Source organism: Amphibalanus amphitrite, unplaced genomic scaffold (assembly GCF_019059575.1).
Source record: "Amphibalanus amphitrite isolate SeventyFive unplaced genomic scaffold, NRLGWU_Aamphi_draft 000544F_arrow, whole genome shotgun sequence".
Lineage (NCBI taxonomy): Eukaryota > Metazoa > Arthropoda > Thecostraca > Balanomorpha > Balanidae > Amphibalanus > Amphibalanus amphitrite.
In genome coordinates, this window is record NW_024882038.1 from 228420 (window position 1) to 372598 (window position 144179).

Genomic DNA, 144179 nt, shown 5'->3' on the forward strand with positions numbered 1-144179 from the left:
CGCCTGTCCCACGACAATCAACCCATTGAGCGTGAGAGACCTGTCACCAGCGCTTCCTCACCGGCCCGGAGTCCTCAATTGAGGACACCCCCGAGGGCAGAACTGAGTCGGAGGAGTGTTGAGAATTCGCGAGGACGATCGATAGTTTCGGAGAGTTTTGGTATTGGCGAGCTCAATGAAGGATTTCTTAGGCATTATAAGGGTCAGGCGCGGCTTATACCGGTATACGAGAAGTGTGAAATTTGTGGTGTGACTACAAAGTACAAGCAGTTTCAGATGACTACTAAGGGTTTTGAGATGACCACAGAAGGCTACAAATAGCGTTAGTCATGAGTTTAAATCACCGTTATGAGTTCAATGAACAATCCCCTCTCAAGGTATTTGAATAACGGCAACTCTAGATAATATCAGGGTGTTAACAGATCAACCAAACCGATGACTACAGATGACTTCGGACAGCCCCCCAGGACCTCGCCTTTTTCTCACTTCGGGCCAACCCCAACCAGCCTAACGCCTTCTCCAGTCTCCACCCAGCCCGCTTCCTGTTCCTCGGGCCACCACGAGTTCACATTCCGCTGGAGTGAAAACAAGCCCGTTTCGACATCTGGTGGACAACAGCTGCCTCCTCCGCGGCGGCCGTTAACAATCAGTGCACGAGTTACATCTGTTCAAGGTCAGGGTCAGTTCGCGCGCGCTCCGGCGCCGTTTGCGCGCGCCCCGACGCGAGCGGCGTGGTTGCCGGTCGCCGCCTTGTCCACGTCAGGGACACGCGGTGGGGTGAGGGGGGGGGGTCTAATTGGCCCCGATTGGAGAGACAGTTCTTACACCGCAGCCAGGTCCAGGTGTAGGATGAAGGTCGCTGGCCCCGTCCCGAGATGGCGATACGATCTGAAAATAGAGGGTTTCTCCGGTCGAGGGCCTGATTTGGTCAGGAAGGTACGGTGGTTGTGCGACTTTTTACGTGTTTGGTGGGGAGCTAAGCCTGCTTTAGCAACACGAAAGAAGAGAGCGGGATAAACCTATTTGCGGTGAGGAGATTCGTGCGGAGAAATTAACGAAATGATTACGTCACGTGGCAGAGTTCGTGGCCTGATCACGAATCACGAAACAATTCGTTTTCTCACTGTTGAATTTTGAGTTGGGTGTAGAACAGGTGAAGCAGCCTCGAAGTCATGTCGAAAGGTCATAAATCTGGTTCACCCCTACAGCGGGCTACACCCCTGCCCCTCCCTTCTTCCAGCCCTGCATCCGCCTCTGTCATTCCAGCGACGCATCGCCCGGAGCGGCGCCGGTGCTGCCGCCTGGTGTCAGCTCCGGGAAGCTCGGCTGGCAGCCGCGGCGCGGAGCCAGTGGTGCTAGCGCCCGGCCGCCGGCAGTGCGTTGGAGTCTCCGAGTGTTTTGTGCGCGGGTGAGCGCGCTCCCCAGCGTTAGGGGATATGTGAGCGTTTTGCGCGAGCGCCAACAGCGCCGCGCCAGTGTTTGGAAGTGTAGGAAGATATGGCCACACTGGGCCTGTCCAAGGTGTTCATTCTGGATAAATATTTCACCGAACTGCAGAAGTTTTGGGACACGGAGCGCAAATTGCAAGGTGAGTCAGTGGAATTTTATGGTGATGCTAAGCGCTGACGCTTACGAAAATATAAGAGTAACATTCATAAGGATAGCATGATCATAAATCATGAGTCTGAGTGCTCCCCAGAATTATTTCGTCCATAACACCGCTCAACTTTTGTCACCACTTATTTTGCATCCTTCGCCTATTAGCTTATATGAATCTTATGCCTTCCTCTATTCCTGGCCCATTTACTGTCTTTCCCACTGCACTAGCGGCACCGTTTTCCAGTCAGTTTCACTCGTATATTCGTCCCTCCTGCCCCCAATGTCACCTTGTCACTCCTCGCACCACGTGTTGACAGCCAGCCCCCTCCCTCCCCCCTACCGCACGAATCATCATCCACCTTCGTGGATCGGGAAGCCGTAGGTTCACTTCATCAGATCTCCTGTCGGATCAGTACGTGGGAGGTGTTGATTGGAATTCACTTCCCTGTCAGTCGGCCGATCGAGAGAAGTCCGAGATTGAAGAAGAGAGATCACCGCCCAGTGCCTATCAATGAAGAGATGATTTTGATGAAAGGCCCCAATCAGAAGTTAATTAGGGAGTAGGTAATGCGTTCTCGGAGGTGCCTGTACATAAGTTTGCTTCCCGTCCAAGTGTGTAATTTGACTGATCTTGGTGCTGGATATTGCGTTGTCTACAAGCGCTCTCGTTCCGATTTTGCATGCAGCATCATTGCTCGTATGTTTAAACGCCACTTCATGGTAAGACATCGTACGTCCTTACCTGATGTTTCGTTCTACGTAAGTCTGCGTCAGCGTATTTAGTCATCATGCGTGATATTTGCTTCTTCCAGCTAAATGCGTCATTGCTAAACTGAACCTTACTCAATAGCTGTCAATGTCTACGCATAAAAGCAGCTCTGCTTTATTATTCCCTGGCGATTTTGGTTACTGATCACTGATCAGTCATTATAACGACATCTTTTCCAGCACAGTCTTTTAAGTTGCGCAATAGCAAAATGCGTCATTCTACGACACAGAGAATCACACCAGCACTGTCTCAATCAAGGAGCTGGAATGTTTTCTCAAATGCCTGCATAATGTAAACTTAAGATCAGTAACGCTTCTGTCACAACCTCTGAGAGACCTGACATGAAGTTTCAATTCAGTCGACCCTTTGCACCCTCATTATCAGTGTTTCGCTGTTGGAGGAGACCGTTGACCTCACCAAAACGACGCAGCTAGCTCGTGGAATGTCACTCGGGTTACAACCCGCGATAAATACTCAGCGAATTGCCACATCACTACATGGGTGTTTGAGCCCAATGAACACGACATTACATAGTGCAGCTGTTCATGAGGAATGAACGATACACGTCTGAGAACATCTCAGCAGCTTTTCATGAGGAATGGCCGCATGCATCAAAACAGCTGTTTATGTGGATGAACGGGGTAGTACTGAAGATGTTCACTAGAAAGTAAGAAAACAATAAACCACCGCATCTTTCCGCTTGAAATCCATACTATACCACTACGACTACTCGCTGAGAGGAAACACCTTAGTTGCCCCAGTTGTTTGCTACAATAAGTAGTATAGTTGCTCACGTTTCTGGACAAGGAATCACCGCAGCTGTCCACGAGACTCGCTCTGTCCAAAAATAACATGTCACTGTCCTGTGACCTCACCTGACCTCACGTGACCTCACGTGACCCGTGGGTAACCTGACCGCTACTCACGGCGTGAAATGACCCCGGCCGCTATAGAGGTCACGTGGTTGACCTTTGATGAGCGCGCCGCCGGGCTGAACGATCATCTGTCGCATGGTGTGACCGATGGGTGGTGTTGTAGGTCAGCTTACTTCAGGTTTCCGATACAACTTAGTAGCTGACTTTGCTGGTGAATGTTCTTTTGGTTGGTATTTCTTATCTGATGAGATGTGTTATGACGCAACAATACTCACCAATATTTTACCTTGCTTTGATATTTATTTAGAAGTCATATGCCAACAGGAGATGTCGACATAAAGCAGTTTTGGATGTTGATTACGGGTTTGTTCCAGTCGCACTTCCTAACACCTCTTAACTCCTCCAAGACTGCTTCCCTGTTCCAGTGGCAGCTCTAGCCCCTACAAAGCCAAGGAGGGCCCTGCTCCAACCTCCTCTATCTTGCTCTTGGAGGAGTTTAGAGGCGTTAGGAAGTGCGACTGGAACAGACCCTACGTCTTCTTTTTCACTCGACAATGCAAAGTGTGGAGCGTATCGGGCTTTACCTGTACCTTTCTATTATGAAAACTTGATCTGGATTTCAATCTACCCACTTTTTAGCTCAACGTTCATGAGTTGTGGGCTGCCAGTCGCCTTGACCCTCCTATACCGCGTGGCCGGGGCATTTCCGAAGGCAGCTCAATCCCGGCTTACCGCTACAAAGCCCCGTCGCAAGATGGCTTTCAAAGCCACCTGTGCAGCCAGCGATGCGCGCCTGTCTGCACATTGTACAAGATCATAATTCACGATCATTTTTGTTATTTATTTCGTTTTATTTCGTCGAAAAAAACTTTGAAAAAATGTTCGTCAAGTTATGTCTGTCCGCTTCCTTGTCGGGAGATTTGAACTGCGATTGGTGGCTGGATTGTTATCTGCCCTCTGATTGGGCAGCGTCTCGTTGATCCTGCTCGTGTGACAGCAGTTGACGGCTGCGGTTTGAACTCGAGTCCGGTGGTCGGTGCACAAAGGCTGCGACAATAGATGACGACGGTCATCTTTGGGTTCATAGTTACTAGGAATTCGTCAGAGTGCGGCTGTGGTGACGTGGTTTCATAGCCAGACGTCAGGAAGTCGGATGATCCTCCTTATCTAATCGGTCAATTTGGTCAGTATTTTCAGCATTCTCTTAAAAAAGCAAAGTGCAGGTTTAGCATTCTCTTAAAAAAAGATGCCAAGTGCAGGTGCAATTGGAATATTGACTTCCCCTGAAAGTTATGTTTTCAAAGAACACGAAATCACTAACTGATAATTTCGTCGTTTTAGACTTCAAAGACTTCAGGACCTTTGGCCTGTGGCCAAAGGTCCTGAAAAAATAGGCCCCCAGAAAACGTTTCATGCTCCCCTTACATAATCTCTCAGCTACCAAAGCGTCTCTCATGGTCATCCTGAAGTCTTCCACAGTCTTTCACAATCACCTACAGCTCCAGCGATGTCCTGCAGTCTCCCACAGCCCTCCACAGTCCTCACAGTCTCTCATATACCACCCACAGCCCCACTCAGCACGCATTGTCCGCCGGCCGAACCCACACACGGAGTCTGTCTGTCGTCAGCAGACACCAGACAGCCCAGACAGCCCAGACGGTGGTGTACCCGTCTGACTGCAGAGGATTAGGGTCACCGCCAGACGCGCGCCATGGGTGTAGACTGTAGAGCCTTGGTGGGGCTGCAGCGAAAGATTCACGACATGGTCATGGGCTATATGAGGCTCTTTTCCCACGTTACCTGTTTGAGAAATAGGGAAGACGAAAGTGAGATTTTAACTGTTTACAAACTCATTATGAACTTGTGATGAGCAGCACTTGTGATTATTTTGTTACATAACTGTTTTTTTATCTATGAAGTCGATAAAAATGTTCAATATGTCATGAGAAATAATGCACAAAGCAGCTTTCACATTTTAACAATATAATGTTGACATAAAATACAAGCAATAAGTATTCTCGTGTCAAAGCTAATGCTTTGACACGAACAAAGGTCCGTTAATGCTCGAAGTTCATGGTCGTCACTAATCGCGCCGAAGGTTAGACGTCAGTGACTGCACGTAGTGTGGCGTGACTATGACCACGTCATTCCGCGTCAGTAAACGTCACGTGACATGTCACATTGCGTCACACAGTGCGTCACGGACGCGCCTGAGGTCCTACATCATGAGCTTTGCATCATGCAACTTGCACACTGTTCGCTGAAGCTCCATCATCCATGATCACCCAGCTTTATACATATTTCACTTTTATCAGTCAATCTGTTTGTGCATGTACATTCGTGATGCTTTACGCGCTATAATGTACTGTAGGTTACACGCTTTTTCACATCAGCTAGCTGTTTTGTCTTGCCTTTGTCATGTAGTGGGAAATGTTCTCTTAATTGTTTTTACGAGTTAAATGCATCGTAAAACAGCCGAAACTTCCCTTTAACGTTCCCACATTCCGGCATGCGACGAGCAGCGTTGTGCCGTTTGTTTTGTTTACTTCCTTTCAACCCAACCTCCTCAGATTTGACGAAGGGAGAGCCTGATCGAGCATAGCATGCTGCGGAGGTCCTGATCGTAGCATTCCGATCGAAAAATAAGTTCCACAAATCCGTAAATTCCTAAAATCCGTAAAATATGTTTTAGGGCCTTGGTAAATTCCTCTCAGTCTTCTGAAGAATGCAGAATCTTCTCGTGGTGTTTTTTTTTCAAAGACGACAGCGCAGCCGAGCTCGGCATTTTTCATTGATACTCTGTCACCGCTGCCGTCTTTTGTGAACGGCCACAGACAACCGGCTTTGTTCTTTCGGAGCAAAGCCCTCGTCCAGTGATAGATATCCTGCAAGCTCAACATCATTCGTTATGGCGGATTAAGGGGATTCCTTTGGGCTTGACGGTTCACTTAAAAAAAAAATAACGTAACAGCAGTGCGGTGACTTTATCATGACCCGCTTATTGAGAGACGGTGCATGCTTTAGAGATCAATCGGATGCAGAGCAAGGCAAGAGTTGTGTAAGAGAATCCATTTGCATTTTCGCAGTTGCATGTGATTGCATTTTGCGTGTCGGAAGTCCTAAATAGATGTACCCTTGTCGTACAGAGAAACCGGGTTCTAAGAGACCGATGACTACCTAAGTATGTTTCGAGGTACCCTTTTCTAGCTCATGCCATTCAATGCTGTCTTCCCTGTCCTATTGTGTGTAGTATTGCGCTAGCGTTGACAGGCCCACCCAGGACAGAAGCGGGCTTCTTTGATGACCCATGGTTTTGGCAGCTGATGCTGTGTGACCTTCTTGGCTTTACACCGCCGTTATGCATGTGACCTCGTGACCTCAGGTAGCGGAACCTAGCTGGTGAACACCCTCACACCACTGGCATTGCTCGACCTCGATCAAAATATGCAATTTGCGCTTGTTTACACATACAACATATGCATTTTAGGTGCCGGGATATGTCTTTGTCTGGACCATTGATTGTAATGTAGTTGATTTGCTGGTGTAGTCCTAGGAAAGAAAACAAGACTTGGGTGTAAACCTGTTGTTGTTCACCGTTATGCCAAACACCTGGTTATGCTCTATTCGCTGTCTTGTCATGACGCCTTGCGCTGTATATCACAGTGCTACTTAGGAAGTCACGAAGGAAAAAGGCACAAACGTGTGTCGGACACAGAATGAGCAGTAAATCAGTCCCAAAGCCGAACAGGTGGTGTTGGTTTCTTTGTGTAGCTTCTGCGGACTTCTACATTTAAGGTCCCGAGCTAAAAAGTTGCACAAATTGTGTGGCGTTTTAATAGCAGATGATAAGTCAAATAGCACTGGAGATATGGCTCAAACAGTCTACACCTGCAGCGTACGATGTGTTCTGGCCGAGCACCAAAGTTTTTTTTTAATACTCTTGCCTCAAAATTGTGTGTATTTTTGTGTTTCGGAATATTATCCATCGTTCACCTCAAACATTCTCCTCAATCTGCACCTTGAACAGCAATCTGTAGTTTCATCGCATCTATAACTGGGTAATATCGGGGCACTCAAGCCTCCTTCTTCTGACTACCATTTTGCAAAGCTTCCTTTTCCAACCCCCACCGCCCTAGCACTATCCTGACCTCCGGCGAGTTGCCAGCTCCGTTCCACCGATCACCAGGTCAAAGGTCAGCCACGAACAGCCATCGGATCGCTTCGTAACTTCAGTCTCGTGATCGGCGACGGCGCGCGAAAGTTGCAATCAATGAAAGCGAGTGTGCTCGCTGGCCCCTGGGCTGATCGACGATCCTTTGTGAGTTGCCGTCGTGACAGACGACGCCGAGAGAAAGTCACACGACGTGCCGAATCGGGTGTGATCGAAACAGGCGTCTTGCCTTGGTCTGGTCTCTTGGCTGAACTTGAAGAATGGATAAGGCCACAAAAAAAAAAATGAGATCAGGTCACGTCTAGTCGACACGTGCATTAGGATATCACAAAAATAGCATTTTATTCATATTTGGTTATGAATGAACGTAAAGTAGCGAGTTGAAGCAAGTCTTTCCGAAGAGAGGAGACACGGCGAAATGGATGCTCCTTCTGAAATGATAATTATAACTTAACTTCCTGCCTGATGAGACCCCGGCCTCAGCACATCTGTAGATGCCATTGCTTGCGTCGGGCATTGCTCGCTCTACTGCTACGGGTGACGCCCGAGTTATGTGCCGTGTAATAAGACGAACGGAGATAATTAAGATGAGGCCGATTGCGGTCATCTGATGCTGGCAGGCGCTGTCAGAATCTGTGGCAAGAGGACCGCTTCCTAGCACTGTCAGAAGCTGTGACAGGTCTTCTGACTCTCACTGGATCTTTGGATGGAGGCTTTTGCAGCTCTTCTGATAGATTCTGATAGGAGCTATCAGAAGCTATGACAGGTCAATGTGGCAATGTGAAGATCCCTGACATGTCCTCCCTATGCGCCATCAGGAACTTCAGTAGCAATGGATTTGGAAAACGCGTCTAGGGGTGCTGATTGGCAAAAGTTAGCACCCAGTAGAACCCTACGGTGCTTATAATGCTTTACGGTGTGTGTCAGAAAACCTCTATCCCGACACTGTCAGCCCGGCTGGTGTGGGTCCGCCCAGGTCCGCCCTCCCGAATGCCACAGCTTTGGCTCCCATGGTGATAAGTGGAAGTGATCGAGGCTCTTCTTTGTTGGCCATCTCAACTATTTGGGTCATCTCATCTCCGAAGATTTCTCATTAGATGGTGTTCATTTAGGTGCCGTTAGGTTTACTGATCTTGATAATAAAGATATGTTTTCACCAAAACAATTCAGTTATTCAATAATTAACCCGCGCCCTGGTGGGGTCTGTTTATAACGCGACCTGGGCCTCGTTTCATAAAGCTCTGCCGTAACTTACACCTTTCCGTAATTCACACCCTTTCAAACTACGGAGCGCAAATGAAGCCGTTTCACAAAGCCACAACTGGAATTGTTTACACCTCCGTAACTAAGCACATTTGCGTAGTTGCTGTAATTTATCAAGCGTCCTACAAATTACAATTTCATGTCAACACTTATTTTTTACGAGAAATTATAAAACAATTAATGTTAAATTTTAATCTTAAAAATTATTTATGAAAAAAACAAAATTGATATTGATGACCATCCTTTATTAAATCAATATATTGAAAACAGCAGAAAGCCAGCGAAGCAGAAGTGCCTAACTACGAAAGTGGCGCGGCGCGGCGAATAAACAAAATTCCGATAGTGGCCACAAAAAGCGACTGGTACAGAAGATTTGCAGTTTCTTTTTCACATTTGGGCTGTTCTTTCTTCCTCACCAGGCTCAACGTTATAAAATATATCAAAAATTGGCTTCGAATCTTCACATTAATTCAAATTCACGCAACATTTTTGTGCGTAGTTTACACCACTCATATCAAGAACTTGATAAAATATTTGGCGTTAATTACGCCGTTTTATGAAACCCAAATGGCATCAATTGGTCCGGAATCGAGAATTTGCCGTAAATGAAGCTCCGTAATTTCGATAGCGTGAATTACTCCGGTCTCCGGCTTTATGAAACCGAATTGGCATCAAATACGCCAAATCTGGCATAATTGACGGAACGCCGTAAGTAATTCCTTTTATGAAACGAGGCTCTGGTGGGGGGGGGGGGGCTATTTTTTGCCCCCCCCTCGTATCTCCGAAACTACTGGACGGATCCTCAAAATTCAAACGGCGTTCGAAAGGCCTGTCAAATTTGTCGAAGGAAACCAAATTTCATTGACCTCGGGGTCACCGATGACGTCACAAGTCAGGTCAAAGATGAAATGTTTCACCGTTCACGGGTCTACTAGGGAATGCGCTATAACACCGAGGAAAACGCATTTTGTCGAGAATCAGCGATAGGGCGTCAGTTGCCTAGTAGATATGTTGCTATTGGAGGTCACTGACAATACCAGGTCAGGTCACAGGTCAGGTCACCAAGGGTCACAGGTCAGGTCACATGAGCCCAACTTTACTAAGGTTGTGTGATGCATGTTTTATAGCCAATTTTTCATTTCCAACTCAATGGTGTTGGTTATAAGACTATCAGGTACGGCTTAGGTTACTTTCTGGTGAAGGTCAGGTCAACGTCAGGTCAAGGTCAGGCCAAAAAAGGTCAAACTTTAAAGTTAATAGTTTTGCATAAAATGGGTATTGATTCGATGCAGCTCGTCACGGGGAGTCTAATGAAGGTCTTTGTTTTGCGCTACGGCGTCTAGAATTGCTAAAAGTTGAGTTTGAAAATTTGACGTCATCAATTTTGAACAGTTTTTTCGCTATAACTTCGCCAAAAAAGAGGTATCAATCTAAAATTTGGTATGTGGATGGAAGGCGGTAAGGACTATCACATATATTCCGGTTTTTGCGAAATTCAAAAAAAAATTGGATTTTTCTACTATTATATCCAAAAAATCTATTTCTTGATTTTTAGGGGTCAAAATAAAAAAAAAATCAAAAATCCGAGATAGCAGTTTTGTAGCCCTGTCAATTCTACAGCTTTTATGTCTTAATCATTTTTCTGTATTTGCAAAGCTATAGGCCTGACAGCTCTTCCCGCGAAACCCTTTTTTGGGTCGAAAACGGCAGAACATGACGTCACTCTGACGTCATTTTCGGCCAACCTATCATAGCTTTTGGAAAAGTTTTCGGTCACAATGTGTAAAATTGATGTCCGGGAGGGTACTGAAAGTTTGGTGACGATCGGCGCAGTGGTTCTGGAGATATATTGAAAAGTCTGGAGGGGGGGGGGGGGCAAAAAATAGCCCCCCCCCCACCAGGTCGCGGGTTAAGTTAATCGAGACACTTTTCTTTCTTCAGTGAAAAACCGTTTTTCTTGAAGCTGATTATTTTCTTTAAAATAAAAATTACTTAAAGTATTTTTGTCAATTTGAGCACATGCTTCACGCAGATTCTGCAGTCGCTGTAGTAAAGTGGTTAAGGACAAATATCCACAGATATAAACACAGTCTGCATTTTTCACCCTTCCCTCTCCCTACCCCACCTCTCTCACCACCCCGTTACCCCTCCCCTCTCCCTGTTTGCCCCATTTCCCACCTGTTTACACCCCTCTCTCTCTTCTCTCTGTCCGGCCCGGACTATGTGCTGACTAACTGTACGCCCTGGGGCGGGTCGGACCGCCCATTAGCGCATACCAGAGCGGACTGGCCTGATGGCCGCGCGGACCGCCCGACGCAGGAGACGTGCGCGAGGGGAGGGGGTAGGGCGGGATGGGGAGGGGGAGAGTGGGACGGAGTTTGGGCGAGAGGAGTTAAATGAGAGCTTGGATAAGTTTGATGCAGTTAAGGCCTAGAAGAGTTGAGTGAGCATTGGAGATAGGAAAAGCTGAGATGATAAGGTATTGTGATGGCGTAAAAACCTCTAGAATGTTTGTATTTGCGAGGACTGATTTTTATAACGCGACTCAACACTTGTATCTCGAGAGATACATCTCAAAGAATGGCTGGGATGAGTAACTTATTGCAAAGCTCATCATATGAAGCATGCGAACAGAAAAAAGCTTATCTCGCACAGGTCAGAACGGTCACGGAGGTGCAGCTGTTGAACTGCGCAGAATGGCGCACTCGGTGTGGTCACCGTCTTCCGGCGGTCTCGTATGCAGCTAATACCGTATGTGGAGGGCTGGCGACGGGGTCAGAATACCAAATCAGACCTCAGGACTATAGCCGAGGACAGAGTTGCTGCGGAAATTCCGGAGACAATGCATACAATAGATGGTAGCGAGTAGGTTGACACGCAAATGCCGGAAGACACGGAAAAATGGACGCGGGCATAAAATGTCTGTTTTCTTTCTGCAGGGAACATTGACATACTCGTAATTCACACAGAAGCTGCATTTTTTTTTTTGTGTCAGGTGACATTGAAGCAGGCAGCAGCATACCTATGAAGGAGACCAGTATCTAATCAAGTTCAATGAAAGTGTGGATTCTTTACGCAACAGAAATTAACTGACCCTTCTAAATACGTAAGTGGTACTCTAATACATTCATGCGACAGAAACGACCAATCGCCGTCAACGATAAAATAAAACATCTTCTTAAATTTAACCTCAACGCTAGTAACATACAACAATCAGTAAAGCAGTAAATAAAATAATTTAGGTAGTTTCGACTCGAATACCGCAATCTCCATCTGGCATTGCATAATAAGATCACTCCTCCCTGAACCAGACAGTTACATGTACCAGATTTCTAACCCCATCCATACCACCTCTCAAACACTGCCTGAAGACTGCACAGCTCTTGGAAGCTCTCTGCAGCTCCCGTTCAGTGCGGCCACCAGCGCCGCTCGGGGGCAGCCGCTCGAACGGCGGCTCGGGTCAGTCGCCGCCCGACAGCTCCGCTAGTTCATTGTAACCATTAATTACAGCCGACGTCCGCTGAGGCGCAGAATTGCAAACAGAAGCTACAGGGATGAGCTGTGGTATGGTGGTGGCGGCTGATGCTGGTTTTATCCGGTTTTGGCTCGTTGAGGTTGGCAAAAATTGAAGCCGGCACGTCCAAGGAAGATGTGATTTAAGGCTTATGAATCGGGAATATGTTTGGAAATTTATCTTTAATTTACCGCGTTCAATATAGATTGAAATAAGCCGCACTGAAAGTTTAAAGTGGATCCGCCCAAATTTACCGAAATGGATGAATCTTGAATCTCCAAAGAGGATATAACGAAAACCTAGTTTGAGTGTCCTTTGGCTTTCGTATACCACGTTTCACGTATGTTTAAACGTACAGCATGTTTTGATACGAATATTGAGGTTGTTTTTAAGTTCCATCGCCATTCAATATAAGTTTATCCATAAATTCCGTGTCGGCAGCCCGCGTGGAACTCATTCATAGAAAGCACCGCCACGCCGATCCCACATTAGGAGTACCAATCACGTGGCACGTGCACCATCCCTCCCGTGCACCACCCGTGCACAGCCGCCGCCTCCGCCTGCCTCTTGCAGCGCTGAGAGAACATGGCCCTGGCGGTGGGCATCTCTGCCGGCATCCACCACTGCACTTCATAACAGTAGCACCTGGTCCCGCTTCCAGCCCTGTACTATTGGACCAACATTGGTCCGCCATTTGACGACTATTGGTCCACCATTGGACTACTGTTGATCTACCATTGGACCTCCATTGGGCCGTTATTGGGCCAACATTGGACCGACATTAGTCCACCACTGACCCGCCATTGAATCAATATTGGTCCTCTATCGCACCTCCATTGAACCACCATTGGACTTCCAATGGCCCACCGTTGGACCACCATTGTACCACTATTGGACCACCATTGGTCCGGGGTCAGACCGGCGCTACCGGCTCTCCGGCGCTGGCTCGCCGCAGAGCCCGGGGCTACCGCGCGCGGTCTTTGGACGGGACGTGAGAGGCCTACCTGATGACTGGGCCCGCCGCCGGGGCCTCCGAAGCACAGAGCGGTGGCTTGATTACTGGCTGGTAGCAGATGTCGGCGATTAAATGGGCTCTGCGTCAAAGAGTGTCAAACCATGGAGTTATTTGTTACGTTGATGCTATGCGGAAATGACAGGGCATGGCAGTTAGGTCATGTGATGCGCTGATTAGAGGAGAAAAATAATGTACAAAGACATTCTAGAGCACCGCAGCAGCTGTCCTGTGCAATTAAACAACCATTTTCAACAGGTTTGACTGCATGCTTCGTTGCGTGCATTAATAATAGCCATTATCAACTACCGCCTTGCGAAACTTGCTCCAACATAAAATTGCGTAAGGCTTCGTAGTAAAAAACAGTGTGCCGTTTTTGCTAGTCACCCACGATGTTTTGTGAAGGATCACGATACGATATTGAGGCAGTAGAAAATACTTGAAAAGGTGACGGCGTCGGACGTATAGTCTTGGCTCCACGAATCGTTTTGGCTCTGAATCATTTACGGATGTTGGCGTGCTCTGATTCAGATACTTTGTCTGATTCATCTTCACCGTATTGTATAAGGGCAAGGGAAATGAGTGACGAACAAAGGCTCGTGTTTCTATTTAGCATGACTGAAACGTTATAAACCATGTCCAAGGATATTTAGGTGAAAATCCACACCAAATCTCCTCCTCATGCCTTATCCGTCTGTTTATTTCGCTCGAAAAGCCGTACCAGTCGGAGACGCGACTGTTTTTCGCCTCAGCACCTCTCGAGCTGGCTTCCATACAGTCGATGATCACAAGCAGCTAGTAAGCCAGGTTGGGAGTGACTTCTGAGACCCCGACGTCCCTGCTTATAAGACACCTGCACCTTGTGCCTCTCATTGGTGATAAACCATGAACAAAGGTAGAAAGACATGCAGCCTCCATCCTCATCCTTTCCCCAGTTACGCATCTCTATAACCAAAAAGGGGGGGCCAATGCAAAGACTATTCCCCCGAAGACTCATCTGCATCTTCATCTCCACGCACACCCCTACCCTACACCACCCGCACCCCTATTTCCGCTACACCCGCACCTCACCCGCACCCTCCCCCGGCGCCACCCGCACCCCATCTCGTGCGCTCCAAGAAGCACTTCCACCCCGGGGCACCATCCCAGTGCTCTCGGCGTGGGCCAGACGGCCCCAGTGATTTACGGGCCATGTAAAGCTACACACCGGCCGGCGCAGTCGCGGGGCTGCTGGGCAGCTGAAGCGAGTTTTAGCCGAGCGGCGTCGGACGCGCCGCCCGGGCGACCCCAGAGGGAGGAATTTCAGCAGGGCTGTAATCTGTCCCGAGCCCGGCAGCGGGCCAGGCGTGGAGATGGCTGGTTCCGTTTGCAATAGTTGGCGTTCCAGCCGACAGGATAACCACTCCTAATGCTCCATGGAAATATATGGCCGACTGTTGTGTTTGTTTCACTTATAAATAATCGTCGTCTAAATGGTTAAGCATGAGTTATGGTAGGTGATTTTGAGAGTACCTGTATAATCGGACAAGGATGCATCAGAATGAAGTACAAGACCTTTGCTGCTTCATTCATTCGCCCTGGACGCGGTTCTGAGAATGGTGATCTCACTCTGTGGCTGTGTTGTTCTCTGAATGGGTGACCAGCTGTTGAGCGGCATAGTACTCGTGTTAGCGGTGCTATCTCAGTAACATAGAACACGTGATGTCATGAGCTTAAGACGCTCATATAATATCTCACAGCGCTGTTGCGTTTATCACCGAATGTTGATTGTGCTCTTTGCTTTCGATCGAATAATTGACCGGAATATTGGCATTCACAATTCAATTGAGTTATGTGTACCGATGACTTAATGGTTTCCAACGTCAAAAAAGCATCGGTTTGGGCTGCATTTGGGAATAATTGATGACGTATGAAAATTCGTTCCCACTTTTACAGTCGCAATTTACATCAGACATTTCCGTTTTTCCTTCTGCCACTGTCCCCCTCTTTCAGCCATAGCTTTGGTTGATATGACCACATTTTTTCTGTTCCCTTTTTGGTCGATACTTTATTTCCCCCTCATATTTCGCCGCCCCCTCGTCTATCTTCCCTTGTCTTCTGCGGTTTAACCACGTCATCTCCCCGTCTCTCCCTCTCCCCACCTCCCATCCCTCTCCCTCACATTTGACCCTGTCGATCGTTCGGTACTTTTTGCGGTATCTGCTGAGACAAAGAGAAGTGGTGCGATGACGGAGCCCCGTGTCACGCCGTATTTCGTGGTTTGGGAGAATCCACTGCCGTTTACGATTAAGACCCAAAGTTTCCAAAACAAATCTTCCGTCTATGCTCTCAAGTTCGACAACCTTAGCGTTACCGCAATTGGAGTGACAAGGTGAACTCTGGACAGCGAACGTGAACTCGACAAAGCCGTCGCCACTTCGCCAGGAGTCACAGGCGGTCACCTTTACTCGTTCTCGCGTCGTGAGCGAGTGTGTGACCTCGCCGGGAATAGTCTGGTCACGTGGGCGGCCACCGGACTGCCGTGGCGCCGGTGAGGCCGGTCACGTGACTGACAACGGTCACCCGGCGGCAGAGGTCAGCAGGTTCAAAGGTCGCCGCCCGCTCAACTCCAACCGCAAACGTGGCAAAAATGACAGACCATTGAACAACAATTAAGAGGCCATTCGAGTGTAGGAGTGGGGCAATGCTAAGAACTTGACCGGCTGATTAAGGTGGGAATGTGGGAAGTAATTATTCACCGAAAAACTAGTTGAACTACAAATGAGCTCATGAACTGTTAATGACTTATTGACTATGTTTGATTCGTTGGTTAATGAACCACTTAGGTGCAATTGCCTTATGCCTTTGATGCATCAGCAACTTAGAATTTAGATTACGCTCATGTTTTAGCTTCCAAGAGGCTCCCGCTACAAATAAGGACTCCAAGCAGCACCCCGCCAGTCCCGTCATCCCGAAGTCCCTCCGTGACGAGTTACCCGGCAGAACACAAGTCACGAGTTCGCCTCCAACTTCCTGCTGCCTCTAACGGAGCCATTGTGCCAGCTGATTGCCGCAGCTGCAGAATGCCCACCCATGCGGAGCGCTGACCACCATAGCGACCTGCCCCAGTGACGTCACAACACACCAATGACGTCACAACTGGCGTGAGTACCGCCAGCGCCGGCGCGCAGCGGGCGGTAAAATTAGTAATTGCCGACCGAAACTGCGCGATGTAACGATAAGCGGCCGTTGCAGCGCGCATTTGGCAATCTCGGCGCTCGCTCCGGAGGCGATTGGCCGGTGGAATGGTGCGTTTGGTATGTAGAGAACAGCCATCGGTGCTATATCACTGCGCTCGGTAGTCGAACACTCGTTATTGACAGGCTGCCAGATTCGTGTTGGGAATAATGAGAGGGCCACGCCTTGTGGCTGTGGGCTACACGAGTGTAGGGTAAATGTACAGACTGAACTATGGCGTTGAACCGTGTCGTGGTATCTTTTTTGGTTGAGGATGACTTTTAGTGAAGTTTTTATCATTTGATCATGTTTGCGGTGGTAGATGCTTCTTCGAAGACGTTAGGCTGACACGAATCTTGTTTTTGCTTCCCGCACTCCACTCATCTTACGCTGCAGACGGCTGGATTTGAAAGGCTTTATCTGGCGTTTTCATCCTCTCGAGCAGGACTTGGGTAGAATCGAGAAGTATAAAGCCGTGCAAACAACAAGCAGTTGTTTGAACAACACCATCCAGCGAAACCAGACAGCTAGGCTTACTTCCTTGAGAGCTGCCAGAATGCCATGTTTTGTGGAAAGGACGACAACTTTGACATTTCCCGACAACCTGTATGACCTTGTGGTCAAATCTGCAGATCGTGTCTTCCTTCTGACAAAGTCGTGCCTCAAATACTGGTGAACTTTACCCTACTTCAATGACTTGATTAGAAACTGTGAAAGTTTTTTTTTGTAAATGTCTGTCTGTTTGTCGCGCGCGCTCTTTTCTTTCCTCTATTTCTCTTTCTCACTCTGATTTGCTCACTCAGTAACTCACTCACTCCTTTTATCACCTACTCATATACTCGCTTCTCTCTCTCTCTCTCTCTCTCTCTCTCTCTCTCTTTCTCTCAAACTCTAACCTCCACCCCTTCTGCTCCCTCAGACACGGCCTCGTCCAACGAGGCGGCCACGCTGCACCAGCGTCTGCGCTCTCTGAGCTCTGAGCTGGTAACACTGCGCAGTCGTCTCCACGTCACGCCGCCGCCGCAGCCGCCCGCCGCGCCGCCCCCGCCCCCGCCCGCCGGCCAGCCGCCCCCGCCCCAGCCGGCGGCGCCGCCGCCACAGCCGCCGCCGCCGCCCCCGCCGCACAAACCTGTGCTCACTACTGGTGAGTGGGGCTGAGGGTTTAGGGAAAAGTGAATGCTGATGGATGAAGTGATGCTGTGACTAATCTGTGTGACATGAAAGACCTCTGGTGGTGTGATGTGTGCGGTGGGTTTGACCAGGATGTGATGGAAAGCTCTTACCAGCTAAAGGATTTACATCCTCGCTTACTATAGTTAAATCATGACAGCGCACAGCCTAGAAGCATATTTTTACTTTCTTCCCTTCTTGACATTGGTTACCAAGCACAGCAGCACACCCAAGAAGACTAACAGCTATCGGACACTCAAAATTACACGCTGTGTCGTGTAACTCCCGTCAGACACCGCCATTCACCCCGCTCGCTTCACCCCTCTCTAAGACCACCTTTGACCGCGCTCTCCGCCCTAATGGGCCCGATTGTCGCTAACCGAGCCGCATTTTGTCCCCGTGAAACCCCATTGATTTTCTACCCGTGCTGTGACGGTAGCCGGTAATTTGCGACAAGTTCAATCCATTGTCCTCTTGACTGTGATTATCTTTTGAATGTTTGGTGGTTGGGCTTCCACCTCGGGTCTACCGCACGTGAATAGGCTAGAATGGCGCGCCCGGCGCTGGACAAAACCGTTGACTTTGACGATGTGGTAAGAATAACACCTGCTGAAGTGAAATAACACTTGTCGTTTACAAGGCGATTATAAATCCTCGCCACATGCAAGGTCATTTCACTAGTCCGAAGGTTACCAACACGTGGTCTTTCGGATCTTACGCCATCTCGATCCATTCTCTATATTCTTCTTTCGCTTGTTTTTTCCTGTCCTCGCTGGTCGTTTCTAGCCTCACTGCCTGTCCATTCACTTTCCACTGATCTTCCACTGGTAATTTCCACTATTATCCACAATCTCTCCACCTCCTGAAGCCACGAGGTCTACCGTCTATCTTTCACGCCGTCCACCCAATGTCCTTTCAATATCCCGAACGAATGTCCATCCAATACACTTGTCTGTCAAGAATCCGCAATTCCCTCCACGCGTTCTTCAAACACCACTCAACAGTCATTCATCAGTCATCTCGCTCGCCTTCCTCCACTGTTTGTCCACCCACCGTCCACATTTCCACCTCTGTCCACCTTTGTCCACCGGTCTTCCACCGGCCGTCTCTCCCGCCTCCTTTAGCTCTCCGTTGTCCCTCCCTCCCCCTCCCCCTGCGCGCAGAACCAATCCTCTGGAATGCTGCCCGCGTCTGTACCCTCCAATTTACTCCCAACTCGCCGCCTTCTCCCGCGGCTCTGGCTTTGAGACACAGCTCGTAGTGTTCAAAGTCGAACCGGACGCAGGTTGCGGCGGATCTACAGAGCTGTTTTCGTGGATGGCGAGAGGCACGTCGCCGCGGGGTTGCCTGTTTATTTGACCAGAGAACGAACCGGCGCACCTGCTGAGTTACCTGTGCGGGACCGCAGTATGGCTTCAGAGACATGGGAACAGACCGAGTGCCCGGCGAGGGGCGTCGTAAAATGGTGGAGCTCAAACTTCAAAGGTCCGGGGCGATTTGGGGAGGGACTTGGCTTGGGACGTGGTACTATTTCTTGAGATAATCAATTGAGAAACATTGTTATATTGTTTGTCCAGTTTGATGAGTGTTCTTATAACCTTTCTGTAAAATTGCATTTTATACTGGCACACGTTATCCTGAATCCCTGCAATTGCCAACCTGACCAGGGCCAGTTACCACTGAAAAAGGAAAAGTGTAATCCGTCAGAAATTATTGTGCTGCGTAGGTGATCACCGACAACCACTCACCCAAAATGTCCCCAAGGGTAGCATTTCATTTCACACTAGCGCACGAGGAAGTGGTCCTTCGACCAGCCTTTAGCGGCTATTGAAGGCTCCACAGGCTACCATCAGGGACCGATGCAATCAACACGGTCTGAGTACGGTAAATAGTGCAATATCCGGTCCAGGGGCGCTCACACAGGCGTGAGAGGGTGCACTTTTCAACCGTGAGAGGGTCGTCACAGCGGAGAAATGGGCGCGTGGGAACTGCGACCGTCGTCATGGGTTAGGCGCTTAGTCGCCAGCGTGGCTGTCTTAGTGGTGTGGTCTCTCTCTCTCTCTCTCTCTCTCTCTCTCTCTCTCTCTCTCTCTCTCTCTCTCTCTCTCTCTCTCTCTCTTCCTGCTTGCCCGGTCGATTCTTCTTGCATGCCTGGTGGTGGTTAGGGACATGTCGGTACAAGCAGCACAACGGTTTTCCCATTTTTGCCTTTGTGTCAAAACACAACAAAAGCTCAAGCGCTAACTGAAAGGAATAGGACATTGGGCGGCAGTATATAATCATACTGTGAAACAACCACTTCAAATTACATGCTGCGAGTCACAAAATAGAAACACTTGTCATATTGTAAGCCTCACACACCATCTCTTTTCCCAATTCTCCCATCATTCGTTTCGGATATACCCCCTGTTCTCCTCACCTATCACCTGCCTCTTTTCGCCCACTCGACGGGTAAACCTCAGTCACCCCTCGATGGGTGCCAATTTGGGGTGTATCGCGGCGCCCTTTCAAACCGCGCCGCCTCCCCAACCCTCTATTATTCTCCAGAAGGGGCTCGCTGGGGAGAAAACTCGGGAGGAACTCCTGACGGGACGATGTCGGCTTAATTCTGCTCCGATCGATTCGGTGTGGGACCTCTGAATGGGATCGTTGAGGCGTACGTTACCGACAGAGGAGGACTGGGAAGGGGGAGGGGGGGGGGTTAGAGTGAAACGGACCATCGAGAGAGGCAGGGACGGGGCTGGCCATGAAATGTTACAAATGAGACAACAAGGAAGGTAGCGATGGAAGCATTGGGGCTGACATTCTATTAGAAATGACGTATACTTGAAGTAAAAAGGCTTGAAGGAAGTGCAATGATGTAGGTAAATGGCACACCTGAACAGCAAACATGTCAGCAAGCTTAGGTATTTTTATATTGCATATAAAGTGGATCACAATCTGTCGAACTCAACGATTTGCTAAAGCCTACGGCTGTCCGTGCCAAAAACTAAGCAAACAGTCGCCTTCCAAGTTCCAAATTCCAGGAATGTCTACTAACTAACCTCCCCTCCCCTTGCCCCCTTTCCCCTCGGCCACCCAAGACCAAGTGTCAGGCCACAAAAACCACCCCGAGAGCCCCCCCCCCCCCGGTCTAGTTGGAACGAGGTCACGGCGCGCCGAATCCCCGCCGAAATAATGGCGGGCCTCGGTCGGCGAGGGGCGGACGTGCCGAGCGCAGGACATGATAAGTGGGAGGGGACTGGTGACTGAGGCCGGCCGCAGGATCGGGGGAATGGACCGGGGCGGGGTCTGGTCAGAGGGAGGGGGAGGGGGTCAGGGAGAGAATGCTGGTTTGGTCTTTGTGTGGTGTTGTGTCGGGTGTGATATGGGGCTGATCTCATTTGAATGTTTTCATTTTATGATTTTAGCTGACTTATATTGTGGTATCCGAATACACACTGGCACACATCATGGTGTGATAAGGCCTAGATTCGTTTATGGCTGGACTTTCCCAGTTTGCTTTACTCGTATTCCTGCCAACCTTGGCAAAGGACGGTGTGCACTTAAAAACTAGCTCGGATTCTGAATGTTATCGCATATGATTTTAAGTGTGTCGTTAGTCGTTACGTCATGTTTATGATTAACTGCTTATCGTGGGAACATGCCCGTTCTTGTATATGGTTCATGGAGTTCGTGAGCGGTGCATTTTCCGCCGCCTCAAGAATGAGGTGGAAACTGCGGAAGCTTTGCGCTGCCGGCATTTAAAATATGTGATTCGGGGAATATTTACTGCACAGTGCACCTGACATCAGAATGAGCTGCGCTTGTTGTGCATCGTGACACTGACAACATTAATCATGCTTTGTTTGATCTCACTCCCTCTTTTCTGACGTGATCGTTGCGTTTACATCCATTTCAAAAGTTTTAATGCAGTCAGACAATATTGATATGTGGGTGTACTGCACTCTGTTGTGTTACTGCTGTGTGTATTGTTGCAGTCTTCATATTTTGGTGCTACTGTCTTGTGTATTAGTGCAGTTTCTATATCGTGGTGATACTGTCCTGTGTATTAATGCAGTCCCCACTCCGTGGTACTACTGTCTTGTGTATTACTGCAGTCGCTATGTGATGGTACTCTTATGTGGGCTATTGAAGTTTCCATACTGGGCTGCTACCGTCTTTTGTATCATTGCAGTTTCCATATCTGGTGATACTGTCCTGTGTATTATTGCAGTTACCATATCGTGGTGCTACTGTTGTGTGTACTGTTGCAGTCTCCATGCCGTGGTGCTACTATTGTGTGTACTGTTGCAGTCTTCATACCGTGGTGTTACTGTTGTGTTCACCATCGCATTCTCCATGTGGTGGCATTGTTGTCTTAAGTGTTGTTGAAGTCGCCAGGTCGTAGTGCTACTGTCTTATGTAACATTGCAGTCTCCATGCTGTTGTGTTACTGTCTTATGTACTGTTGCAGTCTTCATATCATGGCGCTTCTGTTTTGTGTACCTACTGTCGCAGTCTATATGCCGTGGAGCTACTGTTGTATGTATTATTGCAGTCTCCCTATCGTAATGCTATTCTCTTGTGTACTCATTGCAGTCTCCTAACCTCGGTGTTACCCCAACCTCGAACTGCTCCGGTTGTTTCCAATTGAAAACACAATTCTAACGATTAGTGTTTGTCTTTCGCTTTCGCTTTATATCTTCTGGCCTGCCGCCGTTTGGCGATTTCGGTGTGTTTGTCTATTTCTAACAACCTGCGGTTACTTTTGTGTGCACTGTTGCAGTCTCCATACCGTGGTGCTACTGTTGTGTGCACTGTTGCAGTCTCCATACAGTGGTGTTACTGTTGTGTGTACTGTTGCAGTCTTCATGCCGTGGTGTTACTGTTGTGTGTATTACTGCAGTCTCCATACCGTAATGTTATTCTCTTGCGTATCGTTACAGTCTCCATGTCTCGGTGTTTCTTTTGTGTACTCGTGCAATCTACCTTCTCCCGGCCGCTCTTATCCAATAAAGCATGTCGTGATACATCAGATGGGTCTTAACTCCTCAGTTTTTCCATCCTAACTCTTTGGAATGTTACCTACCGAGCTTGTTCGACGACCTAGCCTGACCTTGCCTGGCTTGAGTGTCTGAGCTGTCTTCTAACCCGACCCGGCCAACACCGGTCTCTTAGTTCTATTGTATCGTATTGATGACAGTATGGCGTAATGATTTACAATGTTAGGTTCCTTACAAAGACAATGCAATCATCGAGTATCATTAATCTGATATATCGCGATGCCATTGTCATTGTAGCGCGGGAGGGCTGATAGAAAAGTGGGAAAAGTGGAAAAGTGAAGTTGAAGTATGAAATTATAGTTAGAAATGAAGAAAACCGCCACCTTTCGTCAGTACTCCCTCGATAGACGGTCAAAGAGGGAAATGAGAAGATATAATAGAGGAAGAACAAAGATCGAGAAAAGATAGAAAGTGATGAAAGTCCTCCCTTGCAGACAATATTGCATCGGGTGAAAGTCGATGCTTTATGTTATTTGAGGCTGGTCATTCTGGTACATTGAATCGGCTTTGCGAGGTTGAATGTCCTGTTTATGCTTAATTTCCTTATGCCCTCGAGTGTCATTTCATACGATCAATCCGGCTGAGTTTAGCACACCTCTTACTGGTCCTTAACCTAAGATTCATTCGTCCCCATTCATTATGCCCTTTCACGTCTCCCATTCTAGTTTTCGTTTGTGCTACCCCCGAAAGTCTCCCTCCAGTAGTGCCGGTGACCAAATGAAAGATTGACTCCCAAGCTGGATAAATGTCCATTAAACTGCATACATTCTCGCTAACAGGGTCTTAAGTGTCGTCTTCTGTCTGCTATCCGCCATCTAACAAAGAAGCTAAATAAAAACTCACCGGAGGCTACCCTGCTGTCCCATCCCGGGCCTTCCTCAATTTAGGGCCCGTCGGCCTGCCGAGTCACCACTAACACAACAACATACCCTGTACCACGTCACTCGACGTCACCACATCTCGGCCTAACTTTTACGGGGGAGCCCGTCGACTCCGAGGACTTAATGCTGCGTACCCCGCTGGCTACGACTTACCGGCCTCACTAACTTTTACAGGGGCTCAACTACCTTGACTACCAAAATTATCGGAACTACTTACATACCTCTCAATACTTCGTTTGCTTACCCTGCAACTCCATCTCAATCCACCTTTCCACCTACTGACAAACCTACCGACGTCACTACCTCACGACACTACGCTACGGCCCCTACTCTCGGTCGAAATAAGACGTGCAGACATTGTTGACACCGCCCTGACAATACAGACCTCTCGCTGTACGCACTCAACTGTACAAAAGCCATGTTGGTAGAAATATCGACATAGAAGCCGGGCACACAAGCCGTCTAACCTCAAAAAAAAAACAATTGCCCGTACGATAACAAAAAAAAAGAAACTTCCCGCCTCAACCTACTCTCGACTCCCTTACATTTCCCGAGGAATTCCTACCCATCGCATCAACAACACATCGCCTCGGACTACCTGCCCTATTCCTACTTCGCACTCGTATCCCTTTCCTCACGTCCACTGTATGATCGTAATAGCATAAAACAACGGTTTAACTGAGTAATCATTTCCCGACAAGGCTAACATCCTACTGTAACCCTGCTCAAAGCAACACCTGGCGCTCTTTAACCGTTCACGGAAATTACTTCGTAAAATTATATCCTCAATTATCTCATTCTAAACAACTAACGTTCTTAGCTCACAAAATACGGCTCGGTCAAGGCGAGCACTCACAAGTTCAGCTGCGCGTTATCATTCCTATCTTGATCTTACTGAACCCATACTTTCCTTATTCAACGGAAATCAACGACTATTAATGGGAAGACTGATGGATAATATATTTAGTACCGGGGGTCTAGATTGGGGCTCACCTTCGGACAGGGTACGGCGAGAACTGATCACCAGTAACTCGTCGGGGCTTAGGATGAGCGTTTGGACGGAGTACGACAAGAACTGATCACCAGTAACTCGTCGGGGCTTAGGATGAGCGTTTGGACGGGGTACGACAAGAACTGATCACCAGTAACTCGTCGGGGCTTAGGATGAGCGAATGGACGGGGTACGACAAGAACTGATCACCAGTAACTCGTCGGGGCTTAGGATGAGCGTTTGGACGGGGTACGACAAGAACTGATCACCAGTAACTCGTCGGGGCTTAGGATGAGCGTTTGGACGGGGTACGACAAGAACTGATCACCAGTAACTCGTCGGGGCTTAGGATGAGCGTTTGGACGGGTACGACAAGAACTGATCACCAGTAACTCGTCGGGGCTTAGGATGAGCGAATGGACGGGGTACGACAAGAACTGATCACCAGTAACTCGTCGGGGCTTAGGATGAGCGTTTGGACGGGTACGACAAGAACTGATCACCAGTAACTCGTCGGGGCTTAGGATGAGCGAATGGACGGGGTACGACAAGAACTGATCACCAGTAACTCGTCGGGGCTTAGGATGAGCGAATGGACGGGTACGACAAGAACTGATCACCAGTAACTCGTCGGGGCTTAGGATGAGCGAATGGAAGGAATGCAGGGCATATTTTAGTCGTTGATCCCATAAACAAACGAACGGATGTACGTCCTACTATCTTTAATCCTACTTCCCGAATCCTATCCTGATATCTATGTACTTGGACAGCCTTCGGAGAATTTACAGAAAACCCTCTACTGATTTCGGAACACCGTAACATTACAATGAAAGAAAATCACTCACCTTTCTGGAACCTCTCCGTGCCAGCTCCTCAGCCTCCGACCAGTGCGCGGATGAGTCAGTGTTCGCAGCTACCGTCTTTCTCTGCTGTCGCCCATAATTCTCCCCTGTCCCGATCGTCCCGATTTACCCTCGTGTTCACCCTCTCTTTCCGTCCCTTCATTTCGTACTGATAACTTCCTACCCTTTCCCGAAATTTCCCTCAAGACTCTTTGTGAAAATAACAGATTGATATATTTGTGAAGCAAAGCAAAGCGAGCAAACGTTAACAATATAACAGTAAAGAAATGGTACGTTTCTCCGCCAACGACGATAAGTCAATAGTGAGCATTTTCCTTTACAACTGATATCCTACTCTGGTTTGCTAATTGTTACCTAACATTTAATCATTCGAAGATTTCCTAACCAACAAAGCTAAACAGATCTTATCATATTACGCGTTCCGGAAACTAAGCCAGTTTCCATCATTGGAAACAGAATATTATCTACGCTGTATGTGCCAGTTTTCTCGCCAACCCACTGAGGTTCTGATTCCTAACGAAAAGTTCTGCCTTTTCCGTAGTAGCTTCTTCCATAGATTAAATCATTTCCCAAGTTACGACGCATTTGCCGAATAATAACCAATCAGGCAAAATCCACACACAATATTCCTAAAAAAGCTTTGGTAACCTGCGTCCAGCCTGTACGGTATTGATATTTAGCTGTATTCGTTACGTGGTTAATTCATAATATAAATTTCTTAAACCCCGTTTAATTTACCCCACCCAGCCGCCAGGATAATCTCAGGGAACTTACATGGTGGGATCGGGCGTGTGTCACTCGGCCGGAGTCCCCCAGGGATCTGTCTGTCCGCCTCCGGCGGCGAGCGCTCCTCCGCCGCTCTGATGCGTCATTACCAACTCTTCTCTGATTGGTCCGCTCCCAGGGTACCGTCTGGGATGCAATTTATGTCTTGAAATTTTACTGGTTTCTTGAAGTTCTCTTGTATATTAGCTACGATTTGACGTCCAGTGTTGGTTGTAACCTTTTACTTGCATGTTTTCAACGTCCCCTTCCATTGCTGATGGATTTTGCGACCTCGATCCTGTGCTGTCCCCTGGTGACCATTTGGGGCTCTTCGGGGAGGGGTTGATGACGTACCCTCGCGGCTCCGCCCCTGGGTCGTTGGAGACAGTCACTCGGCTCGGATAAAGCTGCTGAATCTGTGGCGACGGCGGCCGGCCGTTGCTGACTCAGCTGTGGTTGAGTCGCAGTGAGGGCAGGCATGTGGCGATGACAGCGGACTGTGGTCATTACGCCACAGCAGCTCATTCGGGGCTGTGAGGTGCCTCTGTCGCTCATCGTGCGGGGTCGTTGTAGACATTCACCTGTTTGAGACGTGAATGCTGACGCTGCGGCGGCGGCGGCCGACCGGCTCTCTGTCCCGCCGGCGCTGACACTGGTGGGGATGAGGTGTTGGGATGGAAGGCTTGTGACCAGTGCGCCACGGTATGATGACTGCTGCTACTGAGTATGGGGAGGGGAGTATGGCGGGCGGCTGGGTCCCGATCTGGAAAATGTTACGACGTCCCAAGATGTAGCCTTGCTACATCTTCAAACTCTTCCTGACTAAGCTGCGTCCTCGCAGCTTGCAATCAAAGAAACCTTCCCCTGAATCAACCCCTTTTAAAGCAACTTCCAAAACCCGTCCAGGCTGTCAACAGTTCTATCACAGTTACAACATTACGACAGTTCAACAGTGTTTAAAGCAAGTTGAAAATTTCCCTTACTTTAGCATCGCAAACATACACTCGCCTGCGTCTTCCAGACAACTGCGCTCATCGGTGTCAGGCTCAGCGGAGTTGGCCGACAGTGCAGCTGGGGTAGACGCTCCGTTCCAGCTCGTAACCCCATCATGGGATGACGCTGATGAAGGTATTGATGAGAGCGAAGAAGGCAGCTGCCAGCAACCAGCGATGACTCTGACGAAGGCGTATCATATAAAGCCTATGCATGACAAGGAGGGCGTTCCCCAGCTCGGCCGACGCCAGGTAGATTCGAAGCAGCGAAGCAGGGAAGCAGGGTCGTCCACCAGTTCGGGACGACGTCTTGTAGTTGCCGAAGTAGCGAAGCGGTGTCGTCCACCAGCGCAACCCACTGGGTATTGCGGAAGAAGCAGCAGCGAAGCGGGGTTGTCCACCCGTGCGACCGACCGGATAAAGCAAAAGAAGCAGGGTCGTCCACCAGCTCGAACAGCAGAAGCAGCAACAGCGAAGCAGTGAAGCAAGGCGTTCACCAGCTCGAACGGTCGTGCCGTAGCTAACGGTCACCTCGTGTGACTGCGCTGCAGAGGGCGACGGGCCAGCAGCGGGCTCGGCAGAGGTCAGCTCCGACGATGTAGGCGAGGCAGCCAGCCTCCAGCAGGAACCGACGGCCACTGGGTCGGGCCATGCAGCAGAAGTCGTTCAGCGCAGCGGCTGGCTCGTGCAGATACGTGGGATGAGTGGTGGGTGTGGGTTAGCATTGCGGCCTTGGGGTTGGGTCGGGGACAGCCGCTTCAATTACTTTACATAAGGTAGGACTAGGATAAATAACACGACCTTCGCCGGGGGACTGGGAAGGAACGAATAGCTTTAAGGACATGTAGGAGTTTCCAAGTGAAGGATCCGTAATGCTATCTCATTCTGCTCCTCTACCTAACTTGGGACGGATTATAGCCAGGTGGGATATATGCTTTCAAGGAATACGATCATAGGCACAGAAAGGATTTTGTCCGGGTTCGGAGGGAGAGGATACTTGCAGTAGTTGTAGTTAACACGAGGGAAATATTGATTGAGTAAAAGGGAATGTGGCAATTGACAGTTCCGGACCAGAGTACGGAACCGGACCATTTGGGGTAAGGCCCGCAACCCCCGTCAGACAATTCCTTGCTCAACAAGGTTCTTGAACAGACGATTTACTTGGTTTCCCGTGACTGCCCATAACATCTAAATTCCTTTTTCTTCTTTCATCTACTTCACATCTCCTTCCCTTTACATAGTGACCACCAATTCTTCAACTTGTCTTTTGATCTCTTCAACATCCCGGCGCACCGCTTCCTCCATTGTTCGCAGCTCCTGCAGCCTGTCATGATCACTCTTCTTCGCTTCATTCATCTGTTCAAATTTCTCCGTTAACCGTTCGATCCTGCTATCCACATCGTTCTTCCCGTTCCCACGTGTGATGACGCTGGTACGGTTTGCTCCATTTGTCCACGCTCCCCGCCTTCCAAAGATGATTTAACCTATCTCCTATAGGAATTCCTGCAGTATCTACTGTCTCGCCATTTACTTCCGTCCTACAAAACTTCCCCAATAGATGAATATAGAGAAAATGGCATTTCCCTTACTTTACATCCCAAATCCTTGCATTTATCAAAGGGGTTTAACTGGTCGGGTTAGAGAGGACGACGTCAGGTCCTCGATGCACATCAAGCCAACCATTCCTAGAGATAGCACCTTGTTCCTTTTCCGATCCTGCCTGTTAAAAAAAAAAAAAATCCAACTGTTTAAACTAATACTGAAGCTGATAGTTCTGCATGTCTGATGATCGATATCCGGGTTTTCATGGTCGTTGAAGTCCTCCATTGTCTTCCTCAAATTCCTGCTCATCTAAAAGCTTGACTTTGCCCATCTGAATTTCTCAATTCTTTTGCCATTGTCACATACTCTCTTCTCAACCTTCATGCTCGTTTCAACCAACTCTTCTCACAACTCCAGAAGCCTCCCGTTCCCTTTGAATGGTTTAAGCGTTTCCTCCATAGCGGTTCATTGGTCTCCCTAAAGCAGCTCGACACTTCCTCTCCCTTTTAACCAACTCCTCTCCATCTTTCGAATCGCTCCAGAAGTGTCCTCGGCAATGAATTAACGAACGCATCTCAATGAACGCATCCCTTACAATAAGAAAAAAAAATTATGGATACCGCGTGCCCAACATTAATCCCAAAAGCCCGTACTGTCTAAATCGATTCGCACTAGCAGATGATCCTTCAGAAATCCGACTTTCCGCTCCACTTGACATTGCGCTATTACATCTTGCCCGTCTAACTCCACTGCTTAAAACGAGAAATTTCTAACCCGACCAGCCGAACGTATATAAAATACGTCATGATGCTCTTGCTACAACCGTCTTCCCTTTCTAAACATATTAACTTCCAAAGTTCTGTTCGTACAGGTTAATCCTTTCAACAAGTCATATGCCGTGCCTTCTTGGGCAGCCCCGTCTCATCAATCAGTTCTCAAACTATCTTCAAATTCAATTAATAGTTCAACCAATTTTCTTCTGGAGAACCCGGGAACCCCGGCCAACGACAACTAACGGAAACGGACGGGGAGGAATTGATGGCGGCTGGGTGCCCCAACCCAAAATACTCCCTTCCAATGCTCAGTTGCTCAGTGCCAACCAAATCCCCCTTTATTCCCAGCATAAAAAGTCCTACTTCAAATCCTTCTACAGCAACATAGTACGATGTGTTTTGCTTGCAAAGCGAATCCTACTTATGCCCTCGACACACGTGAGAGGGAAACGTCCTAATTCACCTCACCATCCTCCCCACCTACGTATATTAAACTTCCTATTTTGTACGGGTCCGTGCGACTTGCGCCAATCTACCAACTAAGACAATGACCAGAAAGCCCAAAGCCCCACGTTGGGCGCCAAATATTGTAGCGCGGGTGGGCTGATAGGAAAGTGGGAAAAGTGGAAAAGTGAAGTTGAAGTGTGAAATTGTAGTTAGAAATGAAGAGAACCGCCACCTTTCGTCAGTACTCCCTCGATAGACGGTCAAAGAGGAAAATGAGAAGATATAATAGAGGAAGAACAAAGATCGAGAAAAGATAGAAAGTGATGAAAGTCCTCCCTTGCAGACAATATTGCATCGGGTGAAAGTCGATGCTTTATGTTATTTGAGGCTGGTCATTCTGGTACATTGAATCGGCTTTGCGAGGTTGAATGTCCTGTTTATGCTTAATTTCCTTATGCCCTCGAGTGTCATTTCATACGATCAATCCGGCTGAGTTTAGCACACCTCTTACTGGTCCTTAACCTAAGATTCATTCGTCCCCATTCATTATGCCCTTTCACGTCTCCCATTCTAGTTTTCGTTTGTGCTACCCCCGAAAGTCTCCCTCCAGTAGTGCCGGTGACCAAATGAAAGATTGACTCCCAAGCTGGATAAATGTCCATTAAACTGCATACATTCTCGCTAACAGGGTCTTAAGTGTCGTCTTCTGTCTGCTATCCGCCATCTAACAAAGAAGCTAAATAAAAACTCACCGGAGGCTACCCTGCTGTCCCATCCCGGGCCTTCCTCAATTTAGGGCCCGTCGGCCTGCCGAGTCACCACTAACACAACAACATACCCTGTACCACGTCACTCGACGTCACCACATCTCGGCCTAACTTTTACGGGGGAGCCCGTCGACTTCGAGGACTTAATGCTGCGTACCCCGCTGGCTACGACTTACCGGCCTCACTAACTTTTACAGGGGCTCAACTACCTTGACTACCAAAATTATCGGAACTACTTACATACCTCTCAATACTTCGTTTGCTTACCCTGCAACTCCATCTCAATCCACCTTTCCACCTACTGACAAACCTACCGACGTCACTACCTCACGACACTACGCTACGGCCCCTACTCTCGGTCGAAATAAGACGTGCAGACATTGTTGACACCGCCCTGACAATACAGACCTCTCGCTGTACGCACTCAACTGTACAAAAGCCATGTTGGTAGAAATATCGACATAGAAGCCGGGCACACAAGCCGTCTAACCTCAAAAAAAAAAACAATTGCCCGTACGATAACAAAAAAAAAGAAACTTCCCGCCTCAACCTACTCTCGACTCCCTTACATTTCCCGAGGAATTCCTACCCATCGCATCAACAACACATCGCCTCGGACTACCTGCCCTATTCCTACTTCGCACTCGTATCCCTTTCCTCACGTCCACTGTATGATCGTAATAGCATAAAACAACGGTTTAACTGAGTAATCATTTCCCGACAAGGCTAACATCCTACTGTAACCCTGCTCAAAGCAACACCTGGCGCTCTTTAACCGTTCACGGAAATTACTTCGTAAAATTATATCCTCAATTATCTCATTCTAAACAACTAACGTTCTTAGCTCACAAAATACGGCTCGGTCAAGGCGAGCACTCACAAGTTCAGCTGCGCGTTATCATTCCTATCTTGATCTTACTGAACCCATACTTTCCTTATTCAACGGAAATCAACGACTATTAATGGGAAGACTGATGGATAATATATTTAGTACCGGGGGTCTAGATTGGGGCTCACCTTCGGACAGGGTACGGCGAGAACTGATCACCAGTAACTCGTCGGGGCTTAGGATGAGCGTTTGGACGGAGTACGACAAGAACTGATCACCAGTAACTCGTCGGGGCTTAGGATGAGCGTTTGGACGGGGTACGACAAGAACTGATCACCAGTAACTCGTCGGGGCTTAGGATGAGCGAATGGACGGGGTACGACAAGAACTGATCACCAGTAACTCGTCGGGGCTTAGGATGAGCGTTTGGACGGGGTACGACAAGAACTGATCACCAGTAACTCGTCGGGGCTTAGGATGAGCGTTTGGACGGGGTACGACAAGAACTGATCACCAGTAACTCGTCGGGGCTTAGGATGAGCGTTTGGACGGGTACGACAAGAACTGATCACCAGTAACTCGTCGGGGCTTAGGATGAGCGAATGGACGGGGTACGACAAGAACTGATCACCAGTAACTCGTCGGGGCTTAGGATGAGCGTTTGGACGGGTACGACAAGAACTGATCACCAGTAACTCGTCGGGGCTTAGGATGAGCGAATGGACGGGTACGACAAGAACTGATCACCAGTAACTCGTCGGGGCTTAGGATGAGCGAATGGAAGGAATGCAGGGCATATTTTAGTCGTTGATCCCATAAACAAACGAACGGATGTACGTCCTACTATCTTTAATCCTACTTCCCGAATCCTATCCTGATATCTATGTACTTGGACAGCCTTCGGAGAATTTACAGAAAACCCTCTACTGATTTCGGAACACCGTAACATTACAATGAAAGAAAATCACTCACCTTTCTGGAACCTCTCCGTGCCAGCTCCTCAGCCTCCGACCAGTGCGCGGATGAGTCAGTGTTCGCAGCTACCGTCTTTCTCTGCTGTCGCCCATAATTCTCCCCTGTCCCGATCGTCCCGATTTACCCTCGTGTTCACCCTCTCTTTCCGTCCCTTCATTTCGTACTGATAACTTCCTACCCTTTCCCGAAATTTCCCTCAAGACTCTTTGTGAAAATAACAGATTGATATATTTGTGAAGCAAAGCAAAGCGAGCAAACGTTAACAATATAACAGTAAAGAAATGGTACGTTTCTCCGCCAACGACGATAAGTCAATAGTGAGCATTTTCCTTTACAACTGATATCCTACTCTGGTTTGCTAATTGTTACCTAACATTTAATCATTCGAAGATTTCCTAACCAACAAAGCTAAACAGATCTTATCATATTACGCGTTCCGGAAACTAAGCCAGTTTCCATCATTGGAAACAGAATATTATCTACGCTGTATGTGCCAGTTTTCTCGCCAACCCACTGAGGTTCTGATTCCTAACGAAAAGTTCTGCCTTTTCCGTAGTAGCTTCTTCCATAGATTAAATCATTTCCCAAGTTACGACGCATTTGCCGAATAATAACCAATCAGGCAAAATCCACACACAATATTCCTAAAAAAGCTTTGGTAACCTGCGTCCAGCCTGTACGGTATTGATATTTAGCTGTATTCGTTACGTGGTTAATTCATAATATAAATTTCTTAAACCCCGTTTAATTTACCCCACCCAGCCGCCAGGATAATCTCAGGGAACTTACATGGTGGGATCGGGCGTGTGTCACTCGGCCGGAGTCCCCCAGGGATCTGTCTGTCCGCCTCCGGCGGCGAGCGCTCCTCCGCCGCTCTGATGCGTCATTACCAACTCTTCTCTGATTGGTCCGCTCCCAGGGTACCGTCTGGGATGCAATTTATGTCTTGAAATTTTACTGGTTTCTTGAAGTTCTCTTGTATATTAGCTACGATTTGACGTCCAGTGTTGGTTGTAACCTTTTACTTGCATGTTTTCAACGTCCCCTTCCATTGCTGATGGATTTTGCGACCTCGATCCTGTGCTGTCCCCTGGTGACCATTTGGGGCTCTTCGGGGAGGGGTTGATGACGTACCCTCGCGGCTCCGCCCCTGGGTCGTTGGAGACAGTCACTCGGCTCGGATAAAGCTGCTGAATCTGTGGCGACGGCGGCCGGCCGTTGCTGACTCAGCTGTGGTTGAGTCGCAGTGAGGGCAGGCATGTGGCGATGACAGCGGACTGTGGTCATTACGCCACAGCAGCTCATTCGGGGCTGTGAGGTGCCTCTGTCGCTCATCGTGCGGGGTCGTTGTAGACATTCACCTGTTTGAGACGTGAATGCTGACGCTGCGGCGGCGGCGGCCGACCGGCTCTCTGTCCCGCCGGCGCTGACACTGGTGGGGATGAGGTGTTGGGATGGAAGGCTTGTGACCAGTGCGCCACGGTATGATGACTGCTGCTACTGAGTATGGGGAGGGGAGTATGGCGGGCGGCTGGGTCCCGATCTGGAAAATGTTACGACGTCCCAAGATGTAGCCTTGCTACATCATCAAAACTTTTCACAGCTCGTGTGACGCTCGACACACGTTCACAGGAAGTGTTAACACTGGATGATCTTATATACAGCACCGGAGAGTCACGATCTCAATAGCATTACCATATGCAGTTACATTGAAATTACATTGATGACTATTGCTAAAAATCAATGCATGTTATGCCCCTCACAACTCACACACAAATTAGTTTGTCTCTATCACCCTCACGCTGTCCCCCTCTACCGACAGATGCGGGAAGCGGCAAGTTGTCGCGGCTCTCAACAGGTGGCAGCAGCAGCGGCGGCGGTGCCGGCGGCGGCGGAGGCAGCAGCAGCGCGGCGGCCACCGCTCCTTCCCTCAGAGAGTTGGAGGACCTGACACACCTCGAGGGACCTCTCACCGAACATGCCGTCCTGCGATGCCTTCACGCCCGCTTCCAGGACTGTCAGTTCTTTGTGAGTGGTTGGAAGTGCTGAGACGGAGTGGAACATCTTTGTACCGTGTAGCTCTGATCTTCGTTAATGTAGCAGGCTAAAGAATAATATTGATGCTATCTTCCAACTTTCAGTCTACGTCTCTGATGAGGATTCGCGTGGACAGAAATATTTGATTTTATTCTGAAAAACAAAACAAATATTAAACGGGTGCACTGTTCGTGTAGAACTGTAAATATAGCTCACTTAGTACCTCCAGGAGATATTTAGTTAAGGTCCAGGCCTTCAACTTTCGTAGAACGTTACCGCCCTGCTCTGCCACTCCCCCCAAAAACATTCTCATTTGACGTCACTCCTTGTTTCACAGACGAACGTCGGGTCAATCCTCATCTCCCTCAACTCTTATAACGACCTCGGGAACCCGCTGACCCTGACGTCAACACGGGCGGTGGCCCAGGCCCCTCAGCTGCGGCGGGTGGTCAACGAGGCGGTCCGACAACAGAGCGAAACTGGATACCCGCAGGCCATCATACTCTCTGGTGAGTGGAGATTGGAGTTGGGAGGCTTGACTGAGGAAAAGGAGAGGAATAGATGGAGTGTTCTTCATATCGGAACGATTTCTATATCTTTTGATAGATTGCGGTCATCATGAAAGTCTATATATTATTTTTATTAATTTATGTTTATATAATTACATGAATTGCATATATTTTTATCCATCGTTACAACTAATCTATTGGCAGAATGCCGTCCCCATTATTCGCTAAATGTTATTTATTTATCTTTCCGCGCTTTTACGCTCAGTTGAAACTACAAGCTTTCAATAAACCCACCGATTATATATGACGTCATTCTGACGCCACCTCTGTCCCCGCCCGCAGGCTCCAGCGGCAGCGGCAAGACGTACGCCTCCATGCTGCTGCTGCGTCAGCTGTTTGATGTGGCCGGAGGAGGACCGGAGACGGACGCGTTCAAACATTTAGCGGCCGCGTTCACCGTGCTCCGCTCGCTAGGCAGCGCCCGCACCACCTCCAACTCCGAGTCTAGTCGCATTGTGAGTAGTATTGATCGAGTTCCAGTGTTTTGGGTACTTCAGCTTTGAGTCTATTCCAAAACCTACCGTCTTTAATGTGTTTTGTGGCGCATGACGTCAGGTCTAGCTGCATTGTGTTATTTGAATGCGTATTATCACGGTAATTCTTTTTATAAAGCTTGTTTTTTACGATCACCGTCATTATTTCATAATGACAATTAAAATTCCCGCAATTCAAGCACTGCTGATATTTGATCAACCATTCATTCGCCCACCTTTCCCAGACCTAACTATCGCTCTGTTTCTCCAGGGTCACTTTATCGAGGTTCAAGTCACCGATGGCGCCCTCTATCGTACAAAAATACACTGCTACTTCCTGGACCAGACGCGCGTGGTGCGTCCGCTGCCGCGGGAGAAAAACTACCACATCTTCTACCAGATGCTGGCCGGACTCAGCCCCGACGAGCGAGGTATGAACTGGCTATTTCTTCATTGTACTTTTTCATTATAGGTATGTAGTTTTGTGTGGCCTTCTCAAGATTAGCATTAGGTTTCCCTACCGTTATCCGGTGAAAACAATTGCTTCCAAAACGGTTTGGTCTTGTCAAGTTGTTTGTTTTAACGTTAATGTTTAAGCGTTGCTAATTAATTTAAAGAAAAGAAAAGAACCTATGCAAGCTTAACATGTATCATGTCACGGCAAAGTTGTCTATCGGGTCGGGTCACTGGTTTGGTATTGACTTCGATTCATGATTTTTCCCAAACAACACTGCCATCGCCTATCTCATACACTAACTCGCTGGCTCCTGTCGCTGCTCGCCCTAACTTTCTGTTCTATTCTGTCCACAGTGCGCCTGCACCTGGACGGCTACTCTGTGTCCTCTCTGCGCTACCTGCACCAGGGCGAGGTGCGCCAGGACGTTCAGGAGGACGCGCGCCGCTTCCAGGCCTGGAAGGCGTGTCTGGGCGTGCTCGGTATTCCGTTCCTGGACGTGGTCAGGGTGCTGGCCTCGGTGCTTCTCCTGGGAAATGTGACCTTTGTCGACCGACCCGGCACAGAGGTGAGGAACTGAGAGAGTTTAGGGGTAGGCAGAGTGATTCAGATGGGAATGGTATTTTATTTTTAACAGTGACGGTTAAAGAATGCTTTACAGCTCAATAATCGTAAATATCAGTACCATGAACACATGAACAGTGTTTGAAGACGCAAAGTACTCGCATATTGTGCCGCTTCATAGCGTCCATGGTGCTGGATCTTCATATCTGGCACATGCCTGCTGGGAAATCTCACCCGAAAATTGTATTCCTGTTACCGATGCGGCTGAATATTCTCTCACTTTCCCTTGCGAACTTCTTTTTTAATCTTTTATCTTGATAAATTTAATCTTAATCTTTTCACCTTGTGTAGAAATGCGAATTCCCGCTGGCATCCCGCGCTAAGTCATCCCGTGTCCCCTTATCTGACCTCAATCTCCCCTCCTAAGTACAGATGCAGCTTCTCTCAGTCATTCCCACATCTCCTGACTGGACCACCCTCCCCTCTTCGTCAGGTGGAGATGCAGAGTCCCCAGGAGCTGCAGTCGGTGGCCGCCCTGCTCGGGTTCAGCCCGGCCGCCCTACAGAGGGGTCTGACATCACGGACTCACAATGTCAGAGGACAGCTGGTGCGATCCCTGAGTGATGGCAACATGGCCAGGTGCGTACCTACTCGAGTCAGAGCTTGCTGGCGAATGGTAGTTCATTGTTGGATGGGAAGTCGGTTTGTAGGCTTAATGTGTGGCCTCTTCAGAGGACAACAATGCTTGAAAACATATATGCTTTGTTCAACTGCATTTGTTGCTATGTGTTCATATGTCGGTGTTGATTGGCACACCTGGGTATAGGTATATGAGAGAGCTATTGAGCAAGTACGCATCAAAATCTCGCTTTCAATTAGTCGCTACAATGATTAACACGCACTTGCGAAAATGAGTAAATGTCCGTCAATGGTCCGTTGCCATTCATTAAAATTGATTCGTGATCGTTCCCTCCGATAGCCGATTATGACTATATCGTCTTTCCTCAGCATGACTCGCGACTCGCTGGCCAAGGCTCTCTACTGCCGCACCGTTGCCACGATCGTCCGGCGCGCCAACTCTCTGAAGCGGATCGGCTCGGCGTCCGGCACCCTGAGCTCCTCCGACGACTCGCACGTACACTTTGACGCTCAGTCGGCGCACGCTTCCACCGTCGGCACTGCCGGCAGCCGCGCCAGCAAGAGCATGAGCGTACTGAACTCGGCGGTCAGACATGCTACAGATGGATTCATCGGGATTCTGGACATGTTTGGATTTGAGGATCCCAAGGTGAGTGGGTTTGTTGTTTTGGATCGTATGGTTTGCTGGTCAGTCGGTTAGGATCCCTCTGTGATTGTAATGCTGGTCAGGAATTCATTGTTAGTTTGTAATCCGATTTAGGTGTCTGTAGCTTAATCAAATGGTTAATGTCATATTGTTCTTGGGACACACGTGTTTGTTTCATCGCATCGAATAATTATTGTCGAATTTTGTCGAAATATTGTCGAATTATTGTCGAATAATTATGTGCATCGAATAATTATTAGCTGAAAACCCACATCCGATGGTAGCTAACCTTTTCATTTCAACTTTTACTCAGATCCAATTGTTTACGCTCTCCCCCATTCCACAGCCCTCGCATCTGGAGCACCTGTGTATCAACCTGTGCTCGGAGACTATGCAGCATTTCTACAACACACACATCTTCAAATCGAGCCTGGAGTCGTGTCGGGAGGAGGGTATTGTCTGCGAGGTCGGGGTCGAGTACGTCGACAACGTGCCCTGTATCGACCTCATCAGCTCGCTGGTAAGGCAGGAGGAGGGGGAAGGTCGAACTGCTGATGTGTCTTTTTTCTTCGTCCGTTGGCGTTTTGAATCGCTTATAGTACGATTACGATTGTATGTTTGATAAAAGCTTAAAGGTGAACTCATGAGTTAATTGTCCATTCCCAGAACCCTGTCAGTATGCTGGGAAATTACACTACATAGAAATTAGCAGTCCTATGAATACAATAATTATGACTCCACGCGTGCACAACTAGCATAGTGCTAGTTGAGACCAAATACTGACTGAATATTCTTTTGATCTAATCTATTCCACTTTCCATATCATGACTACAAGCTGACTTGCCCTATTCTCTCAGCGCACGGGTCTCCTCTCCATGCTGGACATCGAGTGCTCGGTTCGCGGCTCGCCCGAGTCGTACGTGCAGAAGGTGCGTGTTGCGCACAAGAACAACCCGCGTCTTCTGGACCCCAGCCCGGGCCAGACAGGCGGGTTCAGCGTACAGCACTACGCCGGCCGCGTGGCCTACACGGCGGCAGACTTCCTCGGTAGGTGGAATTATAGATGGGTGGGAGCGGTAGTTTGAGGGACTTTGGCTTGTAACGTTTGGAGTAACTGTATTAAAAGGGAGAAATTGTGGCACATATTTTGTTCGATGTAGGTTACTGCTGTCGTACTTATGACAGTCGTGATAGACACACAAGGAATGAAAGAGATTTGAGATGAATAAAAGGAATGACTAAATGATTGAACGAAGAAACGAGCGTACGGAGAAACGAACGAACAAACGGATGAACGGACGAATGAATGAATGAACAAATATATGAAAAACGAATTAATTAGTAAATCGATAAGTAGATAGATCGATGTATAAAAGAATTTACCGATTTTCAGTCACAGTTCGTATATTAGTTATCTCCTCTCATTTCCCTTGCACGACCCTAATCTCCTCCTCCCCCCGCCTCCCCCTCCCACAGATACCAACCGCGACTGCGTGCCGGACGATCTGGTCTCCGTCTTCCACAAGCAGAACTGCAGCTTCGGCTTCGCCAGCCACCTGTTCGGCTCGGAGCTGAAGGCTCTCTACAGTCAGGATACAGTGCCGCGGGGAGTCAGCTTCCGGATCAGCCCTACGAGTCACACTGATCTGTGAGTACGCAATGTTGTGTATGTTTTGTGTTGGCCTGTGAGTGCCACATGTGAGCTGTGAGTGCCACATGTGAGATGTGAGTGGCTCAGTGAGCTGTGGCTTCATGGTTAAATGTAAGGTTTAGATTTGTCTGTGAACTGAGGCTAGCGATTTTCCTGTCTATTTCTTTAATTAGGGAAATGTTATTTACAAATTTTATGCGCGCTCTTCGCGATGGTCTTTACAACACAACAACGTAACATAACGCCCCCCCCCCCCTCGGCCGGCGAGGGCTAAGGGTCTAACATACGGAAGGCTAAAAAGCCGTATCCATCACCTTACCTTACCTTACCTTAGTTGGTCATCGGGTTAAAAGGCCACTTGGCCTATTGGTCCCGCTCGTATCGAGTAAAAGGCATTATCGGAAAGGTTGTGGACCTTAGTAAAGTATCACCATCATACCATGCAGCTCAATTAAAACAATTTCCCAAATCTACCCAACTAATTACTACATATAAAAATACACGGCCGGTGGCTCGACCCACGTCTATAATAGTCACCTACGTTTATAGTCACCTAGTCTCGCGAGAGGAGCCTGCGCTCGGCACATGCTCGGCTCCTGTCCAGTCACACCGGCCGGCGCACAGTCTGCCTCAACAATGAAGGGGTTTGGGCGCGATTACGCATCCATGCTGCTGCTATCGGGTTTCAATTATCGCCTCGTGAATTTTTGTTTGTGTGTTTCGTGTTTTTGCTTACAGTAAATGTCATAAAAAATACAAGTTTATATACACCAAATGAAATGCATCCGTGAATTGAATTTGTTAAAAACAGACAGATGTCGCGAAAACCTGTTCTCATTAACCGATAAATCATGGATGTGCTCCTGAAGGAGACAGAGAGAGAGAGAGAGAAAAAAAAAACGTTCCCAAATTTACCCGACCTTGGCAGCTTGTGGACGGATTTTCATTTCCGTATTTTTAAGGGAGTAGCGGTAACCTCTCCACGCTTCCCATACTACTCCTCTCCAATTGCTATCATTATTCTCTCCTGACAGATGGACGCCATTCAAGTTTACATAATGGCAGGAGCCAAACCACCAGCCACTCTCACGGAGTTGCGCGCAGTTTTTACCAGAATACTTGTCCTGATCCTTGTCCCTGGTGGAGAACTTCTGTCCGAAGTGATATTTCATGCTGTCTCCAGAGTTTCCTGTGTATTTCCCACCAGTTATACGATATCCGTCAAACTCTGACGAAATTCTAAAGTTCTCATACCTGGCGTATCTCTTCTCTCCGTCAAAATCCCCCAGATCGACGCGCAGCTCGTATCTCCTGCCCGGCGTCCCAGTGAGCAGCCACAGCTTCTCTAGCCCCCACCAGAACTCTCCTGTGAGGTCTCCGAATCCGTCCTTATACTCGGTCCAGTTGCGATAGAAGTCTTCCCTGGGCAGAATGTCTTCGCGTCGCTGAAACACGGTCCAACCGCCGCCGTCCGTCTCCATATCGCAGAATGCCTCCACCGGGTTCGTGCGGCCATGCCCGAGACGCAGAGTGTAAACCCCGCTGGGGGAGCCGCTAGGCAGTTCGCTGCAGTCGCGTGGCCCGGTGGTCGCGTTCTGCTTGGCCACCGCCAGTTCTTCCAGTCGTGTGCCGAACGAGTCCAGCCGGGTGGTAACCGAGTCCAGCCCGGTGGTAACCGAGTCCAGCGCAGTGTGGAGCTCAGACTGCAGATGTCTGAGACTGCTGTTGGATGCAGTAAACTGAGAGCCGAGCTCCGCCTGCATGGAGTTGAGTTGAGACGTGACTGGCTGAAGCTGAGATTCCAATGTCTTCTGAGTAGAATCAAGCCGGGCATTGACAGACAGAAATTGAGACTCCAGAGCATCTTGCATGGAATCAAGCCGGGCATTGACGGGCTGAGATTCCAGAGCGTCTTGGATGGAATCAAGCCAGGCAGTGACGGGCTGAGGTTGAGACTCCAAGGCCTCTTGGATGGAATCAAGCCGAGCATTAGTTGATTTAAATTGCGAGTCGAATGCTGCTTGCATAGTATCAAGCTGATCACTGACCGATTCTGCCTGAGCGACAATGGCAGTCCGTAAAGAGTCCAGCTGAGAGAAAGACTGCGAGTTGCCGGTGTCCAGCCTTACGTTGAGCTGGTCCAGGCGCAAGCTCAGCTGGTCAGTGCGGGCGTCCTGGCTGCTCAGCCTGCCCAAGATGTCGCTCAGCAGCTCGCGTTGGCTGCGGAGCTCGGCGGAGATGGGGTCCACAGCCTCTCTCACCGCACGGTTGACGAGCGCCAGCAGATCATCCAGCGCGTCGTTGGTGCCAGTACCGGCGTCGTTGGCTAGCGCGCACGGGAAGACGGCGCAGAGCAGCGCCAGCAGGCAGACGGAGCTGCCGAGGGGTCGGGCGGCCATGCTGCACTGGATAGCCCGGCAGTAGGCGGGCCGGGGTGCACCGTCCGCCTCCGAGCCGGGGAGCTAACTGCTGACCGGCGGCTGGACCCGGTCGGAGAACACCTCTCCCTGGCCTCCCGGTATGTGTTGTTTAATGTTCGGCCCTGGCATGCAGAGGGGTGGCTCCGTGGGCGGCCTGCTCTCGATTTGTTTACATTCCAAACGGCTGCAGCACGGCAAAAATACCAGATGTTGCGGTAAACAACTGGCCAGGCCAGCTTGTTGAGCGTCATAAAAACTGTTTTATTCATATCACACATGTTTTTTATTGATGGAAAACAGCCCGCAGCCGGCAAACTCGATAAGGCTAAAATCTTCAAATACCTACACTCCCGGTAGATGTGCTTTGTACCTTGCCTATCCGTGCTTCAATATCTTACAGAAATGCCCTCGGACGTATAAAAAGTTATAGAAAGCTATGTATAGGTACAGACACATGCGTCAATAGCTGTTGCGCTTTAATCCTGTTCTTTTTAGTTTTACCGATTTTAGCGGTTAGGACACTCTTTTTGTTTTGTTTTGTTGGGTTAGGCCCTTTCGGTCCAATGGGACCATTTCAGAGCCGGAAGGATGATAGGAATTAGGGGGTGACATTGGTCTGGGCAGGCACCCTAGAGAGTCGCCGGGGCTGAGCCCGTCCGAAAGGACAGGCCGACCAGCCCCCCAAGCACTCTCTGCACCCGGCTACGGGGTGCGCTCCCTCGGGAGCAGCGGTGCCGCTCCAAGGGAGCAGCTCGCATGAGATAAAGGTGCCTGTCCAGCCCGGAGTGGGGGTTGCGGCGTGGAGGAGGATTTCTGTATCCTGAGGATGGAAGCGATGGAACGGAGTAGGACACTCTTATTTTCGTCAGCTTCTTGCTGTTGTCGATGCTATATCTCACTTTGTGCTCTCACTTGCTAGTTTATCGTTTAAATGTTACTTTTTCGTCTTGATAGTTCACTTCGACACACATACAAAAAGCCCCTATGTTTTACAGAGTTTATAATTCAGTCTCGACACGTACTTTGCTGTGGTTTTGTGTTAGCGAATCCCACCCAGCCGTCTTTATTTCTCCAAAAGTAAACCTCTCTTACATCTTCCATTCACAGCCAAAACGGAGACGAGCCAGTATCGACCCTCACCCAGGACTTCCACACGCGTCTGGATAACCTCCTGCGGACTCTGGTGCACGCCAAGCCTCACTTCGTCCGCTGCGTGAAAGCAAACGACTCGGAGCAGCCACTGATGTTTGAGCGGATCACCGTGATGAGACAGATCAGGTCGCTGCAGCTGCTGGAGACGGTCAACCTGATGGCTGCTGGTGAGGAAGGGGGAGGTGGCGGCGTGAGGAAGGGATACTTGACTACTGGGATGTCAGATAGCGACAATTAAAAAAAAGGAATGTAGTCGAATGCAGAGGCTACACGCTTCCAATGAGAGTAAGTTTTCTAAAATCATCCTATCGTATTGCAGTCGTAGTGTATCACATGCTTTTAACGTTATCCTAATAATAAATTAACTGCAACCCCCATCTGTTGTGGCCTCGATTGCCAGGGAAAACACCTCAAAGTCCTTCAACTCTTTAGCTGTCATCTAAACACGAACGTCGCTCTCCCGCAGGCTACCCGCACCGGATGAGGTTCAAGGCGTTCAACAGCCGCTACCGCCTGCTGGCGCCGTCCAAACTCCTTCGGCGAACTGAAGACAAGGCAGTGGACGACTGTCGCACCATCCTGGACAGCTTCAGCGCGACGCTGCTGCCATCTGTTGAGCGACAGGAGAACGTCAGCACCGGCTGGGCGCTCGGGAAACGGCACATCTTCCTGACGTGAGTAGATATGGGGCGAAGCTGATGCTTTTTTCTGCACCGTTCCGTGCATCTATCCTCAGGAAACTGAAATCCTCCTCCTCCACGCCGCAACCCCCCCTCCGGGCTGGACAGGCAACTTTAGCTCATGCGGGCTGCTCCCTTGGAGCGGCACCGCTGCTCCCCAGGGAGCGCACCCCGTAGCCGGGTGCAGTGAGTACCTTGGGGCTGGTCGGCCTGTCCTTCGGGATGGGCTCAGCCCCGGTGACTCACTAGGGTACCTGCCCAGACCAATGTCTCCCCCCTAATTCCTATCATCCTTCAGGCTCTGAAATGGTCTAATTGGACCGAAAGGGCCTAACCCAACAAAACAAAACAAAATGCTATTTTCTGTCTTGCCGATATAATACGGTAAATTTTTATTTTTGATGTTGTTTCAGGTAACTATAGTATACTAATGCCCTTGAAACATTATCGCAAAAGTCTATGCTTAAAATGAACGACCCTCTTTTCGTTTCGTGATTTCATGATGTGAACGTGGGCATCACGCCGCCTTTCTTCTCGCAGGGAGGGTGCGAGGCAGCAGCTGGAGCGGCGCCGTGAACAGAAACGGAACGCGGCCGCCGTGCTGGTGCAGAGCACGTGGCGGGGGTGGCACGTGCGCCGCCGGTGGCCGCAGATGCGCCGAAACATGGAGCACCGCCAGAGGAACAAGTCGGGACCGCCGCGGCCCCGGCCGCAGCCCATCGCTGGTGAGTGAGGAAACGATGGAGCCTTGAATGGGTGAGGAGTGGGCTGGGGCGGGCATAGAAGGGCAGAGAAGATGAGTCAAGCCTTCTTGTGCTGTACTTGAAAATGTTATTGTTTAGCTGGGACATGGTTGAATGCTGAGAGATAACCGTAAACGAAGAGCTGGAAGTACGGGTATCTCTATCAGCACTTGTTGTGCTTTGTTATCAGTGCCTCATCGGAGGCTAATGATGGCGTATCGAGAAGTGAGTACGACAACACGGTATGACAATGCAGGCATCACGCGTTTACCGTATCAAACCTGTTTATAGCTCGGCGATTGAATGATCGAGCTTCGACAAAATGATATCGAAATGCAAAAATGCCTTGTATTTCAGCAACAAATAAATTGTTATCATCTTCACCTCATCCACATTTCGTTTGCACGGACGCATACGAATAAGATGTGTCTTTTTATCTTGTGGCGTTCTGTCACTAGTTATATACACTACGGAACGTTTGATTTATTAACCCTCCCTCTCTCCCCACAGGCACGCCACCTCCCGAAGCCCTGGAGCGCTGCGACCAGCGCACCATTCAGCAGACGTGCTCCCTGTTCGGGCTGGATTTGGAGAGGCCGCCGCCGCTGCCCCGGGCGCGCTCCTACACCGTGGCCGGCAACAAGAAGATGGGCTACCCGCAGGGACGCATCATGAAGATGACCTATCCTGGTGAGTCCTAAAGGGGCAGTGGGGTATGGGGAGACGACAAGGGGAGGGTCGATTTGGGGATCGAACAGTGATTGTTGATGTTTGTTTTGGCATAAAATATTTCATACTGTTCGTAGGTATGCTTTTTTGGCTATGAATGTTTGATGCCGATTACAAAAAAAAAAAAAAATGAAGTAAGGTTTGGTTTCTAGCAAAGGTAAGAAACATCCTGGTTAAACTGTGGGGCGAATGTAGACTAGCAAAGTAACAAACAAGTTAAACCGTGTAGTTTCTGAATGCCAGCTAACAAACTAGTTAAACCGTGTACTGTGTAGTTAGTCTAAACCAGCCACTAGGCAGTAACATTAGCCCACTGTTTACCACCTTCTAACCAGTTTTGCCACCTTTCCCTCAGAGGGCGGAGGCGAGGTGACGCTTCTGAAGGGTGAGAAGGTACTGGTGGTGGGAGCGGCCACCCGGCGCGGTCACCTGCTGGTACAACATCCGTCCGGTACCATCGCCGTACCGTACCAGTACATGGAGCTGAAACCGCTCCCGGCGCCCACCTGAGTACACCGTGCGGAAGGCGACCCCACGCGTCGGGTCTCTGGTGTATCCCCCGGTTTTCGGTCCGCGTGTGCGTTCGTGGCTCGTTCCCGATTTGTGCTTTTGTTGTGTGTTGTTTTGATGTGCTCCAAGGCATGGCTAAGTACGCAGGAACGTGGTGAAGCTAGGCCAACGGGTGGTTTGAGCCTGACTTCGCCTCGTAGAACGCAAGGCTTTGATGGACGCCAGTAGAATCACAACACGACGTGAATTAGGGGTGTTTGGTCATGGCGAGTCAATAATACTCAGAGTGGAGCAGAGATGATGCCACGACAAATATCACGAATCCGTTCCAACTGTGCCAAATCGATTGTTGATCCGCAGTCGCCATGATATCTAGAAGCGATCCGTTATATCGATTAGCACACCAACCGACTCGCAGTTCTCTCAAGGTGCCAAGGTAGCTCACACGAAGCTCTGGCACGACGTTAGTCACCAATGGCCGCCCGTAGCCGGCTGGTGCTCGCGTCACCAATCGGACCTCACTATTCTCCGGTATTTGTGCTCCCGTTTGTGTGTGTGGCTGCTGTGTGTACTGTTTGAGTGTTCCATGTATTTCACTGGGAATGCATTTAGCCTGAGGTTTTGCTCAAGAGTGAATGTAAATATTGTTCTGTCGTAATGTATTCGGTGAGCATTATTTGTGTGTTAAATATTTTCTAGCGTCACCGGCTTGGTGTTACGTATCTATGGTGTAGTATTGCCGGTCTTTGTCCGTCTTTAAGCTGGACAGGAAAACGCTCCTGCCTGTCATCCGTCCCAAGCATACAACGTACATTGTTCCTCAATGCAAGTGTCGATTGCAATGAAATATTGCTCCAGTCGTTAATAAAAATTGACAAATCAATTGAGTGTTTTTCTTTCATATCGTTCGCAATTTTATATCACCGTTCGTTCGAAACTACTCAACTCATGCCATAAATTATCAGAACTTAAAAAGACACTACTTCGATTAACTATCAATGTCTAGGACAGCAGCAAACTTTTACAAATTCACAGCACCTTTCGGATTGATCAAAGCAATTAACTTCATGTAATCTACTTTTGGACGGGAAACAAGCAGCATTTGACGCATGCACCGTTTTGAAATGACCAGCGGTACAGAATAATCACTCTGTAATCGCTCACTGGTTCTACCACAGCTAAATGTGCATGCTTATTCAGTAAGCTAACCCAAACACTAATTAAACCAACATCGTATAAACCATTCGCAAGTTGGTAGCAATGCGAGCACATTTGGCATACCTTCAGTGATGTCCCCTTTGCTGTCAGAAATCGAGCCAAGCTGTTACACTTCCATAGTTGAACATGCCTGGCCTTTGGAATCTATCCAAACGTCTTTGCGGCTTGAAAACGCCTTGGAAATACCAGGCATTCAAGCCAAAACAATTGAGCCAGATGTAACATGCCACAACTTTTTCACTCCGCCTTCGTCCTTTCTTCAACCAGCAGCTTTTTCAACAGTTTGGCTCCTGTCCCGATCTGGTAGAGCGAGTCGTTGACTCGAGTCAGCATCTCGGGCCGACTTATAGCCGGCGACGCGGGACAGGAGCGCTCTTCTTTTACATCTTGCGCGCGATTAAACGCCTTATTGATCCGTTTCAAGCTATTGTTCACACTCACACTAATGTCCTGAAGCTCTTGCATTGTTTTTCCGATGCCGTCGTCCTCGATGCTATCCTCTGGAGTCGCATCTTCGCTGCCTGGAAGTCTCCTCGACGAGCAGTATCTTTCTCGTCGTTCAGCTAAAGGGTCATCCCTGCGTCTTCCACGGTCGCAAGGCTCGTAGTTTTCTCGCGATCCCGTGCGTGCTGCGTCTCTCGACTTGTGACCTTGCCAGTTGGTCATGAGATCTCGATATCGCTCTTCGGGGCTCCTTTTCATCGATCTTTGGCAGTCTCGATCGTCACCACCACGTCTCCTTGAGGCATTATTTTCTGAAGCAGACCTTTTCGGCATTCGAGCAAGAGCTGGTGCTATCAAGCTCTCAAACTCTTTGCATTTCTTATATGGCCTAAGTAGTTGGGGCTTCATCCCTTCTTCGAAGTCCATAACCTGTGCTAGGACGTTTGCCAGTTCTTCGTTCATAGTTCGTTCCACCTGATGAAGCCCTTTTTCTAAACTTCGGAAAGTCATGTCCATGCGACCTTTGACAGTTTTCAAAATCTGATGAAAATCTGGGGATCCTTGGCGCTTAGATGGCTGGTCTCGTCGACTCGTTCCATTGCGCTGTATTTGGCTGTTTCTTCCAGCACAAGGTCTGTCACCTTTACCGTTATCTCTTCTACTTTTGTCAGGCTTCACATTTTTATTACCGTTTCTGTAATCCATGCCTGGTTGTTGACGCGTTGTTCGTTCGTCTTGCATCGAATTGCTCTGTATTGATCCAGAGACGCGATTTTGATCCCGATCCCCACCCCGTCGTTTCGGAAAATCGTCAACTATCATTCAATTTTCGGGCATACTCGAAATTTATGTACCTTGACATAAGTAGGTTAAATATAATAAATGCATTTTTATTCACCTATGAAACTTCTGACGCTTCCGACGCTGTTGCGCCATTCATATTTTTTTTTTTCTGAACGTAAAATGACTCAACTAATTTCGTGACTGAGTGAGACCGAAACTTCCGTTTTGTTGAGGTCAAAATTTTTGTTGCAATATATGCATCTGCTGAATGGAGCAACATAACTCCATACAGCGCGAGATCAGCTCAAGACTTATTGTTGACATTTCAAAGTGTACATCAGCAGCAACTTTTGGGAGCTGTTGAAAAATATTTTTGATAAAAGCACGATAGGTGTTATATTTATTTCTAAATTTCAGCAGTTATAAATTTTCCGTACGTCTCCTATTCTCCTACATGAGTTGGTAAATAATGGGATCAAGAGGCCGACGTGGCGATCCATCTGACCGCTGGAGCAACGAATATATTGACCCGGAAACAGGTGAGGGTCGCATCGGAACGGTTTCGGTGCAATATGATATAGTGTCATAGTTAGTCGGTATTTATCAATATTTTGGTACTATTTTAAACGTAACGTAATGTAAGAACCATTTAAGCGAATAGGCGTTGCGCTTCAATTAAGGCAACCATTCAAGTTTAACTAATTTATTGCTCACTTGAAGGTAGCAAAACATGCATAAAATGTAAAACGTCTAGAAATGTAGAGAGCGCCTATAAATACTGAGACGATTGTATTATACTGCATCATTTTTATCGAGCTAATGTAACGTTTAAAAATTAAACTACAGTTAAAATGCATCACACAGTAACGCGGAGTCTTTTAAACTTCAACGCTCGCAAACAATACCAACAAAGCTGACAATACAGCCTGCAGATCATACGTACCTCTCTGTGCCTTCCAGGTGAGCTCGTCAGGGAGGAGTACGACCGTCGTGTGGAGGACGTTTGCGGTGAGAAGTACGAGTACGAGCGCGCCATCGTAACCCGGGAGCAGGCCGACGACATGTCCTCGCGGCGGCGCGGCGGGGGCGGAGGGAGTATGCGCGGCTGCGGTCGCTCGCGGGACCCGTGCTCTCGCGGTGGTGGAGGTCGAACCAGAAGCCGCGTTTCTGACGACATGGACTGCGGCGGCGGCGGCGGCGGCGGCCGCGGGGGGTACCGCAGCATGGTGCAGCCGCGGCCGCCCTTCCGCGACCCCTGCCGAAAGGAGGGTGACCCACCGAACCCAAACACTGACGAAGCGCTGGCCAAGGTGGAGGAAAAGTTCAACAACCTCGAGAAACAGCTGAAGGAGTCGTGTGATAACCTCAACAGCGGACTCTGCAAGGTGCAAGCGTGCATGACTGACGGCTTTTCACAGGTGAATAGCAAAATGAAGGAGATTGAAAAGAACACCGATAAGACATTACAAAACATCGACGATCAGATACGTTCTGCTGAAGAAGAGCTCAACAAGAGCCTGAGACTGCTGAGCAATGACATCGCTGAAACGCAAGAAACTTTTTGCAGAAATCTCGACAAGGCAAAGAGAGACGTAGATAAAATGGAAAAGTTTTTCAAGAGAGAAATATGTGAAACCATTAGGGATCTCAAGACGAATAACTGTTGATGACTTTTGTTTTCGTTTTGCGTCCAGACGACTCCCATCTTGTTTCACGTTTTTATTTGAAATTGCTCATCTGCGAAATGACTAGACTTTTTTGTTGACAATAGTATAGTATGGTTTGTAATAAATGCATGTAAAACAACAGTCTGACTCCGTTCTTAAACGGCGTTTTATGTAAAAAGAGAAGGCATGGGAATGCAATATAATTATGATAAAGATACTGCCCTCTCCTGCTCTGAAGCATCAATCTCCTACGTTTCTTTTTTATCGTATTAATAAATTCAGCATCTATATATCGCTAAACGAACGGATAGCTAAGCTAGGATCCGAAGGTGATCCGAAGGTGATGGTGGGTATTTTATTGCGTTTTTATCCCTTTTTAAAATGAATTCAAAAGTTTAGGCCATAAATGCACTATTAGGTATAGTATGTCACTAAGATCCGAACTCGCGCTACAAGAGAAATTAATGCAAAATCACTATCCTTACCACTCGATCATGAAGTTCCAAAAGACGGCATAATCTATACGCGATCTGACATATCTGCTTATTCATTTACTGAAACCAGCACATTCTGTGTCTTATTACGTTATGTTCTTTTCGCTCGTGCCGAGACGTGCCGCCATTCTTAGATTGCCTGGGCGCGCCCATGCGCCGACCCAGCTAACTTGACCGGAAGCGGGGTCGGCTACGCAGCCCTTTTCAGTGACCCACGGTAGGTCAGTGACCTGAGTTTGTTGTGCGCGTGCGGTGTGGGGGCAGAGTGCAGTGTTGGTGCGTGCATATATAAATAAGTACGTGTAAATTGAACTTAGAATACTGACAGCTTAGTAGAATTAGTGGACAGACATACATACAGTAGACATACAGTGTGACCTGTCAGAGCGACCCAGCTGTCAAACTGAAATTCTGACCGAGTGCGTCCGCCTTTCGAGTGAGGGCTCAGTGGAGTGAGGGCTAGCGTTCAGTGATCAGTGTTCAGTGGTCAGTGTTCAGTAGTGAATGGTGAGTGGTCATTGTCATTGGTCAGTGCTGCAAGGTGGCCGACGTAGTGAAGAAATCGCCGACGCTACGGGATCTACCGAGTGACCGTGACTTTCTACGATCATCTGCTGCACCTGACATCCGCTTAGACCCACGAAGGTAAGTCCTCGCAGCTGATTGCATTTGTAAAATTGGTGCCCTCTTTTTATATTTCAATTATCTTTTCTCGGAAACCTATAGATTTGGTCAAAATGATACATGGATATGCATTGCTATAAAAGACAAAGGATTTCGATTCGAGAAAAGATCATTAAAATTATAAAAAATGTGATTATAAATTATATATTGCAGAAAACTGTTTTCTAAAAAATCTGTTATTTTTGCAGGTTTTGCCCCCTGCAAGCAAAATCGTAGGCGTTCAAGGTCAAATATGAGAGAAATACCCAGAAAGAGCGTTAAAAGGGCTATCAAATGCGCTTTTCCGTGGCGCTGTACCTAGCTCTATTGGTTCCGGAGTTGTGCGTTGGAATCTTGTAAATTGTCGACATTCGACCTGGAAATCGGCGAAATTTTTCCTTCCGTGGCCTATGGTTACCTGACCTTTAACCTGACCAAAAAAGTGAACGAGCTGATTTCCATTATTATTTTGGACGTTCTTTCGAACGCCGCCTTTCGCGTATCGTTGCGTGGCCCGGGAGCCGTGTTAGAATTTGGGGGGGATGTTCAACCCCCCCCCCCCCAGCAGGGTGTGGATTGGAAGTCCAGGACCCCCAGCGGGGCACGTGTTAACTTGACCTTAGGTCACCGACATGCAAGCTTGGAGCTTACATTCATTTCATACATTTCATATATTTAAACATTTCATAATTCTCGTTACGCTGTCTTTTTCTGGAAGGTGCAACCTCTGATACCTACATCCGGTTGTTGTTTTTTGGCGACCATTTACTTTTTAAGGAGAGATCACTTGACATGACCTGATAAACTGACCTTGGCCTTACCTGTGTCTAATTGTTCATTAACATATCCGTAGATGAAATAAAATGTGTACCAATTATGTCGACTTTATCGAAGCCGTTTAGGTATTTACAAGAAGCCAGGACGGACGTCACTACCGCTACGGTGCGGACTACGCCAAAATGAAATAAAAATTGTCCCTTAACCCTCGCCCGCACATGCCATTTTCCCATCCTAGAACGCACATGGGGGGGGGGGTTGCCACCCCCCCCCCGCGCCATTTCGTTCCTGTTGGAGATAGAGCTTAGCAGTAAAGACCAAAAAGATTCTTTGGGAAGAGACGAATCCAATGATACCCAGTTTTACCTTCTCAGGTCCGTCATTGACCTTCCAGGTCAGGTCAAACTAAAAAATGTTGCTGTTTTGGGTCACCGTTGGATATCAAGTGCGCTGCTTATCATATACCGATGACTATGCCGTTTTTTGGTGCCAAACGAGCTAGAACCTCTTTGTCACACTACCCGACCAGGTTTTTGCTGCTGAGGTCACACTACCCGACCAGGTTTTTGCTGCTGAGGTCATTTCAGGTCAAGCTAGGTCTAGGTCAATTATATGTGTTTGTATGTCTGTGTGTGTCTGTGTGTATACTGATGTGTGCACCGATTGTTTATGTGTCCATATTACATGAAATCATGATCTGAGAAGCTTTTACCAGAAATGCAGTCAAAAAACTTCGCAAAAAGTAAATTCCGCTTGCCTAAAGCGCAATTATCTTAGATGACCTAGGTTGACCTTGACCCTAACCTTGACATCTGTACATCATCGAACAACATGTTCCATGATAGGTGGGAGGTAAGACTGGCAAAAAAAGGCCGAAATCAAGGTGTCAAAAGCTCACAAGGCCCATAGCCAACGCAAGATGTTGAGAATTGGCCATTTGGGTCATGACATGACCTGAAAAACAAGGTCATATCTGCGAAACCAAAAACCACAGGAACTTGAAGCTTTCAGTGGACATCAAGAAAGGATAGAGGAGCAGCTATACGAAAAATCAGCCTTCTAGCTCTAAAAATGTTGAGTGCAGAGCAGAAAGACTACCTGGGGGGGTGGCAACCCCCCCCCCCCCATGTGCGGGCGAGGGCTAGGGTAGTTTTCGGGCTGATTTTGAATTTAGCATCCATTTGAACGTTTACGAAGTAGTTTTAGTGCCTTCGTAACATGCTACGACGCCGTCAGTGGTAGTTGACACCTACTATGGATAGTCGGTAGGACGCCTAATGGTTGACCTGACCTGACCTGACCCGATCTGGCCTAAATGCATGAAGAAATCATCTGTGATCAAAACTAACATGATACTCGTGATCAGCACCCCGAAAAACCCGATAACAGCTTCACTTTACGCAGTTTTAGCAGGTCTACTTTTCCCGACTTTTTGAACATTGACCTGACCTGGAAGGTCAACCAATGACCCAGGACCTTAAAATTGGGTATCATCGGCTTCCTCTCGTCACGGGCAACACCCTCGTTCTTTCCGCAAAGCTCTAGCTCGATCAGCCCCCCCCCCCCTCACCCTACACATTAGAACCTGGAAAACGCCGCACACATGCGAGGGTTAATATTGTCAATATTGACTACCGCAAAAAGTAAAAGCGGCCAACTTAGCCATTTTCGAAGATATCGGGCTAAAAATGTTGACAGTGGGTCATCGGCTCGGTATGTGTTCAATCACATGCTCCATTTCCCTTTTTTCTTCAGCACAAATGTAAGTTTTGAAGACCATCACAAAAGCAAATGCTTCGAAAGATGGATAGTGGGTAACATATCCTGAATTTGCCGTGCTGCATGGAAAGTAGTCTTGATGAGAAAAGGGGTTTTTGGTTCTGATTTTTGTGGGTGCAGAATACATTGTCTGCACCCACTGGAGAAATATTGTGGGTGCAGCTGCACCCTTGCACCCATGGTTCCTACGCTTATGATCTGAGAAGCTTTTACCAAAAATGCAGTCAAAAAACTTCACAAAAAGTAAATTCAGCTTGCCTAAAACGCAATTATCTTAGATGACCTAGGTTGACCTTGACCCTGACCTTGACCCCTGTATATCGTCGAACAACATGTCTCATGATAGGTGGGAGTCAAGGCTGGCAAAAAAGGCCGAAATCAGGGTGTCAAAAGCTCACAAGGCCCATGGCAAACGCAAGATGTTGAGAATTGGCCATTTGGGTCATGACATGACCTGAAAAACAAGGTCATATCTCCGAAACCAAAAATCACAGAAACTTGAAATTTTCAGTGGACATCAAGAAAGGATAGACGAGCAGCTATACGAAAAATCAGCCTTCTAGCTCTAAAAGTGTTGAGTGCAGAGCAGAAAGACTGCCTGGGGGGGGGGGGTGGCAACCACCACCCATGTGCGGGCGAGGGTTAACCCTCGCCCGTAAACGGCGATCTGCCACCTTCGCCCATGCAGGGGGGGGGGTTGGTGCGACCCCCCCCCCCTTGGCGTTTGAAAACGGAGCGTCGTAGAGCTTAGCGGAAAAGACCAACGGATTGCTCTCGCCGAGATCTCGCGATTGGTGGTATATTTTTTGGTCCTAGGTCAACATTTGACCTACTTTTGACCGGTCAAAGGTCAAATTTTCGGAAAAAATAGACTTTTTCAACTTTCCGCGGCGATTGCGGCAAAACGGTGGGAGATATCGACTTGAAACCTTCACTATCGTGTTCCTTGATCAATTCTCTATCGTTTGGTATGTATTTCGTTTCCCTAGCTCTAAAAATGAATGGCGCGTTGGGAGCGCCGGAAGTCGGCAAGGTCACAGTCGGCGGCAGAAATTCGAAAAATCAAAATTCAAATTTTTGAAATCTGATTGTATTTTTGGATTTGGGAGGTCCATTTGCTCCCTATAGAAGCTACTATTGCTGCATATTCCCATTGAGGTGACAAGAATTAGCAAAATAGTGGTTCGGGCGCTTTTCAAAAATAGTACCGGACGCTGTTCCACTTGTGACGTCATAGCTCCGTGACCTGACCTGACCCGGTCAAGTTTCTTATACCATATGATAGCCAATACTTGCCCCAACATGCATGGGAAGTTTCATCACGATCCATCAACCGATGTCCGTACCACCGGCAGGAAACCTCGGGCGTTGGCACTCAGTTTGTGAAAATCCGGCCGGAGGCTGTTCCCTTTGTGACGTCATAACTCCGTGACCTGACATGACCCGGTCAAATTTTTTTTTATCAAAAGATGCGCAAGGTTTGCCCCAAAAGGTACCCAAAATTTGGCGGCGCTGCGCGCCGCCGTTTTTGCACTATTTCTGAAAAGTCTCAGGGGGGGGGGTTGCACCAACCCCCCCCTACATGGGCGAGGGTTAAAGCTTTGCCATCAGCACAGAGGCCTAATTACACCAATGCGTAATAAGGTTGATCGGTCCCGGCCCATCTGAACGTTGCCCGGTCGAATTATGTCTACCTGATGTGGATCGAGTCCTTATCTGATCTCTGAGAAGTCATCCTCTGATATCTGGGCTAGGCCATCGCGCTTTTCGATCTATCCCTTTCCTGATTTCTAATCCCTTCCCTGGTCTCTGCTTGAGCTCTTGCTGTCACGCTCCCGTCTGGCCGCTGTCATGTCTCCCGAGTCCTTCAGTCGTATTTTACCTGGATCTGACTAGAGAGAACGAAGGTCCCAATTCGAAAACTTTTGGGGGAATCGACCACCTGGCCCCTTCGACACCCATTGCTCGCACTTTAGCTCCCTAATCCTACCCGCAAATATGTGCTTCCGCACGTCTCCACATCACACTAAAACACGATTGATGATACGCATGTGTATTGTATATACGATGCTGTTGACAAATGTTAACGGCGCGCAAACTGCGAGAGAAAAATACACTTTCAGAGCAACTCTGGACGGATGCACTCAACGGCATGATTCACACGCATTCATAAAAACTCGCGACCAAAAACAGCATAAAATGGGGTAAAATGTGTTTCGCAGCTTTTAACAGGAGCGGTAAAATTTGCTCGCGCTTATCGTTTAATAACAACCTGGCATACAAGGTAGAGCATAACGAGCACTTTAGCAAGCGGAATCTGTCGAGTTGCATTTCCAAACTGCTGATGGCGATTAAATATAGACGTAGCAAAGAGTTCGCCTAACAGCCTATTGTTGACAGTTTCGCCAGCCCAATTCCAGCGAAATACCAATTCCACACATCGGTTCTGTGGATTCCGACATACATGGGTTCAGGCCAACGACATCACCAACATTCCTTCCCTGGCGGACCACTCGCACTTCGCAGACACTAGACATTTCTAAGTTCACCGCTAGATGGCAGCAGATATTTCACGCCTCGAGACGCTCCCGGCCACATACAGACCACTAGCGACATCTGTAGCCGGTTCCGGGAACTATCACTTCCGTCTCAGGCTTACCCCTGCCCACTTCCGGGGTTGACATTAGATGGCAGCACCGGCGGTCGGAGCAACAGCCAATCGGATCCGCCGACACATCCCGATGACCTATCAGAAGGACCGACACAACCGGGCAGCCAATCATATTTCAAAACACATCAAATCTACAGACGAAATCGTTTCAGTAGCCACAAGTCCAACCACAAAACTGTCTGCGCTGTTTTTTTCAAGCGCAATTTCTTCATCAAACATCGCAGCATAATAAAATTACAGACACAGAGGCACTCTAAATCGGAACAAAATTAGACACGCCAAACCCTTCTCGTCTTCAGCAACACTCTCAACCTTTAGACAGCCCTCTCATACATCGACCACACATTCCCGCATTTATGTCTTTTTTAACACATTTTTAATATATTGTCAGTCTCTGATCTAGGCGCGGGGCTGTATAGCCGAGGGCTAGAGTCACCACTCCCCCAACTCTGAGTCAGAAGAGTCAGAGTTGTGACTCTAATGTCTCAAAGGCCAGGTCTGCCTCATTTGTTCAGCTCAGACAAAGATGTCGATGGCTAAGTCTGCGGGCCTTGTCGAGGCATCGGCCGTTTGAGAGCTGAGGCGTTGGAAACTTGAGAAGGCAGCCGAGCAAGTTGTCTGAAGGGCTGAAGACTCAAGAATACAAGAGTTGGAAACACTTTGTCCCCTAGGTCGGTCGGCGTCAGTGACTTCGTTTGACCTCCAAGAGCTGTGGATGGTTCTCGACAATGTTGAGCAGGATGCCGTCAATGTAGTTCCGAAGCTGCTTGTTCACCTCCTGCTGCTCCAGAAGCGACTGCTTCAACTGGAAAGAAAACAGAGATAATGGTTTGAGATGGGAGATAGCGGACAATCTTGTTCGAGATCACGTAATTGTATTATTTTTCATGCGAATGAATGAATGAATGAACGGATGTACGAACGAACGAACGAACGAACGAACGAACGAACGAACGAACAGACGAACAGACGAACGAACGGACGGACGAACGAACGAACGAACGAACGAACGAACGAACGAATGAATGAATGAATGAATGAATGAATGAATGAATGAATGAATGAATGAATGAATGAATGAATGAATAAACGCATGTAAGGAGGTCGTGCAAGGGCAAGGTGTTCGATCATGCAAGGTGCCCAGTTCTTTCATGGACGTGACGTGAAAGCTAATGTTATCGTGCAAAACTTAAGCGACACATGCGTATATGCAAAGAGAAACAGGGGCATGAAAACCACACTTCACAATCTCATGTATAAAAAAGTGATAATGCAAGCAATACAGGTCTAGTTGTAAGCCATCGAGGAGAAGGCATGCATTAGATTCAAGCGTCTTTATTTCCTCTTCCCGATTTATGACGACATCATTCTTAATTCGTTTAGCAAGCCTTAGAAATAAAGCAAAGGCCTTATATCGTCAATTCAGATTATGATTATTGTACCCGTCAAATGTCAGGGCATCAAATGTCATGAAAAATATATTTGTGGGGTAATGGTAGACAACGTCAAAGACAAGCAACTTTGGGAGAAGTCAAAACAGCTCAAGTGCTAACATAGACGTTGGCGACAGGATCATGCAAAGCCAACTTTCGTGCAACTGTGTTAGACGAATTGGAGTGCTGAGCGTCGTTGGAGAAAATTTTGTTAGTTTGGAAAAACATGCGAATTTAGTACTTCTGCTCACCTTCTGTGAGATTTCTGCACTGTCAACCTTGAAACAGAAGGAAATATGACGTCACCATAATGCTTTGGAAGTTTTACCATTAGCCTGCACCGATCCAAACATTAGGGTTACATATTGCAATAATTTTATGAAATATGATTAATGATGGCAGTAAAGCGGATTGCCGTTTTGAAGTTTAATGACACCTTTTCTTTTCTCAGGACCAACTAAAATGCACTAATAAAAATGCATTAATTATGCAGTAAACGCTTTAAAAAGCATGTAAAAAATGCAACTTGATAACGATGTCAATTAGTTCAATGAGAAACAAGATATCGAAGAATTATCTGTGCTAGTAATTTTGAGTGCAACATGAAGTTTATGCCAGGGTAGCAGTGTATGCCTGAGCCAACCACCCAAGCACCATGAACCCAAATTAGCTCCCTTCTCCACGAACTAACATTATGTGCATCTAGCTTTAACTAAATAGCGGTGATGTCTGGACGGACAAGCAGCTACCGCAAACTCAGACAAGACACACACAAGGCAGACAAACAAAGACTGCTAACAAGGCAGGCATAAAGAAAAATCGGGATACTGATTTGCGTAAAGGGCGTATTTAGCTAAAAGTGCGACAAAACATGTATGTTTAAAAAAGGCACACACCTCGCTAAAAACGAATAGGCATCACTCTTCCAAAAGGTAGTCGCTGAGGCTTAGGACGAGTTGGTGTGTTTAAATAAAAAGGCACTACGGACGACTACAAAGTACAAGGGTACAATGGTATGGTTAAGCAGGGAACACGTATTACCTGATGATGGAGATGAAAGGATTGGTGGAAGACGTTCGTGACTTTGGTAGGAAGAAGCTGCGGAAGGGAAGAATAGGATAATGACCACCATTACCACATACAGTGACCACGGAAGTGGTGAGACCGGGAGTAACACATAAATAAAAAGGCACTGATGGACGGTACAGTAAACATTAAGTTTCCAAAGTATGAGGAGGTACAAATAAGGAAAGAAGTATGTCATCAAATGAAGGAATACACCATCCAATCATCGTTACGGATGAAACAACACCATACGATGACCAAAGGACAACAACCGCTCCTATACAAGCCCAAGTCCCCTTTTCTTCTTACCTGATCGCCGGACATGTCTCCGAGCTCTGCGGCCAGTGACTTGGCGCCCGAGTCGAGCAGCTGGCGGCCCTCCTGGAGACCAGTGGTCAGCAGCTGGGCCTGCAGCTCATCATTGGCCTCCTGCAGCTCTGTGGAAACGGAGATACGGGTGGAGGGTGAGTGGAAGTTCAGCTGGCCGTCAACGGGATCGCGTTGACACAAGAACGTTTGCGTCTGGTCTAATCGATATCGATTGTTTGAACCCCAAGGAAACTATGATCAAAGAAGGCTAACGTGCAGATTAGGGCAAGCCAAAAGCAAGTGGAAGAAAAAGTGACTAAAAGACGAAACATGAAGATACCTAATTGACGTTGAACGGGCATCGAGTGAAACAAAACTGAGCACAAATCATCATCTGATCCCTCCCATCGGTCCACTCTCTCACCCCTCCGTCTAGCATCTCTAACTCTCCACCCACCTTTGTTCTCCTCCCGTAGCCTCCGCACTTCATTCTCCAGGTGATCCTGCTGTAACCGCACTCGTCCCGCCTCGTCCGACTCGGTCTTCAGTCTGAGGTGCGCCGATCGCTGCGTCTCCTGCAGCTCCCCGGCCAGTTCGGCCATCAGCCGCTCCTGGAGAGCCCGCTCCTGCTCCCGCTCCTGACGGCCGCGCCGCTCCAGCTCGGCAGCACGCGCGGTCTCCAGACGCGCCGACTCCAGCGCGGACTGCAGCTCCGAGAGACGCTCGTCCAGGGCGGCACGCTCGGCCAGGGCCTGATGGAGCTGCTGTTGGCAGCGGGAGGCTTCCGCCTCGGCGTGACGGAGCTCCTTCTCCAGACCCTGCGCTCTGCAGAAGACAAAGGAAGGCAGGGTATTAGAGAAGCGAGCTCGTTTGTTTTACATAAAAAGTATACATCACTTCGTCGGACATTCTTTTAGATATTTTTTCATCTTGAATATCGGGAAAATTTCAAAGTGAAGCTGAAGTAAGAATCCTGACCTCTTGAATGCACCTGAGCGATGTAAGCGGTTATAACGAATGACACATTACGTTTTACGCTTTCTGTGTTTTCTTTAGCATGTAATATTCATCGTCACTTAGCATTCGAATTTCGATCCATGATAACTTCACGAAACAATCCCACAATACAGTCCACCATGACCTGAGCTCATAGCTACCCTCATCCTGACTACCACGTGTGCTACCTACCTGATCTGCTGGTTCTCCACCTCGAGCACCTTCTCGCGCTCTATCCGCTGCATCAGCTCCTTGTGACGGCGCTGCTCGGAGTCCAGCTGGTCGGCGGCGCGCATCTCCGCCTCACGCAGCTGTGGGAGCGAGCGGTCAACGTCAGGTCAGGTCAGGTCAGGTTGGGTCAGTTTAGCGTGAGAGAGGTAGGAAATCGTGACTAGTGGCTTCAACAGATTCTTCATCACTTTTTATTAGAAATGCATGAGCAAAGTAAACGCGCATAGCAAGGATACTTGCTGCCGTGGTCAACAACTTTATACCAAAGTCGTTTGTAACGCGTTATTGCTTGCTCATGAATGCGCGATAATGGTCTTTGCCAGTCACAGCGCTCGTAAGTGTCGCAATCACTATCACATTCCAGCATTCATTCATCCCATCCCATTCGTCCCGTCAGGCCTTCTAATTCTCATCCCACCCTATTCCCGCGACCCCGTCCCGTGTTTCGTACCTGTTCCTCCATCATGATGAGCCGCGCCTGCAGTGTGGCATTGTCCTGCTTACTGCGGGTGTAGCGGTCATCGTCGTTATGCTGGTTATCAGCCAGCAGAGTCACCTGACGCTCCAGTACCTGCACCTGTGGATATGGAGGGTAGGGTCAGATCAGTGACAGGTCAACTGGTGGTCAGGTCAAAATCGGGTCAGGAAGGTCATCAAAAGTCGGTTGATTCAGGGCCTGTGACAGGTTAGAACGGTTATCAAAAGTCGATTGAGTCAGATCAGTGGGAGGTCAGGAAGCTCATTTAAAGTCGGTTGAGTTGGGAACTGGACGGTTGCAGGTCTGTTTGACAGTAAATCGGATTAGCGATAAGGGTAGATGTGAACAATGGTGGGCGCGCTGGAGGGTGTCGCTGTTACTTGTCACTGAAACCTTAGGACGGAACACAGTGGTTGGCACACACACATTAGAAAAGACGCAAACGAGGACATTAAAAAACGAAGATGTCGGATCGTGAATAATGCCAACAATTAAGGGTACCAAAAAGACAACAACAAAAAAGTTGGCATCCATCGATTGAAGACATCGCCGTAATCATGCTCGAATGTTGCAATCTGTTAACATTTGGATAGGAGAACGTTCGAAAGTAACAGAAGTTCGATAGATACGCTAGTCTCACCACTGCGTACCTTTCTATTTGTTTCCAGACACCAAGTCCACAGGTCAGCTTCAGAAAGTTCTGCACCGCATATGCTAAATTGTCCAGCCCACCAATCAAATTCCAGCTCACTGGCGTCCGGTCTGCCCTCTATCGGTGACCTTGACCCTCCACTACTACCATCTAGTGGTGACTCTGGGAAACCACACGCTCCTGCCGCCCGGCGACGCTGTTGCGGTGAGCGAACAGCGCGCAGGAACTGTCGCAACTGCGCTGTGAACGCCGCATTTTGTGCAGTTAACACCGCATTTTCAACCGGCACCTCAAGAAGTCCTCTTCCCAGCCCCGTCAACTCTCCATCCTCTTCAAGGTCACCGTATGACCCCAGGTCACCGTTTGGGCGTCCGAGTGACCTCAGGTCACCGGCGGACGAGGTCAGGGGCTCGTCCTCCAGACCACTGTCGGTCGTGTCGGGTCCGACGGAGGGGTGTCGTCGTCGGTCGGTCGGTGACCCAGACTCAGCCATCGACCGCCCGGGCCGCGGGATGGTCGCTCAGCTGACCTCCTGTGTACCCGCTGACCCGGGAGGAGGAAATAGCTTTGGTTTTATAGCGGCGAGACGAACTGAGCTTCCCGGTTCGGGCTTTAGGAGATGTTTGCTCTTGAAGTCTTCTGTGTGAAGAGTGACCTCACATTTCGTTGGAGATGATGGTTGTTGCACTTGGCACACCAATCAAGCCACAAAGTAATCAAATTTTTACGGCATGAATATTTAGGAACACCATCGCGCACTGCCAATAAAACGCTGAAGCATGTAAGAACCGCAAGGCAGACGACTTTTTAGAATAATGAAACAAAGCAATGTACAGCTTTCACTATAGCAGACTCATAAATCATTCAAAGATTCGGTTACGGGCACAGACCGCATACCTTAAAAAAACGATGATAATTTTGTTCCTAACAAACAATCATGCCCTACCAGGCCCCTACCAAGACCGTTACACCAAAATAAGTTCATGGCCTCCGCAAGGGCAAACAAAGGGATGACAAAATACCAACATACACCGACAGACAGACAAACTGATAGACGGACATACATACACACAGAGACGGACAGGGGACGGACGGCTGCACGGGGGCGGTTGATATGACGTCATATCCGGTGGAGCGACTGCCAACTGTGACGGTCTACTCGTTAGTGGAACCTGCAGAGGGCATTGTAGACTCGCCAAGAGAACTAAAACGGAACGAAGGCACAGGGGTCCTGCGGTATCTGTTAGAGGTTTAGGAAAGGGAAGTGATTAGCAAGGTTGGTTAGTGGTTACCGATTGAAGCGTATGACCTTACGACGGCAGCTCTTGTTGCAAAAAAAAATTAACCTTCTGCCGCGTTCTGCATAATAATGTTATGCGATTTATGGCAATAAAGGATGTACCTAACTTTCGGAAGAATTCACAAAACGCTTACCAAAACTCTTTTTACTATGGCAGTGAGCTTCACATAGAAATACAGCCTCATTAAAGCCAATTCACACGTGTGGGAAACTTTTGGAGTGTGCAACTATGATGACGAAAAATATTGATGAACTAATTGCAGCCGTTAGGCCGGTCTCGAGCGGGATAAGGTACACGATACGACAGCCAATACCACTTAAACACAGTGTTCCCGAACAGAGTCAGAGTCCCTAACATCACTCAGCGTTCAACCTGCAACACTGTCCACATAAGCTGCGCACTTCGCATGATGCAATTTGCACTGTCGCACAATGATGCTTATTCGCAAGGAGCACGATCCTCCTGGCTCCTGGATTCTCCTGGACGATCCTCATGGATTTCACACTTCACCACAAAGACACTATTCACTCTACAAACAAGCGCTATCACATCCCAAGGTACCCCCTAAGAGGGGGAGGGGGCGGAGTCTCACAAATATCCCCTTCTCCCGGCGCAGGCCCGGCCGGCCGACTGGTCCTCTGGTTCCGCCAGCCGCCGCTGCACCGGTGTGGCGCCACCGTCGCCTACCCTCCAACATGGTTGGCCGACGACAGGTCACGGTGTGTTGGTTTCCATGGAAACGTCACCAGGACTAAGGTCACGTACTAGGCAAAGTACGTGAGGGTATTTTGGACGGAAGTAGACGGGTAGGATTCATTCATGACTAAAGCTATATCCTGTTGGAAGTACAGGAGGAATCTGGAATAATGCCCATCGCTAGAATCGCATTCAATTTATCGAGTCATCTCATACAACAGAGTGACTGAAACGTAAAACAGGTCTCACTGTAACGCAAGTGCACCACTGTCCGAGATAATGTCCAAATCCAAATCTTACATGTCATAAACGGCTCAGACCGACATAGTGAAAACAGCTAACAGCTGAAAACGTAACACCACTTTCATGGCTTGTAAAACTTGTGTTTTCATACATCAAGTTCACCAATTTCTCTTCCCTTTTCACCAGTAACGCCAGGACAGCCAACGAACCTTGAACTGAGCTAATATGTTATGTCTGGTGTTACAGTTTCACACCCTAATAAATACCCAGCCAACCGTGTAACAAGTCGCGTAACATTGCGATCGCCTGGTGTGCTATATGGTAAGGCACAATGGCTGCATAATTCAACAGGGGAAACCTCCAAGCACCACATGCCTCACTAGATTAACTTCGCGCCAGCAGACATTGCACGCGTGCACATTGCTTTGGAAAGGAGTCCGTTACATCGACATACAACCGCGCTTGATGAAACTAAACACCGTCATTTTAGTCTGAATCCTCAGCATACCTTAGTCTCCATCTACCCTAAGTCGTCCGTTAAAGCATCTGGACCACAACAGACGCAGCACAACGGAAACACAGTGCACAGATAGTGAGTCAGTCCGTGCCGGGCGGATGTCACGACCTCAGGTGACCCTGAGACCCCTCCCCCTCTCCTCGAAGAGCGTAGAACGCAGCAGCGACGACACTGGCAGCACCCATTGTTCGCCGATGCAAGGTCCGACGCAGCGATGCATAAGCGGTGTGAATTGAATAGGAGACTTCTAAAGGAAGTGTAGGCGTGGAAGACGTGGGATATTGCTTCTGATACTTTTAGAATGGCACGGGCCGTAGCGCCTCAACGGAGACCCAATACTGGTCTTGTTTACCATAAGGTGGGTACGATGCATAATATTTTCTCGCTGATCGTGTCTAATATTCTCGACTAAGACGACTCTTCTGGTAGGTATAAAATATCCTAATAGGACCAACCGTTAAACGTTAGAGTCTAAATTGTGGAGCCGTATGGTCCTGATATTATATCAACTCACCTTATGATTGAGATCATTGACATCATCTTCGAGCGATAGATCGGAATACATGTCATCTCCATCACAGTTCGAACTCCGTCCTGACGAATTAAAGCTGGGCGTGCGATACACGGGGCTGAAAAGACAAGGAATAAAACGTCAGCGAAGCATTATTTGTGACAACGGCGACCGCTAGGATGGCTTGAATACGGGCATATGGGAGTCATACAACAATATTGGCCATTGGCTAGTTGTTTGCTAGCTTTTAATTTTTAGGAAATGCTTTCTCTTGTGCATTTATCCAGCGCTCAGTGTAAAAATATTGCCACGAATAGGCAGAGCTAGAAGCAGAACGCCATCCAGCCAGCAGATGGCGGCAAGGTACGGAAGCTGTGGTTCGAGTATCGCTCACTGTACGGTGGTGGCGCTAGTTTCGTGGGGTCCACCATGGCTTGAAAGGTTGGTTTTCGAGTGGTATGTTGGGGATGATAATTTTAGCACTATCACAGACGGATTTAGCCTATCTACAGAAATTGTTAGGAGAGTTTCAACACGTGTGGGAAGATACAAAAATCGCACATAGGTCAATATACCTAAATTTTGACCCAACTTAATTAATATCTAAAATTTGCTGAGTATGGTCAATAAATGCCAAATATTATCAATAAGAGCCTTCTGTAGCATCGGTTGGCTACGAAGGTAGAACGCCGACCGCTTTCAATCGCAGTATTGTGCTCAGCCACTGCACCGTCTACGTCACGCCCAATCACTGAGGCAGTAAAGCGGGCGATTGTTCGACTTTTGGGGCAGCCTGCCACCTGTAAAACCCGACCGTTTCCGTTTGGACTAATTTAAAGAATATAACTGTTCGTTCCAGGGCATTTAAAACAATGATAGCGTGATACAAACTAAAACAAAAATATTCCGTATTGTATTCTTTATCTGTGAATTTTAGCAACAAACGTAGGGGCTTCGAACCACTCGGTATTTGATGATATAGACTCTGGTCAAATTTCAATTTAACGCATTGAATATCGAATATCAGCAATTTCAAATACCTTGCAAAGAGTACTTTGGCATGGTAGCTTTCAGCAGTAAACAATGTAAGTCCTGAATCCAGGGACATCCAGGGACACTGCCTAAAAGTCGTTTGCGATTAGGCAAGATCTGCTTGCCAACACTCATTTTTTTCAAATTAGGTTTGCCTCCTATGATTCAAGCTTTCTCAAAACCGCGCAATATATTGCGTGTCATCCCCCTAAAAACACCAATTTCCTTCCAGCCCCATACAACAATGGACTCTCACAATGGTTGCACACGCCATGAATGGAAGACAGATATAACCGAAACCGCAAACCAGGTGAATATCAAACCGGATTTGCTTTCCGCAGGTGCACACAATGGTTACACTCTGAAGCGAGTTAGCCAGTTTTTGGAAATGCATTAGCTGTTAGATGTGTTGGAAGTGAAGCGCTTAGGATGATAGCAATCTGAATAACATTCGTATCAAAGTTCCGCATTCGTAGGAATATCGCGCCCGGTGATCGCTATCTAACAAAAATAAGGAAGTGTTAAGCAAGCATGCAATCCAAAAAATGGAATAATGAAGAGCATTATTTTCCTAAACGATTTTCATAAACAGCGTTCTCTTCAAAGAACTAAAAGTTTAATCATATCGTAGGTATATTTGCATTGCAAGAAATGCGAGCCAACTGTTCAAACTGTTGTTTGTGATAGGCTCTTGGCTCCGAAAAAAAAAAAACTTTTTTTTTACATTCTCACCTTCCGTATCCGTTGGTGACCCCTGACCGCTTGTTTGACCTGCAACACAGAGAAAACGAGCACGTGAGACATCTGGTCAGGCGCTACCCACTTCCCCTTCCTGAGACGAACGGAACAACGCATTGGCGAGAGGTGAGGGCAGCGGTTTAACCCAGGTGTTAATGGGAACCGTAAAGTCATCAGTATTACTTGGGGTAGGAAGAGCATATCAACCTTCGCGCCTTGTTAGAGCTCATTTAAACATCACTGGGTCAGACAATTACCATGGTAGTTCATAAGTCAACCAAGAAATTCAATCTTGGAGTTATAAAACGGAGATAAGACGACCACTGCAACAGAAATACAGGGAAAGCATTCGGCAATTCTGCAACAGGAAAGAAACGGTGCAGCTTTTCCTGGACCATGAACTACATATTTTCTACAATTGTGGTATGTAGCAAGCGTTCGCAACTCCCGGTCGCTGCAAAACGCACAACAGCTGTGTTGAAACAATCGGGTTCAGAAGCCACAAAATGATACAATACATGGAAGCGAGTTCTTATAAATTATAAATTATAAAAGGTACACATTCCGGGCATGGTTTCCTCAACACTGATTTTTGGACACCGGTTCATTGCGTGTTATCGATAACTGAACAGTAGGCACCATACCAACCAAAGGCTATAGGGAAGCTTCATTTCAGAACAGCAAATCCATACTCAGTCAGTATAGTTCATGAACAGTAAATCCAAACTCAATATAGTTCATAGATAAATGAGGAAAGACGAGTCGTGTTTCAAGATGACACAGTGCACACTGCACAGTCTTCTAAAAAGGATGTATAAATTCGTTCAAGAATGTGGCTGGGTCAAAGGTCCAGTTCTAAACACACAAATGACATCAGTATATACCATCTCTGCCAGGCGGGTGCCCAGCTGCACGGAGCAGTACGGTGACTCAATGTAAACATAGCCGTGAGCATCGTGTGCCAACCCAAAGTCGTCCTTTTCAGATCCGCCAGCCGCTGCATGCAAATCACGAGCTAACGACTCATCATTCAGCTGGATCATGAGCTAATATTTCAACAAACTATGTATGTAGATCACTTCTATATTTTGGGAGAGAAAGGGATCATGGCTATTTCAGAAAATGAAAGGATGATAGATAGTTCAGAAAATTAACACTTTTATTATAAGAAAAGTTTTGCTTGTAAAGTTCTTCTTGTAAAGAGTGTCTTTCAAGGGAATCACTCTCAGGGTAGTACCTATCAGGGGAATGCCATCAGGGGAGTGCCGATAGGGAGTGTCTGCAGAGAAGTTGGAGTTAAAGTGGGAGTTGAAGATGGAGCTAAGGAGCGGCCATACCGTGCCAGGCACCACACACCCTTTCTCTGACAGTATAGCGTGTTGAATCAGGGTGTAGCCTCTGACTGCAGTGACCTGGGTGTAGCCAGCAGTCAATGGTGAATGGGTCATGAACAATGACGCCCGGGCCTTTGAAGTCGAGGTCAGCTCTTGGACTCGCTTTCTCCGAGGGCGTGATTTTAAAATAATTGTGGGAAATGGAAAGATCTACCAAACTAAGCAGTGGAGATCGTTTGTTTGGTGAAATCACTGCCAATAAGAAATATTGGTTGTATTGGCTAAAAATGTCACATAAACAATAATTTTTACAGGATAGACACTAAAAAAGGTTCGGCAAAAAAAGTTCGAGACAGGATATTCCAAGTCAGCAAGACCGTGGCAGCTGCACTGTGGGTGAAACCAGGAAAATGCGGCATGATATGGCCGACGTGATATGGCCCTGAGCTCAGTCTCTCCAGCATGCACCAGCCGAAGGTGTGTTCTAAAGCCAGAGCTGACGTGGTTAAGCGTGCGGTGGGCTAAAAATGAGCAACCCTCTGTCCAGCGACGCCTCAACAGTCAGACCGTGGGCCCATACATCCAGCTCTGCTAGTTTAGTGAGAATTACGAGACAATCTGCCTATAGAAGTCCAACAGCCCAACGACAGAGCCAGGTAAATCCACCACACTGCTGAGCTGTCAGCACTTAGGCATCCGGAACATAAATGGAACCGGGTGCGGCGAAAAAGTCGAGACCGCAACGCGTGCCAGACCGGTTATCGAAATCGCCATCAGGCTAAATTTCCTGCAGCACTCAACCCGCAATATCTATGTACATACAGCTTCGGACTAAGGGACTCGTACTTTTGCTTACTCGTAGCTTTGGACTAACGAAAAGAGACTCGTGTGCGTGAATTCTGAAAGAAGAGCCATGAGTGATTATGACGGGAGAAGCAAAGCTGTTGCATGTAAGCTGTTGAAAGCTGTTGAGCAACTAAACGTGAGAACGCCGTGATACTGAAACCCATCAGCATCCATGGCAAGAACATACATGCGCCTCGTTCCTCGAGAGAAGAAAACGGCGAATAAAAACATCCAGCGCTGTCCAGCCATCTTCGTGACCAGTCTTCTGAGTGGACAAGTCACGCACCGGACAATTTTCCTCGCTTTTCTCTTCAGACCCGCGGAATCAGACTGGTAAAGATGGTGGGAGGCGCAGGTGAACATTTTTCATTAACGCTCCATCACCAAATGCCAATGATGATATCCATTATTGGATAACCAGCCATTGCGAAACGCTCTCGCTCGGCGATCCTTTTCACTAGAGGAAAAGCTGATGAGAAATAAATTACAAAGAATGACAAGAAATATGAGAACAAGGCATGACGTCAAGACATTGTTCGACCTAACAAAAAATGGATTGTCAGGGAACTCAAATATCTGTGCTTCGCTGCATGCACTTGCAGTCTACCTGGTATCCGAAGAAGCCCCGTGGGTGAAACGTAATACAACTATTCTATCAATTTTGATCCTAAATAATGAGCATCTGGCTAATCATCTTCATCATCATATGTAACACAATGCTCAGTACTAGCATCTCCATCCTCAAAAATGATCCATTTGTCAACAAAAACCAGCTAAAACAATGGAAGAGCAGACCAATGAAGTGGCATGCAATACTATACCCAGAACAAAAGCTACCCACCGGGTTGGGACGGTAAAATCCCGTGTCTCTCCCTGATGTAGCAGAAAAGTACGCCGCAGAAAGGCCCCGCAAAGCATAAATTTATCAAAGCCAAGCGAATTCGTCGCTGAATCGGGACACACTAAACCCAAACTAGGCAAACTAGGTAACTGAAAGAAACTAGGCAAAGCGAACGGCACCATTTTGCTACTTTGCCCTACACCAGAGCTACATTGCACGGGTGCGGCACATTCTGCCAGTCAGAAAACACTAATGCTGCAGCGCGCAGTACCAGGCGTGCCTAATCACTCCCAGTTAGGTACCGCACTCATCCAATAATGCTGCGTAGAACGCATGCACAGTGAGTCCTTGTGACACAGATTCATGCTAAAAATCAAAACTCGTATTAATAAATTGATGTTACCATATTTGAGGCCAAAAAAGATCACTTACAACAAGCCTGAAAGCACTGACAGCAAGCCGAAAGCACGCGATTGCTCGTCAATTTTGATGGACGTACAGAAAAATGAAAGGTGATTTCATGTGAATGGGAGCAGACACATCAAGGTTATTAGTAACGGAACTCGACAATGTCATGGGAATCGAAAGTAATCGAAGTGTATCGCCAATCACGATCGCATAAGGTGTGGGTTGACAGACTTTCCGACCGCACTTCTAAGAACAAGTAAAAATGCTGGCAGGTGGATAAGAGTATGAAAGCCCAGCATGTAGAATTGTGAAGCTCGTAGAGTATCAAATAGACGAATTTTAGTTTGAGAAGAACACTGAATAGCGTAAGCCAATGAGATCATCTTACAACAAGTTTCACAAAACACTGGTTTGTTTAAAACCTAAAATTGTAGCCAAGAACTTCATACACGTGATTGAATCAACATTCGTCAAACTGATTTCATCTGGCAGCCACCATGACGTCACAAGTCACCTCACCAAATCTGGTAACAACCGCGACCAATTTACCTCACGGTTAGAAACCGATCTCAAATGCAGGCGGGGCGAATGGCTTAGTCACGGCTGCCATTGTTTAACTCTCGCTTATCGCCACGGAGGTGACTGGTGGTCCTCAAACAAAGGACTCCCTTTCCACTCCCATAATATTCCGCTACCCTGACCCACACCACTCCCCATTCACACCTGTTAGACACCAGCCAGCCCACGGTCCTCGCCTCGGGCAACTCCCAGGGCATGAATAAACCGTGTCAGTCGCTGACCCCAGGGTCACCGTAGGTCAAAGGTCATGGGCGTCCGGCCGACGGACCGGCCAGGCCGTCTGGCAACGGGATCTGGCAACCAGCCTCGGGCTGTCTGGATAGTCGCCGGCGGGACCGCAGACGGCGTAATTATAAAGGAGAGTAACCACAGAAGGCCCGAGGGGTCCGATACAAAAAGTGTTCTAGGATCGTATGCTCCAGGTGGGGAGGGTTTCAGGTACTGGGTGATTACAGGGAGCGGGATCAAGAAGAGAGAAAAAGACAACTCGAGTAGAAAAAACTTCCGACCAAGTCAACACCCTTGTCCGACCGTGACTGTGGGCTACATAAGGCCAAAGCTTCCATTTAGGCACACTCCAACTTCCTTTTCCTCCGGCTTTTCCTTCTCGACCTAGCATTGCAGTGGGACGCGTCCCACCTCCTCGCCCGTTCGCCCGTCTCAACATTGGCCAATCATTGACCTGAGGAGCTGGGGACAGTCGGCTGTCAAGACGAAGGTTAATGGAATCGATCACCTTCGTCGAAGTGATTTTAGTTCGCATCGGTGGCGGTCTAACGGCAGCACTCCGGCCTTGTTGATTGATCATGCTCTGTTTTACATCCAGGCAAAGGTAATTGCGGCATTGCTACTTGTTGCGAAGTCGATTTGTGGTTTATAAATCATTCTAGATAACTATTTAAGGCTCTAGTGGCGACACAGTGGTTAATTAAGCTCACTAACTGAGTAGCGTGACTTGTTTAAGCAGGTCGATCCCCTGTCTTTCTTTAAATAAATTGCAGCTACAAAAGCCACGGTATCCAAGAAACAAACTGTGATCCCGAGACCGTTCTTCAGTTACCCAAACGGTCACATACCGACCTCACCACACCATGCACCGTCGGCCACCACCAAACCCCGAGACGGCGGTCCAAGGCGCGCCCACCAATTCTACCAATCATTCTCGCCAGGTGAGCCTATTTTCACCATCGGTCACACATCGAATCCTCGAGTAGTGAGACCCTGAAAAAAACACCATGCCGCCGACACCACACGAAAAACACCGTCTGGGTCGGACTGCATCGAAGCGATGGACGAAAAACCGTTCACCGAGACGGCACATGCACCATCGGCCGAGCGAGCATTGGACTTGGTGGACGGGCGAGCATTCCACTGTGAATATGCGGGCAAGCATTCCACAATGGATATGCAGGTATTCTACAGTGGACAAGTGAGTGGCAACTGGCAACGGTGATTTAGTGGAGACAACGCCATTTACACTGACTTTTCGTCCGCATTCACGTCTGTAAACCATGTCCTACTTCTACACAAACTCCGCTCATCCTTTCATATCACCGGAACTGCTCACTCCTGGCTTACATCCTACCTCAGTGATCGCATGCAGCGCGTCGTATTGAATGGCAAGCATTCAGCGTGGACTGCTGTCCAGTCCGGCGTGCCCGAAGGCAGCATTTTGGGCCCTTTGTTGTTCGCGTGCTTCGTCGCTGATATTCCGAAGTGTATGAAGACTGGCTGCCTGTTATATGCAGATGATGTGAAACTGTTCCACCGAGTGGGGTCCGATGATGATGTCGCTCTACTTCAGGCTGACTTAGACAATCTTCATAACTGGTGTAAAACATGGAAGCTAAAACTCAATCCGGTTAAATGTCAGACGATCACTTTCACCCTCAGGACATCTCCCATTCAGTCGACCTACAGTGTGAATGGTCATGAGCTCACTCGTTGTCAAGAGGTGCGCGATTTAGGGATCCTTTTGGACGCTAAGCTTACATTTGCGCAGCATGTTGACGCCCCCATACGGAAATGTAATAAGATGTTAGGCCTAATAATGCGCAGTGTGCAGTTGCCTCGATGTCCCCGGCGGGTCAAATTTAATCGAACTGCGCTGCTTGCCGCCTACAAGGCTCACGTTCGCTCGATTGCTGAGTACGGCAGCGTTATTTGGAGCGGCGCAGCAAAAACCCACCTTGTGCGACTTGAGCGAATGCAGCATCGTTTTTTGATGTGGCTGGCATCGAATTCGGATGGAGATGGCTCCAGTCTCGATTACGTGCGCCTCTTGAACCGCTTTGGTCTGTGCTCGATTAAGTCCCGCTTTGTACAGGCCGACCTTTCTTTCCTACTCAACGTGTATCGCAGTAGGATCGACTGTCCCTACCTGATGGCAGTCTTTGGCCTAGCAGTCCCCAACAGACGCTCTCGACAGACAGGGCTGTTCCATGTACCGTTCGGTCGTGTGAATACTGTGAAGTCAGGGTTCACTGTCCGTATCCCTGCACTTTGTAATCGCTTCCTGCAGCATACACCCACTGCTGACATGTTGGCATCATCGGGTTCCGTTTTATCGGACATCCGTGAGTTTGCTCGCTCTCAGGGGACGTACATGTAATGTGCAGTATTCATTGTAATGTGCAATGTGCATGTGCTGTGTCACCTATTTTAATCGTGACTGCCACTGTAAATGGGCTGCAAGGCCTGTAGTCGGCTATAACAAATACAAGAAATACAAGAAATACAAGAAATACAAAAACATCAAATGAACTATGAATAATAACCAGTATAACGCCTTTTGGGGCGACTAACGGAGCGAGCGAGAGGGTGAGCCTTGCACGTGCGAAATTTCGACGAGGTACCTCCAGCTGACTTGTGCACGGCACCCTACCAACCGGTCTCTAGCGATGTGCCAAATTTGAGCACAATCGGCCCAGCCGTTCTCGAGATCTGGAGGCGGCACCCCGCACGTGCGCACGTGCAAAATGGGTCCCAACTGAGTTTTGCACGGCACCCTACTAACCGGTCCCTAACCATGTGCCAAATTTGAGCGCCATCGGTCCAGCCGTTCTCGAGATCTGAAATCGACCCCTGCACGTGCGCACGTGCAGCAGCACCCCAACTCTGGCACATGGATGTGCATTGCCTAGTGGGTGCCTACCTACATGCCAACTTTCAGCGCAATCGGCCAAGTAGTTACCGAGATATTGCAACAATTACAAAAGTGACACCTCTTCGTTTTGCACGTGGCACGTGCATAAGGGGTCACCCACATGCATCGGGAATGGTCCAATACTTGGTAGAAGGAATGAAGCTACCCTACAAAAATTACCGCGTGTAAATCGGTCAAGTGGTTGCTGAGATATAAGCGTCGCAGAATCATGACCACGGCCGGCCGGCCGCTCATACTCAGAAATTTCCGTTATTCTACGTAAGACTCCGCTCGCTTCGCTCGCTCCGTAATTATCCCCTTGGTTATAGCGATATAGAAGTCCATGCCATCATCGGTTCAATAGGTAGCTCAAGATTCGCTGACGATGAAGGGAAACGTGTGCACCTATATATAGCGTATATACCTACAATTCTAGAATAACCTAAAACAACACGTCTCCAGAAGCCCCGGACCATTGTATGCCTCCTCGGTCGTCTGTGTCTTACAGCATCTGTCCTTGGTATGTCCCGTGAGCCGTAAACGCTCCAGGCGATGGAGCAGCTCAGTCACGCCGCACGTCGAGCTTCGGTGGTCCAAGGCGACGGACCAATGGTCTCAGACGACGGTCCAATGGTCCCAGACGACGGTCCAATGATCCGAGGCGTTACTGATGGGGGACTGGTGGTTGGTATTATTGGACAGAACCCACAAGGTTCCTGGAACGAAGCTTAGGAACCTGAACCTGAAGTTAGTACCGCTAGAGGCTTATTGCCACCATACCTATTCTGTGAAGCTTTAACCCGCGCCCTGCTGGGGGGGGGTGTTTGAACACCCCCCCCCCTTGTGGTTTTTCGCGAATATCTCAAAAACGGCGGCGCGGAGCGCCGCCGTTTTTGGTACACCTTATCATACATCAATTCTACACATGTTGTGAAAATTTCAGACCAAGGTCATTCAAGGTCAGGTCACCAGGTCACTTGAAGTGACCTCACCTCATAAAAAGTTTCAATGTCTGTCATAGCTACACCGAGTGACCGATCGCTTTGAAACTTTGAGCGATTGCTGAGAGCAATAGCATGTACAAAATGTATATCTCAGAATTTTGATATCGATGACCTAAGGTCAGGTCAATTTTGCGACCTCCCCATTATAAGTCAATGGGAGAAAATTGAAATGCGCCTCTTTTGGACGAAAGACATTATAAACACTCCCAAACACCGAATTACAAGTAGTTTAGACACACAGAACATGAAAATGGTGTCCGTGACCCTTGTTTATGCCCTGAGGTCATCTTAGGTCACGAATGGTATCTAACAGTTTTTCGCAAATAACTTTTGATAGAGGCATGCCAGAGCGATGAAAACGCCTTAGATGTGTTCAGCTCGACGATACGGATCGACTGATATGCAACATGACCCTTTCCGGTCAGGTCATGACCTTGACCTGAGGTCAAATTTTCAAGTTGACCTTTGAAGGTCAAGTTATAGTTCATTCGATGCGTCTTGACGAGAGGAACACGATGCCGGTAAAAGTAAGCTCGTACAAGGCTTGAGTCAAAAGTTATTGCATAAAAACTGTTTCCGAAAAAATCGGCTATTTTTGCAGTTTTTGCCCCCTGCAGGCAAAACCGTTGACGTTAGGTCAAATCTGAGAGAATTACTCAGAAAGAGCGTTAATAGGGCTATCGAATGCACTTTTCCGCGGCGCTGTAGCTCTATTGGTTCCCGAGTTATGCGTTGGCTTTTTGGAAATTTTCGACATTCGACCTGGAAATCGGCGAAATTTTGCCTTCAATGACCTCTGGTGACCTCACCTTTGACCTGACCAAAAAATTGACCGAAACGATTTCGTCATTATTTTTGACGCTCTTTCGAACGCCGCCTTCCGCGTATCGCTACGTGGCCCAGGAGCCGAGTTACAAGGGGGGGGGTGTTCAAACACCCCCCCCCCCCCCCAGCAGGGCGTGGAAATCCAGGACCCCCAGCTGGGCGCGGGTTAAAGGCGTGCGCTCTGGCAGTATTTTATTTCCAATAATAATGTTTTACTTTAAATATTTGCGGAAAATACTGGATACCGCAGAGGCCATGGGTGGTTCACCACAAAAAGAAATATCCAAGAATATTTATACAGTGGATAAGTAATAAGCAATTCAAAAGTAAAGATGGATGAGCGAGTCAGCCACCGCCATTGAACTACGACCCGCGCTGTGCCGTCATCTTTTAGACACCACCTGGGCACCACACTAGCCTAAGCGCACCTGGTGGCGAGGCCTCACGTACGACGTAACACAGACTACGATATCAGCCAGTATGTGGCAACATCATCAGATCGATGTATCGCCAGTCATTGCCACCTGGTCTTTTATCAATGTCTCTCCCCAGCGGCCGGGATCCTCGAGCATGCTGTGTAGAGCGCACTCACGTGATGACAGAAGAATAAGTGTGCAATTTTAAAGCTGCAAAGCTGGTCAGTCGCGATTACTTGCATTGTAAGCAATAGCTTGCAAGTGGCTATTGCAATCTTGCAATCTGACATTCATTAAGTCTGGTCTAATCAACATACCTCCCCCACCCCCACATTGAGCCATGGTAGACCGGTTGGGCAGTTTGCATCTCAGCATCTCAATGCACCCAACTATCCTGCGAAGAATGCGTCGGAGCTCGGAGGAGCACCAAGAATCCCTGCCATCAACATGAACGAATCTCTCAGACATCTCCCACATCCTGCCAGCGTGCAAGAATTGCTGCCCCGTGGCCTACTGCTGGAACCATGTTCTTTGTTCTCTGGGACTGCGCCCTATCTGCTCACAGCCTCAGGTCAATCTCTGCTCCTTGCAGTCCCGTTTTATAGGGCTATTCTGGTTCTGCAGTAGATTCAGAGCCGTGCAGCTGCCGCTTTTGCAGTTTCTGTGCTCTGCAGCCCTGCAGCCGCTGCTACAGGGCCTAACTTCAGGCAGTCAGCTCGACCAGTGGCCTGAACCCGGCACCGTTAGAAGTTGCCGAGATCGCATGCCAATCACGGATAACGCAGGGCAGCCTGCAGGTAAACGGACAATCTCGTGATCACGATCACGAGATTGGCAGGTCACGATTGGGTTCGAATGGAATTCGGTACCGCCATAGATAGCAGCTCTCGGAACAGGAAAAACGTCCCGAGAAGTCGGGATCAGAGTGTTCCTGATCTGTCTATTTTAGAGGTCATGCAGGTTTGCTTTGAGGCAAAGCGGGGGCGGGAGAGAACGGGTCGATCTATTCTAGTCATACTCCTTGCGACATACCAATTACTATGGCCGACCGTTGTAACAATGTAACATTCTATCATGTAACCTGGGTGATTAGAAACAGCCAGAACGGGTATTTTCGTACCTTGTCACCATGATGCTGTTAGTTCGGTACCGGTTGGTGAATTGTAGCCGTGTACCATGTTACAGTTACCTCTACAGAACGATGGTCGCGTGCTCACTGCTCAGTGATCATGTTACCACTTCACTTCAATGTTCGATCGGCACAAAAAGAAAACTAGCGGAGACGTAATGTCTTCTCAAGCATCGGCCCATCCCTAACATTCGGCCAAAGTACTGTTTCATGTCTTCCCCTCAAATCAGGGCCCAGTTTACAAACTCCACTACAATCACGATGCCGCTTTTCCCACAATCGCAATAAGAACACCACTATCCCTATTGTGTCATCAATCGTGATGACAATTTTCGTTGCAACATACGACAGCGCGCAGCTGCAACACACGTCGTTTTCCAGCGATTCCCACAGATTCCAGGCCCGTTCCAGGCCTCTGCCTCGTTCCCAGCCTCGTCTTGTTATGGAGGGCGTACGCTGGAACCAATCGAGGTCGTGTGCAAGGAGCTATACCGATCAAGGGCTCTTCGATAGGCCCTTGATTTGTTATTCTTCTATGTGTCTGGGTGTAAAAAGCGCCATTAGTTTGTGCTGCTATAGGTAAGGAATACTTAGTCAAGATTATCGAGTACTTTGAAAGGTGGGGCTTAGAAAAACTTTGCCGTAGCATCAACAAGTAGATTAACGCAGACCTCTTCCATCTCTTCAAATTTCATGTCACCGTACCTACGCTGACCTAGCCCTTGTTTTCTCTCGGCGGCACTTTCCTCACCAGCCGTCCCTTCCAAGGTCGGAGCGGTCCGAGCGTGAGAGCTCTCGGCGTTCAGGACTAGGACGTGTGGATTTTACCCTTGGCCGGCGCCACGCCCATAGCCAGCCACACCCTGTGGGGTTGCGGTAGATACGGGCATGGTCGCCATGGTAACTGACTGACGACTTAGAGCAGTCTCAACAAAGCATCGGGTACCTTTCCGATTCTAGATCCTTCGGCACGCCTTCAATGTCGCACGCTGTCGACCCGCGCCCAATGAGAAACTGAACTACATCTGTCACGAATCACGAACAAGGACACATCTTACGATAGGAGCGTCACATGGATGATGGAACCCTGACATCTGGCGTAGTTCGGCTATGTGAGTTCTCCCGCAGACATTCTTCCAGTACCGCTAGCAAAGGCTCAGTAACGACAGCAAGACCTTCGTGACTATCGCGGGACAAAAACCCCTCTCGGGCTCTAACCAAGATCGTGATCTAACCGGGTCGCCCAATCTAGGTTAATTGTCGGGGGACAGATTTGGGTAAACATGCGAAACCACACAGCATTCCTGACATTGAGGGCTGTCATTGGCTAGGTTTATGGATGTCATGAGATCACTGTCCACTAAAAAGGCCAAATTCCAATAAATTTCAGAGGTCAACGAGTGCATGATTGTTAGAAACATTGGTACAAAAATTATAGCATTGGAAATCACATGTCATTGTTTTTTATTGCATACGTAAAGTAAAATTCAGCCAGAAGAAGTCCGTATCTTAAAGAGAGGCTTGTAAGCTCAGCCTTCATAAGACCACAATGCGCGTTATAGGCTTCAATCTGTTTTATCTACACCGCTACCATTACGGCACGCGACTCGTGACATCACTGAATGTACCGCCATGTGGTGACCTGTGTCATCATTGTTGGGACGGTAGTGTAATCACGTTCTTCCTCTGACCTCGACTGACGACTCTGCCATTGTTTGAACGGCCGCACACCGAAGAGCAGGCACCATAGAGGTGTGTCGTTAGAAGTAGACACGTTGAAAGGAGTTGATAACAGCCTAAAGGTTCTCGGCTTCGTACGATTGAGCATCATGGCTACCCAGGTTGGCATAGCAAATGTGAGGGACGTGGTAGAAGCATTAAAAAAGTACTGGGCAATGACTTTTTGAGTAGGTACCGTGGGCCGACCCAAATGATTTCCTCATTTGCAGATGTCCCACATTTATGACTCGACATCGACCAACACCCACGCGTTACGTCCCCCATGTCACCGTAACCCACATACCTGATCGTATCGTACACCATCAAGACGTCCCCACAGCCCTAGAATGGCACTGCTCGGGCGTGTGACCCTCCCCTCCCCCACCTTCCAAGGCGCCCCCCCCCCCCCCCCCCGAGGTCAATGGTGCGTGCCACCAGCCGTGTCAGGCGCCCCCTCCCCCTCCCCTCTCGACTTGGTTAGGTCAAGGCCCCCGGGCAGTGGTAAGAGACAAACACTATTGTTCCGTGGAGAGGCATGCGGCTTACAGGCTTCAGTGGCCGAGGTTTGGTTTCGTGGTTACCACATGGGTGATCAAGAATCTGTTGACCTCTCAAGATGGCTGGCCACAATACCACTGTAGAAACAAAATAACACTGTGTTTGCTGATCATTTTGGAAACGTAATGCACTTAAAAAACATCTAGTAGTACAGAAAAAAACATTAAATTCATTTACATGCAGTTGTCTGATAGAATCAGTAAAATTGCAATACCTAGTACTGGCCTCGCCAATGATCCCCAAACATCTCACATAAATGTCGTATAGCTGCTGAGAACAGGTTTTCTATAAGCATGCAAGAATCCTACATTATGATGTGATGTGATCATCAAAAATGTCAGCTTTATTGCCAACATAAATGACAGACACGAGTTGAATATTTTACAGATATCCACGGCTAAGGTTCTCATATACCGTCAATCCGACAGCATTATCGCAACGTGAGAGTGCCTGAAACGTCATAAGGCATAGGAAATTCTAGTGTTAAATCTTGTTCCAACTGCTCACATGTTAGGTCATGCCACAATAATTCATTTGGGCTTTATGGTATTTATCTCCGGCAAACGACCTTCTTGTTGGGGACATGCCAAAATATCACTAAGTTGAACCTAGGAACCCAACAATAAACCTTGAACCCTGAAGTTGTCAAGCCCCATGAGACTGAAGTCATGGCCACATTTGCCGGAATAATGCCCCGCCTAGTTACTGAGAGAGAAAGTGCGAAACTAGGGCTGATCCATGTCGATTCCCACCGTTTTGTTAGACCGACTGCCTTTCTGAAATATAGGCATTAGCTTAGCTGTGACTTTACACGCACACATGTCCGTGCAGATTTGTGTGTGACTGCATCCAGCATTGACCTGTGCCGCTGAGCCTTTGCCTGTCGGGTGTACCCATCCACCCGGCCGTTCGTTAACGCTTCAGCACAGGTTTGTCCGAGTCTCGGTGGCTATGCCCAATGACTCTCTCCTGGTCGGTGGCAGCCGCTGACCAGCCCGTCGGCCACGATATACCGCAGATGGGCGGCAGGCAGTCCCACGCCGACGCCAGGCGCGGCGCGAAAGTCGCACGAGCGCCAGAAAAGCCGCACGTGTGATATGAAGGCCGTGGCGCGTCTGTGAGGCCTGTACCAGGTGGCGCACTGATGAACTGTTGTTCTATGTTGCTAGGATGGTGCAGAATGGATAGGATTTCAGACAGGCCATAAGTAATAGACTGAAGGAAATCAAGTTAGCTGGGTGTGATTGAGCATTGAAATAACATCCGGCTTCGCTTTTTGCGCGTTCTATGTTTACGCGTACTGACCTTGACACAAACAAGACAGTCTTCTTCGTTGAGATACTGCGGGTATGTCGGTCACACCAGCAGGAGCTCGTTTACAGATGGGCCCCGGAGCAGCCCAATGAAAACGGGTTCCGACCCGATCACCTTGGGGACGTTCTCTGTGTATTGTGGAAGGCCACCGCACTATATATCCAGCTAAATGTCAACCCTGCCTGACGTTAATTGATGCGACATTGCTAGCTGACGGTTTACACCGAAAAGTTACACTAATAGACGGCTCAACAATTTTTTCTCTATAAGCTTGCAAAGCAAGCCCACGGACGTCATAAGCCTTAGCTGGTCATCCCCACCCAAACCCGCCCCTAAAACACGTCGGTTACCTCCCACATAGCACAACCATTCGGAGCACCAATTCACCAATTAACCACTTACTCCGTGTGGATGTTCCCGATTCGGTGCACGGTTTAACTGTCGGGCACCACCGCTGGCGGTCTGGTGTTAGGCGCGGTTCACATATGGCTCGTCATACAGACATGGAAGGAAGTTCTGATTAGAGGCGCGTCCGGTGTAGAGGCTAGGAATCCGACAGAGGAAATTGGCGGTGTCCGCCCTGGCATCTGGGGGGAGGGGGGGGGGCTCGGAATGCTGACGGAATGATTGGCCAGTGACATGCTTTCGTTTCAATCAGCATAAGTCAAAGGCAATGGAAGAGGAAGACGTAGCAAGCGAAAGAGCATTGAACTATCCGTGAACCTCTAAATAAAACAGGCGTAATGTGTACCAGTCATTTGTGATAAATAAACGAAAATATTTGCAAAATAGACAAATCGCATAACTATATAGAACGCGACAGTGAAATCGGATCAATGCAGCATACGATACCATCCAAGCTATACCTATTCATCGCCGGTATTATAAAACTTCGACAGGTCCCAAAAACGCCCCAAAAACGCCGCGTCAGCGTCTTGCATTCCACTCTCTTTCACATCCTCTTTCAAAGCTCGGCCAGCTTCCTTATCGGAATCCCGTGTGTGTACAATAGGCGACCGTACCAAGCCGTGACGAAAGCGGCGCGGCCGGTCGGGGCGGGTCGCGATCCTATACCTTCGAGCGCCGCCACCGCCGCCGCCGCCGCCGCCGCCGCCGCCGCCGCTGACGGTGACCCGACCCGGCTCGAAGCGGCAGCAGTGGTTGTGAAACCTGTACGGTGCTGAGGGCGGGTCGGGGTTTCCTGACGGAGGACTGGTAGAGAGAGAAAGGGAGAGAGGGATGGAGAGAGAGAGAGAGGGAGAGGGAGAGGGAGAGGGAGAGGGAGAGGGAGAGGGAGAGAGGGAGAGAGGGAGAGAGAGAGAGAGAGAGAGAGAGAGAGAGAGAGAGAGAGAGAGAGAGAGAGAGAGAGAGAGAGAGAGAGAGAGAGAAGGAGATAGGGAGAGGAAATGGGAAGGGAGTAGTAAGGGAAAGGAAATACTAGAAATATTGAGACAGAGACAGAAAGGGGAGAGATGAAGAGAGGTAGAGGGAGATGTGCAAAAGATACAAGGGAGGACAGGGAAGAGAAAGAGGGGGAGAGGCTTCCCCTTGAGCGCCGTGCGTGCGTGAGAAGCCAAATGAAGCCACTTCAGTGCCGAACGCGTTCCCCTTTGCCACAAAACCCAGGCACAGCCCCGTAAATTCAGGCTGAATTCATCCGTGCCGTGTTACACCACAACCCGAATAGCTCAGCCATTCTCTCACTGCTCACACATTCCGTGAGCCGAGCTCAGCCAGCCGAGCGCATCGCGTCCCAGCAGGAATTCACTCGCAGGTCACGAATCGCCCCCGTCACGCAACCCGTCACGTCACTCCCGAGTCGGCCGCGTCACGGCTCGAACGTCACAGCGGGTCTCGGGCTGCCGAACGGGGCGCATTCCTCGATACGCCCACCGGCTGCGAGAGCGCGTAATCAGCTGATTATTAGAGTAATCAGCTGAATGCTAGTGACGTAAGCACATTTTGACTTCGTGAACTGGAAATTTTGCAGTAGAGAAGGCTGAAACTTCAGCTGAAATGTCGCAAACCGAGAGAATAGAATGACCAATCCAATCGGCAGGAGAAAAATTATTTTGTGAATTGAACTTCCATTCATTCATCGGCTTACGGAATCCGTGAAGGTAGAAGATTACCTAATTCCAGCTCATTAAAGGTCGGAAACCTCGAAGTTCCAGCAGACTATTATAGTCCTAAACCGATAAATTCCTCGTGGCTAGACGATTATAGTTCATTCGCCCGACCTCAGCCAATCAGCGGGAATAATCCCTCCAAACTCTTACAAGATTCACCATGAACCCACAGTCTGTTCAAGCTCGAGTCCAAAGCCTCGTTGCCATGGCAACCGATGAAGCAACGTCTATCGGCCCACGCCCGATCTTTCGTCACATCCCATGTCCCTGAATACACACCGCTATTACAGCGTCAAAACGAGTGGTGACGTCATATCGTGACCTGTGACGTCAACAATGTTAGGTACTACGTTTAGACCACAGTCCGCATACGCAACATGTGCCACACAAGAACGGCTCGTGCCATGTGTCACCAGTGTCTCGAGTGTGCCATGTGGCGTATACTTTTGTCTCACATTTGACGATACCTCGGTAGTAAAAAAGGAGGCAGGTGGTCAAAAAGGAAAATGTCGCAAATAGGTATCACCCAAACCTTGAAACAATCCTTCACCAAACGACCATAGTGAAAACAATTTGAGACGGCAGGTGTTTCACATCTCAGTCTCACTGGCAGCGTTTAAAACACCTGCCAGTGAGACACCACTAACTCTGCCAGCTGTCTGCACTCTGTGGAGACATTTTTGAGACTATCAGCTGTCTGGAGACATCTTTGAGGCTGCCAGCTGTCTGGAGACTTATCCGAAACAACCGAGTGTCTGGAAACACTTCTAAGACTTCTCAAGACACCCTCCAAGAAACTTCGGCACGCGCGAGCCACTACATCATTAGTCGGACTCCAACATGGGAGGACACGCGTGAACAGACTTGGAGAAGAGCTGACGGTGTCAGAAGCGGGGAGGCAAGAGTGGTAAGAACCAGAACAAAAAGTGAAACAACAAAGCACTACCGTCTCTACTGTTCTATTTACGGCATAGTCAGGTCCCCTAGGTTAGACGCAACTATGTAGGGCGTTGCATTCGAACGGGGCCAAGAGGCAGCCCAGTTAGAGAAAAGGTGACACTGGATTGTTTTGTAACAGGGTGGTGGCGCAATGGGTTTAGAATTCATGACAGGCCCAAGATCTAGCTAATGCGGGCTAATTTTGCGCAATTTTTTATTCGGCTGCACTTAGCCAATTATGAAAACACGAGACAAAAATATGCCGCCACAAGGTCAAATAGTCTAAAATAGAATCGTTAAAATACAAATGATACATGCGTCGACACCGTTGCCGCCTAACTGCCAGCAAACTGATAACTTCAAAATCAGATAAATGTGAAAACGTGAAAGCTCCTTCCTTCCCTATACGATAAACCTTATCACTGTCACATCCGACACACGGCTCAATCGTATGACCAAATACCTTTTCAGACACGCCAACGGGCAGTACAAAATATCGATCAGATTTCTTCACCTTCCCGGTTGCAGTCAGCTGCATGTTTTTCCTATACACGCTCTATCTCCGGGCAAATATCTCATTCAAGGTCAAACAAGAGATACCCAATCCTTCCACAGGAAAGTAGACAGAACTGCGATCCAGCTTCGTCCTGTCAAGCTCTCTACTTTGACAGAAGTCAGCGAGATCGATGCATTCATCAGGTAGGTAGCTATTCATTCAGCTAGGTATTGATTCCAGCAAACCGTTAGCCTCTAACGCAGGTGTCATCGACCATAGATCTAGGATCCGATAGCCTCTGAACGTGGACCTTTATGGTTCTGACAAGAAACGGTCTGGGGACGCGAGCAGGCCGCTGGAGTGTATTCATCGAACAGGATCGACAACCTTACGGCCCCGTGAATCGACAATTTTACGGCTCCGTGAGCTGCGCCGCTGCTGCCAAGAAGCATTGAATCGAGGGCTTCGACCGATACAGCACAAACAGCTCAGACGTTTCCGGGTTAAAAGAACCATTTATATACGTCTCGCGGATTGACGTTCATGGGCTCAACCGCTAACGTCGACAAGCTTTTTTGCTTATGTTACAGGCGCGTTTCGGTTATGCCTCAACGCCAAGGCAGGTTCTTCTTGATTGGCATTGCTTCGGCATCTTACACGGAGGATTTATTTTCAAGACAGGTGAGATCACAATCTTCAGATTAAGACTTATGGTGCTGCCTTGTTCTAACAAAGAACCCCCGAAACAGCCCCTGCGGTCAAACATCTGGTTTCTTCGTACCATATACCGGAAACACGTGGGGAAATTTTTACTTCAAACACTGATAGGTAAGCGACAGAAACAATCGATTTTTCTCCAGTTCGCATGTAGCCTGAATTCCAACCAGACTTATCTTGCCTCACAAAAGACCTTGAATGGGATTACGGTATGTTGCAAAATTCCAAACTCGTTTGGAGTCAGGCGATGCGGTAGGATGAACAATGTGTAGGATTAGCTCATCTTAGATACTAATGCCTTCTATAGCACGCATCTCCTCGATTATTCTTCGCTGCGTTTTTTATAATTTAAATCGGACAGCTTCTCGAGAAGCAAATGGCAGGCCAGAAAAGGGTTGTTAAAGAAAAAGCTGTGTTGATATTTTATCGCCGAAGCCAGGCTAATCAATGTCCGTTGACATGCATGTTGACGGCAAAAAAAAAAAAATCAGAGAGGAATGTGAGCGAGCAACAACCGGCAATCATTGATACAATGCAGCATGCTTGCGTGACAGTGCTCTGGTTATAGCAAGACGCTGCATTCCCATCTCAGAACGCAACAACAGCACGACGACAACCAAGCCTACGTGCACTTACACCACGGGGCAGTACCGGCATACAGTATTCACGCCCGAATACCAAGTCATCTTTTCACCGCAGTTCACACATAGCACTCCCAGACAGTCGTGACCTAGTTGACCTCAAAACACCAGACTTGACAGAGCGGATGGATGGTCCCATGGAGCGGACGCTGACGCCAACTGACCCCAACTGACCCCAGGGTGACCCCGAGCTGACCCCAGGGTAATCCCGGGCTGTGACCTCATCTGACCCCGATGTCTGACTGTCAAAGGTGTGATGACGCTGCCAAAACGGACAACACACCGTCCGCAGCTTATGTTCAGTTATTCATCCAGCGTGATTGGTGGATCTCTTTCAGAAGCATTAGGTCCCATTTCTGACAGAGCTTGCATTCATGTGCTTGGACATTGTGGCAATTGCATTTTGCACGTTGTTGAACACCACGTGTAGAGAGCGTTGAATTTAGCGCAATACAGGACAGTGCGCTTACTATGCATCTCCGAACAGAGACGGCTTTCATCAAATTCCTTGGTCAGTCTCCTCATACGAATCCAGTGCTTTCACGGCTAGAATTGTCCATCTTTTATTCAAACAGAATGAGTGCACTTGCTTCTCCACATAGCTTCAACAGAAACTGCAATATGCAAATGCTTGCCTACATTCGAAGCACTCCCGGCCTTTTTTGTCCAGTCTCAGCGCTCAATACGTGACATTTGACCAGAGTTCCTGGGCAGCCAGGTAGTCGACATTCTTCATCGATTCATCGAACGCCTACTTGCCCTTGCTCACGACCTTGATGAAACGGCCCGCCAGGGTATATCACGGGACCTGGCCTGCATACGGGGCGGTACAGGAGGGGGAGGGGACGGGGTGACCTCGGACGTCTGGAGGGGGGGGGGGCGACCTTCAGTGGGTGCATAACAGCTGGGCGGGGAGACGGCACGCAGGAATGAAGGTGCGTGAGGTGCGGTGCATATTTGCAGTGATCACGGACCCGTATCATGGCAATGGTCATTTTATTTCACGAATAATTGTATCGACCAAATTTCATCATTGATTGTCAGCGTATGATTGAATGCGCCCATGACAAGAAAAAACTTTCGAATTCAAGGGGGATGCCGAATACAATGTATCTAATTTCAAGGTTGAGTTATATTTTGCACCGAACATGCCACCTATTAGCAAAATGTTACGGTCATTAGAAAATTCAGAGCGGCTTTGACTTTGATCACAGCCTTGGTTTCTGTTCAGGATTTTCCATACAATGTCACGAATCATGTGGTACCCCGTTCCCGAAAGGAAACAGCACAATAGCACGACTAACATGCAAGTGTGACTGAAAAGTTGCTTTCTTTTTCAGAAACCATTAAAAGACACAGAAATATAACACGCAACACCCCGAACAGTTCGGAATTAAATCCAACATGGTGCACGATTTCCTATCCCACGAAACAAACAATGTCTTGATGCATGTTCACAACATTCTATCAAAGGAAAATTAAGTAAACAACTACAAACGAAGGCGAACAAGTCAAAAATCGCAGTTAACAGGGTGCAAGTTAGAAGACATGCCGCACTAAGTGTGGGACCAAAACGTGCGCATTGGGCGGAGTTAAGATATGCGACCTATGTACCTGCATGCAATGCTAGCGCACGTGAATTTCCTAATTCCAAAGACGCCGAGTATTTCATCCGTTCATAAAGCTAATATCCAGCACCGTTTGTCCCCATTCGAAATGACAGTCCGTGTGGTGTTGCACATTTCAACATGAGGGTCAATGATAAGACCTCATGGCAAGTGGCAGACTTGCAGGTTTACTGGGTTCAAGTCCCTAATTTGTGACAGACGGCATGGAGGAGCAATTCGAAAAAAAGATAAAACTTTGATTTTAAATTTTGCTGTATGCCTTCATTTCACATGCAACATTAAAAAACGCTAGATGCTTTTCATCACAGCGCTAGAGCACCGTCAAACACTTCCCATCCCAGACAAACTACGAGCAGAGCACAAAGGAGTGACCTCTCTCTGGACTTGTGGAGTGTTTTCCATCGACATCCTTACCTTCTCCAGCTCGAGTTCCTATACATGATGCCGTCAGGCAGCCACCGGTTCCTCCATATCCCGTCCTCGACTCAGCGGGTCCAGCCCACTCTCCTCTCTCACCCTGTCCTTCACTCTCACCCACTCTCTCACTCTCTCACTGGTGAGCTATAGGCGGCACGCAGCCCGCCGCTCGCCACCCTCCAGCTCACTGAAGGCTGCTGTGAGACCGCCTCCGTCCTCCCCAGTTACCACCGACCGCAGTCGGCCGCTCACTTTCTCTCAGGAGGCTCAGGTCCGGGTGCTGCCACCTAGCGACTGGTTTCTAAGCTGCGTTTTAGTTATGCATGAATAGAGGTCGCTAGTGTGTAAGGTGGAAGTTCGCGTGACAGTCATGAGGCTGTCACGAGGCAAGACCATTCATGGGAGGACGAAATGGCAATGGAAAGCACACTCTGACACACCGTTCCATGCTTCTATCCTCAGGATACTGAAATCCTTCTCCTCCACACCGCCACCCCCATCCGGGCTGGACAGGCAACTTTATCTCATGCGGGCTGCTCCCTTGGAGCGGCACCGCTGCTCCTGAGGGAGCGCACCCCGTAGCCGGGTGCAGTGAGTGCCTTGGGGCTGGGTGGCCTGTCTTCGGACGGGCTCAGCCCCGGCGACTCACTAGGGTGCCTGCCCAGACCAATGTCTCCCCCTATATCCTATCATCCTCCCGGCTCTGAAATGGTCTTGTCGACCGAAAGGGCCTAACCCAACAAAACAAACAAACAAACAAACAAAACACACTCCGACCATGATAGTAGATCGGCCGAGATTCAAATGCGGGGAAAGCATGGCCACCCAAGGAGAAAGCCAAAACATCCGTTAGTTTTTGTGTTGTGGCTCACTTGACTTGACTGTGCCCTACCTGTTTTCAGATCAAGCAGGGTTACTGAGCGCCAAAAGTCCAAAAGCTAAGCGGCTAACAAAAGCCAAACAAGGTATTATCCAATCAGTATACGGCTGAGCCCGAGGTCAGCTAGTATTCTCTGTTAGATTTCTTTAACTCCTAATTAAACTAGCAGTCTGAGAGGTCATAGAACGGCCCAATCAGTTTATTTAGATCCGCAGTGACTGCAGAGTGATCGTTTAAATCACCAGACACGAAGAACCATATGATCAAAAGTCAGCGTACAGCATGTTCAAAATGCATGTAGCAGTCGCCCGCTGGGGCTATTGGTAGGAAGGCATAACTACCCAACACCGTTCACCGTTCTAATCAACATGATTTATCAAAAAAGCATAGAAACGCAAGCATCCATGCAGCCACGCCATTGCATGCCGACTGACATATACCTGTCCATGTGTAGGCTGGGAACCGCAAAACTGATCGGAATTTTACACCCAGCTATGTAGGCAGCGTTATACAACACTCGTGTGGACCAAATAAGTACGACACGAGAGGATTTACGTCGACACCAGGCATGCTTTATGTAACGATAATAACGGTTCGCTATATGAGTCAGGGCACATTATTTTTGCAAGGGCCCAAAGCAAGCAGAGGGAATGTTCTTGGGTAGAATGAATACCTAATGCAAAATGCATCTAGATTCATTTGTTTGGCAATGAGCAAAAGGCAAAAGCGGACAATTCTTCTTTCACCACAGAGCAGGCCGTGTTGAAACTTATCGATCACGTTCTTTTCTTGGAACAACTAATCTACATATCCGCCCGTCAGAAGATTGCTTAGGTGGCACAGCCACCGAAGGCCCACATCTGGCATCCACTGGCATCCACTGCTTATATGTCTCTGTAGCTTAGCTACGCCCGGGTCGCCACCACACCACACCACATCAAAACACACCTGTCACCGTCAGGTGCCCGGCGCACCCCGGCCCTGGAGCCCCAGGCTGTATCGATTGGAACACCCGGTGCCGGGCACCCCTCGTAAACTTCCCTGCACTCGACGACCCTCGCGAGGCCCGACCTCGCTCCGAGCGTGACTGCGTGATATGAGCACAGCTGGGACCAGAATTATGGTCCCAGGCTGGACAGGTTGAAGGGGAGTTTGGTTCGATAACGATTTCACCGCGCTGCTGCGCATTGGCGAAATTAAAATGACCGTCGCTTTATCAGGCATAGGACCAAAATGAGAGTGTTAGTCATACAGACAAGTGCACGTAATCGATAAGCGGCAGGGGGCTGCCTCCCTATCGGTGACGTCAGATGTCAAATATGGATGACGTCATCAGATACGTAGTGGCGGAATCGATATTCGTCAGTGGCTGCGGAGCTTCCCGAACAGCCCAAATGCGGGCTGGGTGGAGTGGAAACAGGTCGGGCTCTCTCCTCTATCCTCCTCTACCCTCTGCATACACTCTACCTACTCCTCTACCCCCCCCCCCCCCGCTGGACCCCCTCCTACCCTATCCGACACCTCTTCCCCACCCCAATTTCATCCGCTATTGGGTGGGCGTGACCTGTCGAATGCGAAATATATTTCACTACGGGATTGTCGATTTGTGCGAAATTGGGAAGTGAAATCAACTGGAAAGAGCCGCATGACTGTCCTTGGATGAAGGACAATTAAGGACCGATTTGCTATGTGACCCGCCAGCTATTTTGTAAATTGAATATGTACAGACTGGTATGAATCTAGCTTAGTGAAATGAATAGCTAGCTTAGTGATACGAGGTGAATTGAAGGTGAAGTGAAGTGAATGGATGCCAGAACTCACCTCATGGAGCCGTATCGTCTGAATGATGACGGCAGCTCACTGGCACTGTCTCTGAAAAAGATAAAAAGAACAGAAATGTCAATAAACATCACATTGTATGTGCATTGAACATTGCAAACCTTGTTGTGAAAGCAATGTCCTCGCGTGCGCTTTGCTTCGAAACTGTCACGCTAAATGTCCCATATTCTCGCAGGTGTCCCATTTGCGCATTGGTGCCAGGATGCGCCAGTGACCAGGTTCTACTTATGCGGAAAGTATTCCGCCAGCAACTAAACCACAGCGTCTGTGTATTCCGTATAGTGATGCATGATTCATGAAAACCGCAAAAGAATAGCAATCACGATAGGGAACAAAATTGAATACGGATTTTGTTTAGTTACTACGGCAAAGAAAAGACGATAACGCCGCGCTCTATATATAAGCAGCAGTTCTGGCATTTTATATAATTAAAGTAAGTCATAAAGGCTAAATATTCAGAGGCCCGAGAGGCCGCTAGAGCCCTTTCTTGGCTACAAATGCCCGCCAACCCCCTACCTACCAAAAAGTAAAAGAAAAAAACATCGATATTGATGCATCATATTTTTCTAAATAACGTCTCTTACTTGGAGGCTCGTCGCAGGCTGGTCCTTAGCCAGGAGGCTCTCCGTATCGGTACCTCCGGCTGGGACTGACTCCGGCAGTGGCCCATGCTGAAAGGACAAGAAGAGAAAGTGATCGAGCGGTTTGGGAACGTGCGGTAAACTTGTGGACACCGTGAGAAAGAGTGAGGACCCACGCACAGCGGCCAGAAATAAATCCGGATTTACTGCCTGCCATTGCGATTGGGATAGTGTTGCATGTAACACTTTGGTAAGGCAGGGTACTTATATTTAGGCGAAGTGTTGATGAATGGTGAGTCACTTTCAGAAATATGTGAAGTTTCCACGAATTTAGAGGCCGCTTTATGAACATTGATGATACCAAGAGTTCGTAGAAAAGGCTACAAAATGTGCTGAATTATTATTGAGCCAAACATTGTTCCAGCCTTGTACTATAAATGTTTCTGCCATATTTCACCAGGAAATTTCCGGGAATCTAGCGATGACTAAGAAGTAACCTAATAAGAGTTGCGGTATCATCAAATTAGCATCCATCGATCTACCTTCAAAGAGCTCTGAATAAACCAGAGTCATAGAGGGTTCATCTTCCAGCCCGACACAACATAAATTTTGCAGGACATCAGACATCACTGAAATCTACAAAGGACGGTTACATAACCCGCTTCCATGGGCGCCATGATCCGGATCAGTCAATCGTGCCACATTTTTAGCGATCGGCGTGTTCATCGCCCATTCGTAGTTCCTTGTTTGTGACCCATTTCTCTCTCAGCAACAGTCCAAATTAACTCCACAACAAAATCTAAACAACGCTCTCGTGCCATGCTAAATCAACATTGACTTAGCACACTACGCCGTTCCAAATCTATTCAAGCCGGCAAGTTCCACATGGCCGAATGTTGACACAACGATTGAGGTCATCTGTCCACGATGTCCAGCGAGAAAAAACAACCACATCACAAAGGTAACCGTGGGGTCACCTGAGGTCAAGAAGGTTACAAATATTCACCTCCAATCATCTGGCCTGAGCTGTCACTTCGTCTTGGCTCGGTATAAATTTAGCTCGTTTTTGAGACGCTGCAGATCATTTGCGAGTTCAAGAACCGGACTGCAGCTCTGATCCACAGCATAATGTGACATTGGAATTCTCGCTACTTGCTAAACTAATTAAAAACCTCACTTGACGGGTGGTAGTCCATCTCGGCCTTTCTACTCGTGACAGATCGCCCTTCCTCGAACTGACATACGATCCTCCCACACTGACATCCGACCCAGCCCCGTGACAGATGACCCTGTCACCTGACTGGAGACTGACAGATCTGTCACAGTGCGTGGGGTCACCAGGTCAAGCCGACTGGGAGCCAAACGTGACGATAGTGGGTCAGCCATGTGACTGCCGGTCTTGGTTTCAACGAGGGGTGGCCAACGTTTCCTGCTAGCCTGAATGTTCTTGGAATGTGTGGCGAGGTAAAGCATAATAGGGCATTGACTATGAGTCACCAGTATCTTGTACCAGTACCAGTACTAGCTATATTGTGTCCAGTTGGAACAAAAACTTAAATTGCTGATGTCAGTATGTTTTGAAATTATTTAGCGACAACACGTTAAACGATTGGTTCAACAGTTCTGATGATTTTGTACTGTTAAACGATAGCAGCTAGAAGATAAATTTTGTTTGGCTTCCCGAAAACGGCTCTCGCTTACATCCTGCCACAACAATAATATCACAATAGGCACACACTTTCCCTTATCCCTAATCGCGACACCATCTGTTGCTGTGGCTGTCCCAGGTTCCAATGATAACCGTATATACCCACCACTTGACCGGCACAGCCATAATCTGGCACACTAACCTCTCTGGGACAGCGCGCTGGCACACACGCACACCTGAATGGCTCACTTACTGCCGTATATCCGCACCTGTGGTCACGCGTGCGTTGTGCGAGGGCGCATTGGTTATAGTATCGCTGCCACATGGCTGGTAAAGCTACCAGTCATGTGGCAGCCTTATTCTCTTGTTATAAAATATGAGTTGTACTTGATTCCTGAGAGCTCCCAATACACAGTTCTTTTGATCATTGACCCATTTTTCTACAGCTCCTGCCCAAACCGTCCTCCATGAGTCACGCCGGGCGGAAAGTGTCCACCAGTCGCGCGACTCTCGTCCACAAGTCGCGCGACTCTCAGTCGCTTCCCATTTACCTTCTACTGAGGTCGTTTTCCGATCCTTCGCCCAGGCACTCGAAGTTCTCCTCCTGATCCGAGATACTGATGGTTGGACTGAAAAACATACAGAAACATGTTGTAAACGTGCTAGGTTGACAAGCAGGACAAGTCGTAAACGCAGGATGCACAAGAGAGTTCGTTTTGTCGACCGATATGTAGACACTGCAGAGCGTATACTGACTTCAGCTCTTTACATGTCGTCAGACCTATATCGCATCAACTCAGCATAAAAAGTACCCGTCAGCTCACAGGGTTCGCAAGTGTGCGTCGCGTCAAAAGTAGACCACAGACATCCGCCCACGTCGTGGGCTTTCGTCAACCCCCCCCCCTCACCTCCCCCCTCCCCACACCACCACCACCACAGGTGACCGCGCCATACGTGCCACGTGATCTCACTCTACCAACACACTAGCGCTGAATCACCTGGCCACGTGACTGGGAAACCCACTAGTTTCGGTTGGCACGTGCCTGTCTGAGGGTCAAGGGTCGATTTGGGGTGTAAAGGGGTAGGTCACTGGAGCAAGGCGAGTGCTGGAACTTGTGTGGGACTCAGAAGCGTCATGATTTTTGAAGTTCTTTATCTAGTTATAGAATTATTGGGTGACGTAAAGTGAAGGTTGATGTGAATCAAACAAATGAAGGAAGGATATGCAAAGAAATAAAGTATTTTATATGGATAGTGTATTTAAACAGCAGCTAAGAAGTTGGACTTTCATAAAATCAAAATGGCATACATCATTCGTTGACAACCTAAAAAGTACTCTAATCAAGCTGAGAGTACCTATCAATGAAAAAAAAATAGTTTGGAAAGTCTTGGCAGTGGCGCAGCCAGAACTCTGGCGACGGGGGTGAGAGACGTTCGCGATGGGCCCCCCAGCAAAGTGGGCCCCTCAACCAAATGGGGGCCCCTTACCAACAACGAAAGGTCAGATCATTGTCATCATTACCAGCCAAATCGGGGAAAAGGACAAATATCTCTTGATCTGAAGAGGCACGTAAAAAACAACAGCATATTTACAGAAACACGACCATTCTGCCCATATTTGATGGACAGCGTGCAATTGATGGCCAGCGGCCACTCAAAGGGTCGGGCTAGGTCAAAAGGCTTTTAAAAAAGCTCAACATCAGTTTTTCGACTATTACTTTTGATATAGGAGACGAGGTAGAGTTATGACATTGTCTTGAAGGTGTTAATCATCCATACGGATCGGTTGATGACCATCATGAACTTCTCAAGTAAGGGCATGACCTTGATCTGCGGTCACATTTTGAAGTTGAACTTTTTATGTGAAATTATAGGTAGCTCAATCGATGCATGTTAACAAGAGAATGATGACAAAGTAAATGTCTCATAGTTTTTTCTCACCAAAGTCCTTGCAAAAATTCTTAGCAAAACTGTTTTGGTATAATGCGACTATTTAGATGGTTTTGCCGGTTTTACCTTCTGCTCTGTTGCCAAACCATTGACATGAGGCATTGAGGTCAAATCTTAAAAGCGAAAGCGTTTTGAAAGACCTAACGAATGAGTTGTTCCGCAAAGCTCTAGCTCTTTTGGTTCACGAGTTATACGGTTATTTGTGAAAAATATAAAAACAAAAATTTTTTCGTCGTAATCTTGTCTTTGTGTTTATCATAATTTTATCATAACTTCATCTTCAATGACCTCAGCGATGACCTAATCGAAAAATGACCTCTACGATTCTGAAGCATCCTATAGCTATCCGTTGCGTTTCTCGTCTTTCTAGCCGTCTTAAATTATGATCAGGTTTGGCCGATACGCCCCCCCCCCCCCACCATGGCTGATTGCACGAGTTAGAGAGCTATCGAACCCACTTTCAGCGCGCTATAGCTTTTTATGTCCTCGAGTGTCGAGATAGGCGAAACTTTTCTTTCGATGAACATTATGACGTGTGCTTTGGTCTGAACTGCAATATGACTGAAGTAATTTCTCCATGATTTTCGACGCTCTTTAGAAAGCCGCCTACCGCCGCACTTGTCGCTTCGTGACCCTGGAGTCAGGTTAGAAGGGAATATTCAAACACCCCTCAAGGGCGTAAAACTGGAAAGCCTGGGGCCCTGCTCTGCGGGGCGCGGTCGAGCTAGGCTAGAGCCAGTCTGGGATATTTACAAGCCCACGTAAAGCCCTCAAGAATCTGCATAGAGCACAGGCCTTCCAAGACTTCGGGGTTTAGATATCGACAATCGACATGGTCTTTTGAGGCCTGCGTGGTGGCTATCAGAGGTCGGTGGGCCCCTCAAAAGCCGGTGCAGGAGCCTCAGGTGTCAGTTTGGAGCCATCATGGCCCGGTGTGGGGTCCTGATAAATACCCAGGCGTCAAACTCCTAGACGTCGGGGTGGGGCCGGGCGGTGAGGCAGGCACAGGCCTGAGGAGAAGATTTTCAGATGTCGGCTTGGCAGGGCCCTGCGTGGCTTTCTCAGAGGCTGACATATCGTACTGCGGGACCTCCATCATAGGCGGCGGAACGGGGAGGGCACCGGGGCACCGTGCCCCCCTTTGATTTTGGCATTTTAACATTAGCCCTATGGGCGTTGCATGGAAAGAATGGGACCAAAAGTCGGCAGTGCCCCCCCCCTTAATTGAAGGTGTTCCGCTGCTTCTGAACTCCATGAGCCTCAAAAACCCCTATGGGCCCCCTCACGCTTGGGGTAGGCTTCCTGAAGCATAAAATATCTGAGTCTTGAGATGGGTCCATTAGACATGAACTGGGCCATCAATATACGTGTGGTGAGTTGACCTATATCAAACATGATATCGGTTCAATCAGGATTGGGGTAGGCCCTCTCAGAACCAGACCAGGCACGGAGTACGGACCCTCCCACACATAGGATGATTCTTTCATTCCTGGGATGTCTTCTCAGGCCTGAACTGGGCCCTCTCAGACCTGAAATGGTCCCTTCTCAGGCCTGAAGTAGACCCTCTCAGGCCTCAAAAAGGTCCTCTAGGGCCTGAAATGGGCTCTCTCAGGCCTGACATTAGCCCTCTCAGACCTGAAATGGGCCCCTCTCAGGCCTCAACTAGGTCCTCTAGGGTCTGAAATGGGCCCTCTCAGGCCTGACATTAGCCCTCTCAGACCTGAAATGGGCCCCCTCAGCCCGGAAATGGTCCCTATCATGTCGAAAAAGGCCCCTCATACCGTAACTGGGCCCTCTCAGGTCTGAAATGGTGCCTCTTATGCCTGAAATGGGCCCCTCTCAGCGCTCAAACGGGCTCTCTCTGGCCTCAAACGGGCCCTCTCTGGCCTCAAACGGACCCTCTCTAGCCTCAAACGGGCCCTCTAGGGCATGAAATGGGCCCTCTCAAGCTTGAAATGGGCCCCCTCAGGCCTGAAATGGGCCCCTCTCAGGCCTCAAACATGCTCTCTAGGGCCTGAAATGGATCCCTTCAGGCCTGAAATGGGCCCTCACAGCATCAAATGGGCCCTCTCAGGCCTGAAATGGGCCCCTCTCAGGCCTCAAACAGGCCCTCTAGGGCCTGAAATGGGCCCTCTCAAGCTTCAAATGGGCCCCTTCAGGCCTGAAATGGGCCCTCACAGACCCGAAATGGGCCCTCTCAGGCCTGAAATGGCCTTCTCATGCCGTGGAACGGGCCCTCCTAGGCCTTGGATTAGTTCAATCGGGTCTTGGATGTACCCTCTTAAATCATAAAATGGGACTATAAATCCTAAAGGGGGCTATCAGGCCTGAAAACTGTTTTCAGTCCTATGACGGGCCTTGACATTATGATAAAAAATTGTCAGGCTGCATAACGTTACAGTTAGAATCGACGGTGGGCCCCTAGGATAAGAGACGGGGGTGAGATCTCACCCCTTTCACCCCCCCTGGCTGCGCCACTGAGTCTTGGTGACCTTTGAATGAACTTGAGCTCACCTGGCGCCGTTGACCTTGACCTGCGGCTCGGGACTGGCTGAGCTGCAGCCAATAGCCGAGTCGTCGTCGGCGATGGCAGAGCCACCTGTGGGCGGCCCACCGAACCTCGGCGAGGCGGCCATGGCGGTCACGTGATCGGCCGAGTGGTGAAGGCGACTGAGCTGCTCGGCTGGTCGCGCAGCGGCGGGAGGGTGACGATAGGTGTCCTGAAAAGGAGAATAAAAGAAATTAATGGAGGCATAGGCATGATTAAAAGCGGTTGCATGCGTCGGTGAAATAAGTATCTACTTCTAAGGAAGACAGTTAAATCGGCGCTGACCAACTGCTGACATTAATTGTTATCGTAACAACGACACATAAGTGAGCACAACTAAATACCAGCTAGCGTTCGTTGAGTGGCTGTCGAAGTTCTGCTTCCACAACGATCGTGCTAAGGTTTTCGTCAGGTTCGGGCATTTGTGTAACGATGCGTTGAAACAAGTTTCGGAACTTGCTCCGGTTATCATTTTCTATCAATTTTATATTTTTCGTTAAATATCAAAAACGTTTGAGTGTGTCAACGATTCTCACCTTCATAGTATCCACCAAGTTCGACGAAAGAACTTGGTACGGTGCTAGTCATAATTTTAGTTCGTTAAAAGCTGATGACTGGCAAGAAAACATCGTTCAGGAAACTGAGGATTTATTTATTTATTTTGAAGTACCAATGGTATTTTATGTAATGCGACCGAGAAAGAACGCTGACGATATAAATTTGTCGAAGATTCAACTCATTAATTTTAAAGTAGTTACAGCAACGGATAATTTTGTTATGAATTAAATATGTCTCGTTCGTCTCATTTGGAGGTAAAATAGATGCAATTATATGCACTCCACGTGACACAAACTTGTAGAAACTACGGAGAGAAATATATTACAAACAAAGTAACCGGTACGGCGGTACAGACATGCATGCCTCAAATAGGTATACCTATACATATATGCACACTCACAGGTAACTACAGCTAAGGCTGAGCTAGACACGATAAATCAGGACACTGAGTAACGCCGCGCATGAGGTATGGAGCCAGGTCTGGGTCCGCCAGAGGGTCGCGGCTCAGATCGACACCTTGTGGCACAAAACTTGACCTCATTTCCTCATATATCTTTCTATACATTATAAGGCGAGTAGAGATTGAGCTGATGGATTTTGAGGGTGATGATGGTATGTCTTGGTGTCCGGCAAAAGAATGGGATGCTGATGGTGTGTCGTAGTCGTGGGTTTCAAGCGCTGGAGATGGTGGTGCTGGGGACGGAGAGAAATGTTTGCGCACTGAAGAGATACACAGCATTATAAGATGATATGTGGTATGTCAAAAGGCAATTTTCAACCGTGAGTCGTAAACATTCCTTGGAAAGAGAATCGATGTTTCAAACTACGCTTTCCAAAGCTATAATCCCTTTCACCTTCGGCGAAAGGTATAGGAAAGACTGAGCTATCGATATTCGACATTGACTTTCATGTTAGAACATCAATATCCTCACAATCAACAAAGTTGTTTAAAACCCTTATCATCACAATTTTACAGACACTCCTACTATTGTCAATATGGTCGTCAAATCCTCTTCAAGAATTTCGCATCGTTCGATATCGGAGTTAAAAACTGGGGCAATGTTTCTCCAAGGCCACCGATCCACGGCTGGCACTGAGGGTCTCTGGCGGTGACACTGACGCACGGAAGGTCTCTTTTCCTTATAGAGGACTCGTCGCTGCTATAAAAAGACGATTTAGTGCCGATTTGTACATAGATTACGTCCACCGTGGTGTTGAAAAGGTTTTTATTGGGATTAGTTTTAAATGCAGAATGACAGAGTCAATGAAAACGGGCGACTTACGCAACCACGCGGAACTATTTCAACGAGGAAAAGTTATGTCAACAAGGAACAGCTCTATGTGAAAACGATCTTCTTACACCAGCTTTTATTATGGACGCTTTCATAGCGTCCATTCATGGAATTCCCACACAGCACCACATCACTTAATTCAGACTGAAGACCGAGTGCAGCTTTTACATAACGATTCTATGGGAGGGTTAGTATTACCCCGATCAATCCTCCACCCCGGGTTTCCGCGCTTCAAAATTGCCACTTAGCGCATTGGTGGGGAAGAAACTGGAATCTACGCGGAGAAACTCAGCCCTCCGAAAAATCCGAAGACTTTTCATCTCGTCACATTCTATCGCAGGACCAGATTGATTTACCGCAGTTCCTTTTTCACCCAATGACAGAAACTAGTCTCAGGTGACACTCCGAGGTTTGGCAGCTTGCCAAGTATGATAGGCGATCAAACTGAAGTGGTAAGATAGGACAGATGCCTGAACTTTGCACTCGTGGATTGTCAAAGGAATTTACTACTCACGATAGGTATTGGAAACCAGGCTCGTAGAATGGTGATGTCATCCTAAAGATGACTTACACTTTTACATAAAGGCAAGAGGCAGATAAGTTTCGGCTGGACAATCGCAGTTGGCTATTCGCAAATACCCTTCCCATTTCGCCTCCTCTCCCGCTTTCACCACCACGCAGCCATGAGTAAAATGTACATCTCTGAGCGATTGTTGCGTGAATATTGGCCAATTGAGCCTTGTCAAAAGGGATGTTTGTAACAAAGGGCTAGTGATCTAATCCACTCGCTAGCCACCTCTATACCTTCACCCCAAGACCCTCTATTGATATGTTCACGGTTCATCCTCCACTTGAAGAACCGTTACAGGTAGCCATCCAGTAACGGGTCAATGCAATGGTCAGATTATGTAGCTACAAGTTATAACCCGGACATGCATGATGTATCAGTGAGGTGGGATCAACGGCCTGCCATGGCTCCGGCTGACCGCTCGTAGCTGGTGAGATGATAAAAAGGAGTGAGGTGAGGAAAGAAGAGAGAGGATAGGCATAGAGATAGGAGGGGATGTTGTGAGGGATGAGATGTGTGAGACGACACATGCGAGAGATGATAAGGAGAGAGAGAGAGAGAGAGAGAGAGAGAGAGAGAGAGAGAGAGAGAGAGAGAGAGAGAGAGAGAGAGAGAGAGAGAGAGAGAGAGAGAGAGAGAGAGAGAGAGAGAGAGAGAGAGAGAGAGAGAGAGAGAGAGAGAGAGAGAGAGAGAGAGAGAGAGAATGAGGAGGAGGAAAGAAGGAGCAGAGCTGAGGAGGGAAAAGGAGAAAGAAAATGAGAAAGGTAAAGATATAGAGCCAAAGGGCTAACCAATACTACTCAGCTCGTTGTGGTATAACTGAGCGACTCGTGCTACCAAAAGAAACTGTAAAGGATTTGCATTGGTTCCAGTCTGCAAGCTGAAACATCTTATTTCATTCCTCAGTGTAATCCGCCCCTGCTCGGCACACCCTAACAATGCCATTCTCTAATGGATGCGTGGTGGCATTGGCTATGGCTTCGGTTGCCTGGCAACCCAGAAAGATGCGGGTCGTTCGTCCGGATCGACTGGCGTATGACAGGAGATATTGCTGTCCATATACATTGATCCAATGCCAAACGCACATTGCCATTTAGTCTGTATCGCGCTGAGGCAGCTACCACAGTGACGTCCACAGCCTACAGACAAAGCTTTGGCAAGAATTTGGCATGCCGGACATAGGCTAAACTTGGAATAAACACTGCTGTGAGATAGCGGCTCTCGACGTTTTACGATAACTGAGCAGCTCCTATGCAGCAGCGAGAAATGGATCGCGTGATTTGATTCAAAGAATCGATGGTTATGTTGGCAACACAATTTCCATCGATTCGACAAGGATCTCGTGATCATTTGACCACCAAAATACCCCAAAACACATGAACGTTCCAGCATTTGCCTTCAATTTTTCAACGTCACGTCTTTAACAAGCCAACTGCGCCAGGCCCCAGAGGTCTACAAATTGATTCACCGTCAACCCCGTCGCTAGCGTCGTCGTCGTTTCCCAGATAACATCGGCATCGACGGGGAACACGTCGGCATCGACTATGGCGCAGGTCGCAGGACAACACAACTAACGACAGATCGGCAGCCGCACCGGACGTTTATACAGCGATCAATGGGACGGTGTGACACAGGAAGAAGTTTTGCGAATCTGGGACAGGTTTGGGAATTGGCGGCAACGTTTTCCTGCGGAAAACCAGTTCAAGTGCATCGCCTGAGCTTCCTTAGTTGTAACCTCGATCATAAAAATAGCAAGAGAAACATTTACCTGAATGATGTTGCCGCTAACAAATTTAGAAGCTGAAATTCAGTAATATGATTTTGATTGTTTGAGCGGACAATATAAGTGTCATCGGTAATGCGAATGCAATGAATTGAATTATCCATCATGGTCTCATGGAATTAGTCTGTCTCTAACCTTCTAACTCCACACCAGCTCATTTCCCTGTTTCATCAATTCCTCCAACTCCTAAGCTGCCTCGGACTGAAAGCCAGAGTCACATGCGACTCACAACTCTGGACTTTGACCACTGCGCCAGGCCAGGTCGTCTAAATCCTGCCAGTCATCCTCTCCAACACGTCGTGGAGTGACCAGAGGATCCGAGACTTCACTAACATGACTAGCACGGCAGGGGCGGCGGTTAGTTGATGGTACTCTCACGGTAACGCGGTAGTAATGCGGCAGTTGCGTAAGGGAGTGATGGGAGCGGACTTCTCACGCGGATGTGAAACCAACTGGACCTTCGTGTATCATGAGCTAGCATCGGAAAAGCGATTCAGTTTAAGCAGGTTAGGTTGCGGATGCAAAACTCCGTATGAATTGCAATAGCAGTCAGCAGAACCAAAACCAAGATAAGAATGGCGCCGTAATGCCGACGAGGAAAACTTCAACAAAGTCTGAAGATGAACAGTGTAGACCTTGCAATGAACGCATAAGTGATACCTCAGCTGGAGGTATAAAAATACATAGTCGTTTGACCTCGTCGCATAGCTCGTCCAGCACTTGTCATTCCTAGCTTCAACGATTTACATGAGGGTGAATTGCATTGCCCCGATCTCATCCAGGCTCCCCTATGAATTTCGCTACCATGAACTTACAGTCACCCTAACCAGCTCGGCTGCTGACAAGACTGTCCTTGACGGTGCCCGATCCCAAACACGGAAGTCACGTGGGAGAAGCCGCCCCAGAGCCGGCGGCAGCGGCTGCAGATCCAAGTCAGCCGCCACTCCAAGGTCTTCTGACCCTGAGCCGCCTGACTACCTGGCTCTTCCCGGTCCTCTTCACCAATGAGATCGAGCCCTGGCTATGTATGATGTCACCCAGACCACCACCTTATCGCTGATTGGCTTGGTGACCGCTTGTGACGTCGTCTCTGACTCAGAGCACCCACTTGCTGCCCACTATGGCCAGAGTATGAGGTCACCCGCCTACTGGCCCCGGCGTCACGGTTAAATCCGGGTCAGACTCAATTGAACGACGGATTCCACTGTGCACTCGCTCTTTGCTGCCTTGTCATTACTTCTAGCTTGCAGCGGTGGGAGCAGGAAGATGATAACGAGAGAGGAGAGAGAGAGAGAGAGAGAGAGAGAGAGAGAGAGAGAGAGAGAGAGAGAGAGAGAGAGAGAGAGAGAGAGAGTGAGAGAGAGAGAGAGAGAGAGAGAAAGAGAGAGAGAGAGAGCGAGAGAGAGAGCGAGAGAGAGAGAGCGAGACAGAGACAGAGACAGAGACAGAGACAGAGACAGAGACAGAGACAGAGACAGAGACAGAGACAGAGACAGAGACAGAGACAGAGACAGAGACAGAGACAGAGCACAGCGAGACTGGGAGAGGGATGACAGAGTTGCCAGATGACCCAGCGACAAGCGCTGCCAGCTGGGACCGGTTTGGACCGGGGATGGGTGATGGAACCTGCCCGTGGCCTGTACCAGTGTACCCGGACGTCGGGTGGCGGTGCTAGGTGCGGCAGGGGCGGTGTCAGGGACGCCAGGTGAGGGGTGACTGGGAAATGTGGGTGCACAGAGGCGATGCCAGGGACGGCAGGGAGGGGTGAGTGGGGTAATATGAGAATAAAGGTGGTGTAAGCTGGGAAAAGGTTGAGAGGCGAGAGAAGGTTATGAGGTGATGCATGGACGTCGTCAGACAGGATGAGGGTGGACTAAAAAAAAAAACAGCAGGCGAGACTCAAGTGCTCATTACTTACCACCCTTCCTTTTTCTTATTCCAGACGAGAATGATCCTTCAAAAGGTATATTTAAAACATATTAGCATATAAGCTAGGCTCGTCCATGTGCTGGTAAGAAAAATCAAACTTGGATTTACCCAGTCGGCTCTGCAATCCTTCAAACCTAATGCTCTGGATGTCATTACAACCGTAGTTCATGTGCCGTTTGTTTAGATAGCAGCAGGCGCCTGGCGCCGGACAGGGGCGGATGATGAGTCTCGAAATGGGGGGGGGGGAAGAAAAATACCATGATATTCATTATCCCTTGTTATCAATGATCTAATTTTATTTCTTGGTGTATCCTTAGTAATTGAATATTTCTATACTTGGGTAATGAAAATTAAAAGAGAAATCGAGCCCTGAAACTAAACTAAAAACACAACTTTGAATGAAAGATTGAAGGCCCGAACTGATCGTCATTCCCTGGCGACCGCCTCACACTGATCGATGATGGGTTATTGAACCGAACAAGAAGAACTAATGCCACTTAGCGACCAATGGAAGCCATGCTCGTCTCGCCTCTCGAGGGTGGAAGCCTTGTGACCGGGTAGCAACGGAGAGTAGTGGAGTGGAGAGGCTGAGAGTCCCTGTAACCGACGATACCAAGGAAAAACGGGACATAGACAAGAAAAATGGTATTGAGAATATGTGGTTGAAGGCGCAACGCATGATTTGCCACACAGTTACTTATGATAATGATTGTTGAAATTATTTACCTCTGTGATATCAGTAGATCTTTGGCGCAACTAAACTATGCAGATGATCGATTTCATGGCTGTGAGCATTACAATATCCTTGATCCAAAACTATCACATAATCGTGCATTTAAAACCAGCGCTCAAGTTTTGTCAACGATATGATCTTCGATCTGACGCATATATTACGTGATCACTCGTGCTAAATACGCAATAAAAGAAGAACGCATTTCCATCGAGCCCGTTTATGTGTATATTTTCACCAACACACCACCATAAGATCACAATAACAGATAAAACGGTCCGTACCAGCGCTAAAAAACAGCGGCGGTTCGCGACCTGAAAACAAGTGCAGCTTGAAACGGCATACTTATAAACCAGCCATCGGGATAATTGCTAATTACACCAATTACTCGGGGGTGAACGACCTCCGACCGAGTTTCATCCACAGCATGTGCTTACAGCGCCTACGCTTTTCCGGTCACGTGATTGTTGTTACTCAACATACATCCGGGGCTTTCGTCAACCAGGCTTGGAAAGCGGGCAAAGTCCGGCCAACAGCGGTGACATCACGTGACATGTCAGCGAGCATAGGTGAGTTGGCTGAGTCGCTTCATAGCAAATCACTCAAGCGAGCTTGGTCCCTCACAACAGTGTCACAGTTTGCCCACATTTGTAACTCCCGCTCTGCCAACAGACCGCGGTTCCATTCTATCGTGAGCGCTCAGTTCGTGTTCCAAAATAAACATTCGAGTTCCTACCCACCATGCCTACATGTGCTGCATATTTAAACACATTCTCCACTTACATATAATGTAGTATGCACTTTCATACACTGCTTACGTTCAAAACGAGTAAAACATGTATCATTCTTTCAAATCTCTCCACGTTCCCTTGAGCACAGACTCCAATTCCCAGCCAACTCCATCGTCGCCTTCCCAGCCCGTGTCACTCCAGTCTCCAGTCCTCCTTTGTCCTCATTCCTCTCCAGCATCCTCATTCCTCCTCCTCACGGTCTCTCCTGGCAGCCTCTCGCAGCGCCGCCCTCCTCCTCTTGCTCGCCATGATGATGATCCAGAAGAAGGCACAGACGTTGCCGAACAGCACGCGGTACTCCTGCGACACGTAGTTGACGTTGATGTACGACAACGGAACCCAGAACTTGAGGTTCGCCTTGAACATCGGCAAGAAGCCGTTCTTCAACATGAAGACAGTGCTGTCATGACAATGTCCTTCAAGACGGTTGAGGACGTATAGCGTTACGAGAAGGAACACAGGTCCAAAGAGGAGCCTGTCGGCAGCGAGACGAAGAAATGCCGCTGCTGGAAGAGTCGGAGGAAGCCATCGATCTAGAAGACGGTGGAAGTGGTGGGTGGCCGGTCCTGTGATGACCAGGCCCATCAGGGCGTAGTTGCCGGCGCTGGAGAGGTTGAAACGCTTGTTGCGGAGGATTGTCTGAGCCGAGAGATCGGCCAGAGCGCTGATGATGGCGCTAGAGACCGACTTGGTGAGGATGGGGCTGGACTGCAGGAGGCGCAAGTAAGCGCGAGCTGCTCGCACAGTCAGAGGTGCTGAATCCAATGGGGCAGCAGGAGGCGCCATCGTGGAGGGTGTGACGCGAAGACGAAGTACAGGAGAAGGAACGGCACTAACGCGCACTTCAAACGTCCCAGCTATGCGGGGACGATCCTTGATGAGGATGCTGGAAGCCGTTGTTGGTGACGACAGAAGACTATGCTAGATGGGCAGTCCCAAGCAACTTCGGGTGCCAGGTGTTTTTCAGTCCTCAATACACTGTAGATTACGTCTCTCACAGTTCGAAAACCACTTCCTTCGTTCCACTGTCTCGCACTGCACTTCTTTTGCTTTAAATTTCACTAATCACAAAGGTCCTTGTTGAAATCCTTCTCTGTCAGTTCACTGCTCTTGAGCGTCGCAGTCGTTTGTACCATTTAGTTGGCTTACAGAGCCATCTTCAGACTTCTTTCGCGTCTCCGAGCACAAGCTACACTCGTTCAGTCGCCTGTGGTCACTGGTCACTAGCCGACGCAGTCCAGTGCTCTCACGCCAGACCACTTCAGACGCCACGCCCCCAGGGTCTGGCAGCACTGTTTGACCTTGGCCCAGCCGCCAATCAGAGACGATCTTGCCACGAGGCTCGGCACAATACGTAAACAAAGCTGGCCGCAGGCGCAGAGAGCGGTGTGGGTAGGATGTTTTGAGATAGCCGGCGAGTTGGGCGTTGAGCACAATGGTAAGACGAAAGACAACAGAGCTCACGATGACGTCACAGTTCTCTGACGTCACAGCGTTGTCACGTGAGACGCGAGGTTCGAGAGCGTCACGGATGGTGAACTTTCTACGCAACTAGTTGGATATTTCTCGACTTCCCGACGAGCAAAATACCTCGCCGAAATCGCTGACGTTTGCCTACGCACAATGGCTGATTCAGCGGGTAGCCAAACTTGTTCCCGAGTACCCAGGTCACCGCTGTCAGTGGCTCAGCGACCGTCAGCACACGTCAGCACACGTCAGCCATGTCAAACCAGTCACTCCGCCGCTCGCGAACGCTGGAGCGCAAAGAACCCCAAATTCGCCACCTTTCGCAATGTCACCACCCACTCTCTCTTCACCGATCACAACGCCTTCCCTTCACCACTCCTGCCACGTGCCGTCCTCTCCACTATCCTCTCTTGTCCTTCTTTTCGCTGTCCTCCTTTCTGCTCCAGTACCTCTTCCTGCAGAGGCCCTGCGACCGCTAGGTTGCACGCGGCCCGCCCGGCCAGCCCGGTCCCTCCACTGAGCTCGCTTCCCCAGCTGGTTTTGTCGCCCAGGTATGCGGTGTGGGGCGGCTCGTTCGCTCAGGTGGGTTCCCGCACCGCGGCGGCGGCGGCGGCGGCGGCGGCGGCGGCGGCGGCGGCGGCGGCGGCGGCGGCCGACCGGCACACCCGCAGGGCAGGTCCGTCTCATACACAGGTGTACGGGCGGAAAATTACGCCACCAGGTGCGCGCAGCGTGACGGGGTTTTCCGGCCGGGTGGTGCGTAGGAATCGCTGAGTGTGGGGTAGTGCTGGTTGTGAAATGGTTGGATTGAAGTAGTACTGCATGAGTTGAACAGATTTATTGCATTAAAAAAATGAAAATAAGGGGTGAAACGTAAAGAAAATGCACAATTGACACAAAGACTCGAAGAGCCACAGAGATAATTGACAAAGGACTCAAAGTTTATTTCTTATCCAAGACATATGACAAAATAAATAAACAATACAACGTAAAAAACTTCGTGTACCTTGGTCGTCTTTCACTCGATGCCTTTCAGACGTCTTTCACTCGAATTCGACGCACCAGCACTCAAGGGGAAAGTCTGCTCTACCGTTAAAAAGTGGACAGATAATATCACAGATCCTGTCTGTGGTAAACAACAGCAGGAAGAGACAAACATGGTGACCCAATTTTCCCCGGCAGTTCACGCAAGAGTCAATAGAGGCTGAATTATGAATAGTGCTGCCGGTGGGATTTTGCATTAATTCAGCCTTAATTAAAATCAGTACCAAATGAAATTTTGGAGAGAAGCGATGGTGGTAGCTAAAAAAACAGGAGTACAGCAAGACGGGGAAAATCTACCCCCAAGATATCATGCTCGCATTTACACAGGGTGCTTCAATACAAGGCCCTGAAACTTAGTTGCACTCAAAACTTTTTTACTACCTCCTGGAGAGTTCATTTTCATCAAACCCGCAAGATAATAGTACATTGAAAGGGTAACTCGCTGCTACCATTATGTGCATAGTAACGGTACGTGGTTAATATGAGCTTATTCGCCAGCGAAGAGTATCATTACCATGTAAATATCAATATTACTCTCGCGATCCAGAACATCACGAAAACTCTTTCCTCCTGGGTATCATGACTCGGGTACAGATAGTCGTTTCATGCGTGGATCTTGTTTACCCTCGTGAAGATGATTTTTGAAATGGAAACAATCAGCCAATCAGAAACGAGATCGGCCGTTTGCGGTTTGAAGGCCGCGCGCATCTGTCAGTTTTCGGCCGTTGGTCTCCGAGAGCGGATGTGAGCAGTGTCGGTGCCGCGCGGCGTGGCCGTTGGTGATTGTGCTTGTGTGTTGTGCATCGCCTATAGAGCCTCTGTGGACATTTTATTGTAAGTACCGATGTGCTAGAGCATTGCGTGCCGTTGAGTGGTGCTAATTTGACCTGGTTAACAGGACCCCGTGCACGGCCACGTGGCCTAGTGTTGTGAGTACGTACATTAATTTTGTTGTGATGCTACAAGTTTATGCATTTTGTTGGTGACTTTGAAAAAGCCTTGCACTGTAGTGATCCAGTCTCATTATCTCACGCAGACGGGCGACCACCCAGGAACGCCGTCGCTCACTTCAAATATTGTGCGCTCTGCCTAATCCAATATGAGGGCGCTGAATGTCTTGTATTCATATTCAAATTGCATTCAAGTTGTATCGTGGTGTTTATTTACCGCTTGTGCATTGCTGAACGCTTTGTATAAATTTGTATGAATAAGTGAAGAGTCTCACAATGTTCATGGTTGGTGTGCCCCTCGTATTGTTTGTACGGAAGCCAAATACACCTACATTGTTGCTCTTGAAACATTTTTTTTTTAGTTGGTGAGCTCCGGTTATCAGAAGCTTCGTGAAGCTTCTGAAGGAAGCGTCTGTGGGTCTGTTACCATCCTCTGGGGGGTTTACACTAAAGGAAAGAGTAAACATTACCATGTGACAAAGGGTAGGACATAAGAATATACTCTCTGTAGGAGGGTAAAGCACAGAGTAGATGATGCGTTACTCCCTAAAAAAGGGTTCCGTTAAAGATTTACCCTTTCAAAGAGTGTAACCCAAAAAATGTTACACTCTAGACAAGAGTAAATCAAAAGAGTTTACCATTCAGAAGATGGTAAAAAACGTCTGTGTGTCATGTTACCCCTCCCTGGCGAGTTTACGCTTCATGAAAGAGTAAAATTTACCATCTGGAAGGTGGTAAAAAACGTCTGTGTGTCAAGCTACCATGCTATGGCGGGTTTACCCATCAGGAAATGGTAAACAAGTTTTCAGTGTGGATGTTAACTACGCTGTTTTTTCCACGATAGTAGAGTTTAAACTTTACATGACTTTACTTAAGGTACCAGCGAGTGTTTTAGTAAAAAGTCGATATTTTTATTCTATCTCGTTATTTTCACATACCTGCATAAATTCGCTCGCCTCCTGACATTCCTGTGCGGTCAATCATTTAGTTGACCTGTCTGGTATTCTATCGACTGCATCGACTCACCACGGGTGACCTCACTGATGCATGACGGTGGATCCATAAAACAAAACCGCCAATCATCGGCAATTCGCTGACGGCTTGTGATTTGAGGCGCAGTTGGTTGCCCTTGGCAGAGGTATACGGTGGCGTCGGATTTCAAGGACGATAGTGTTGTCAAAAGACGCGTGTGGAAGAGAGAGAGAGAGAGAGAGAGAGAGAGAGAGAGAGAGAGAGAGAGAGAGAGAGAGAGAGAGAGAGAGAGAGAGAGAGAGAGAGAGAGTTGTTTGGTATGTTGGCTACAGCTTAGAAAAAGTGGACTGTTAAAGCCGTTTCCGTTATCGGGAAAATTTGAATGCCGTTCATTGAAGAGAAAGGGTCTTTTCTTCAGTGGAGTGTACATGGCTTCCATATTTTATGCGTCTAGTTATTGCCGCGTCACGACGTGGGTTACACAATTAAACATATCTGTCTCCGATATTTCATCCAAATTTCCACAATCCTCAATTTTCATTCGCGACTTCCAATCCTCCAAATAAGCCTTCATTTTCACGCACACGCACACACACAGCCACAACAGCCCAGACAACTCTCACCCACAGCCCCCCCCCCCTCCCCGCAGCACAACTCAGCCTTCCGCCCCCGCCCCTCCCCACCATGACCCCCCCCCCCCCCGCCGCCCCCAAACGCCGCTATCGCCGCCAATGCAGGTAACTTGAGCCAGTCACGCGATCGCCTGGACCGCTATGACCCGACCCGACGAACAGCCCACGCTAGCCTGACGAGTGACGGGGCCGCCGCAGGGACGATTTAGGACCCGAGTCTGACGCTGGCATAGACGATAGCCTTACAATAGCCTATGTGTCGTGCTAGCTAAGTAAGACGCTAACGGCTAGCGCTGCACTAGCTTTGTAGAATGGTCTGTCAATCTACGTCTCATAAGAATGGAAAGGTGGAAGGATAAAACGATGAACGGATGGCACAGTGCTTCGGGCTTGCTCAAGATGGTAGAATATAGTGGGATGGAATGAGTTCATAATAGCAATCAGGCGATTATTATATTGCGGGTACGGGGTACAAGACAAGCGTAGACGGCAGTCACTGGAGAGAGCACAATGGGAACCTGAGTCATAGTCGAACAGGGTCCACCCTAGTCAAACTGAGGAAACTGAGTCATGACCAGCCCCCATGTGGGCCTCACGAGCTGCAGTGAGCAAGGATTCCTGTCAGGATGCCAAATCGGGGCAAATTGTGGGCAGAAATGCCGTGGATACGCCCCTCTGAATTCAGCACGGCGTAATGGATCGGCAATGACTGTTGCTGGCAGCAGTGTTCTGAGCTGGTGCAGCTCGATGCCGATAACGTCAATGTAATTTGAATGTGAGCATTGAAAATTTGTAGAGTAGGATTTATTTGAGAAAAAAAGATAAAGGAGTCCCTAATTATCACATTGGCCATTATAGTGCATTTGCTGCGCATCATAACGGTTACCGTTTAAAATCACTATCAATTCGCGATCAGCTCCCCTAATTTCATCCATCATTCCTCATTAGCCTCTCATTCACCACCTCTCATGCCGTCCTCTCCCACACCGCCATCACACACGCACGCACGCAAACATCACCATTCGCTCTGTCCTGGGAGTCTCACATCAGAAGACATTTAACTGTGGACATCCTCCATGATCGATGACAGAAGTTTGAGCCGGCTCGAGCCATTTGGGCCGACTGGAGTCATTTGGGGCTGAATCGCGTCATTTAGGGCCGGCCGGTGTGGTCAATCAGTAAACTGGCGATTGGGCGATACGCCGACAGCCCGGGGTCTAATGGAGCGGTGGTGGTTTCACCGCAGCCGCAGCCATCACTGTTTTGGATGACGAATACCACCACCGTCAACTGCCATCGCTAACGCTGTGATTTAACTGCGGCCATTGCCGCTCCCAATTACGACCGTCACAGCCACCGACATTGTCGACCGTCGCAAACACTTTAACGAGGCACCGCCACTGCCACTGACAACATATAAACATTAGCACGGCCGGCAACATAAGACACCGGACGTTTAACACTAGCTATAAGCCAACAGACACTAGATACCACCACCATCGGGCGTGAGACATCGCACCATCATCAGCAATATATCCAGCACAAAAGCTTGAAGACCAATGCGATTTCGATTCATTATAATCAGTGGTGTTTCAAGTCGGTTAAATTCGCTACCTAGCCGTCGCCACATGGCTGAATAAGTGGCACAGACAGTCGTCTCTAACCCTCCCTAGCACCCTCCTCACTTTCCTGATACTGATATACCGACAGCGGTATACGGTACGCCGTACGGTAAAAACCGTCCGTCCTCCTCGACCCACCGGACGCCTCTTTCCGGTCCCCCGGCACACCGTGGGAACTTCTCACAGCGTCGACCCCGGCCTGTATGTAATTGTAGGCAGCCCTCCCGGGCGGTTATACCCTCCCCTCCCATCCCCTTCCGACCTCACAGTCTCACCCCTCTGCCCCACATGCGACCTGGCATTCCCAGCCTACTGCCTCCGAAATGTTCCTTCATATCCTTAGTAATGCCACATCCATTTTTATTTTTCATTATGTCATTGGCCGAACCCATCTACCCATGATACATTTTATGGCTAGCTCCAAACGTATAGGTAAGTCAGCGAGGTAAACATTTGTCCGAGGCCTCTCAGCAATATCAGCACTCTACAGTCTACAGTCTACAGCCCGCCCGAAACCTTCACGTTCCCCGCTGCCGGCCCACCGCTGCCGCTGCCGCTGCGGTCCGGACGACCACCGTAGCCTTGGGCCCCTTTCCCATGCCCCCAGCGGCCGTAACAATAGACCTCCGTTCCCAAAAGTCGCCCACCTGGGCCCACATACCTGCCAAACGAATCCGTGAGCTGATCCGTTACCGAATTACTCCACGTATCTCGTGTCACGGTTTGGTAAATTCGCGTTAGTTCACAGGAGTATCACGGTCACACACAGAGCTCACTCGACAGCACAGCACCCACGACGTTCACTCGCAGCGACCACTGTCGAAGTCGGCAGGCCGCTTCCCAGGTGCGCCCCAGTGGGCGGGGATTAGCGGTGACGTCATACGGTGGCGTCACAGGTATTCAGGGTGAGGCAGGTGAGGGCAGAGACATCTAGGGAGGAGGATCAGAAGTAGTGCTATCGCTGTTAGAGGGACGTAGTCACGTAAGCTATAGGTGACGCAGCGATCGCATATATCCTCCGTTCCACCGTTTCCATCCTCAGGATAGTCGAATCCTTTTTCCCCACACCTCAAGCCTCCTATTCTGGGCTGGACGGTCACCTTCATCCAATGTAATAAGCTCCACCCTGGACTCCGTAGTCCGTAGGCTAGGAATTAAGGTACGAACCGGAAACGGGAATCTCAGCATTCATTTTTGTATTAGTTAGTTTTCGATTTCGATAAAAAGATACGGTTGACAACGAGCGTGACAGGTTACCAGTTACATAGACTGAGCCCGATATGCGTCATGTTACTTTGATTGAGGGGAAGGAAATTTATGTAGATAATTGCTATAGTAATGAGACAGCGCAAATGAATGAATTTCATTTCCGGATCGGAAATATACCTACGGCAAGAAGCCAAGGAATGAGGAGCAGTACCGAAACTTGCACAGCAGAATACAATATTTGAAGTTAGAATTGCAAAAAAAAAAGAGAAAACATGTAGGTGGGTACTCGACTGGGTAGGTATTGTTCGTTACATCTGGCATGTCGTCTTTCAAAAACTCATGACCGCCTTCGATAGTCAACATTTTAGTGATTTATTATTCAGCTCAAAGTTCAGTCTCGTTCGGTAACTTTTTTGTGACATCTTTACAACAAAACCTATTGGTCATCCTAGTGATGCCCATCATAACACTAAACAGCTTCACATTTACGATCACCGATGACATTTTAATGGAGGTACTATGAAACGTGCGCTGCATGTTAGCAGTGTGTTGACTGTAGTCAACAGCAGGAGAGCTAAGCGGGAAAGAGCGCCCGAGAGTGGGAGGAGGAAGAGGGGAGAGGGAGGGAGGTTCCTACCATCTGCTGATGCACCAGTTACCGCTGTCGAGCGACCCAGTGACCTCTGTGACCTTTGGAAACCGGTCACAGATGTTTGATGTGTGTCCGGGTTACACCGAATCAAAGCGGTGGGGATGGGAGAGAGAGAGAGAGAGAGAGAGAGAGAGAGAGAGAGAGAGAGAGAGAGAGAGAGAGAGAGAGAGAGAGAGAGAGAGAGAGAGAGAGAGAGAGAGAGAGAGAGAGAGAGAGAGAGAGAGAGAGAGAGAGAGAGAGAGAGAGAGAGAGAGAGAGAGAGGACACATCGTGCCCTGGACATTATGAACCCTGGCCATTTCGAACACTAGACACATCGTGCCCTGGACATTATGAACCCTGGCCTCTTTGAATATATCCTATCTGCAGCCAGTTGGCCGCAATTTGGACCATGCAATCCCTGGACATTATGAACTCTGGCCCATTTAAGGCACTGACCATTTCGACACTGGGCATAACGTACCCTGGACATTGTGAACCCTGGCCAGAATGAATGCTCCCCGGCACAAGGCATGGCACAGGGCAGGGCACAGGACGGGACAGAGGGCAGAGCACAGGACAGAGCACAGGACAGTGGCACAGGGCAGGGCACAAGGCAGGGCACAGGACATGGCTCAAGGCAGAGGGCAGGTCGGGTCTGGGACGCAGAGCACCAAAATCAACAGACACTACATACGTCCCAACGAGAGGAGCCTACGTCCCGAAATGGGAAGCATTAATTTTCATAAAACAGGCCTCGGTTCCTGACGAGCCTCAGTCTCGCTGTGCTCTCTCTCTCTCTCTCTCTCTCTCTCTCTCTCTCTCTCTCTCTCTCTCTCTCTCTCTCTCTCTCTCTCTCTCTCTCTCTCTCTCTCTCTCTCTCTCTCTCTCTCTCTCTCTCTCTCTCTCTCTCTCTCTCTCTCTCTCTCTCTCTCTCTCTTTTTTCTCTCTCTCTTTCTCTCTATCTCTCTCTCTCTTTCTCCCTCTCTCTCTCTCTCTCTCTCTCTCTCTCTCTCTCTCTCTCTCTCTCTCTCTCTCTCTCTCTCACCCCATCGGACGTGCCTCTCTGTGTTTACCTCAGCTGGCGCAGCACTGCGTGTTCGGCGGCGACATTTGCATGCCTGGCCGCGAGTCTGGAATGTGCCTGCATCGCTCCTTCCGAACTACATGTCTGGAAGGCGTGAAGGTGGCGTTGTGAGGGCGTGAGAAGAGGAAGGGAGGGGATAGGAGGAAGACGGAGGAGAGGGAGGGGAGCGATGAAAGAGAAAGAGAAGGATAAGAGGAAGGCGGAAAGGGAGAGGAAAATATCTATCGGGGAAGAGGGAGAGGGAGAAGCTAGAGGGAGAGGGAAAGGAGAGGGAGCGAGAGGAAAGGGACAGACAAGGATAATCAGAAAAGAGTTTAAAGAGGAGAGGGGGCGATGGATAGGGAAAGGGAGATGGAAGAAAGAGAGAGAGAGAGAGAGAGAGAGAGAGAGAGAGAGAGAGAGAGAGAGAGAGAGAGAGAGAGAGAGAGGAGAGAGAGAGAGAGAGAGAGAGAGAGAGAGAGAGCTTGGAATGAGTTCGACGTTGCCACTTGCCAGTTACTAACAACTGATTGATCACCAATAGCATCAGTACAGGCACCTTCCCCGCGAGGTACCTATTTTATGCCATGGATCTAGCAGTTTCAGCCCTGGTAATTCCTTATCTTTCTGTACCTCAGAAACGTGCCCTCCTGAGGGCCGTACCGTCCATTTACGGTAAGCAGAGGGTATGCCACAGTAGAATACTAAACGAGTTCCATCTCAGACCACTGAAAAGCTTCGACATGGAAACGCAATTACTGCATTTCTGTGTTGGTCGTGGCCCGTGGGAGCCACGATCAGGAAGCAAAAATGCTGTCCTATTCTACCTCTCGGTTTGTCCGTCAAATTATCGAAACATGATTGCATGTGAATTGCATGCATTATGAAGCTGTAGGGTCAATGCACCTTGTTCTGTGGAATTGCTCTGTGTAGGTAGTAGGTACCAGGGGCGTCGCCGACGGGGGGGTCGGGGGGTCGTGACCCCCCCACTCTTGAAAACCGGGGGTGTCGACCCCCCCCCCCCCCCCACTTTTTGCGATGCTGAGTATGCTTTTTTAGCTTTTATGTCAGTGAAGCAGGCGTCAGCAACACCAACAAATACATCAGATTCAGAATCGCTTCAAGAGCCCCCTAAAGCCAATTAGCCTTACCTAAAGTTCAATTAGCTGTGGGCGGGGAACACCAGCACAACAATATTTTTAAGTAGCCACCATTCTAGTACCTTTTTATCCCTCAAAGGATTGGACGCGCCAAAACTGCCCCGAGCGTTCGTCTGATCGTTAAAAAAATGGTCGCAGTCGATTCGTCGGATCAGTACCTAACTACAACTACAAACTAGCCTCAGCCCCATGGCTATCGTCACAACTAGCTGTACAGTGCACATGTAGGGGAAAGGGAGTCAGATGAAACCGTCTCGGGCTTTCGCAAAGAAGTCGCGCAAAAGGACCCGATTGCAACGAAACTTCCGGTGCGCTCGTGTTAATCACCTTGTTGCCGACAAACTGCATTAGGTAGTTGGTGTTGCGGCTCATTTCGGCTCTGATCGTAGCTGCCGGGCCGGGCCGACTCGTGATCCCGGCCGGCGCCGCTCCACGCCGCCGCCGCCCCATCCCCCTGCCACGCCGCCGGCAGATGGGCCGTCCGCGAGAGACTTTATGGCAGTGATCGGGTGACGGGACGCTCCGGCCTGCGACCGTGTCCTACAGCTGCAGTTGTATGAAAGGATGCGCTGTTACCGGAGGGACTGACCCGGGGGGAGGGGGTGGGTTGGCGTGGCGTCGCACGTGGAACTGTGTCCCCGGCGGGTCGGAGCCGTTAGGCCGACATGTGCCGACCGCGTGGTAGGGTTACCAGGACGCCGTGTAGTGTGTAGCTTCTTTGTTATTTCATCACTTCCGTCGCCATCTGTGTCCTCCCGACCCAGTACATAAACGGGGCGGGAGCAACCCTCGCTCTCACTTCTTTACTTTTCGGCGCCGAGAGAGCACTGCCTCGCTCTCTCTGGCCAACTCTTCTTGTCAGTGATACTGTGTTGTCATCGCCTATTCGCCATCTGCAATACTCACCAGTTCGGAAGAATCTTGTGTTTGTGAATGGTGAAGAGTGGAGTGCAGCGGCGGATAAGAGCACGGGGAGAGTGGCACACAGTCAGTTCGCACAGTCTTCTTTTTCACGGTGGCCGGGTCTACTTATCATTCCTATCTGATTCCTTATTTTCCTAATACCTCTTGCTCTCTGAAAAGAGGGTTCCTTTGTCTCTCTGTAAAGAGGGCTCTATATTTAGGTCTTAACATGCTCTCTGCAAAGAGGGTTCCTTTGTCTCTCTGAAAAGAGGGCTCTGCATACCCTTTTAGGTCTTAACATGCTCTCTGTAAAGAGGGTTCCTTTGTCTCTCTGAAAAGAGGGCTCTGCATACCCTTTTAGGTCCTAACATGCTCTCTGTAAAGAGGGTTCCTTTGTCGCTCTGAAAAGAGTGCTCTTAAACCTTGATCCAAAATTATATCCATTCATATAGCATCCACTTCTTATATTATAAATTCCCAATTTCGCCTCATTACCATATCAACCTATATCCTGTCAGGCCCCGGTCGCCACACCAAATGATGCGAGACGTCAACACACACACAGTTATACAGTCCACTGAGTCAAGTTGAAGAACGTCTGCAACATTTTCTGGTCCTCCGGGCCGGATGATCCCGGCCAGAGGTGAGAAGTCAGAGGAAGAGGCCCAGAGGCACAGCCCGCAGTAGCAACCCTCGCCAGTGTTCGTCAAGTGGCATCAACTCGCCCCCCGCAGGATCTAGGTGAAGGCTAATGGAAGATTCAAAGGAGGGAGACGACAGAGAGATGATGCTACGGAGCGGCGACGGCGCTGGAGCAGAGAATGGACGTGCTGCTGGAGAGTTGGGAGCCCTGACGCCTCAAGACTCAACAGAGGAAAGCAACGGGATGGCGATGCCGCAGAACAGAGTCGATGGCGGAGTGAAAGAAGTAGCAGCCACCGGTGAACTGAAGACCCTGAAGCTGCAGCGTGGTCGCAAGGCCGCCCTACTCACCCGTGCCTGTAACACGGCTGAGATACAAATCGATCGCTGTGCAAGTGAAGAAGAACTTAGGAAGCGGCTTGAGTCCCTGAACACGGCCCTGGAAGGCTTCCTGGAGATAAATGGTGATTATGTTGAAAAGGTACAGGAAGTGGGTGAGCTAGAAGAGGCGGAAGAGTATGCCGCCCGGTTGACGGCACGGCACGCCTCAGCAATCAAGGCGATTAAAGAGGCCATCAAGTTGAAGTCCTCAGGCTGCTCAGCGTCCGAGACAGAGGGGAAGCCGATGTCGCTCGCTCCACGGCGAGACGGAAGTAAGGTCAGTGGGTCCCGGGCTTCAAAATGCTCAAAGGCCTCAACAGTGGCAAGGGAGGCTGAAATAACTGCAGAGATGAAGGCCCTCGAGCTGAAGCATCTCAGGGCACGAAAGGAACGAGAAAGGCAGAAGGAAGAGCAAGAGGACATGCTGAAGGAGCAAGAAGACACGCTGAGAAAAGCACGAGAAAGGCAGAGTAGGAAGCAAGAGGACATGCTGGAGGAGAAGGCTATGCAGGAAGAGGTTGAACGAGCGCTTGTGAAGGCACGTCTATGCAAGGCGGCTGAGAGCGATCTCGAATGGGAGAGACGGCACGACTTCGATGGCGAGAACGTCGCTCTGGTTCCCAGGGAGTGCAATGTGGCGGATGGTCCAGTAACGGTCGACCTGCCTCAGCGTAGACTACCGCCACAAGAAGAGCGCCGAACACTGCAACCTGAGCAGCAGACAGCCGCAAACAACGCCGAGCTGCCGAGCAGCAAGAACGAACAGCATCCCGCTAACTGGGTGACAGCGGTGCGCTCTGAGCAACAGCCTTTGTTTCATCAACAATCGGCGTTTGTGAAGAGCATCCCACGTCTGACCCTGCCGACGTTCCGAGGAAGCGCTCAAGAGTGGCCACGCTGGATTGGGCTGTTTAAAGCTTTGGTGCACAATCAGCCGTCGTTGTCAGACTCCGAGCGTATGGCACACCTTCAGAACGCGGTAGAAGGACCAGCTGCCCAAGCCATCAACGGCATGCTCTTCAACGGGGAACTCTACCAGGAGGCTCTCAAGACCTTGCAGGAACGCTTCGGCAGAGAGGAAGACATCATACAGGCCCATCTGCGAAAGATCTTCACCTCCACCCCGCCATCTCTCATGGACCTCCCAGCCATGGAGCAATTCTACTCAGTCGTCCACAACACGGTGACAGTTCTTCGCAATCTGGGCTACTCAAGCGACCTAGCGAGCAGCGAAAACCTGAGAAGAGTGGTGGAGAAGCTACCAGTCGAGCTTGGTCGAGAATGGGGCCGAGAAGTGCATAGGCTCCGACCAGTGCGACCCACCCTGGAGGCGTTCAGCTCATGGTTGAAGACAGAAGTCGATGTCCTTAGCCACTCTGCCAGCCGGTCTGTGACGAACGACAGAAAAGGATCAGCCAAGTCCAGAGACGGAGGGACGGCAAGAAAGTCGGCATTCGCGACAGGCGCCACTCCTTCGGCAGACCCAGAATCACGAAGGGCATGTGTGATGTGCGAGGGCATGCACAAGCTCCCAAACTGCCCGACGTTCAAGGCCAAAACTACTGAAGCCAAACTGGATATCGTGAGCGCCGAAGGGCTGTGCTTTTCGTGTCTTGGCAAAGGACACTGGAGCCGGAAGTGCAGGATGGCCAGGAGGTGCGGTATCGAGGGCTGCAAGTTCAAGCATCATCCGCTGCTTCATGACAACAAAGGACAAGCGGTAGCCGACAAGCCTCACAAGGAAGAAGGCAGTAGCAGCGCACCGTTCGTAGCGGCGTCACTGAACGAAGAGACAGACACCTTGCTTCAGGTAGTTCGGGTCCAAGTCCATGGCATCAGAGGCTCGAAAGAGGTTCTTGCGCTGCTCGATACCGGGGCGCAAACATCCCTCTGCAGTGAAGACGTCCTACGCGACCTGGGGATCGCTGGGCACCGTCGCCAACTTCGAATTCAAAACGTGGAAGGAAGTGGCGCTCAGAAGTCCTCGCAGCGCGTCTCATTGACCATAAGCGCATTGGACCCTGATGGAAAGAAGAATGACATCAAAATCCCTGAAGTGTGGTCCGTCCCAGCTCTCAACGTGACTGCCCCTGTGGTAGCAAGAAGTCAGCTCAAAGGATGCGAACATCTTCGCGGACTTGAGTTCCCACAGTACGACGGGGGGCAGGTGGAACTGCTTATCGGAGCCAACGTCTTGGAAGCAGTCCTGCAAAGAGAGACGCGTGTGGGACGCCCCAATCAACCAGTAGCCGTGAAGACCGACCTCGGGTGGGCACTGACAGGATCAGTCTCGGCCATTGTTCCCAGCAGCTTGCGCCAAGTTATGTCCACGAAGCTGCTACTGACGGAGCCGGAGGACGAGTTGTCTGCAGCTGTTAGTGAGTGGTGGTCTACAGAGTCTTTCGGGACTAGATACCGCGCGACAGCTCCCCGATCAAGGGAGGATGAAAGGGCTTTCAAGATGCTGGAAGAGAATACAACCAAAGACGAAGGACGATACAAGACGGGCCTGCTGTGGAGGGAGAGCGATGCCAGTTTTCCAAACAACAAAGTACTGGCCATGAAGCGACTTCAAGCCACAGAGAGAAAGCTGGAGAAGCAGCCGGACATAGCCGTCAAATACAGGGCCACGATCGAAGCCTACATCGCCGCAGGACATGCCAGAAAGCTCACGGTTGAAGAGGCTTCGGCTCCTACCAAAAGGCGGTGGCTCCTGCCTCACCACGCTGTCACCAATCCCAATAAACCAGGAAAGGTACGGGTCGTCTTCGACGCCGCTGCGGCTTACCGCGGAACCTCCCTGAATGGGAAGCTGCTAACCGGCCCTGACCTGCTGCAAAGCTTGCCAGGTGTCCTCCTCCGCTTCCGGGAGGGCCCTGTGGCAGTCGCAGCAGACATCACGCAGATGTACCATCAAATAATGATCAACGAAGACGACCAGCCCGCCCTGAGCTTCCTGTGGCGAGATATGGACAGCAACCGGCCACCGGATATGTACCAAATGCAGGTACTGATCTTCGGAGCTCGATCGTCACCAGCCATTGCCAACTATGTCCTCAGAAGAGCCCTCCAAGATCACTGGAATGAAGAAGGGACAGCGCCTCCCAGAGAACCCGAGCAGATCCAACGAAGCTTCTACATGGACGACTTCTTGCTGTCTGACGTGGATGTGAACACCGCCAAGCATGTGAAGCAAGAGGCCACCCGAGCCCTCGCTGAAGGAGGATTCAAGTTGACTAAATGGAGGAGCAACAGACGCGAAGTTCTGGAAGGCACTTCAACCAATGAGCTGGCCAATCCGGACGGTAACCTCTGCCTGGGTGCGCCGACGGCTACAGCTGAGAAGGCTCTAGGAGTCGTCTGGAACGAGAACCAAGACACCCTGGGGTTTCGTCTCCGGGAATCCGATGAACCGCTGACGAAGCGGGGAGTCCTGAGCCGAACAGCCTCTGTATTCGATCCGCTGGGGATAGCTTCACCGTTCACGGTAAAGGCCAGACTCATGATGCAGCGTCTGTGGTCCCACCATTTGGCATGGGACGACACCCTGCCTGAACCAGAGATGGAAGAGTGGCGCGACTGGCTCCGCGACTCCGAATGCCTGCAGAACATCAGCATCCCAAGGTGCATCAGACCGGAGGAGGACGTGAAATGTCAACAGCTCCACGTCTTTTGCGATGCATCAGAAGCAGCCTTCGGAGCCGTCATCTTCATGAGGTCAACTACAACCAGCGGCATGCACCAGTGCAGGTTCCTGATAGCCAAGAACAGGGTGGCGCCCCTGAAAAAGCTGTCTATCGTACGGCTAGAGCTACAGGCCGCTCTGCTGGGAGCCAGACTCGCCAGTACCGTGGTGGAGGAGCTCTCGCGCAAGCCCGATGCGATGTTCTTCTGGTCAGACAGCAGCGTGGTCCTGCAGTACCTTTCAAATGAGTCAAGGAGGTTCCACACCTTCGTGGCTAACCGGGTAGCTGAAGTGAAGGAGTTGACTGCAGGCGGCACGTGGCGACACGTCCCAGGAAAGATGAACCCAGCCGACGACTGCTCGAGAGGACTGGCTGCCTCCGAACTCACGTCCCAGAGCCGGTGGCTGAGCGGCCCAGCGTTCCTGAGCGACGACGAAGAGAACTGGCCGGCGCAAACGCCACCTGCACCGCTGATGGATGACATGGAGGAAGTGAGGCCGAGCGTCCTGGCCAGTGTAGTGCATGACGACGACCAGCTGGAGCCTGACCCCAGCAAGTTTTCATCCTGGCTGAAGTATCGTCGAGTGGTGGCGTGGATGAAACGCTTCGCTCACAACGCAGCCGCACGTGCGTCGAACGGCGAGACACGCCGCACTGGCCCTCTGAAGTCTGAAGAGCTGGACGAAGCTGAAGTCCTCATCCTAAGACGGGCACAAAGAGCCGCCTATCCCGAAGAAACACGCAGCCTGGCGCTTGGAAATGAGCTGCCTAAAAGGAGCGGACTGCTGCCGCTGTCGCCGTACAGCAGCGATGATGGGCTGATGAGAGTCGGCGGACGATTGGAAAACGCTCCAATCCCAGAAGATGCCCGGCATCCGGTCATACTTCCTCCTCGAGGCGAAGTCACCCGCCTTGTCATCCTGCAAAGGCATGAGAGCTGCGGTCATGCAGGCGTTGAGCAGACATTGAACGAAACCAGACAGAAGTACTGGGTGGTGAGGGGAAGAGCTGCAGTGAAACAACTCTTGCAGGGGTGCCCCACCTGCCGGCGGCTCAGAGCACTCCCGAGGCCCCCGCGAATGGCCAGTCTGCCCGCAGCAAGGTTTGACGCCACCCGGCCCTTTAGCAGTACCGGGGTAGATATGTTCGGGCCTCTGTTCGTGAAGCGTTTTCGCAGAACTGAAAAGAGATACGGGCTGATCGCCACATGCATGGCCACCAGAGCAATTCATCTGGAAGTTGTATACAGCCTGGACACAGACAGTTGCATCATGGCGCTGCGGCGCCTCTTCGCCAGACGGGGAAAGCCAGCAGCCATCTTCTCTGACAACGGCACCAACTTCGTCGGAAGCCAGCGTGAACTGAGAGCGGAGCTCCGTGCCATGGAAAAGAAACTGGCAGAGAAGCTCAGCGCGTTTGAGGTGGACTGGCACTTCAATCCTCCGGCAGCGAGTCACATGGGAGGAGTGTGGGAGAGGATGGTCCGCTCCGTGAAGAACTCCCTGAGGATTGTTGTGGGTCGCCAGACTCTCACCGACGAGGTGCTCATGACGGTGCTCGCTGAAGTGGAGCATATGGTGAACAGCCGCCCCCTCACCTACGTCAGCTCCGAGCCGACCGATCCCGAGGCCCTTACGCCAAACCACTTCCTGCTCAGCGGCGCCCACAGGCATCTGGCACCAGGCCTCGTGGGAGAGCGGGACGTGTGCAGCCGACGCCGGTGGAAGCAATCTCAGGCCGTGGCGGAACACGTCTGGAGACGATGGACGAAGGAGTACGTACCGACGCTCACACAGAGAAGCAAGTGGTATCAAGAGCGACGCAACCTGGAGGTCGGTGATCTCGTGATGATGGTCGAGCTAGCAATGTCACGGGGCTCGTGGCCGCTGGCCCGCGTCAGCCGCGTGTTTCCTGCGGCCGATGGCCGGGTCCGCTCAGCCGAGATCCGGACCGCCAGTGGCAAGCTGTACACGCGACCGACTACCAAAATATGCTTCTTGGAGGAGGAGTGCAAGTAGTCGTGAGGTGGAAGAAGAAGGAGTTGGGAGAAGGAGTCAAGGAGCGACTACTGCCGCTGTCGCCGTACAGCAGCGACGGCGGTGTGATGAGATGCAGTTAGTGGATGTGCCGGAACGTTTGTCGTCTCCTTAGTGTGTGTGTTTAGAATGCATATCTAAACACAGGGGGGAGTGATGTTGCCGACAAACTGCATTAGGTAGTTGGTGTTGCGGCTCATTTCGGCTCTGATCGTAGCTGCCGGGCCGGGCCGACTCGTGATCCCGGCCGGCGCCGCTCCACGCCGCCGCCGCCCCATCCCCCTGCCACGCCGCCGGCAGATGGGCCGTCCGCGAGAGACTTTATGGCAGTGATCGGGTGACGGGACGCTCCGGCCTGCGACCGTGTCCTACAGCTGCAGTTGTATGAAAGGATGCGCTGTTACCGGAGGGACTGACCCGGGGGGAGGGGGTGGGTTGGCGTGGCGTCGCACGTGGAACTGTGTCCCCGGCGGGTCGGAGCCGTTAGGCCGACATGTGCCGACCGCGTGGTAGGGTTACCAGGACGCCGTGTAGTGTGTAGCTTCTTTGTTATTTCATCACTTCCGTCGCCATCTGTGTCCTCCCGACCCAGTACATAAACGGGGCGGGAGCAACCCTCGCTCTCACTTCTTTACTTTTCGGCGCCGAGAGAGCACTGCCTCGCTCTCTCTGGCCAACTCTTCTTGTCAGTGATACTGTGTTGTCATCGCCTATTCGCCATCTGCAATACTCACCAGTTCGGAAGAATCTTGTGTTTGTGAATGGTGAAGAGTGGAGTGCAGCGGCGGATAAGAGCACGGGGAGAGTGGCACACAGTCAGTTCGCACAGTCTTCTTTTTCACGGTGGCCGGGTCTACTTATCATTCCTATCTGATTCCTTATTTTCCTAATACCTCTTGCTCTCTGAAAAGAGGGTTCCTTTGTCTCTCTGTAAAGAGGGCTCTATATTTAGGTCTTAACATGCTCTCTGCAAAGAGGGTTCCTTTGTCTCTCTGAAAAGAGGGCTCTGCATACCCTTTTAGGTCTTAACATGCTCTCTGTAAAGAGGGTTCCTTTGTCTCTCTGAAAAGAGGGCTCTGCATACCCTTTTAGGTCCTAACATGCTCTCTGTAAAGAGGGTTCCTTTGTCGCTCTGAAAAGAGTGCTCTTAAACCTTGATCCAAAATTATATCCATTCATATAGCATCCACTTCTTATATTATAAATTCCCAATTTCGCCTCATTACCATATCAACCTATATCCTGTCAGGCCCCGGTCGCCACACCAAATGATGCGAGACGTCAACACAAACACAGTTATACAGTCCACTGAGTCAAGTTGAAGAACGTCTGCAACACACCTACTTAAAAATAAATCGATATCCCTGATTCAAATAAAGATGACCTTGGTTCACTTTTTCATAACATGCTTTTAATTTAGGTATAGGATAGTTTTTGGAGCTGATTTTGAACTTAGCGCCCATCTGAACATTTAAGAAGTAGTTGTGTTGCTTATACATATGTATAACATGTTAGGAAGCAATCGGTGGTGGTCATCCACTATAAGGTACTGGTCGATCTGACCTGACCTGATCTACCCCAAATGCATGGAGTCATCATCTTCGTTCAAAACTAAGATAACATTCGTAATCAGAACCTCGAAACACCATCACAACTTACATTCGCAAAGTTCTAGCAGGTCCCGAGTTTCCCTACGTATTGGCGATGACCTGAGTCCTGAGATGACCCGAAACCTTGTAAATGGGTATCATCGGCTTTCTCTCGTCACGGGCAGCATGCTCTTTTTTCCGCAAACCTCTAGATCGATAAGGGGTCGAAAGCATACATCAGCGTTACTTTAGTGTACGTTATAAGTTAGCGACTGGGAGCCCACCAATAGAAGGGCTACAGTGAAGCAGAAAACATATTTGATAGCTCTTTCAACGCTCTTTCGCTAGCTTCGGGTCAGATTTCATCTCAGGTCTATGTTTTGCCCATAGAAGGCAAACAGCTAACTGCACAGATTCTGCCGAAACATTTGCTTTGCAATAACTTTAGATTCCGTGAGTTTGTATGGTATTTACATATGTTGTCTTGTCACCACTGTGTTTATCTCTTTGAGACGCGTCACATGAGTTAAAATTTGACCATTCAGAATTAACGTTAAAACGACCTCAGGTCAACGTTATGTCCAGATCGAAAAAGGACCTCCTGCTGCATATGAATGGATCCGTGTTGTTGAGCTGAACTATGAACACCTTCCAGGTGCTGTCATCGCTCTACTGCGTCTTCGTCAAAAGTTGTAGAAAAAAAAAATGCTGGTGGCCATCGATGGACATTTCCACTAATGACCTTTCGAGTCATATATCGCCATAAGTTGCACCCTGTCCCTGGCAATGATGAGCTGATTTGTCATGGCTCCAAAGATATTTTGCGTTTCTGACGAACTTTTTCAAAGCAGGAGGCATTCGTGCTTTTTATAATTTCTCATTATTTTCTAATGATTAGGTCACGTATTTGACCTGCCTCCAGATCATAGATGTAAATCCTCAGAATCATGAATTGCTGACACGTATAACCCCATACATTAGGTATACAGTGTACCAAATTTCGAAGTTATGGGAGAAAAGCTACAAGAATGGCGAGAGGGGAAAGTTTGATAGAGGTATACCGTATAACTGAACTTGACATAGCGACCTGACCTTAAGTGACCAGTGATAATTTTTACGCAAGTGATGTAGGTAGGTATACCTACCTAATAGGTTATGCCAAATTTCGCGGCGCTGCACGCCGCTTTGTTACACGCGCACACATGCACATACGCACGCACAAAACTGGCAAGTGTGGCAAAAAAAAAACACCCCTACCCATCGGGTGAAGACTAGAAACCCGACCCCCCCCCCCACTCAAAAATCCGTGGCGACGCCCCTGGTAGGTACCCATTTTTATACTTGCTATGGGTTGGATCGATCACTGCCCCCTCCCCCTGCCTCTCGCATAACGAGAATAGGACTGCAATACTAGGGACCCCCCCCCCCCCAACCCGTATCCAATAAGTCCACCAGGAGAAGGAAGGGCCAGGAGGAGAAAGAATGACTAGCGGTCATTATTGTTCGCTTCTGCCTTGCCTTGCACTAGACTGGGAGTAAGGAGGAAAAAGGGAAGAAAGGTAGGCACTACGAAAGAGGAAAAAGAAAGCCGGAGCTGATAAGGGAGAGAGCAGGGATTATGCAGAGGGGAGAGGGTGAGGCAGAAAGTTAGAAAGGGTGAGAGATGGATACTGAATAGCTCACACTGAAAGATAGACAAGAAGGGAAAGGGACCGGATAGAGACGCATATCATGCTTATTTTGCCATGAGCTTCCACTCAAATTTCCTCTGACAGCCCGTCACTCTACCCGCCGGCCGAAGCGTCCAGGTCCAGAGTAATCAGCCGCCATAATTATAGGCACGCTGATGAAACTACGTCTGGTATCATCTTCGTTTGCAAGGAACGCACAACAAACATTATGTTGATCGAACATAAAACGAATACTATGCCATATACACCAATCAAGCGTCCAATCTCGACCTCTCAATGCGTAAATCATGCCATATAGCCGTAGATAATGCATGTATATTCGTTATCAATACATGATAAAGGCCATGCACCGTTCGAAGCTTTGCGCGTCTCGGCAAAAATCGCCCTTATTGACAGCGGCTTGCGGCGGCCGGCCGCGCGCCGTCGGCTGATTACCCCTCCCCTACCCCTCCCCTCCCTGCGCCTCCCCCACCTCAGACGCGTAGCGTCCTATTTCTGCTTCCAAACGTAAGACGTTGCCCGGGCAACCCGAGGTCATGGTTTTAAATGTTTTTAAACTCGAAATAGACACTGGCTTACAGGTGACTGTCTGCCCTCTACTATTCAATGCTTGAAAGGTAAAAATAAGAAGCTCAACATGTTATAAAATAACGAATATTTGTCTTACACTTCACTTTTATTTGTGTACAGCATCATCAGGAACTTTCGCGAACAAAGCTCGGGGGCCTTTGGGCGGGAAACGAGCTGCAGTAGTCGACAGGGGACAGAGGAGGGGGTTGGGTGCTGTCCTGTTATCAGTTAATTCTGAGGGGATGTCGTGTTAGTTATTGGTGGTGCTTCATTATGTGATTTGGTGAGTATACTAAGTGTTTGTGCCGTGCTGCAGAGCGGGGTTGTGGACACCTGTCGTGAAAGTAATATTGTCGGCAATGTGGGGGCCGGGTGGGGGATCAGGTCGGCCATCTTGATCGGCCGTTTGGTGATCGAACTGGCAAGTGAGGTGAGATGATTGAGGTGAGTGAGTGATTAGATGAGTGAGTCTGAGTGAGTGAGTTATGTTAGTGAGGATATGGTGGGGGCTGGATCGTGGAGGGAAAACTTGAGGCTTGAGCTAATGCTTTTTTGTTTTTGTTTCAGAACTTGTGCGATGAAGCTGGAGACTGAGACCAGTGGGCGTCGGATCCAGAACGGTCAGTCCGTTCCAGCTCCGCACTGGAACGGTATTCAATTATTATGTACTGTTTTGTGACTACTGTGTATGAGGGCAGATCCAAGTGGGTTGTTCGGCGTTTCAAAGCTTACTGATTTGATTAGGATTGCTTATAAAGGTTTGTCAGGCCAACGCTTTTTTAAAATAAAATTCTGTCTTTTCTGTCTTTTTTTATAAAAAAATGTCTGGATAGTTCTTTGTCTCCTGAGTTTATTATATGCTTTAATTATAATTATTTGTAATTGTGTAACACTGTTCATCAAATTTGGAATTAATATGATTGCTTTTACGATTTCATTTCATGAAATTTAATTAAATCTGGGCTAGCTTTAGTACATTATGATATTTCAGGTTCGTTAGTTAGGTAGCTGTTTGGATCATGTTTATGGAGGGAAGTTGTTGTAGGTTTTTTATTTCAGCCACCTGGATCCACCTTTGATTTGCCTGATAATTATTTCGTTATGGTCGTACTCGTGTCTATCATGTCCATGTCAGCAAGTGTACCAATTCTGGACGGCTGCCAGCCGTGCTCCCGGCGTTGACCGGCCGGCCCTCAACCAACTGAACGCTGCACTGACCGGCTGATCGGCTGACCGCTGACCATCTGACCGCTGACCACCTGACCGCTGACCGGCTGACCGGCTGAGGTCGGCGACGGTCAACGAACTGTGCAGTGCTCACCAGTAGGTAGATTACATACACAAATGAAAATAATGTAAAGTAATAAATAAAATAGTTTCTTTATTAGGAATAAATGATATTCATAAACATAATAAATATATAATGAATAAACAATTAAACAGTTAAACAATTAAACAATTAAACAAACAATAAAATAATTAAACAATTAAACAATCAAACAATTAAACAAACAACCAAACAAATATACAAATAAACAATAAACAAATAAATATGCTAACAAAAATGAAAATAAACAAGCAAATAACAAACACTATATTTGAATACCATGATACTTAAACATGCTTAGCGACAGAAATGATATTGAGATTAAGGTGCATCTTTGATATCTTTGATTTTTTTGCGGGGTGGGGGAACACGAAGGGTTAGGTGAATGGAGCTATTTTTTACTCAAGAAGATTGAGCGTTTTCCATAACTCAATCTCCGGCATGGATTTAATTTATGTGGTATATTACCTATACGTGGCAGTATGCATCCACTTCGTATTAGAGGAGAGGGAAGGAGGGAGAGGAATTTTTATTGGTACTGCTCTCGGTGTTAGCTGTTTCTGGCACGTATTCGATAGGTTTGACGGAATAGGTATGACGCTGCTTTTAGTGGCCAGCTTGATGCAGACTAAGTATAAATTTCCAGGATAGCTTTTATGGAGCAATGGTAGATAAGAGCTTAAGCATTTTATACCATAGTCAGGCTTCTGATAAGTTTCGTTGGCTTCAGCAATTCGTTTGATTTGCAGCAGCCGAGGCATTTTGACCTGATCCAATTAGATTTGCCTTCAGTTGTTTCCAGTTGATATATATATTTTTTTGTGATTCAGACATCAGGTCCTCGATTATCATAAGTCCAGCTTTTGGCTCAAGATGCTTAGTCATTTGGACGATCTTACCTAGTAAATCGTCTTTCTCACAGGTTTTGTTCAGGGCAGAGTTAATGAGAAGGCAAGGTGGCCTTGTTTATGATTTGCATTCTTATATTCTTGTTCGGAATATTTGAGTTGGCAGTAGCTGCAGATGTGCTCTCACATGTGCAAATTTGGTTTATTCCACAATGACACACCGTACCCAAGATTACTAGAACATACTTTTTCCTATAATAGTTGGCAAGTGGAGTGCATCTTGTCAGTAGTTTTCAGCAATTGCTTTTCAATCGTTGATTTCTTGCAAGTCTTCAGAGGCTGGTTGCTGATATTGTATATCTTCCAGAAGTCTTCGGTGATTGGTCATTGATCTGGCTGGCTGTTGTTGAGCAATCTCCTGCTGAAGTATTCAATGATTGGTTTTGATCGTGGATCTTATGCAATAATTCAGTCTCCTGTAGAAAAAATGATTAGTTGTTTAAAATTCTCTCTTGCAATTGTCTACAGTAACTCAATTTTCTGATGGTTAATATATTGCAGCAATTTCCATTGATTCGTTTCTAATCGTGCAGCTCCTGAAGATGTCTAGTGATTGGGTGTTAAATAATTGATCTTATGAAGAGATCCCGAAGTCTATGTATTTCAGAAGAAAAGTCATTGGTTGTGAATAGTCACCTTGCAATGTTTCCACTTATTATTCCCGGTCGTGTATCTCTTGAAGAAGTCCTCAGTGATCGTTTGTTGATTGTTGATCTATTGCGGCAATCTTCATTGATTTGTTGGTCGTGCACCTCTTGCAATAGTAATTTCCATGGCAGTTTCCTTTCTTTAGCGCAAGACACAACTGTTTGCAGGGCCTAACGACTGTTCGCAGTCGTTGAGCTGAATGTTTTTGTCAGTTTTGGTCGTACTTTGGTGGTCATTTCAAGGCCGTCAACAACTAAATGTTCCGATGCATTTGTCCATTTTTTGGTTTGTCATAGCACAGCGGTTTTTCATGGGCTTCAGGCAGACACCACTGGCAGAAGTCTTCCAAATGATGCATCAACAACTTCAGTAGCTGTTTGATGGTTCGATTTGTCAACCCGTGTAGTCAGATAATTCATGGCTTGCTCGTCACAACTAACAACTGAATCAGATGTTAGTCGGTCACTGATTCCTTTCTTCCGAGCTTTCCTTCTTCCGATCTTCCTGCCACTTCTCATCTTCGGGTCTCGGCATGGGGTCTGTTCGCAGACTCATCGGTCTGTCAACAACAGTCTGTCAGTATTCCGTCAACATTCACTGACACTAAAGAAGTCAGAACATGGACCAATATGGTCCATAATCAGATATCGGTCCTCCTTTTCTACCAGTCCCCGTGAGGTGACTGCTTGGTCCTGCTCATAATGTGTGGTGTCACCGCATACATGATCAGTTCTTCGTCAGTTCTTTGTCGGGCTATCCGCTCTTCGTTAGGCACCAAGAGGCAGCCAGTACTGCCTATCAGATTCCGCTGCTGGTCAGATATCCCGATGCGGTTGTCGATTGTGTGGTCTGGTCATGGCTTAGCGGTTTATTTCATGGATACTTTTTGTCGGACGAGATGGTTTGCCGTCACAACTAACAACTGAATCAGTTGTTGGTCGGTCTCTTATCTCTCTCCTTCCGATCTTTCTGCCACTTTCGATCTTTGGGTCTCGGCAGGAGTCTGTTAGTATTTTGTCAGAAGTCTGGTATTTTGTCAGAAGCCTGGTATTTTGTTAGAAGCCTGGTATTTTGTCAGAAGCCTGGTATTTTGTCAGAAGTCTGTCAGTATTTTGTCAGATCAGCAGTCTGTCAACATTTCGCTGGTTGGTTCCTGCCACTCTGAGGCTGTCGGAAAATGGATCAAGCTGTCTCGTCATCAAATATCGGTCTCCCTTTCTTCCAGTCGCCATGAGGTGACTGCTCGGCTCTGCTGATTGTGTAATCACATATCAGTTCTTCAGTAATCCACTCTTTTTCATACACCGGTAGGCGCTGCCTATTGTAGGCACTGCACCAGCTTCCGGTATTGGTCTCGTCATTCTTTTTTAGCAAGTTGCCTAGATTTTCATCGGTATAGTCGTAACCGCAGGTCACGGTGGATGTTTGAAGGTCTTTACCAGCCCTGCTGGTCAGTCAGGTTGAATTTGGTCAAACAAATATTTTCTGAAGTTGTAATCCGCTGAAGGATGAAGTACGCGGTTCCTGTGTCAGTGTACAAATTGTTGTGCAATTTGTGCTGATTCGGTCTCTTCCATCTCGATTATTTTCTTGCATGCTGCGCATGCTGTTTGCCATTTTCTTTGGACTTTAATTAGTCGTACTCAACGTTTTGTTGTGAGTTTTATTCGTCGTCCTTTGGTGGCCATCTCAAGGCCAACCACAACCAAATATTCCGATGCAGTTGCCCATTGTGTGGTCTGTCAAAGCTTGGCGCTTGTTCCAAGCGGGCTTCAGTCAGACACCACTGACAGAAGTCTTCCAAATGATGCGTCAACATCTTCAGTAGATGTAACATCTTCAGTAGATGTTGATTCGGTCGTCAACTTCTTCATTAGATATTCGATAGTTCCATCAGTCAAACCGTATAGTCAGAGTCTACAAGAATGGCTCTTGCCAACTCACAAGGTGAGTTGGCTCTACATCGTAACTAACTGAGTCAGCTGTTAGTCGGTCACCAATCTCCCTTTTTCCGATCCTCCTGCCACTTCCGATCTTCGGGTCTCGGCAGGATTCTGTTCGCAAACTGTTATCAGTCTGTTAGAAGTCTGTCATAAGTCTGTCATCAGTCTCTCAGAAGTCTATCATAAGTCTGGCAGCAGTCTGTCGGAAGTCTCTCAGCATTCTTTTAGCTGGCTGTCAGCTTTCAGCTGGACGATTACTGGCGCTCTAATTCGTCAGAACATGGACTAATATGGTCCATATAATCATACATCGGTCCTCGTTTTCTACCAGTCGCCATGAGCTCGGTTTTGTTTCATCACGTTTGAGACATCATCTCGTATCAAGCCTTCTTCGTGGGGTGATCCACTCTTTCATTTTCGTCAGACACGGGTAGGCAGCTAGCATTGCCTCAAAGGTACCAGTGCAGTTGTCTTTTGTGTAGTTTGTCATAGCTTGGCGGTTTATTTCACGGGCTCAATTAGTCGGGTAAGAATGGTTCGTTGTCGTGACTAACAACTGAATCAGTTGTTAGTCGTCACTTATCTTTATTCTTTGATCTTCCTGCCACCTCCGGTCTTCGGGTCTCGGCTGGGATCTGTCAGTATTTTGTTAGTTTGTCAGAAGCCTGTCGAAAGGTTGTTAAAAGTCTGTCAGCTTTCGCTGGTTGGTTGCTGATATTGAAATCCACTCTTTCATCTTCGTCGGACACTGGTAGGCAGCTAACACTGCCTACCCCCTATTGGTCAAATATACCGGTGCCGTTGATTGTGCGGTTTGCCATAGCTTAGCGGTTTATTTCAAGGGCTGATTTTAGTCGGACATGAATGGTTCGTTGTCATGACGAACAACTGAAGAACCAGTTGTTAGTCGTCACTGATCTCTGTCATTCTCATCTTCCTGCAACGTTAGATCTTCGAGTCTCGGCAGAATCTGTGTGCAGACTGTCATCAGTCTGTCCTCAGTCTTTCAGCAGTCTGTCGGCATTCTGTCAGAAGTCTCAGCATTCTGTCGGCAATCTGCCAGCTTTCAGCTGGCCGGTTACTGGCGCTCTAAAGTCGCCAAAACATGGGCCAAATGTCTTGTCATCAAATATTGGTCGTCACCACTCACCAGTCGCTGTGATGTGACTGCTCGGTTCTGCTGATTTTATATGCCATCATATATAAGTTCTTCAGCAATACACTCTTAGTCATATACTGATAGGCAGCTAGCATTGCCTACCAGGTTCTGATGCTGGTCTCGTCATTCTTTTCGCAAGCTGCCTGTATTTTCATCGGCCATCGTCACCGCAGGTCGAGGTGGATTGTTCGGAGTCTTTATCAGCCCTGCTGATCAGTCGAGCTGCACTTTGTCAGACGTACAGATTTTCATCCAGTCGTTATAAGGCTTATTCTGGGCAAGGCCGCCCACGATTCCGGCTGTTTTTCTAAGGCTCGGGAAGTTCCTGAAGAAGTAAACTCAGAATGAGAAATACTCAAAATTCGGATAATGAAAATCGTCCTCGTAGGTTTTGTTTCTATAGACTAATTCTCTCACAATCTTCAGGATTTTGGGCGGTACTAGCTTACGGTGCATGGCATGGACTAAGTAACTAGTTAGCATGTAGTTAGCATGTTAGCTTAAGGACCACGGCTTATGCATGCAGCCTTGGATTAGTTTTATGTTTGTGCGTACAGCGCAAACATGTCCGTATTCAAGTACCGCCCTTATCCTGGGCTACTGTGAGACGTAGGTGAAATGTCTAAACAAATTGAATCAAGAGAAGGACCAACATTCTGGTTCCATTCGATTTATTGTTCATTCCTATCACTGAAAAAGAAATCGTCTTTTCAAATATAAATTGGTATTTTTTCATCCCGGACTCTTCCTCCGTCGGTTGGCTACTTTCTGGTTTAAAATGTATTTAGCTTATTCATAAAGCTCTTGTCTGCAGTGTCGGACGGATCACCGGATGGGTCAGCCGCCTATCACAGCTGTGTCCGGTCGCATTCCATCGTCGAAACCTGCAGTGGGTTCCACCATAATGTGACGGTGCATGTTCTTATGCACCCCCTGACGCCTACATCTGGTCATTCTCCAGAAGGCACTGGGTTCCCTGTTACGCTGTTCTCTCTCCGATTTCCCGGCTCAGCTGCTCACTCGCCGCCGCGCGCCGCCGGGACCGCCTCGCGGGTTGAGCCGCCGGGGGACTGGCCATCCCTCAGCTGGCTCCCTGCTGTAGGCTGGTCCCATGGCAGGTCTGGCGGTGGGAAGCTTGCGAAATTAGCCATTTTTGTTGAGGATCTTTGGATTTTGATAAGTGCATAGATCAAGCTCTTCAATTTTTAGTTTGGTGAGAAGTTGACTGGATGACAGAGGTCAGAGTACTCTCTCCAGTTGGTTAGCTGCCTTCCATTAGCAGCAGTCAGCTGTCAGCAATCAGGTGACATTCGGAACAGTTTAAGCTTCTTGGGTGACTCCCAGAAGAGTCTCCAGTTGAAAAGGTGATATCCAGATGTGTCTTCAATTGGTTTGGTGACGTCAATATGCGTCCCTTCAGTTGGTTTGGTGACACCCAGACGTGTCGCTTCAGTTGCTTAGGTGTCACCCAGATGCGTCTCTTCAGCTGGTTTGGTGACACCCAGATGCGTCTTTTCATTTGATGTGGTGACACCCAGACGTGTCTCTTCACATGGCTGTGACACCCAGATGTGTCTCTTCAGTTAGTTTGGTGACTTTCAGAAGTCTCCGTTTATTTTGGCGACACCCAGGTGTGTCTCTTCAGTTGGCTTTGTGACATTTAGATGTGTCTCTTCAGTTATTTAGGTGACACCCAGATGAGTTTTTCCAAGTGGTTTGGTGAAAACAAGTCTTATCTTCAGTTGGTTTGGTGGCACGCAGATGTGTCTCTTCACATGGTTGTGTGACGCCTAGATACGTCTCTTCAGTTGGTTTGGTGACTTCCAGAACAGCCTTCAGTTGGTTAGGTGACACCCAGATGTGTCTTCAGTTGGTTGGTGACTTCCAGAAGAGTTCAGTTGGTTAGGTGACACCCAGATGTGTCTTCAGTTGGTTGGTGACTTCCAGAACAGCCTTCAGTTGGTTAGGTGACACCCAGATGTGTCTTCAGTTGGTTGGTGACTTCCAGAAGAGTTCATTTGGTTAGGTGACACCCAGATGTGTCTTCAGTTGGTTGGTGACTTCCAGAACAGCCTTCAGTTGGTTAGGTGACACCCAGATGTGTCTTCAGTTGGTTGGTGACTTCCAGAAGAGTTCAGTTGGTTAGGTGACACCCAGATGTGTATTTTCAGTTGGTTTGGTGACATCCAGAAGTGTCTCTTCAGTTGGTTGGTGACTTCCAGAAGAGTTCAGTTGGTTAGGTGACACCCAGATGTGTCTTCAGTTGGTTGGTGACTTCCAGAAGAGTTCAGTTGGTTGGTGACTTCCAGAAGAGTTCAGTTGGTTAGGTGACACCCAGATGTGTCTTCAGTTGGTTGGTGACTTCCAGAAGAGTTCATTTGGTTAGGTGACACCCAGATGTGTCTTCAGTTGGTTGGTGACTTCCAGAAGAGTTCAGTTGGTTAGGTGACACCCAGATGTGTCTTCACTTGGTTGGTGACTTCCAGAAGAGTTCAGTTGGTTAGGTGACACCCAGATGTGTCTCTTCAGTTGGTTGGTGACTTCCAGAATAGTTCAGTTGGTTAGGTGACACCCAGATGTGTCTTCAGTTGGTTGGTGACTTCCAGAAGAGTTCAGTTGGTTAGGTGACACCCAGATGTGTCTTCAGCTGGTTAGGTGACACCCATATGTGTCTTCAGTTGGTTGGTGACTTCCAGAAGAGTTCAGTTGGTTAGGTGACACCGAGATGTGTCTTCGGTTGGTTGGTGACGTTCAGAAGAGTTCAGTTGGTTAGGTTACACCCAGGTGTGTGTTCAGTTGGTTGGTGACTTCCAGAAGAGTTCAGTTGGTTAGGTGACACACAGATGTGTCTCTTCAGTTGGTTGGTGACTTCCAGAAGAGTTCAGTTGGTTAGGTGACACCCAGATGTGTCTTCAGTTGGTTGGTGACTTCCAGAAGAGTTCAGTTGGTTAGGTGACACCCAGATGTGTCTTCAGTTGGTTGGTGACTTCCAGAAGAGTTCAGTTGGTTAGGTGACACCCAGATGTGTCTTCACTTGGTTGGTGACTTCCAGAAGAGTTCAGTTGGTTAGGTGACACCCAGATGTGTCTTCAGTTGGTTGGTGACTTCCAGAAGAGTTCAGTTGGTTAGGTGACACCCAGATGTGTCTTCAGTTGGTTGGTGACTTCTAGAAGAGTCTTCAGTTAGTTAGGTGACACCCAGATGTGTATTTTCAGTTGGTTTGGTGACATCCAGAAGTGTCTCTTCAGTTGGTGGGTGACTTCCAGAAGAGTTCAGTTGGTTGGTGACTTCCAGAAGAGTTCAGTTGGTTAGGTGACACCCAGATGTGTCACTAGTTGGTTGGTGACTTCCAGAAGAGTTCAGTTGGTTGGTGACTTCCAGAAGAGTTCAGTTGGTTAGGTGACACCCAGATGTGTCTTCACTTGGTTGGTGACTTCCAGAAGAGTTCAGTTGGTTAGGTGACACCCAGATGTGTCTTCAGTTGGTTGGGGACGTCAAGAAGAGTTCAGTTGGTTAGGTGACACCCAGATGTGTCTTCAGTTGGTTGGTGACTTCCAGAAGAGTTCAGTTGGTTAGGTGACACCCAGATGTGTCTTCAGTTGGTTGGTGACTTCCAGAAGAGTTCAGTTGGTTAGGTGACACCCAGATGTGTCTTCAGTTGGTTGGTGACTTCCAGAAGAGTTCAGTTGGTTAGGTTCATTTGGTTAGGTGACACCCAGATGTGTCTTCAGTTGGTTGGTGACTTCCAGAAGAGTTCAGTTGGTTAGGTGACACCCAGATGTGTCTTCACTTGGTTGGTGACTTCCAGAAGAGTTCAGTTGGTTAGGTGACACCCAGATGTGTCTCTTCAGTTGGTTGGTGACTTCCAGAAGAGTTCAGTTGGTTAGGTGACACCCAGATGTGTCTTCAGTTGGTTGGTGACTTCCAGAAGAGTTCAGTTGGTTAGGTGACACCCAGATGTGTCTTCAGTTGGTTGGTGACTTCCAGAAGAGTTCAGTTGGCTAGGTGACACCCAGATGTGTCTCTTCAGTTGGTTGGTGACTTCCAGAAGAGTTCAGTTGGTTAGGTGACACCCAGATGTGTCTTCAGTTGGTTGGTGACTTCCAGAAGAGTTCAGTTGGTAAGGTGACACTCAGATGTGTCTCCAGTTGGTTGGTGACTTCCAGAAGAGTTCAGTTGGTTAGGTGACACCCAGATGTGTCTCTTCAGTTGGTTGGTGACTTCCAGAAGAGTTCAGTTGGTTAGGTGACACCCAGATGTGTCTTCAGTTGGTTGGTGACTTCCAGAAGAGTCTTCAGTTGGTTAGTTGACACCCAGATGTGTATTTTCAGTTGTTTTTGTGACATCCAGAAGTGTCCTTTCAGCTGGTAAGTTGACACCCAGATGTCTCTTTATTTTGTTAGTTGACACTGAGATGTGTATCTTCAGTTGCTCGTTTGATATTTATGCATTTCAGGCGATGCAATAAAATATCTGTTAAATTAGTTGACGAGTATCTACGCCATGGACTATATCATATCACATGAGTAGGAGGTAGTCAAAGGTGTAAGCGTTTTCACTGCACAATGCACATAAGGATAGCCATAGATAAACTTAATTGTTTTATCAAAATATCCTGGACTGGGTTTTAACTGTTTGTTGCGTCTTTGATGCATATGTTTCATAAACCATTTTACTCTACTCATATCTAATCAATTTAGCAACGATTTATCTACTTAAATGAACATTGCAAATAAAAAAACTCGGCTATTTGGAGAGCAATGGCTCGAAACTTTCACACTTGATGGTGCCAGGTTGCAATGCTTTGTAACCTGGGGTATTTTTTAAAATATTTATTTTATGTGCCTATTACAAAATTACATGACATTTTCATTGTTACGCATTTATGCATACTTAATATATTTTAATGGTACTTCAACATATTTCAATAAATGATTGAACGTGTTTTGAACATAGGTGAAAGTCACGGTATGCATTTTGCATTTGTGTCTCTTTCGTATCTTTCAGCTATCGTTTATTTAATGTTGATTTACATGTTTTAACACTTCTTTTTCAGCTTGTTGTGCATTTTTTTTTTTGTCCTGTGTGCCTCTCTTTGTCAGTTATTTCGTTGTAAGACTTTTTACGCGCGTTTATATGAGCTCTCAAGCTCCCACTTCTGTACCGCATTTCATTGCTTGTTACGCTGTTTATCTATTTCGATCGTATCTTTAGCTTAAAAAAATGCGGCATGTTGAACTTGCAGACTGTGGTTTAACTTTCGCTTCTAGCCGTTTATGAGAAGACACTAAAACTTGTCGGCGATTGAAGGAATTCTTCGGTAAGATAAAATGTTTCGGTAAGTTTCCTTTCTCCTTTTCCTTGTAAGTTTCCTCTGTTGCGCGTCCTTGTATGTAATAAGCACGATTGATCAACACATATAAATGACCCTAGGAAGCTACGGAGCATATTTCTTAATTTTGTATTTGTTTTACTTGGGGGGGGGGGCGGGGTATTAACAGGTCGTATAAATCGTTAATTATTTTGTTGTCTGCAGTTTCATGCTTCCTTGCCGTGTATTTGCTAAGTCAATGACTGGGGTTCTTATTGGCTGCCACACACTTTTGTTAGCTATTCCAGGTTCAATAAATTGAACTTTATGTTTTGTCCTGTGTACCGTGCATGCTGTGTGCTGTTTTTAACGATTAGTTATTTAGGTACCTAATAACATCCGTGTAGTTCACACAAACAATACAACAAACAAGACCAAGAACAACACACAAATATAAACGAAGGGATTTTAGATCTGATATTGTTCTATTACCTACCAATACTTGACAAGAAACGTTTATGTTAAAAGAGTTGTCTGGTTAACATCAGAGCACGAAAACCCTGTTGTTGGTTTGTATTCAGTTGCAAATATTTTAATGTCAGTCTGCAAATAATTTGATTTATTTAGTCCGCGGTCGGCGTTATTTTTGTAAATTTTATCTTTTGCGCTCTCGCTTCACGTACTGCGTCAATTTCTTTCTCAATATAATTTTTCGCGCGACTTTTCTAGTGGCTGTTTATACGACGCCAACATTTTACAGTGTTCATTGATGTGGATTTACCAGGACTTTAGACATTTCTGATGGAAGGTGAGAATATGCTCAGTTATTTCTTCTGCGCTGTCGTTCTTGTGTGTAGGTGTCTCATAATGTCATAATTTCTTGTGTGTGTCATAATCGTTTATGTACCATATCTGATCGTGCTTACTATTTGTACTACTCATATTTCTCTAACTTTTTCTGTTATTTTTCTCTAAAAGGCTGGTATGTGTCGAATCGATGCTTCATTTTTTAAAGCAGATTTTGCGCTTTTATTGGCATTCATGGTTATGAAAATCGCTGTTTACGAATAATGCTTAGCACACTGAGTTGTTTTTTATCTATAGAGCTACGTAGGCATTATAGTGATAGGCAATCCTCGGTAGGTAGTTCTGATTGTGTTTGCTACTTTTTAGTTTGTAGTCATGCTTGTGTGCGCTTGTTATTTGTCCTGGCTTGTTTAAATTAAAACAAAGTAAAATTGAACCTTTTCATGATATTAGTGATGGTCGTCGAAAGCATAAGAACATTTAAACCTCTTTGTTAGGTTTTATTTCAGTTTTGTTGAGTTGTTGATTGGTTTGCTTTCAGCTTAGGTACCTAGTAAGGCTGGCAAGTAAATAGGTCTAGGTAGTCCATGCATACCAATGCTTAGGGTATCATGGGCTTTGGACAGTCGTCACACACCGGCAAGAGTTTGCAATAACCGCTGCTTCGATGCGCAATTTAGCGTGTAGCATTCCGACCTGGTGATAATAAATGTACATGTGTACAACACTCTGCCGGCAAGTGACGACTCTCCAGGGCGATGTCCGCCGTATCCCTCCGGCTCCACGTGCCGGACATCGGGCAACAGGGTGACATCAGGCTGAACTCTTCTAACTTCACTATTCACGAGAAGGCCACGTCTTGGGCGCTTAGCTATGATATAATCTTGTTGATTTGGTATATCCTAATCCTAATATGTATCCCAAATTTGAACGATAACTATTCGATTCATTCATCATTTTTGCATTGCAAACATGCTGAGTTTTTACGTTGCGGAAATTGTTTAACATATAACTTCTGTATTTTTGTATTTCAATGGAAAACACCCAACCTGATGCTATCCTGGCTAAGAGAGGGATAATACGAGTATGTACAAGAGAAAAGAGAGGATTCTACATAAAAGCACGAGTATGTGTGGGTTGGGACGATCAGTGGCACCTTTCTTGGTCCTGATTTTTTTACATTGCTATTAAAAAAATGTCCATCAGCTTAATTTCACGGCAGAAGTACCCAAATACCCAAATACCATAACATACAGGGTGCATGAGTGGTCATTACGGGCCACAAGTAACCGCAGTCCAGCCCCGTCCAGCCCATACCCGTTCATGGTAAGAACGTCACAGCCCATGGTAAGAATGTCCGGTGCGAGCGACTTTAGCGAGTGTCATTCGAGCGAACGTCATTTGAGCGAACCATTTTCAGCGAATGGCAATTCAGCGATTATCAAGTTAAGCGATTATCAAATATAACGATTATCAATTTGAGCGAAAGCTATGTTTCAGCGATACCTATTTCGTCGACTACAATGTGAGCGACTGTCGGTTCAGCGAAACACTTCATCGTCCTATTACGGTGTATTTTTTTTTTCTTTTGCCAGCACATACGTATAATAGTAAAGTAACCTTGCGTACGAATGTTTTCGGAATTTCTCATGGTTATCGGGAACTGGATGGCGGATGCCACGTTCTAAGGTCAGACATTGAGTTCCAAATTTAATGCTACATTTCTCAAAAAAATTCAACGGTTCAATTTCACTCCCATGCTCTTTGCCAATAATGGTGACCAAACATTTGTTCAGAGATTCATATCGCTTGCGCTGTTTTTCACGAAATTCCCCCGCTTGAATTTGGATCAGTTTCCATGTTGTAAAATTTGTTCTTGCCCCAAGCACCGTACAAATTTCCAGGTATTTGGGTGAGGTCCCTGAAACATAGACTGGATTCCCCTGTGCCATCTCTCGAGTTTATTATTGGTCCTTGGCATTCCTTCCGTCGTCCTATCTCTCACATTCCACATTTTCAATTCAAATTTTGCCCGCCTCCTTCCCCTCCCGCCCCTTGTTGGTCGTCCGATGTATGCGTCTTCAAATGATGCGTAAAGAGGTGCAATAATTTTCAAATTACTTTGTTCCCGAAGTTCATCCAGCTGCTCAAAACTATTGACCACAAGCTGAGAAGGAAGAAATGCCGGAAGGCCAAGGACTTAAAAGCAAATTTATATTTTGCCGCGTGCAGCTTGAAGCATGACACCTACCAAACGGGTATTCCAAGGGCAAGAACTTCCGAGAAGTAGCAAATGATTGACTTTTGTCGCGTTCGGTTTCGCTGTAACTGCATCGCTCAATTGGTCTCCCATTGACCACCATATACTCGCTCAATCTGGTTTCGCTGATTCTGGTCCTCGCCAAAGTTGATAATCGCTGTGATTGAATTCGCGGACTTGACAATCGCTGAAAAGGTCAATCGCTTAAATTGATAATCGCTGAAAATGTTTCGCTCAAATGTCGTTCGCTGAAATGACGCTCGCTCAGGTGTCGCAGAACCAAGAATGTCACAGCTCAGCCTGTCAAGAAGAAAATGACTAAAATACAATGATCAAATATATTTAAAAAATGATCAAATATATTACGCGTCATGCAATTATTTGACGTAATGATAATTACCTGACAACTCAATCTATCATGCTCCACAGTCGTCGTATAATGTCACTTCAAATCAGGGACAGACGTCACCAAGCTGTGACCTCGCGACCGTCACGCAAAAGACACCATCTGTCACGAAAAATCACGCATATGTCGTGACGGGCGCACTCACATGGCTTTTTTTATCCATTGTTAATGATTGCCATGAGGCGAATTATTTTCATCTTTTGTATGCAGTAAATGCTTGGTTCAATTGGACCAATGTCAATCGTCGAAGCTAAAACAATCTGATTATAAATCACTTCCTGCAAGTGAGTATGAACCTGAACTCCGCCGTCCTCACATTTGCCTTATTTGCCTTTGTCGCTGCCGCCAACACATAGCACCATCTGTGTGTGAAAACTGCTGCCTGGGATTCCATCATTCCTGGAAGGCCACTAACCGAAACTAACGAACCAACCTTGAGTGCATATCCGTCACGGTTCCCCGGTTAAACTTTCCTAGTCAACGGGACACTGGACCAGTCTAGAAACCGGGAGGGAGCATATCGACCCGAAATGGAAACTATGTTACCAATTGGCAACATGGTTTGTCACATAAATGTGCGTATGATGTGCCGAAAATCTCCAATGTTCACATAATTACGCTAGGCGGATATTTGTGGGTAAAAACAAAATAAATATGAACTAAAGATGCTGGGCCTGGAACGTTTAGAACAAGCTGAAATGTTATGGTTTATTACATTTCATATATTTTCAAAAGCAAACAACTGCCACGCAAACAGATTGTAACATTTGAAAATGAACTCTATAAACCATTAATCTATACCTAAACATTGCAAAATGACATTTCCCATGACGCCAAAACATCAAATTCCCACGAGATCATCGACCAATCTGAAACAACATCGCGGAGCATTCCAATCTCAGCAGGAGGCGACTTCTGAGCTCATCTACCGCAGTGGTCGAGTCAGCCCGTCTAGATACACAACAGTGTGTTTACATGTGAGGGAGCCTGACGTCACATGGGAAGAGCGGGAGGGATTCATGCAGAGAGGAAGGGTAGATGTGGGGGTGATGGGGGTATAGAGGTCACCCAAGGTCACTAACGGGTCAGGTGGGTTCGCCAGCACGGAAGTATGGCAAGACAGGCGACAGTGGATCTGATGGGTTCCGAGAAGTGTTCTTTAGGGGAAAGGATTGTTTGTGGCTCGGGTTTAAACTTTCTTGGTAGTGGTGTGCTACCTACGACTTGTCCTCAAAGGTGCAAGGTCAGCTAAACATAATCGTGCTGGAAATTACACAAACATCGCTGTGTCCTGATAATACGGTACTTGAAAACATTCTTGGCACATGGGCTACCAGTATAACGCCTTTTGGGGCGACTAACGGAGCGAGCGAGAGGGTGGGCCTTGCACGTGCGAAATTGCGAGGGGGTACCTCCAACTGACTTGTGCACGGCACCCTACTAACTGGTCTCTAGCGATGTGCCAAATTTGGGCACAATCGGCCCAGCCGTTCTCGAGATCTGGAAGCGGCACCCTGCACGTGCGCACGTGCAAAATGGGTCCCAACTGACTTGTGCACGGCACCCTACTAACCGGTCCCTAACCGTGTACCAAATTTGAGCGCAATCGGTCCAGCCGTTCTCGAGATCTGGAAACGACCCCTGCACGTGCGCACGTGCAGCAGCACCCCAACTCTGGCACATGTATATGCAGTGCCTAGTGGGTGCCTACCTACATGCCAACTTTCAGCGCAATCGGCCAAGTAGTTACCGAGATATTGCAACAATTACAAAAGTGACACCTCTTCGTTTTGCACGTGGCACGTGCATAAGGGGTCACCCACATGCATCGGGAATAGTCCAATACTTGGTAGAAGGAATGAAGCTACCCTACAAAAATTACCGCGTGTAAATCGGTCAAGTGGTTGCTGAGATATAAGCCTCGCAAAAGCGTGACCACTCATACTCAGAAATTTCCGTTAATCTAAGGAAAGACTACGCTCGCTTCGCTCGCTCCGTAATCAACCGCTATAAGCTTTCTCCTGAACATAAATCAGTCCAACCCTTCACAATGCCAACCGTTCGCTTTTTCTCCCTTGACCCTCGCCCGCACATGGGGGGGGGGTGGTTGCCACCCCCCCCCAGGCAGTCTTTCTGCTCTGCACTCAACATTTTTAGAGCTAGACGGCTGATTTTTCGTATAGCTGCTCGTCTATCCTTTCTTGATGTCCACTGAAAATTTCAAGTTTCTGTGATTTTTGGTTTCGGAGATATGACCTTGTTTTTCAGGTCATGTCATGACCCAAATGGCCAATTCTCAACATCTTGCGTTTGCCATGGGCCTTGTGAGCTTTTGACACCCTGATTTCGGCCTTTTTTGCCAGTCTTACCTCCCACCTATCATGGAACATGTTGTTCGACGATGTACAGGGGTCAAGGTCAGGGTCAAGGTCAACCTAGGTCATCTAAGATAATTGCGTTTTAGGCAAGCTGAATTTACTTTTTGTGAAGTTTTTTGACTGCATTTTTGGTAAAAGCTTCTCAGATCATGATTTCATGTGATATGGACCCAAA

The 144179-nt window shown here is 48.4% G+C and overlaps 4 protein-coding genes across 10 annotated transcripts; 2 read left to right on the top strand and 2 right to left on the bottom strand.

Moving 5' to 3' along the window:
- Positions 1 to 1354: 1354 nt before the first annotated feature.
- On the top strand, positions 1355 to 49979 carry LOC122393622 (myosin-I heavy chain-like). Its single transcript, XM_043389837.1, has 18 exons — positions 1355 to 1588; positions 17339 to 17563; positions 34282 to 34487; positions 34834 to 35005; positions 35348 to 35520; positions 35810 to 35969; positions 36349 to 36560; positions 37050 to 37195; positions 37565 to 37844; positions 38188 to 38361; positions 38699 to 38888; positions 39318 to 39489; positions 43020 to 43231; positions 43531 to 43738; positions 44285 to 44469; positions 44998 to 45177; positions 45572 to 48710; positions 49132 to 49979. Exons 1-17 carry the CDS (start codon positions 1498 to 1500, stop codon positions 45724 to 45726), a joined length of 3141 nt encoding a protein of 1046 aa, XP_043245772.1. The 5' UTR covers positions 1355 to 1497; the 3' UTR covers positions 45727 to 48710; positions 49132 to 49979.
- Positions 49980 to 55588: 5609 nt separating this feature from the next.
- LOC122393610 (rab11 family-interacting protein 4-like) lies at positions 55589 to 112124 on the bottom strand. 7 transcript variants are annotated; one of them, XM_043389822.1, is made up of 14 exons: positions 111955 to 112105; positions 96922 to 97127; positions 93009 to 93086; positions 90813 to 90899; positions 90211 to 90261; positions 66419 to 66457; positions 64658 to 64772; positions 60708 to 60833; positions 60218 to 60336; positions 59487 to 59854; positions 59030 to 59157; positions 58697 to 58753; positions 57907 to 57933; positions 55589 to 57027 (listed from the first exon to the last, which is right to left on the bottom strand). In XM_043389822.1, the coding sequence occupies exons 2-14, from the start codon at positions 97041 to 97043 to the stop codon at positions 56905 to 56907; spliced, it is 1440 nt and encodes a 479-aa protein (XP_043245757.1). In that variant the 5' UTR covers positions 97044 to 97127; positions 111955 to 112105; the 3' UTR covers positions 55589 to 56904. The 7 variants fall into 7 exon arrangements, with proteins under 7 accessions (XP_043245757.1, XP_043245753.1, XP_043245758.1 ...); XM_043389818.1 differs by lacking the exon at positions 111955 to 112105 and adding an exon at positions 97492 to 97780; XM_043389823.1 differs by lacking the exon at positions 58697 to 58753 and having other exon boundaries at positions 111955 to 112124.
- Positions 104020 to 106634, bottom strand: LOC122393612 (peroxisomal membrane protein 2-like). The gene has a single exon (XM_043389825.1). The coding sequence runs from the start codon at positions 105390 to 105392 to the stop codon at positions 104787 to 104789; it is 606 nt and encodes a 201-aa protein (XP_043245760.1). The 5' UTR covers positions 105393 to 106634; the 3' UTR covers positions 104020 to 104786.
- A 4889-nt stretch (positions 112125 to 117013) lies between the features above and the next one.
- On the top strand, positions 117014 to 122989 carry LOC122393608. Its single transcript, XM_043389814.1, has one exon. The coding sequence runs from the start codon at positions 117014 to 117016 to the stop codon at positions 122987 to 122989; it is 5976 nt and encodes a 1991-aa protein (XP_043245749.1).
- The last annotated feature ends 21190 nt before the right edge of the window (positions 122990 to 144179 follow it).

Coding starts and splice junctions, on each gene's coding strand:
- LOC122393622 (XM_043389837.1), top strand. CDS start 1,498: ATGGCCACACTGGGCCTGTCCAAGGTGTTCATTCTGGATAAATATTTC. Junction 35,521..35,809: donor ACTCCGAGTCTAGTCGCATT/GTGAGTAGTATT, acceptor CTGTTTCTCCAG/GGTCACTTTATCGAGGTTCA. Junction 36,561..37,049: donor TCGACCGACCCGGCACAGAG/GTGAGGAACTGA, acceptor CCTCTTCGTCAG/GTGGAGATGCAGAGTCCCCA.
- LOC122393610 (XM_043389818.1), bottom strand. Junction 64,773..66,418: donor GTCACCAACGGATACGGAAG/GTGAGAATGTAA, acceptor TTGTCTTTTCAG/CCCCGTGTATCGCACGCCCA. Junction 57,934..58,696: donor CCTTTCATCTCCATCATCAG/GTAATACGTGTT, acceptor TTCTGTTTCAAG/GTTGACAGTGCAGAAATCTC.
- LOC122393612 (XM_043389825.1), bottom strand. CDS start 105,392: ATGGCGCCTCCTGCTGCCCCATTGGATTCAGCACCTCTGACTGTGCGA.
- LOC122393608 (XM_043389814.1), top strand. CDS start 117,014: ATGGAAGATTCAAAGGAGGGAGACGACAGAGAGATGATGCTACGGAGC.